Consider the following 121,896-nt stretch of genomic DNA (forward strand, 5'->3'; position numbering starts at 1 on the left):
GCTAGACGAAGCTAGAGCAGACATCAATCCTCGTAAATTGGGTCCGTCAAGAGGACTTTCTCAATTTTTCGGGTTGGGACTTTGCCATCAATGCAAGGCTTAAGCCGTTGGCCATTAACTTTGAAGAGCGATCCTTTTGCCGGATCTTGGAGTTCGATTGCTTCATGAGGGAAGACAGTAGTGACGATGTATGGACCATCCCATCTTGACCGAAGTTTACCGGGAAAGAGTTTCAAGCGGGAATTGAAAAGCCAAACCTTTTGTCTCGGGGCGAAAGACTTGCTAACAATGTGCTTGTCATGAAAAGCTTTAGTCTTTGCCTTATAGATTTTGGCACTTTCATATGCATCATTTCGGATTTCCTCAAGTTCATTCAGTTGCAAAGCATGATTAAAGCCGGCCTGTTTGAAATCAAAATTTAGCCTTTTTATGGCCCAAAAAGCACGGTGCTCTAATTCTACCGGAAGATGACACGCTTTGCCAAAAACAAGTCGATATGGCGACATGCTAATAGGTGTCTTATAAGTCGTCTGGTAAGCCCAAAGTACATCGTCTAGTCTTAGTGACCAATCTTTGCGGTCCGGTCGAACCATTTTTTCCAAAATGTGCTTTATCTGCCGGTTAGAAACCTCTACTTGACCACTCGTTTGAGAATGGTAAGGTGTAGTAACCTTATAAATGACGGAATACTTAGAAAGGATGGATTTAAGATAACGATTTCTGAAATGTGATCCGCCATCGCTGATGATTGCTCGGGGCGTACCAAAACGACTAAAGATGTTAGATTGAATGAACTCAATCACGACTTTATGATCACTGGTTCTGGTGGCCGCGGCTTCCACCCATTTGGAAACATAGTCCACCGCTACAAGGATGTACTCATAGCCATAAGAATGTGGAAATGGTCCCATGAAGTTGATTCCCCACACATCAAAAATTTCAATTATTAAGATGGAAGTGAGGGGCATCATGTCTCTTTGGGACATGGATCCGAGCCTTTGGCATCTTTCACATGATTTACAGAAATTGTATGCATCTCGAAACAAGGAGGGCCAATAGAATCCGCTTTGAAGAACTTTGTGAGTGGCCTTTTTAGCACTGAAATGGCCTTCACAAGCAAGAGTATGAGAGAAATTGAGGATGCTTGTGGTCTCAGTTTCGGGAATACATCGCCAGATGATTTGGTCCAGGTAGTATTTGAATAGTTCTGGATCTTCCCAAAAGAAATGCTTGACTTGGGTAAAGAATCGGTCCTTCTCTTGTTTGGACCAATGAGTTGAAATTTTACCTACCGCAAGGTAGTTAACAATATCCGCAAACCATGGAAGATTTGCATGGGAAATCTGGAAGACTTGCTCATCTGGAAAAGAATCACGGATAACAGCGAAATCGGAAGATTTTTCAATGAGTAAGCGAGAGAGATGATCGGCGACAACATTGTCTGCCCCTTTTTTATTCCAGATTTCAATGCCGAACTCTTAAAGTAAGAATATCCATCGAATTAAGCGGGGTTTGGTCTCTTTCTTTGATACCAAGTGCCGAAGGGCGGTATGATCCGAGAAAACTATGACCTTGGAACCTAGAAGATAGGAGCGGAATTTGTCCAAGGCATAAACTACAGCTAGCAACTCTTTTTCAGTAGTTGTGTAATTTAATTGAGCATCAGAAAGAGTTCGACTAGAGTAATAAATGACGTATGGGAGCTTGTCCACACGTTGGCCCAAAATCGCGCCTAATGCATAGTCGGATGCATCACATATGATCTCAAAAGGAAGAGACCAATTAGGCGGTTTCATTATTGGGGCAGATGAGAGGAGAGTGCGAAGTTTAATGAAAGCTTCCATACAAGCTTCATCAAAATCAAATGGAACATCCTTGGCTAAGAGATTACACAAGGGCCGTGAGATTTTGCTAAAGTCTTTGATGAAACGAAGATAGAATCCGGCATGGCCAAGAAAAGAACGGATTTGACGGATGGAAGTCGGAGGAGGAAGATTAGAGATTAACTCAACTTTGGACTTGTCTACCTCGATTCCCCGTTTAGAGATGACATGTCCTAGAACAATGCCTTCTTGGACCATGAAATGGCTTTTCTCCCAGCTTAGAATTAGATATGTCTCCTTACATCTTTGGAGCACAAGAGATAAATTTTTGAGACACAAATCAAGGAGGAGCCAAAGACAAAAAAATCGTCCATAAAAACTTCCAAGAATTTTTCAACCATATCGGAAAATATGGACATCATACACCTTTGAAATGTTGCCGGCGCATTGCATAGCCCAAAAGGCATGCGTCGATATGCAAAAGTTCCAAAGGGACATGTGAATGTTGTTTTCTCCTGATCTTGGGGGGCGATTGCCACTTGGTTATAGCCGGAATAACCATCAAGAAAACAATAGTAACTTTGGCTGGCTAGCCTTTCTAGGATTTGATCAATAAATGGTAGTGGAAAATGATCTTTCCTAATTGACGAATTAAGCTTCCGGTAATCAATACACACACGCCACCCGGTGGTGGTTCGTTGTGGCACGAGCTCACCCGCTGAATTTTCAACAATGGTGAGACTGGATTTCTTGGGAACAACTTGTGTGGGGCTTACCCACTTGCTATCAGAGATGGGGTAGATAATTCCCGTATCTAGCAATTTTATCACTTCTTTCATTACCACTTCCTTCATGTTAGGATTTAACCGGCACTGAACCTCTCTAGTAGGCTTTGCGTCCTCCTCCATATGAATGCGGTGCATACAAATGGAGGGGTTAATTCCCTTCAAGTTAGCCACTACCTAACCAATAGCTTCTTTGTGCTCTTGTAGCACCGCTAAAAGGTTGGTTTCTTGGTCCTTTAGAAGATCCGATGCAATGATGACCGGGAGAGTTTGATTTGAACCAAGGAATACATACTTGAGATGGGCCGGGAGCGGCTTAAGCTCAAGTAGTGGTGGAGATTTCAGAGACGGAACCGAAGGAGTAGTGGAAAGCTGAGGAAGCGGCTCTCTTGGAATTTTCCAAGGGGGAATATCCATGATAGCGTCGACATCAAGCAGAGTATTAACTTCTTGGATGGATTGATCAATGTCAAAGTTTAAGAAGTTAAAATGAGACATGCAAGTTTCAAGGGGGTCCTTGCTTAGAATGAAGGGGAGAGATTCTTCGACCACTTCATTAATGACATCAACAAGAAAATAATCATCCTTATTGGAAGGATGTTGAGTTGCATGAAAGATTTAGAGTTTGACTTGCATGTTTCCAAAAGCAATGTCCATCACCCCGGTTCGGCAATTAATTGATGCATTAGCCGTAGCTAAGAATGGCCTACCAAGGATCACGGGAATATGCTTTTTTGGATCGTGGATCGGTTTCGTGTCAAGAACCACTACCGGGAAGTTGAATTTGTCCACTTGGATGATAACATCCTCTAGAATGCCTCGTGGATGCTTGACCGATCTATCGGCAAGTTGCAAAACCACGGAAGTCGACTTTAAATCTCCCAGGCCAAGCTGTAAGTAAACTGAGTATGGAATTAAATTCATATTAGCTCCTAAGTCAAGGAGGGTCCTCTCGATTTTGTTGTCACCAATGACACAAGAGATTGTGGGGGCACCCGGATCCTTATACTTTGGAGGAGTGCTATGCTGAATAATAGCACTAACATTTTCAGTTAACCTCACTTTCTTTGGCAAATGACTTTTAGAAGTGCGCTTTTGAGTGCACAAGTCTTTGAGAAATTTCGCATAGGGAGGGATTTGCTTGATAGCATCCAAGAGGGGCAAGTTGATCTTCACTTGCTTGAAAACTTCCCACATGTCTTGAATTTTACAATTCTTGTTCCCAATATGTGTTGACTCTTGAAGACGTTGAGGAAACGGAGCTTTTGGCTCATAAGTGGTTTCCACATTTGGGTTAACATGTGTGGGATTTCCGTGAATGGTATTTGGACGAGAAGAGCTTGGAATTGGATTGGAAGAGCTTGAATTTGGATTTTTCAAAAGAGGTTCTTGTTTGTTTTTGTCTCCATCAACCTTGTTGTTAACCACTCTACCACTCCTAAGGGTAATGATTGCTTGAACATGCTCATGACTCGGCCCACTCGATGGAGGGGTTTCATCAATCGCATACATCCCTCTAGGATTTTAAAATGGTTGAGCGAGAAGCTTACCTTTGTCCTTTTGAAGCAATTGGTTCACAGAATTAGCTATTTGGCCCACTTGATTTTCGAGCTTAGCTATGGATTGAGTATGAGAGTGAACCATTTGAAGAGTAGGCTGTAAAGATGTCAAGAGTTGCTTGTTGGAATCCATGAATTAAACAATCACTCCAATCACTCCATAAATTAAACAACTCGGGAATCCACCTCTAGTGGACCCTTAATACGGAAATCTAAACTGAAATGAAAAACACTAGAAGAACGTCCAATAATAAACCATAGAGAACAAGTCCTACATCGTCGGAAGAATGGAAGACCGCCTCTGCTCTGCACGAACAACCTCAAGCCTGGAACTGACGAACACCTGAAAAATAGGAGTGGGTCAGGCCCACGAACAAGTTCTAACCCACTGCAATCCGAGTATAAACTCGATACGCATATACATCATAAGCAGTTCAGCAATAACAAGAGAGTCCTTATATAAGTATAATCACACTACAGGACTCTCACTGGACTATAGAGGGGGTCTCAACCTGAATAGAAGGTAATACGCAAAAACGCACCCAAGGGTGGGCATGACTACCTAGACCTAACAGGGTATACCTCAACCTCTCATATCCAGCTACGCATCCTATTGCATATACGCTCCCTAACCAACGACTCTGAGACTCAAACTCAGAACGCAGTATCATAACTTATACTTAAATTCCGTCCTATCCATAGAAAGTCCAGTTAGCCATTCAGCTTGTGCAGCTTCTTTCGCCTAACATAACTCACGAGCAATCCGAGTGGTCATTCAGCTTTTGCAGCTTCTTTGACTCAGTTATAAGTAGGATTTATTTTAATATCCATTCCTTTATTCCGTATAGATAGGACTTAGTATGATGCAACTAATCCAAACCTAACCATGCCACCGTCCCATACCGGTGCATGTAATCCAACATCCACAATTGACTACACAGGTAATAAATATGATTATCTACTATATAGTCTATCCAACAATTATCCAACATCCACAGTTGACCATACACATATTAAATGTAATTATTAACAATACAGTATATCCAACCATCGACAGTCAGTTGTTCAATGTTAAATATCAACTGCTTCACATTAATCATGTTTAAAACTTGGTTATTTAACAAGTCTATTCAACATTCCTCTACATAGTTTCATGATGGATAATACAGACCATGTATATAACCCTTAATTAAATCTCAGCAGGCATGACAGATTGGTTTTACACATACACATACTGACACATTCACATACTTAACCCATAATACTACACAGGTGATCCGGAGTGAAAACAGTTAATGTGAGCATACTTCTTTCTTCCATTATAAGTATGTAGTGCATTCTATACTCCTGCATACTCATAGTCCATCACAGAGCCATGATTATAGCCTAGCTCCATTCCCATACCCAACTGCTACACCTCAAGTGGTGTAGTTTAAATCCTAAGTCTCCAAGACAGTTTACTAGTTTGCTTAGAACCTTTATTTCATTACAAAGACGATACTGTCTGATTGAATATGCATTACCAAGCCCTCTGAGACCTTAAATTAATCTCACTCATCAACCATAAGTCTCATTCATAGCCCCTAAACACCTCTGACATGTCAAACCGCAGTCCAGAATTCATTAAATCTCAAAACTGGAGCAACCACAGGCGGAGAGCCGGCTCCCACCTAATGGAGCCGGCTCTCATCATGGTAGAGCCGGCTCCTACCATGGTAGAGCCGGCTCCTAACCATAGGGAGCCGGCTCCAGCATCCTTTGGAGCCGCCTCCTCTTCCCCCTCTCCTCTGTTTGCTTGTTTCGTCCCCGTTTAACTGCACTAAGCTCGTCCCTCTCTGTGACCGCTTTCAACACTATTATTTGTGATCAAACCTACCCAGAGAGAACCTATCTACATCCCTCATGCATTGGTTAACAGTAATGTAAAAGAGCAATCACACAGTTGGACACAAAAAAAACAGTTTACAAGAAGTTGCAACACAAACTGATATAAGGAGATCTTAACATGCATACTCAATTAATTCCGCTTAATGATTTCCTGGAGCTACTTATGCATGCAAAGAACACGAGTAAAAGGAAAGAGATGAAGTTAGAACTTGCCTTTAGCCTAAGTCTCCGTTGCCTTCCTATGGCAGACCTTGAAATCCTTAACCCTCTGTTTATGTGTTTACTGCAACTTGGGTTTACGTCTGTGAACTAAGTGTTGTGCTCCAAACCCTAGACATAGATTATCATTGTGTATTTATAACTTAAATCCCTGAACCCTAATCCTTATAAGATTACAGACAGAGCCCCCCTCGGCCCATAAAGCATCCTGTGATCAAACCCACGTCGACTACCCTTACACAGTTTAATCCTAATGTAACTATATACCTAGAAAACTAAACAGACACGTTAATAATGAAATTTAATTAAATAAAGTCAAATGAAATAAAGGCAAATAAATAATTTAAAATAACTACAAACAAAACAATTCAAATAAAACAAATAATTACAATTAGGCAAATAATACAATTAGGGCAAATAATACAATTAAGGCAAATAATACAATTAGTGCAACTAATACAAACAAGTTAAACAATTAACCATTACAAAATGTAAGTAAATAACCAAAGAAATATCCAGGACTATCCTTTTAAAATTAGGTGTATTATATTCTTCCCCCCTAACAAAAGGAATTCCGTCCTCGGAATTTGCTCTTACCTTCTTCCAAGATATCAGGAAACTGTGAGCGAATGGCATCCTCCCGTTCCCAAGTGGACTCAGCTTCATTGTGGTGACTCCACTGAACAGGGACCAAAGGAATAACTTTATTACGAAGAATCTGATCCCGACGATCGATGATACAACACGGTGGCTCCAAATAAGTTGCATCTGGCTGCAACTCAATCTCCCCAACATCGATATGCTGATACCGATCCTCATTGCGCAAAAATTTCCGTAACACTGACACATGGAATACATTGTGTACGCGGTCCAAATTATCCGGCAGTGCCAACCGATAAGCAACAGCTCCCACTCGATTCGTAATCATGAATGGACCGACAAACCGCGGAGACAACTTCCCTTTCTTCCCAAAACGCATAACACCCTTCATAGGAGATACTTTGAGAAGAACCTGATCCCCAACCTGAAACTCCAAAGCACGAGTGCGACAATCAGCATAGCTCTTCTGCCTACTTTGGGCAGTACGCATGCGATCTCGAATAAGAGCAATCTTTTCAGAGGCATCCTTAATGAACTCAGGACCTAAGAATCGATTCTCTCCAACCTCCATCCAACAAACAGGTGATCGACACAGTCGACCGTATAACGCCTCAAAAGGTGCCATCCCAATAGTCTTCTGGAAACTATTGTTATAAGCAAACTCCACAAGTAAAAAATATTCCTCCCAGTGGCCCTTGAAATCCAGGACATACGACCGAAGCATATCTTCCATAATCTGATTCACCCTCTCAGTCTGTCCGTCAGTGTGAGGATGATAAGCAGTACTAAGGTGTAACTCCGTACCTAAAGCCTGCTGAAAACTCTTCCGAAATCCAGATACAAAGCTCGAATCCCTGTCCGATATAATAGACAATGGAATGCCATGTAGCTTCACAATCTCTGAAATGTAAAGCCTCGCCAACTGCTCCGAAGTGTAGTCAGTGCAAATAGGCAAGAAATGAGCTGACTTGGTCAACCTATCTACAATGACCCATATGGAATTATGCCCCTTGAAAGAATTTGGCAACCCTTCCACAAAATCCATAGATATGCTCTCCCATTTCCACTCCGAAAATGGTAGTGATTGTAGAGCTCCTGGTGGCCTCTGATGATCAATCTTAACCATCTGACAAGTACTACACTGAGAAACAAAAAGAGCAATGTCCCTCTTCATACCTGCCCACCAAAACTGCCGCTTCATATCCTAATACATCTTATTGCCTCCTGGATGAACAGAGAACTCAGAGTGGTGAGTCTCAGTCATCACATCCTTCCTCAAATTATCAGCAGAAGGTACCACTAAGCGTCCCTTGTACCTTAAACCTCCATCAGCCCTAACATAGTAGAATGGAACCTCTCCGGAAGTTATCTCTGTGACCTTGTCGACACATTGCTGATCAGTGAGTTGTGCTTGTAAAACCTTGTGAATGATGGAAGGTGTAACCACCATGCAAGCCATAAAAGCATCCGATAACTCATCCACACTCTTCAAAGCATTCCACTCAGTAATGAATAGAGCAGAAAGACTACCAACAGGTCGGCGACTGAATGCATCCGCCACCACATTCGCTTTCCCTGGATGGTACTATATCAAAAAATGATAGTCTTTTACAAACTCCAACCATCTGCGTTGTCTCATATTCAGCTCCCGCTGAGTGAATAAGTACTGCAGACTCTTGTGATCACTGAATAATCTGAAGGACTCACCTAACAGATAATGCCTCCAAATTCGCAAGGCAAAGACCACTGCTGCCAACTCCAAATCATGTGTTGGATAATTAAGCTCATGAGGCTTAAGTTTCCGAGATCCATAAGAAATCGATCGCTCCTCCTGCATCAATACACATCCAAGACCCTGCAACGAAGCATCCGTGTAAACAAGATACTCTATCCCGCTCTGCGGATTAGCCAGGACCGGCGCGGAAGTCAGCTTCCTTTTCAGCTCATCAAAAGCTCGCTGACAGTGTTCATCCCACACGAACTGTACACCCTTCTTGGTCAGATGAGTGAGTGGTCCTGCTATCTTAAAGAACCCCTAGATGAATCTCCTGTAATATCCTGCCAGACCGAGAAAACTCCGAATCTCAGTAGGTGACGTAGGCTGTCCCCACTCAACCACTGCTGAAACCTTGGCCGGATCCACTGCTATCCCCTTTTCTGACACCACGTGACCCAGAAATTTCATCTCCAACTGCCAAAATTCACACTTCTCGAACTTGGCATACAACTGGTGCTCACGAAGCATCTGCAAGACTAGGCGAAGATGTCTAGCATGATCGTCCTCTGACCGAGAATAGATCAAGATGTCATCAATAAAGACAATAACAAACTGATCCAAATAAGCCCAGAAGACTCTATTCATTAAGTCCATGAACACTGCAGGTGCATTAGTCGTCCCAAACGGCATAACACGAAACTCATAAGAACCATATCTCGTGAGAAATGCTGTCTTAGGAATATCCTGCTCCCTAACCCTCAGCTGATGATACCCAGAACGCAGATCAATCTTAGAGAAGTATGTGGCTCCCCTTAACTGATCAAACAAGTCATCAATCCTGGGCAAAGGATACTTGTTACGAATCGTAACCTTGTTCAACTCCCTGTAATCTATATACAGACGAAGCGAACCATCCTTCTTCTTCACAAACAAAACCGGTGCTCCCCAAGGTGACGTACTCCTACGAATAAAACCCTGGCTGAGTAACTGCTGAATCTGATCCCTCAGCTCTCTCATCTCTACCGGTGCCATCCTATAAGGTGCCCTAGCAATAGGCGCAGTGCCTGGAGCTAAGTCTATCACAAAATCGATCTCACGACTAGGTGGCAACCCTAGAATCTCCTGAAATACATCCGGGAAATCCTGTACAATTGGTATGTTATCCAATGACACAGTAATCCCCTCATCCTTCTTCTCCTCCACATGGAACAAATAGGTGCTACTGCCTCCTTTAGATCGTGGCATAGCTACTACATACATATCCTGACCAGGTATGGTAAAAATAATAGATCTATCAAAACAATCGACTTGGGCATGGTAGTGAGACAACCAATCCATCCCAAGTATCACATCATAAGTGTGCATGTCCAGGACCAGTAGATTGGCTAGAAATCTGAGTCTGCCAATATCTAAAGTCACAGGCCCATCACTCTCATGTATAATAGATATATCACCCAATGGTGTAGAAATACCCTGAGGTCTAGTGCATACCCTCGTCCTCATCCCAGATAAAGCAACAAAAGTCCTAGCTACAAATGAGTGTGTAGCACCTGTATCGAATAAAACACGTCCATGCAAACCATGAATATGAAACTTACCCTTAATAGTTTGAGGTGCCTGAACATCCTGTGGCATGGGGTTATAGACCCTGCCATAGTGCAACTGCTGGGGTGTCTGTCCCTGAGTCTGCGGCGGTGCCGGTAAAGCCAAATGTGTCTGTCCCTGAATCCGTGGAACCTGTGGAGCTGGTAGAGGCACTGGCACCCTCTATCCCTGCTGCACATACTGTCTCTGTCCCTGTCCCTGTCCTGCTTTAGGACACTGCCTGGTGGTATGACCATACTCTCCACAAGTGTAACAACTACCCTGGAAAGTACCAAATGGTCTCCTCTGTCGGTTAGCCTGTGGCTGACCCTGTCCTGCCTGTGGTCCCCCATTCTGTTGCCTCTGAATAGGTGCCCCATTCCGATGAGCATCTGAACCACCCTTGTGCTTCTTCCAAGGCTGTTGCCCCTGGAACTTACCTTTGTCATTCTGCCGGTGACCATTGTTATTCCCCTTTTCAGCTGACTGATTAGTAGAGTCTTTATCACCCCGCTTCCCACCACGAGCTTGTCTGATGTCCACAGTCAACTGATACTGTTGTAGAGCAGCGTCTACCACCTGAGCATAGGTAGTATAGGCTGGACTACCTGTAATAGCTCTCTTGATAGACCATATCAGTCCCTTGACGAAACTGTTATGCTTCTTCTCCTCTGTATCCACCTCCTCCGGTGCAAAGAGAGACAAGCGTGTGAATTGCTGCTCATACTCCGCCACTGTCATGTTTCCTTGCTGCAGATTTAGAAACTCGGTCTTTATAGCTGCCCTGACTGCATAGGGAAAATATTTCTCCTCAAAGCGAGCACGGAACTCATCATAAGTCAATGTCATCCTCTCCTCTGGGGTGGTAACTGACTCCCACCACTGTAGTGCATCCCCAATTAACTTGAAAGTAGCAAGCATCTGCTTCTGAACCTCCATGCCCTGAACCAAACGAAGATGACGCTCAATGTCCTATTTCCACTGGTGAGCTGCTCTCGCATCGGTGGAGCCTGAGAACACAGGTGGACTCCCCTTTGTGAAAGAGCTCCTAGCCTTTCCCTAAGAATCCGTCTGAACCACTGGTGCTGGTACAGGTGCCTGCTGAACCTGTGGTTGATTCCAGAGTGCAGCTGTTACCCCAGCCTCTATAGCCCGAGCAACAAGGTCATTGAGGTGTGGAGGAATCTCTGGATCTCTGTCCCGACCCTGAGTCTGTTGAACTTCCTCCTGCTCCTCTTGAAACCCTGGCATTTGCTGCTCTTCTTCCATTTGTCGACGTTATAGACGTTCCTGCTGTCTACGTGCCGCTCTCTTCTATCAACTGTTCATGTTCTATCCTCTTCCAGTGTTAACCATGCTGTTAACATAGAAAGACAGACATCAATACGAGTTTAAACGAATCGTAAAAGAATTCAACGAATCCTAAATATAAGCTCTATATAAAACGCTACGCGGAAGTCTTAATACGAAACGTCCAAGAGACACTTGAACCTGGAGTGCTCTGATACCAACTGAGATACCCCTCAGATCCAAGACATGGGTTGATCAGGCCCAGGCCCAAACCTGAGGGAATATCAAGCAATTAAAGTATTTTAAAATGAACACAGATGTCAAAATTGAGACAAGAATAAATACAGAAAGCTGAAAGAAACTAAAATAGAAATCCGCAATATAAAATCCTTAATGCATTTAAATCCAATAACTCCAATCACTCCATAAATTAAACAACTCGGGAATCCACCTCTAGTGGACCCCTAATACGGAAATCTAAACTGAAATGAAAAACACTAGAAAAACGTCCAATAATAAACCATAGAGAACAAGTCCTACATCGTCGGAAGAATGGAAGACCGCCTCTGCTCTGCACGAACAACCTCAAGCCTGGAACTGACGAACACCTGAAAAATAGGAGTGGGTCAAGCCCACGAACAAGTTCTAACCCACTGCAATCCGAGTATAAACTCGATACGCATATACATCATAAGCAGTTCAGCAATAACTAATAGTCCTTATATAAGTATAATCACACTACAGGACTCTCACTGGACTATAGAGAGGGTCTCAACCTGAATAGAAGGTAACATGCAAAAACGCACCCAAGGGTGGGCATGAGTACCTAGACCTAACAGGGTATACCTCAACCTCTCATATCCAGCTACGCATCCTATTACATATACGCTCCCTAACAAACGACTCTGAGACTCAAACTCAGAACGCAGTATTATAACTTATACTTAAATTCTGTCATATCCATATAAAGTCCAGTTAGCCATTCAGCTTGTGCAGCTTCTTTAGCCTAACATAACTCACGAGCAATCCGAGTGGTCATTCAGCTTGTGCAGCTTCTTTAGCCTAACATAACTCACGAGCAATCCGAGTGGTCATTCAGCTTTTACAGCTTCTTTGACTCAGTTATAAGTAGGATTTATTTTAATATCCATTCCTTTATTCCATATAGGTAGGACTTAGTATGATGCAACTAATCCAAACCTAACCATGCCACCGTCCCATACCGGTGCATGTAATCCAACATCCACAATTGACTACACAGGTAATAAATATGATTATCTACTATATAGTCTATCCAACAATTATCCAACATCAACAGTTGACCATACACATATTAAATGTAATTATTAACAATACAGTATATCCAACCATCGACAGTCAGTTGTTCAATGTTAAATATCAACTGCTTCACATTAATCATGTTTAAAACTTGGTTATTTAACAAGTCTATTCAACATTCCTCTACACAATTTCATGATGGATAATACAGACCATGTATATAACCCTTAATTAAATCTCAGCAGGCATGACAGATTGGTTTTACATATACACATACTGACACATTCACATACTTAACCCATATTACTACACAGGTGATCCGGAGTGAAAACAGTTAATGTGAGCATACTTCTTTCTTCCATTATAAGTATGTAGTGCATTCTATACTCCTGCATACTCATAGTCCATCACAGAGCCATGATTATAGCCTAGCTCCATTCCCATACCCAACTGCTACACCTCAAGTGGTGTAGTTTAAATCCTAAGTCTCCAAAACAGTTTACTAGTTTGCTTAGAACCTTTATTTCATTACAAAGACGATACTGACTGATTGAATATGCATTACCAAGCCCTCTGAGACCTTAAATTAATCTCACTCATCAACCATAAGTCTCATTCATAGCCCCTAAACACCTCTGCCATGTCAAACCGCAGTCCAGAATTCATAAAATCTCAAAACTGGAGCAACCACAGGCGGAGAGCCGGCTCCCACCTAATGGAGCCGGCTCTCATCATGGTAGAGCCGGCTCTTACCATGGTAGAGCCGGCTCCTAACCATAGGGAGCCGGCTCCAACATCCTTTGGAGCCGCCTCCTCTTCCCCCTCTCATCTGTTTGCTTGTTTCGTCCCCGTTTAACTGCACTAAGCTCGTCCCTCTCTGTGACCGCTTTCAACACTTTTATTTGTGATCAAACCTACCCAGAGAGAACCTATCTACATCCCTCATGAATTGGTTAACAGTAATGTAAAAGAGAAATCACACAGTTGGACACAAAAAAAACAGTTTACAAGAAGTTGCAACACAAACTGATATAAGGAGATCTTAACATGCATACTCAATTAATTCCGCTTAATGATTTCCTGGAGCTACTTATGCATGCAAAGAACACGAGTAAAAGGAAAGAGATGAAGTTAGAACTTGCCTTTAGCCTAAGTCTCCGTTGCCTTCCTATGGCAGACCTTGAAATCCTTAACCCTCTGTTTATGTGTTTACTGCAACTTGGGTTTACGTCTGTGAAGTAAGTGTTGTGCTCCAAACCCTAGACATAGATTATCATTGTGTATTTATAACTTAAATCCCTGAACCCTAATCCTTATAAGATTACAGACAGAGCCCCCCTCGGCCCATAAAGCATCCTGTGTTCAAACCCACGTCGGCTACCCCTACACAGTTTAATCCTAATGTAACTATATACCTAGAAAACTAAACAGACACGTTAATAATGAAATTTAATTAAATAAAGTTAAATGAAATAAAGGCAAATAAATAATTTAAAATAACTACAAACAAAGCAATTCAAATAAAACAAATAATTACAATTAGGCAAATAATACAATTAGGGCAAATAATACAATTAGGGCAAATAATACAATTAGTGCAACTAATAAAACAAGTTAAACAATTAACTATTACAAAATGTAAGTAAATAACCAAAGAAATATCCAGGACTATCCTTTTAAAATTAGGGGTATTACATCTATGGGGTTCGGTCAAGCCAACATAGAAAGCTTGCACTAATTGCCATTTTGGAATCAAATGATGCGGACATTTTCTAAGAAGGTCTTGTAGCCTTTCCCAAGTCTCGTAGAGTTGTTCTCCATCCGTTTGAGAAAAGCTAAGAATGGAACGCCTCATTTAGTTGGTTTTACTCACCGGATAATACTTCTTAAGGAATTCTTGCTGTAATTGAGCCCAAGAAGTGATGGAATTTGGAGTGAGTGAGTTTAACCAATACTTTGCCCTATCTTTTAAAGAAAATGGGAAAAGATGCAGATGGAGTGCATTCTTAGGAAAACCTCTCAACCGATGGTCGAACAGATTTCAAGGAATTCATCAAGATGCTTATACGGATCTTCATTATCAAGGCCATGGAAAGATGGAAGCATTTGAATGGTACTTGATTTGATCTCATATTGAGCCGCATCGATGTTTGGCATCACTATGCATGAAGGTGAAGCATATGTAGTAGGGATGAAATGGTCCCTGAGAGTCATTGGCTCTACATTTGGAATTTCGGCCCTATCATTATTAATCCCCTCATTTCTGACATCTCCTACATTTTCAGCCATTGTGTTAAATTCAGTTTCAAGTTCTCTTACGCTAAAAGATTCCCTAAGGTTTCATCTAAGAGTTCTTTCAAGGGAATTTATGTCAACTGGCAAGTTAAGAATTGGTAGGGAGAGCGATCTACGGCCAAACATCAACAATACATAATGCTATCAATGCTACTATTCATCATTTACAACTCCACATACGATGTTCCCATTCTCCTCAATTATCAAGACAGAATTTAAATGGCCACAACAAGGACCGATGCTTGTACACGAAATTTAACATATGCACAATATTCACAATGTCGAAACTAGAAGGTCAAGAGACTTACCTGGGGTCCTCTAGACTTACAAATTAGCTAGCTTTCCCTCGGCGAGTTTCGAGTCCCTAGAATCTCACTTACAACACAAGATGGTCAAACTACAAAAGAAATATTCACAATTCACAATATTGACAATCAAACCAAAATTAACCCTAAAATTTCGGTTGCTAAACCGTTTGCAGTCCCCGGCAACGGCGCCAAAAATTGATCGGTTGAGTCGATTACAATTATAAATCAACCTTCGCAATAGCACGAATCATTATAAAATAGGGCTATTGGTCGAGTAAGTCGAACCACTGGGACTGCGTTAATCTATGGCAACCTAAGTGTCTAGAGTCTTTTTAGAATGATAGGGGTGTTCATAGAGGATTTGTTGGTTGTCACTTAAGCTATGAAATTAAGGTGCATAAATTAAAAGTTTGCAAGAGTTTAAAGGAGATGAAATACAAGTAAAGAGGACTAGGGAAGTGAATCCACCTCCATCCTATACACACGCTAGATTAGAGCTAAATTAGGAGAAAAACAATATATATTATGGTCATGATACATAGCAACACTTGGTTGCTATAATATCCTAAAGAAGTTCATTAAATCTAAAGCAAGCATGATCCATCAAAGGTTAACATGTTTGGACTACCTAACTAAGGTGTAGCTTAACCATATTTACTTGAATGAAAGACTATCAAGCCCTAGATAAAATGATGAAGCGACTATCAAGCCCTAGATAAAATGATGAAGCACATGAAGGTAAGAAATAAGCATAAATCATCAAAGGTTTCACCTAAGCAATGATCTATCAAAGTCCTTATCAATATGCCAATAAACCATTTCATAACCTTGTCTCTATTCTCACCATGAAAACTCAAGCAACATGATTAATATTAGACATCATCTAAAATAAGATAATCAACTTACAGAAATCATCCATATATATATCAACATTCATTACAACAAATGAAGTGCTCTTGGTTATGAAAAAACCATAGAATATACATTGTAATCCCCAAAATATAACCTAAATTAGAACATGTTTACAAAGGAGGGGCCTCATCACCTCCTTAGATGGAGGTTTAGTTACCCATGGGAGCCTTAGAAGAAAGAAGAAGCTTGGATGCAACCTTTATTTTCGAGCTCCCTTCCCTTGACTTCAAGAACTCGATCTTTTTTTCTTCTTTCTCTTTCTAGAAATCTTGCAAAGATGAGATATGATATCTTATGTGTGGCTTTCCCTCCTTTCTTCTAGACATTCCCCTACCAAACCCTCACCAAACAAGGCTCAACTCCCACCAAAAAACATCTCCAACCAACCCATAAAGATGGAAATCAGAAATGAGGGAAACAAGGTACAAGTGGGCTGAAGTGATTGTTCTCGGAGAGTATTCTGCCCAATTTTTTAGCGCTCTAAATAAGCACTTCGAGCGCTCGAAGTTGGACCAGTATGCTCCTTCCTCTTGACCTGCTTTGCACTACTTTGGTAAAACAGTCATAACTTTCTGCTCCGAACTCCAAATGATAAACTGTTTAAAGATTTAGAAAGCTAATTCAAAGTTTTAAATACGCCATGTTTTAATGGAAGTCCAGTTCTTGAGTTTGATAGGTCAAAAATGGCAAGTAAAGTCAGATTCCATTGCTGCCAGAACTTTAGCCTTGAGCACATTGCTATTCAAAGATTGAACAAAACATCATTTTTGCTCCTTTTTGGCCAATAAACCTGAAAATATCTAAAAACGTGCAAATGAAGATAATCTATAAAGAATAATCGAATAACGGACTTAACTAATGCAGCTAAGGGCGCTTGAATATGCAATATTCGGCGCTTATCACATTCCTCATTTGCCGATGGCTGGAGATTCTTGACCTGACTCTGGCTGACTTACTGATTACTTATTCTATTTCTAAGCACGGGACCGAACTTGGTCGTTTCTTTTTCCCCTCCCCCTTGCACCAAAGGATATGTACAGACCTCCCTACTTCTTAGAAGAAGTGGAAAGAGAGGATGATAATCGTTAAAGGGAGATGGGCCATGCCCCAATCGAGCAAACTCCCAATCCCTCGTAAGTTAGGGAAGTTAGGTATAGAACATCCCCCCTTTCTTCATGAAGATTGTTCTGGCTGTTTCCCATGTCGAGTCTTACTCTTTCGATATATTTATGAGTTTCTTGGTGTTTTTTCAGCGACATTTCCTTCTTCGGCTGCCAAGAAGAGGCTTTCCTTCCTGGAAGGGCAAGTTTGGAATGACTCTCCTTCGATTGAGAACTTGTTTACTTCTGCAAATCTTAAAGTAGTTGCTTCCAGAGCTGTAGCTGCTGATCTCATGGACCTCTCACTTCCATCATTCGACAGCTTCCCCATGACTGAGGAAGAAAAACAGAGGGCTGAAGCCTTGAAGAGGAAGGCTGCAGAGAGTGCCCCGTTGACTATATTGTGCTCAAATGAACAGGAGAAAGAGATTGACGAAGTCCCCTTGAACAAAAAGGCTAGGCTGAACCTTTCTTTAACCACGAAACCCAAGGGTGCTTCCAACCCAAAAAGTAAAGGGAAAAAAGCTGAAGAGATTAACCCTGAAGATGAGGTCAGTGCTTACGTCCTTGTTGAGGCTGGGGCACCTTGGACTCCTTTTTTCTCGAGGGCTGATAAGTCCATCCTCCATGTTGGCGATTCTATGATCACTGACCCATCTACAGCGCTGGCCGTTGCTCAGGGAATGTGGCTGCCCAAGGATGAAGAAATTATTGGCAGAATGGGGTTGGAACAGTTACTCCCATCTGCCCCTGTTCGAGCTATAGAGGTTTGCTCCTTCCTTCATTTCCATTGTCATAATCGTCTTATAAATTTTCTTACATTGTTATTGTCTCATGATGCAGGGCTTGTATCACACTATGGCCCTCTGTGCCACTGCTAAGGCTCAGTCTTTTTCTATTAAGAGGCTGGAAAAAGATCTCAGCAATTCTGAGAAGAAGGCATCCCATGCCATTGCCAATGCACAAATTGCATATGAGGCTCGGGATGTTTATAAGAAGCGTCTGGCTGCTTCTGATGCAAGAGTTGAATTGCTGGAGGCTGAAGTCCAACGTTTGAATGATGCCCTTAGCAACTGCATCATTGCAGGGAGGCAGATGCAAGGTCGTTACTCTAGTTTGGTGCGCTTGTCGAGTGCAAAAGCTTACCGGTCCGGCTTCAATCAAGGCTCAGGCCCTAAAACGATGGATCCTGATGCCTTCGATGCAAACATGGGGGTGTCTTTCCCTTATAACGAGGGTCCGAAGGCTCAGGAAGCTGAGGTGTTTTTAATTGAAATAGTGAAGGCTCACCCGGAAGATCCTCCAAGCTCATCAACTCCTGTAACTCCTGGTCCTTCAATTCCTCCACCTGTAAGTTCAGCTGTGGTAGATGCTTTTGAATCTGCCCCGTTTGATCCGAAGAGGAAGTAGGATTCCTTTTTTCTCTTGTAAAAAACACAATTGAGAATGATAAACATGAATGATAAAACCTTGTTTCTTAAGCTGTGTTACTTTTATTCTGCTTCGACTGAGTATGCTTGTATGCCTTTGATATTGCACACACTCTGTTGGATGAGATTTTATTTTTATTTTTATTTTTTTATTTTTTTTAAGGAAAGTACCCTGCCTGAAGGTTCCTTATCTGTTTTATTCCGAAGCAAAATAAATAAGATGTGAAGAAGAGATCTCCTCTAACGGTTTATTTGATAATAGAGGATTGCTTTTTTCCTTTGGTGATTTAACCGTCGAGGGAACCCTTCTTGAAATGGATTTATGTGAAGCAAGTATATTTATACTTTTTTCTTCTTGTAGTTTTTTGATGTGGGACAATCTCGTGGCTTATATTACCGAGCTTAGAATCAGTGAATATGAGCGTAAGAGTAAGGCGAATGAATTACTCACCGGTGCTAAGCCTGAGGGAGGTTTTGCTAAGTCGGACACTGTGATACCCATCGATTCTAGAGCCACGGGTGATCAAGTCCGAGCACAGATCCGAGGGATACCAAACAATTAATATGTAAACAAGCAAGAATAAAAGTGAATTAAGAATAAGTTAATAATGCGCTGATAGAAAACTAAAATGAAAATCCTCGAACCTTAAATAATAAATTAATATACTTTAAAACCGTACAACTCGGGAATCCACCTAGTGGACCCCTAATTCCAAAACTTTAAATAAATTTACAGAATTAAAATCCAAAACCAAAATAGAAAGGAAATCCTATGTAACCGAAAGAGTGAGTGTCTGTATCTGCATCAACACGATCAAACTCTAAGCCTGGTACTGGCGAATACCTGAAAAATAGAAGTGGGTCAGGCCCACATGCAAGTTCCAATCTACTACAATCCGTACATAAACCCGTATGCACATACATCCTTGATAGCTCGGCAATATCTACAATAGTCCATATATATATATACACACACACTATAGGATGCTCACTAGCCTATAACATAGTTCAGCCTAGGTAGAAGGTGACATATAAAACACGCTTTTCAGCGGCCAAGTACCTAGACCTACCAGGGAACATTAGCTATATCTAGCTACTCAACCTTTGCAATATACGCACCCTAACCGTGATCAGGAGACTCAAGCTCGTATCACAGTACCATAAATATATATATATAAATTCTTTCCTAATGCAGAAAGATAAAACAAACATCCGTTATGTCGTTCAACTGTTTTAGTTGACAGGACATGCATCCATGTAGGATTTAACTGTTTTAGTTAATCCATTCCGTATGTATGAAGGGGTAGGACTTAGCTTTTTGATCTAATCCATCCCTGATATGTCACCATCCCATACCGGTACATATAATGCAAATGATCCACCAGTGATACACATTCATTAGAACATCAAGTATATCCATGAACCAGCATAATAGAAAAACAGGTATTATTAAGATCCTATTATGCATCCAGTATATGATTATAATCATAAAACTCCTGTTAGATTGTTATAGTACTGTTAAACAATTTAAATTATCCACATCCATCCAATTGACAAAATAAAAACTAAATCAGTTCATCAATTAACAACCATAGCAGGGTATAATGATTATCAGAGTTATGAACTGAGCACAATATACCATTCAACCCAAACCATACCCTCATACTAGTTCATTTAAATCATTAAAACAAAGACTAGTAATGCAAACCTCCTTAACCCCCCTGACGGTATAAAAATTTATGTTTGCATCATATGACGTCCTTTTAATCCTCTAACTTAAAACCTGTGCTTGATATAGTATAACACAGAGAAGTCAAACTGTACCTCATATAGGTCCCCAATGGTACAATATACTGGCCCATTTAACTGGTGAAAACAACCCAGTAGTTAGAACTTCCTCCACTCCTTACAGCATGCAACTATATATATTTAAAACTATATGTCAACCACAACCACAACCTAACCAAACCTCTTGAGACTCATATATATCCTAGATATCATTGCTATAAAATCCCAACAATATCCGTTATATCAGTTCATTGAATTTGCGGAAACAACTAGCCCTTCCGTCTCCCTTCCTTTCTTCCGGACAGCATATACATTACTAATGTGTATGTTCATGATGCCCCTTAGAATTAAACCCTAGCACAAACCAACGGTTTAAAGGTTCTAATAGGTAAATTTTTAAGTATTTAGAACCCCCTTTATTTTCCAGAAACTCTATTTAAGGCCCCAAGGTCAAAATAAATACTGAAAATACCCCCGAAGGGGTATCTGTTCAAGGGAGCCGACTCTTTATCTTCCAAAGCCGGCTCTCCCTCATGGAGAGCTGGCTCTACTTTAATGGGTGCCGGCTCCCTCACTTAGGGAGCCGGCTTTCTCCCCCTGAGAGCCGTCTCTACTCCATGCGTCTTCTCTGCTTCATCCGGTTGCCTTCTGCACTTCCGGCGAAGCTTCCAGTCCCTGTCGCAACACTTTAAACATCCATAGGTCTAATTTAAATCTAAACAGTCCTAGAAACTTCTCACATTCCATTAGGAATTAAATTACAGAAGTTTAATACATAACCAAAATAGTTTATGCGTGAACCGATTTCAGTTATTTAAAACCCGCAAAATTCCAAGTCTCTGTCCGAATTGTTTTTAAACTTCTTAGGGTCTAATTTAAATCCAAACAGTCGTAGAAACTCTTTAAAACCCTTATGAATTGATTAACAAAAACTTAACACACTCGGAACAGTTTTAAGACCAAACCAGTTACAGTTTAAACAAGGCAAACAACGGATTACAGTTTGATTTAATTATGCATAACATATCCATTTTTAATGTTTAATTAACGTCCTGGAGTCTATTTAGAATGCAAAGAACACAAGTTTACAGGAAGGAGATAGACTGAAACTTGCCTTGAGATTTCGGTGTGAAACCTTAAGCGTCATCTCTAAGTTTAAGTTTCAGGATTCTCCAAGTCTGTTTCCCCTCTGCTCTGCTCACAGTTCCATCCAGAAGCAACCCCTCTGTTCTTTCTCCAGTCTTCCTCTTCCTCCTTTAGCCTCCCAGATTATATTCCGAAACTCTCTCTGTTTTCCTCTAAAAAATACTATTTCGTGAATTGGGTTTTTTTTCCTAACAGACGTAAAAGAACACACATATATATAGCCGTCTATAACACCCTAACCCTATTTCCAATCCTAACATATGACGGCTAAAACTCACAAAAGAAAACCCTAAATTTACACTCTATATAAAACCAAAAACAAAATGATCCATTTAAACCATAAATTAATCAAATAATTAAATTATCTCACAAATAAAACAATTACAGTTAAAACCATAAACTAATCAGATAATTTAAATTAAAACAATTTCAATTCAATAATTAAATTAAACACATAAATAATAATTAAGCAATTTAAATTAAATACACACAACTAATAATCAAGCAACTGAGCAAATACACATAAAATAAAGTTTCCACATAAAACAATTAATTTAAACACCTAAGTCATATAATCAAATAAAAAAATAAAATAAAAACCAAAATACAAAATTAAATTCCCATTTTGTCCTTTTAAAAACTAGGGGTATTACAGACACTTAGGGTCCGAGGCGAATGAATTACTCCACGGTGCTGAGCCTAAGGGGAGGTTTACGGGGCCGGACACTTAGCGTCCGAGGCGAATAAATTACTCCCCAATGCTGAGCCTGAGAGGAGGTTTGCCGATCCGGACACTTAGCGTCTGAGGCGAATAAATTTCTCCCCGGCGCTGAGCCTGAGGGGAGGTTTGCCTAGCCGGACACTTTGGGTCCGAGGCCGAATAACTTACTCCCCGGCGCTGAGCTTGAGGGGAGGTTTGCCGAGCCGGACACTTTGGATCCGAGACGAATAAATTACTCCCTGACGCTGAGCCTGAGGGGAGGTTTGCCGAGCCAGACACTTAGCGTCTGAGGTGAATAAATTACTCCCCAGCGCTGAGCCTGAGGGGAGGTTTGCCGAGCCGAACACTTTGGGTCCGAGGTAAATAAATTATTCCCCGGCGCTGAGCCTGAGGAGAGGTTTGATGAGCCAGACACTTAGGGTCCAAGGCGAATGAATTACTCCCCGAAGCTGAGCCTGAGGGAGGTTTTGCTGAGCCGGACACTTAGGGTCCAAGGCGGGTTGGTTTCTCCTCGGCGTTGAGCCTGAGGAGAAGTTTGCATATATATATATATATATATATATATATATATATATATATATATATATTCTTCTCTTTTTTTCCCTTTTTCAAACAACTTATCATGACGCCGATGACTCAAAAATGATAGGAGGCCAAGAAAACGAGTAACAATGGCTGGGAAGTTTCCTATTTGTTTACTTTGGAGACTTTCCTCCATTGATACTCCCTTCTTGGCAACCAAATGTAATGCACTACGCATATATTAACCATATTTCTTTTCTATTTTTATCCGATATGGGACATAAACTAAATTTTGTCAAAAAGGTCGGTGTAAGGAATGCCTCTGGTATTGAGCTTAACAGCCTTTAATACCAGTGGGCCCTTCTTACACCGCAATCAACTATTTAAATATTCCCATATACAACAGAATGCCACTCACACTTTTTTGTTGATGTGGGACAGAGAGTTTTAACCATAGGTCAAAACGCATGCTTTTTAATAACTTGCTTCCAACATTGCTTTGCATAAACCATAGGTCAAAAAGCATGCTTTTTAATAACTTGCTTCCAACATTGCTTTACATAAAAATTGCTAATCCATAATGCGACGCAAAATTGCATAATCATAGAATTGCATAAAAATTGCTAATGCATAATGCGACGCAAAATTGCATAATCATAGAATGGCGGTAAGGCCCCCATTTTAATGGAAAGAAACAAATGGAATAGAAACAAAAATAAAGAAAAGCTTGGCTGACTGTGGGCTTACGCAGCCTTATGTGTGAAGAATTCTTAATAAAATTGACAAATGTATCTAATGAAAATACCTTTTAAGGTGTATTGCGTTCCAAGGACGCGCAATGGGACGTCCATCAGCTTCGGCCAAACGATATGTTCCCTTCCCCACTACTTCGGTAACCCTGTAGGGTCTGGTCCAATTAGGTTCCAGTTTCTTTACATGAGCTATCTCTTGCTTCAGAACCCAATCGCCTACCGCAAAGCTCCTGAATCTGACACGTTTGTTATAATTGTTGCACAGCTGCTACTGATATGAAGCGAGCTTAATTGCTGCAGCATCCCTTTTTTCATCCAAGAGATCGAGACTATGCTCAAGCTGCTGACTATTGTTTCCTTCAAGAAACAAGGATATCCGAAGGGTTGGAACTGCCGCTTCGGTTGGGATCACAACTTCGGATCCATAGGCCATGGCAAAAGGACTCTCCCCAGTGGGCCGCCGTGGTGTGGTTCGGTACGCCCAAAACACCTGAGGGAGATTCTCGTACCATTTTGTTTTGAGTTTCTCCAACTTCTTCTTTAAACAACTGAAAATGGTTCGATTAATTATTTCAACTTGTCCATTCCCTTGTGGATGACTGACTGCAGCAGCTTTTGTACAATTCCATGCTCAGCGAAGAATTTTCTTGTACTTTTATTGTCGAGGTTCTTACCATTGTTCATCATAATGACTTTTGGGACCCCAAACCAGCAAATGATGTTGTTCCAAAGGAAACTTTTTACCTGCTCATGGGTCACACTTGAGTAGGCCTCGACTTCTACCCATTTAGTGAAATAATCTATAGCCAGTCGCACATACTCCTTTTGTTCCATAGTCTTGGGTAAAGGGCCCACCATATCAATCCCCCATTGTGCGAATGGCCATGGATTTGCCATTGCATGCAAATCTTCGGCAGGTTGATGCTTCATGGGACCGTGGCATTGACATTTGTCACATCTCCGAGTATACTCTTCTGCGTTCTAGACCAAGTACGGCCAGAAGTACCCTTGAGTTACAACTTTATGTGCAAGGGATCTACCCCCAGAATGGTTGCCACAATCTCCATCATGGATTTGTTTCAACACCACAAGAGCCTCAGTAAGGCTTAAACATTTCAGGTAAGGACTTGAAAATGACTTTCGGTATAACTGGTTGTTAATAATGGCATATTTAGCTGCGGTGAGTCGGAGCTTCTGTGCTTCGAGCTTTTGGTTTGGAAGAATTCCATGCTTGAGGTAGGCTTCCAATGGATCAATCCAGCATGGTTCTCGAGGAATAACTGGAATCACCATTACTTCCTGCTGAGGATTAATGCTGGGCTCGTCCAAGACGTCAATCGGCACAATCCGAGTCAGATCTTCATTTGAGGATGACGCTGCTGTGGCCAATTGATCTGCTTCGACATTCTCAACACGAGGTACCTGATAGAATTCGATTTGATCGAATCCCCATGTAGCATTCTCTACAGCTTCTTTATATGCTTTCATTCTTTCCTCTTTGGGATGGTACTGACCTGTCACTTGATTTATAACAAGCTGTGAGTCACTAAAAACCTTTAAACAACGTACCTGGAGGCTGCTAGCTAATCAAAGACCAGCAAGTAACGCCTCGTACTCGGCCTCATTGTTCGTAGCAGGGAATTTCAAGCAAATAGACTGCTGTAACTTGGTGCCTTCAGGTGTTGACATAACAACCCCTACCCCTGCACTTGTTTGATTCGAGGAACTATTGACCCGAAGCTCCCACTGTGGTTCAGGGGGTTCCGGCTCTTCGGGAATGTCTTCATATTCGAGAAGAAAGTTTACTACGGCTTGTCCCTTGTGCGACACCTTCGGCTCATAAGTTATGTCGAAGGAACTGAGCTCGATAGCCCATTTGGTAATTCTCCCAGATAGATCGGGCTTAAAGAGTATACCCCGTATAGGATAGTTGATGAGTACCACAATGCTGTGAGATTCAAAATAATGCCGAAGCTTCCTCTTGGCATAGACTAAGGCTAAGATGATTTTCTCTACTTTGCTATATCGTATCTCTGCATCCGTCATTGTCTTACTTGTGTAGAATACTGGATATTACCTCTTTCCTTCCTTTCTAATCAATGCTGCACTTGTCTTTATACTAGAAATTGCCAAATACATAATAAGAACCTCCCCGAGTTTTGGAGCGGATCGGCCATATAACCTTTCAACTGATTGAGGGCCTCCTGCTACTGAGGTCCCCATATATCTTTATTCTTAGATCTTATAGCATCGAAGAATGGTTTGCACTTATCTGACAATCGGGATATAAACCGACTGAGGGATGCAATCCGACCGGTAAGAACTTGTACTTCCCTGCAATTTTTTGGTTCCTGATTCTGGATGAGGGCCTTAGCCTGAGCCGGACTTACCTCTATCCCTCTTTTATTCACTATGTGGCCGAGGAATTGGCCTGATGATACCGCAAAGGAGCACTTGGATGGATTTAGCTTCATGTTGTACTTTTTCAAGGTATTGAAAACTTCCTGGAGATGCTTCGGATGGTCTTCCTTCTTCACACTTTTGACCACCATGTCATCTATATATGCTTCAACTGTCTTTCCCAATAGATTATCAAAGATCTTGTTGACAAGACGTTGATAAATAGCTCCAGCGTTCTTCAGTCCGAAGGGCATGACCCTGTAACAATAAGTCCCCTTTTCTGTAATGAAAGCCATTTTTTCTTCATCTTTAGGGTTCATAGGAATTTGATTGTATCCCGAGTATGCATCAAGGAATGTCAGCCTCTCGTAGCCGGTGGTAGCATTAACCATCTGATCTATCTTGGGCAGAAAGAAGCTATCTTTAGGACAGGCTTTGTTAAGGTTGGTATAGTCTACACAAACCTTCCACTTTCCATTCTTCTTCTGTACGACCACCACGTTTGACAACCACGGTGGATATTGCACTTCTCGAATGAAACATGCTTGCAATAACTTGTTCACTTCTTCAACTATAATGTGATTGCGTTCGGGGGCAAACCTTCGGTGTTTCTGTTTAACCGGTTTGAACTCCGGATCCACCTTCAGACTATGGCAGGAAACTAAAGGATCGATCCCTACCATGTCCGAGTGATCCCATGCAAAAACATCTGCATTGCTCCGGATAACATTTATTAACACCTCCTTTTCTTCGGACGTGGAAGAAGAGCCTAAATAAGTGACTTTCTGAGGGTCGCTGAGGATAACTTCCATAGCTTCAAGGGTCTTCTCGATGGGCTTCGCAATTTCCTCTTCCTCCTCTACCTTAAGATACTTGAGCAGAGGGCTCTGTAATTGTTATTTGGGTATATTTTTGGAAGCCATACCTGGTTGCTGCTGAGTAGACACCTTCTTTGTTTCAGCCTGTGTCAACATATAGCATTCCTTCACTGCGATATGGATCTCTATTAAAACAAAGTTCTCCTTCAGAGTCCTCTTCGCCGCAGTTACGGACAAGTCTATTACTCCAAGGGGATCTACTCTTGTGCTATCGAATCCCATCAACGGGCTGGAGGTAGGTCGAATAGATGATGACGGGATCTCTAGCTGCTCAAAGACTGTCTTTGTGATAATGTTGGCGTTACTTCCTGGATCTATCAAAACCCTCTCATATAATTGGCCACTAGAAGACTGATGACCAATGGATCCTCATGGAGGAGTTGAACTCTGGATAGGTCGCCATCTCCGAATCCAATACTGATGCTACCCGAAGTGATATCATTGATCGAGGATATCTTCCTGAGCTTGTGGCCTGCCCTCAATCTATATCTGTATACCCCTTCGGACTCTTGATCATCTTCAGACCTACCATGTATTGCATGAATGACTTTTACTTACATACCTTCCACCTTGCGGGTATAGACCTCGCGGGGCTTTGCATACTCCTTTATCATGAGGTAATCCGCCAACTCACCTCTAGCGATCATATTCTCCACCTGTCACCTAAAGGATCTGCAATCATTGGTTGAATGCCCATAATCTCGATGATAAGTGCAATGCTTGCTTTTATCCCTTTGCTCCAGGGGTTGCTTTATTGGCTGCAGAGTTGTGAACTTCATTTTATTCTCTTGGAAGAGCCAAGCCAAGATATTTCGGAGAGGTGTAAATCCTTCCTCTACCCTTTGCCTCTTTTTAGGTGCCTGGGTGATTGGCGTTGAGAAACATTGGCTTTTCTGAATCTTTGAAGTTGGAATTCTTTCTCGAGGCTTGTTCTCCACCGTCACGAGGGTGGCGTGCTGCACTCGGTGGGCTATATTTTCCTCGAGCCGAATGTAGATCTTGGCCCTGGCAATGAGGGTCTGCATGTCGGGAGGAGAATATTTGACCAAGGAAGTGTGGAACTTCGTCCCCTGAATCATCGCAAGTTTAAATGTCTCTATAGCAGTTGCGGGATGACAATCTGCTATTTCTGAGGCTTCCATGTTGAATCTTGATAAGAAATCCTGCAATGTTTCCCCCTTCTTTTGCCTTACAGTGAAGAGGCTGGCAATGCTCTTCTTTTGCTTCTTATTTCCACAATACTGTGCCAGGAACATGGTGCACAGAGTTACGTAATCTAGGATGGACTTATGCGATCTATTCCTGAACCACTATAGTGCTGCTCCTGTCAAGCTGATAGGAAAAACTCTGCACATCCAAGGGTTATTACGATCATCTAAAGCTATCTTTTGAGCGTAATGATCCAGGTGCCGAGAAGGATCCCCCGTTCCATCAAACTGGGTGAAAGAAGGCATGGTAAATTTCTTGGGCCTCTCAACCAGATACACATCATTAGTGAAAGGAGCTTTGACTAAGGAATTTTTGTGTTCTCTAGCCATCTCAGCAGGTGTCTGAATCTTCAGGAGTCTTTTCTCATCAAAGGCATCCTGAACACCTGTACCATCTGGGATTCCATTGGACCACACCGTGAGCTTATGGCTGGATTCGACTTGCTCATCCTGTGTGCGACGAGGGATGTTATCTGAAGCCGCAGCCTCAGATCTTGCCCTCCGTTGTTGCTGAACCTCATTCGGCTAAGCCTCATTGGGTCGTGCCCCATTAGGTGGAGCCCCATTAGGTAGAAGTCCGGTAATCGGAGGAATATTCTGATTAGGGGGTGCTGCTATGTCACCCACTAGTGGCGGTGGTGCTAACTGAGCCATCGCCGTTTGCAGAGTGTTATTCTGCTATTGAAGCAAGGCGATCTGAGCTACGCTTGCTTCATTTGCCTGACGAAGTACGTCAAACTGGTGTAGAAACTCTTCACGCATCTTCTGCATCAACTCCGTCTGTTGATCCGTTGAAGATCCTCCGTTCAACATTCTGGATGGTAGTTGCAGGATTCACCTGTGAAACAAGAGTGGGAATATATTTGCACACGTTTCCCACAGACGGCACCAAAATGTAGGTGCAAAATTTCTCTCAACCAATTACGATCGAGAAAAAATAATACAACACACTCAACAAACAATAAGAATAAACAAGAACAACGTCTATTAAATAATTGAATTGCTTGCCTCTTTATTGGAGGTCTAGGCCTCTATTTATACATAAAAGTTAGTAGAATTATGGTAGGAATCGCGTTGCTTGTCCTTCAATTCTTTCCATATATGACTTTCTTTACAAATAGAGTTTTTTCCATTGTATAATATCTCCTATGTAGAATTTGCTTTGTATAAAAACTTTCCTTCCGGGTTAACTCCTTTGTTAAATAGGACTGCGCCATATTTAATTATACTTGGGCCGGATGCGGTTTGGTGTAAGTGACTTGACTAATGGATCACAGCTTCAGCAGTTGTGATGTTGGGCTGATCGATACTCTTATCTAGCCTTGGAGGCCCAACATAAATGATAATGGGTTAAAGCACAACGAAACTTAGGCTTGATCCGAATGGGCTTCAGAGATCTCCTAAATGCAGATTTGTATAATGGTGACGTGTCTCATTCTTATTGGAGGGAAATTTTTCCCTCCACAACGATGTAAACAATATGAATTTGGAATGAATCAACAATTATTCAGACAAAGGAAACAAATTTGATGATAATCAAAGGAATTTCACTGGAACCCAAACAATATACCAAAGACCAAGGAGGGGGAGGAAGATGACCAAGAATATAAAATTGAGAATTAAAACAAATTTGATGATAATCAAATGAATTTTACCGAAACTCTCCAAATAAAATATAGAGATCAAGTAGAGAGAGAGAAAGACGAGCAATCCCAAAATAAAATATCAGAGGGCAAGGAGAGGGAGCAAGACAGAATAATATTAAATCGGACCCACTTTCTCTATTAAAATAACTTATATCATATTTTAGAATTACTGTTTAAAGTTTTTTATATAAAAAATAGAAAAATGATAAAAAAATTTGTTATTCAATATTTTTAATTGGCGTGGCACTTTTACAGCTACCTATTTCAAACCGGAGAAAACTTGTCATGTGAGATTGTAGGTGATTTTGCACCGTGGATGGACCAACTCCCACAATAATTGTATTAAAGAAAGTGGGTGGACTTACCTCCGCAATAATGATACAGAAATTCGACTCATCATATATATGTACTTCATGCATGAAACAGAAGTATACGGATACAAGTCTTTCCCAAGTCTTCCCCGTCTCCTTCAACAAATGGACGGCTGTCACAGAGTATTTGTTCTTCATAAATTTATTTTCCCTTTCTGTATATATTGTGAACTCCAATTATTTTGTTATCCTAGATTTTTTTTCTCTCCTTTCTAATTGATGTTTGTCCCACAATATATTTTCTCTAATGTAATACCCTATGTATGATTGACCACTGTTGAGGTTGAAATTCACCGCGGTCTAGTACGACACTGTTTCCTGTAAAACAAGGATGGCAAAGTCAAATACTAGTGTGGTGCCGGCCGTTGACCCTCTGACGATCAAGTTAGTAAGGGTTCTCGATAGAGAATTTTAATCATAATTCGCTTAGTAGGAGTTTTTTTATGTGTACCTTGTTCCCGAGTCGTCTTTGTATTTATAGTCACTTCCCTTATTCTTGATAAGGGAATTTCTTCGTCCTTAGCCCATGGAGCCTATCTCGTGGAAATCTTATCCTTGATAAGATTTGAACTTACCCCATGACAAATCCTATCCTAGATACGATTTGTCATCATTCTTATCTAATAGAAATGGTTATCCTTGATAATGAGATATTATCGTCTGAGAGTTGGAGAAATCTAGTGGCCGGTCAATATTTAATTACCTTTTTCGTTAAGTCAAGATAGGCTAGGGTTATTTTTCCCTATCAGTTGCCCCCTATTTCCAGGTACGTAGTGGACCAAGGAAATACTTTCTATATTCCATTTGTTTCCTTTTTACTACAGGCCCCTTCCATATTGTAGTAGGACTCCTTTACAAGAACTTCACTGTTACTTGAAAAAGAATTTTCCTATAAATAAATAAATAAATATATTTATTTATTTATTTACCTTCTTTTTCTTTTTGGTCTGAAATCCTCTAAACTGGATCCTAACTGTGAGTTTCTTGTGGATCGTTGTAGATACGTAATTGGGTCAAGTTGTCTCTACCGGGTTATCAGTGTAATTCCAAAGTGGTTTCGCTATTTTCGCGATATCCAATACCTCATCATGTTCGTGCAGAAAAATAACTTGAATACTGAATCTCAATCCGAGGACTTAACCTCAGAAAGTGTTGAAGAACTCGATCCTGACTATGCTGATGAATCTGGTGTTGATTACTCCTCAAGACCAAGGACTGCTTTTTCCAAGCAACCTCCTCGTGAAGGAGAATCCTTCATTAAGGATGAGAATTTACAGAATTGTAGAGTCAAATATTCCATTCCTTCATTTATTCGTCTTCACAAACCCAAACCAGAAGATAAATGTTCTTCTATTCATTTGGGTGAGGTATGCTTTTTCGAGTCGACTTTTGCTGCGGACTTGCGTTTTCCGATTCATCCATTTGTAGAAGAAATTCTTTTCCATCTGAAGATAGCTCTTTCTCAAATTACTCCTAATTCATGGAGAATTATTATAGGCTGATTAATCGTTTGGGGAAAGTGTGGCAATGGCCGTCTAACAGTAAATCAATTCCTGCATTTTTATTATCCCAAGAAGAAAAAAGACAATTTTTGGTACTTCCAGTGTAGATCAAAGAAGACATTCCTCCTTGTTGCAACCCCTGAAAATAATAATGGTTGGAAGAGTCGTTTCTTTTTTATTTCCAGTGCATACGGGAAATTTCCAACTGTTTGGAATAATTCAGATCCAACAGGTAAGATTTTTATGTATATAGTTTCCAAAATTTTTTTTTTTTTTTTTTTTCACCCCAGGGAACAGTATCCTCGGGTACTGTTCATGAATAGTAAAATAATAATGTGTTTTTTTTTTTTTTTGCACCCGGGGAACAGTATCATCGGGTACTATTCATGAATAGTATCCTCGGGTACTGTTCATGAATAGTAAAATAATAATAATTTTTTTTTTTTTTTTTTTTTTTTGCACCCGAGGGAATAGTACCATCAAGTACTGTTCATGAATAGGAAATTTTTTATTTATTTATTTTTTTTTTTTAAGTGCAACTTACTATTCTTTTTCCTAGAATTTAAGGACAAACCAACCCTCTCCATTCAAGAAGCCGAGTATGTTGGTAATGCCTCTTCTTACCCAGTGAAGATCTTTAGCAATCTCATGACTGACGAGGCTTTAGATTTGTATGTACGAGCTCATAGCTCAAAGGAAACCTCCACCCACTAAGAGAAAGGTAAGAAAAATAAAGATACTTATATGTGAACTTACTGATTTTAGTTAATATCTCATTAAGTATTTCCCTTATTACTCTTTATGTAGGCAAGAAGCTCAGTAAAAGGCTCCTAGCCCAAGTCCGGTCAAGTAATCTTTCTTCTACTCCTGCTTCCAAAAAATTACGAAGGGTAGGAGAAGGGAATCATGGTACATCCGCAAGCCCTAGAGTGTTATTAAGTCTTACTCCTGTACCTCTAGGTTTCAGCGGATTTGGTGGGGTTCCTACGAGTTTCGAAAGTTTTGGTTCGGTATCAACCAATCAAGCTTTTTCCCACGGGGAATCGGTTCTCGATGACGCTAATGTCGCGAATGACAGATTACATAAAATGGTAGTAAAAGATGACACTGCCAGATTGCAGAGTCTGCCAGCATCTGAGCTTTCAAAGAAATTTCTTCATCTAATCAGCCAGGTGAGATTTTACCCTTATTATGTGCATCTCTTTCTTTTTTTCTTCTTTTTTTATTTATTTATTTAATTTTTTTAACTGTTCGCCACTATTTATTTATATATAGGGCACTACATACTCTGTTGTTATCGCCAAAGAATACGAGAAGCTTTCCCTAGAGATGGCTTCCCTTAAGGCTAAATATGAAGATGTTACTTCTACACTTAAAATAAAAGAAGATGACTTGACTAATGCAAAATTAAACTTTCAAGATGAGAAAGTGAAACTTACCAAAGAATACTCTGATAAGCTGGAACTCGAGAAGCTAGCTGCCGTGGAGAGTTTTAAAAATTCTAATGAATTCAAGCTGCTCATAGGCAAGGCTAGCTATGATGGTTTTGACTGGTTCAAAGCTCTTGTCGGCAAAGATCGTCCAGACATAGACTTTTCTATGTATGACATTCTAAGTGAGAGCAAAGAGGAAGATTGAATTCCATAGTAGTAGTCATATATATATATATATATATATATATATATATATTAGGTTTTTTGATTTCTCAGTATGTTGTTCCTTTAGAACTTTTCAGAATATCTCTGAATCCAGAGAATAGTTACTCTACTTTTGTCTTTCATGGTATTGTTTCATACTTGTTGTTTCCTTATGCAGAACTCATTTTACTTTTCCAGGCTTCACTCAACCTATCCTTCTTCCGAAGGAACGTATTTTTACGAGTTTCACCCAGCTCGTCCCTTTAGTAAGGGAAAGTCACTTATTTCTTTTAATAAAGAAGTGGACTTAATGTGTCACTAGTCCTTGTGTGACTTATAAAATTCAGTAGAAACACGTGCAATAAATACGAATAACCATTTTATTAAGACCTATCGAAAATAATAATCGATAGTCGAGTATTAGCATCTGTTACACACTGGTCTGCTTTATTGAAGCTAAAGACATTCTATCACTTTTAAAAATGAGATAATAAAATAAAACACAGCCTAGCATGAGTACCTACTGGTAATATCTCCTCAAATGTTCTGCATTCCACGGGTGGGGGAGCTGGCTCCCAGCAAGTGACTCTAACTAGTATGCCCCCGGTCTGTTGCTCTGGGTTACTCGATAAGGGCCCTCCCAATTGGGAGCTAACTTTCCCTCCCCCTTTTCGTTAGTAGCTAGTGTAACCTCGCGAAACACTAGGTTTCCTGGCTCGAACCTCCTTGGCTTGACCCGGGCATTGTATTACTTGGATGTCATCCGCTGGTAAGCTGCAACCTTGACCTGGGCCTGCTCCATTTTCTCTTCTACCAGGTCTAGGTTTAATCGTAGTTCTACCCCGTTCTGTTGAGGTTCAAAATACTTGGTTCTGAAGGTAGCAACCTTTGTTTCTATCGGGATCACAGCTTCACTTCCAAAAGCTAACCCAAAAAGGGTCTCCCCAGTGGGGGTTCTTACGGTAGTGCGATAGGCCCGAAAAACTCTGGGTAGTTGTTCAAGCCACAAGCCCTTGGCCTTTTCTAGGCGTGTCTTGATCATCTTCAATATTGTCCTATTCGTGACCTCAACTTGCCCATTGGCTTGGGGATGGGCAGGAGAGGAGAAATGAACTTTGATCCCAAGTTCATTACAAAAATCAAGGAACTGCTCACTTTCAAACTGCTTCCCATTATTGGTCACAATTACCCTTGGTGCTCCGAACCTGCAGATTATTGTCTTCCAGAAAAACTTTTTTACTTCATTTGCTCCAATATGAGCTAATGGCTCAGCTTCTACCCATTTGGTGAAATAATCGATAGCCACAATTGCGTATTTAGTTTGTCCCTTCCCTTGGGGTAAGAGGCCGATGAGGTCCGTCCCCCATTGGACAAAAGGCCACGACCCTGTAAGAGGAGTTAACTTTTCTACTGGTTGTTTTGGGACATTGGCGAATCTCTGACACTTGTCACATTTCTTCACAAACTCAAGTGCATCTATCCTCATAGTAGGCCAAAAGTATCCTTGTTGGATAGCTTTATGCGCTAGTGATCTGCCCCCAGCATGATTTCCACAAAGGCCTTCATGTATGTCTTTTAGAATGTAATTTGCCTCATCAATGGAGACACAACGCAAGTAGGGTAGAGAAAATCCCTTCTTGTAGAGAACCCCATCAATGAGGGAATATTTTACCGCACGCATCCTGATCTTTCGTGCTTCCATACTGTCCTTGGGTAGCTATTCGTTCTCAATGTACCTGATAATGGGTTCTGCCCACTCCATGCCGTGGGCCACCTGTTGTATTTTCTGTGGCCAATCCCAGACCGTGCTAGGCTCATCCAAATATCCCACGGGTATGGCTTTATCTTCCTCTGTGGTTGCCAGTCGAGCTAGGGCGTCTGCCTGCCCATTCTCTTCTCAGGGAATCCGGTGAATAGAAAACTTCTTAAAAAAACCCTTGATATCCTCTATCTTATGTAAATAGGTCTTCATCTTCTCATCCTTGGCTTCATATTCCCCCTGGACTTGTCCAGTTATTAGTTGAGAATCAGTATATGCTATTAGTCATTCAACTTCCAAAGCTTTTGCCATCCTGAGGCATGCTAAGAGGGCTTCATACTCTGCCTCATTGTTGGTTGCTTTAAAACCAAACCTGAGTGCATATTTGATGCATTCCTCATTTGGGGAGATAATTACTAGCCCTGCCCCACTTGTACGGGCGTTGACGGAATCATCCACATATAACGTCCAAGTAGATTCGGCTTCTTCCTGCTCATTTGCAGCATGCTCGGGCCCATCTTCTGGTGTGAATTCCGCTATAACATCTGCCAGTACCTAGGCCGTTCGGGGTTTGTATTGGATATCGAACTCTCCAAGTTCTACCGACCACTTAATGAGTCGCCTTGAAGTTTCAGGTTTGCGGAGAACCTGCCTAAGTGGTTGGTCCGTCAATACTATTATTGTATGAGCTTGGAAGTAAGGCCTGAGTTTCCTCGCGGAGATAACTAGAGCAAATGCCAACTTTTCTATCCTTGGGTACCTTTCTTCCGCCCCCCTGAATGCACGGCTAGTATAATATACCGGTTTCTGGTTTCCATCCTTTTCGCGGACCAAGGCTAAGCTTACTGCTGACGGAGAAACCACCAAGTACAAATACAATTGTTCTCCTTGCATCGCCCGTGACAATAATGGTGGTGAAGTAAGATACTCCTTTAGCTTTGTAAAAGCTTACTCGCACTCAGGAGTCCATGAAAAAGCTTTCCTGAGCACACAAAAAAAAGGCAAACACCTATCGGTCGCCCTAGAAATCAACATGTTCAGAGCTGCGATCCTTCCTGTCAATCTTTGAAGTTCCTTAGTCGATGCTGGAGACTGCATGTTAAGAATCACCTAGACCTTCTCAGGGTTAGCTTCTATCCCTCTTCTACTTACCATGTAACCGAGGAATTTCCCAGAGGAGACTCCGAAGGCACATTTACTTGGGTTGAGCTTCATCTGGTGTTTCCTAAGGACTTGGAATGTTTCCTGTAGATCAACCAGATGATCTTGAGCTTTCAAGCTTTTTACGAGCATGTCATCCACATACACTTCCATATTTCTTTTGATTTGGTCCTTAAACATCAGGTTTACTAGCCGCTGATATGTTACACCAGCATTTTTTAGCCCAAAAGGCATCACCTTATAGCAATATAAACCTCTGTCCGTGATGAAAGAGGTCTTATCTCTGTCTGGTGTGTGCATTGAGATTTAGTTATACCCTGAGTATGCATCCATAAAACTGAGCAGCTCATGGCTAGATGTCCCTTCTACCAACATATCAATTCTTGGCAGAAGGAAACTGTCTTTGGGGCACGCCTTATTTAAATCGGTAAAGTCTACGCACAACCTCCATTTTCCATTGGCCTTTTTTACCACAACAACATTGGCTAACCAGTCGGGATAATGAACCTCTTGGATGAAATCAGCTTTTATAAGCTTATTCACCTCTTCTGATATAGCCATGTTCCTTTCCGCGACAAATGTTTTTCGTTTTTGCCTGATAGGTTTGAATGTAGGATCTGTGTTTAATCGATGCTCAATCGTAGTTGGATTAATACCGGGCATGTCTTCATGTGACCAAGCGAATACATCTTGATTCTGTTTGAGGAACTGTATAAGAATATTTGTGAAATCTGAGGGGAGCAGAGACCCTATCCTCACCTTTTTTGTTATGTCAGTGTCATTCAAGCATATCTCCACCAAGTCCTCGATTGGCTTAGCCCGGTCTTGCTCCTTCTCTTCAACTTCATCGACAATCAAAGCCTCCTGATGCTTCTTTTCTTTGAGAGAGGTAACATAGCATTCTCTGGCAATGGACTGATCTCCTCTTAGTTCACCTACGCCATGCTCGGTAGGGAAGCACATTAATAGGTGATAAGTCGAAGTGATGGCCTTCATCGAATTTAAGGTCGCTCTTCCTAGGATGACATTGTAAGTAGATGGACAATCCACCACCAGGAAGTCTACCATGACAGTGACTTGTTTTGGGCTGGTTCCTGCAGTGACAGGAAGGATGACCGCTCCTAGAGGATAGACCTTGTCTCCCGTGAATCCCACCAATGGTGATCTAGTAGGTCTGAGTTTCTCCTTACCAATCTTCATCTTGCTGAATGTATTAAGAAAAATGATATCAGCTGAACTTCCATTATCTACCAAGATTCGCCGAGTATTATAGTTAGCGATCATCATGGTGACGATAAGAAGGTCGTCATGAGGTTGCTACACATCCTTCATGTCTTCATCTGAGAATGTAATAACTGGATCACCTAAACGAGGCATCTTTCGATGTTGAATCTGTACTCCTACTTCGCACACCTCAGATGAGCTTCGCATTCTCCTGGCATAGGCCTTACGGGCTGAGCTCGATTCTCCACCTCCTGCACACCCCCCGACTATGACCCTAATCTCTCCTATTGGTTGTTGATCAGGAGGGCGGTTGTTTCGGCCTGCTCTTAGTAGGTTAATGTCGGTTATGTCATTCCCCACAATAAACTTTCGCATGTGCCCCCTTCGGATCAGAGTCTCAATCTGATCCTTAAGGTCGAAGCAATCCTCTGTAGTGTGCCTATGGTCTTTATGGAACCTGCAATACTTATCACGAGGTCTCCTTGCCGGATCTGACTTCAACTTCGGTGGCCACTTCAGATATGGCTCATCTTGGATCTACAGGAAAACTTGATCTATCGGCATATTTAAAGGAGTTTAATTTGTATACCTCTCCGCGTTCTTATAGCAAGACGCCCTTTCATTCTGGTTAACCATGGGTTTCTTATAATTGGTTTCCTTTTCATCTCTGATCGTCAGGGCCGGCCTTTTCTTGTCTGACTTCTTATCCTCCCCTTATTTTCCCTTTCTCGCAATCATTGCATCTTCAGCATTCATATGTCTTTTAGCTCGAACCAATAACTCGGCCATGCTGGTAGAAGGTTCCTCTGATAAAAAGAAAAGGAATCTTGAGGTTTGGAGTCCTCCCATGAAGGCGGCTAGGGCCACCTTATCATCCGCTTCCTCCACCTGTAACATCTCTGTGTTAAAACGACTAATGTAATCTCGCAGTGACTCTCCTTTCTGTTACTTCACAGTAAAGAGGTGGGTAGTCGGGCTTCTATGCCTCTGGCCAGCAATGAAATGGCCCACAAAGCCCTTACTCAATTCTTTAAAGGTTTCGATGGTTCCTGGTTTTAGTTTGTTGAACCATACTCGTGCTGATCCTTTGAGAGTCGTTGGGAAAGCCCTGCACATGATCTCATCCGGCATCGCGTGTAGGTGCATAAGCACCTGAAAAGTCTCCAAGTGGTCGAGGGGATCTTTAGTTCCGTCGAAACTCTCAATTGTGGGCATTCTAAATTTGCTTGGCAAAGGGCATTTCATAACCGAGGGGCTGAACAGCAAATTGGTCTTCTACACCAAACCATCTATAGTTGCAATGCCTTTCCCTTAATGGCCTGCATCACACCCTCCATCTTTGCCTTGAGATCCTGTATCTCTAGGTCAACGTGGGAAATCTCCTCGGTCTTTTCAATGACAGTCGTGTCTTCATGGGGTCTGGAACTCCGTGGAAGAGAGGGGTGGATCACCTCTCTATGTCGGTTTCCCACCTGCCTTTGTTCAACTTCGGTCTCATGTCGGGGAGGATGAGTATCCTGCTCTTCCAGATTCCCATTACCCCTGTTTGGATTCGAAAGGTCTTGGCGTGGCAAGCTCTGTTGAACCAGTGAAACAAGGTGTTGCAGGAGTGCTGCATTTTGTTGGATCAACTGGTCCATACCCTGATTCAGAGTTTGGACCTGTAGTTCCAACGCTGCAAACCGCGTCTGGTCATTTGGGACGTCTAGGTTTTCACCCGACTCTTCCCTTTGACCAGATCCCTGCGACGGTGTTCCTTCAGTAACCATACCATACCGCAAACGTCTATACCCAACGAGTAATAAATCGATTCAAGGGAATCGTCGTTCCTACAGACGGCACCAACTGTTGAGGTTGAAATTCACCGTAGTCTAGTACGACACTGTTTCCTGCAAAATAAGGATGGCAAAGTCAAACACCGGTGTGGTGTCGACCGTTGACCCTCCGACGATCAAGTTTATAAGGGTTCTCGATAGAGAATTTTAATCGTAATTCGCTTAATAGGAGTTTTTTTATATGTACCTTGTTCCCAAGTCGTCTTTGTATTTATAGTTACTTCCCTTATTCTTGATAAGGGAATTTCATCGTCCTTAGCCCATGGAGCCTATCTCGTGGAAATCTTATCCTTGATAAGATTTGAACTTACCCCATAACAAATTCTATCCTAGATACGATTTGTCATCATTCTTATCTAATAGAAATGGTTATCCTTGATAACAAGATATTATCGTCTGAGAGTTGGAGAAATCAGGTGGCCGGTCAATATTTAATTACCTTTTTCGTTAAGTCAAGATAGGCTAGGGTTATTTTTTCCTATCAACCACAATCTGGATGGACTTTCTTGACTCTCCCAAAAATTGAATATCCTGTCTTTTTTCGAGAAAAAAAAAAAAAAAAAAAAAAAAAAAAAAAGTGTGAGCTGTCGTTTTACAAAATTAAAGCATGACTACTTATCCTTATTCTATTATATCCATATATATCTTAAAATTAAGCCTTTTATGTTTAGGCCGTGGCAACTGGATTTTACTAAACTTGTGAGCTACACGACGGGTTGGTTATTTTTCGTTTATCATTTGCAATCCAATTTATTATCCTTAACAACTCCGTCTATGATCATTCTAAGGAACTGATTTGTTTACTGCAATACAATTCGAGTTCTATATTTTTTACTTTATTTTTTTATTTTCTATTTTGCTTGAAAGCAAGGACTCAAATGTCACATGGTTCCATGCACAAAGCTGCAATACCGATAAATTAATAATTTTATAAGCTAAAAGAATTGATTAAGGAAGCAATCATCAAAAACTCTAGCGGGTCTTGGAATGTGACAGAAATTAAAAAGGCACTATTCAACTTAATTTTACGATAATATTCCATCTTTACTCTTTAATCATTTTGCTTGGGTGAGATTGGACAAGAAGGTACTACGCTAATTAACTTTTGAGTGCTTGCAATCACCATGCAATGCCACAATAAAACTATACCAAGTCTTTCCCGAGTCTTCTCAGTCTTATTTGAAAAAGAAAAAAAAAAAAACAGTCTTCTCTATCTCTTTCAATAATGGATATATGGTTATACAAAAATATCTTTCTTTTTTATCAATTTTTTGTTGGGTTTAAATAACAAATAACAAGTAGAAATTAAAATTGATCATCAACTAAAGAGAGGTTTTGATATCATACCTGATTAGAAAATTAAACTTTAGATGTCTTTTGGAATTCTTGAGTGCCCTTTGAGAGATCTGAAAAATTAGAGCGCTTTACCCCCTTTTGAAAGTTGTCGATACGATGGACTGAATAAGGATTTTAAAACCCTTATATATAACAACAAAAGGGGGGCGGGGGGGACGACTTCTCTACAAACAAGCATATCTAAGTCTCCCTTCCTACCATGGAAACTTAGATATCAATGGTTAGAAATAAATCACACCGAACAAGTTGGAAAACCACAATCCAACGGTATAAAACCATACTCCCAATTAGACCACAAAATTGAAAAGTACAAACCCAATCCATCAAGTATCAATAATCACATTACAATCCTACTTTATGAAATGTAGTGTATAGGACCATAAAATAATTTTTATTATTTAAATATATATATATAAATTCCAACAATCTCCTACTTGGTCTATGCACTCTAAGTTTTATAAAATGACATTATGGATTGCAACACACTTTATAAAAGTCGAGTGGCCACTCATTTTATTTAAAACACTATTATCGAAATTGATGGATTGAAACTTTAGAACACTTTCCTCCATAAAGTTCCTCAATAGTGGATCATGAATGCGTAGACAAGTAATATATTAGTCTAAACAGTTCCATGGTCTCAAAACTGATTCCATTTAGGATTCCAGCAAATATAGTGCTTTTACTGTACTTCATGAGATGTGAAACTGCATGGGGTCTAAACGCACACCTCACTATCCATCCTGCTTCATACCATTGCGGTATGTCACTTGAACATATTACAGCAAACCGCCAACCTTCTGTTCAGTGTGAAGGTTTATCGATATGGAGCCAATCTCATATCTAGCCCAAGCTATCCTCGTGGAGTATGAAATACTCCCACAGGAAAACTTTAATATTTATGTTTGGATTTACCAATGTGGTGTCAATCTCACATCTAGTCCAAACAATCTCATGAGTGAAATACCACTCCTAGACAATTCTATTATTTGGATTTACCGATATGGTGTCAATCTCATATCTAGCCCAAACAAATGTATGAGTGAAATATCACTCTCAGACAACCTTTAATAATTATTTTGGATTTATCGATGTAGTGTCAATCTCACATCTAACCCAAACAACCTCATGAGTGAAATACTACTCCTAGGCAAACATAATAGCACGTGCATAAACCATTTATATCAAGATAATATAATGATGCATCATAACTTTATTTTGGATGTAAATAACTGTCACCATAAGGTATAAACTGGAGGAAAATAACTGTCACCACAAGGCGTAAAGAAACTAACAGTAATGTAGCATATATAAAAGAAATACCGGACATCATAATATAATGACTCTCAAACACCTATCTGAATCACGTGCTTTATAAATACTTTATTAACTTCGGCTGAATACTTTTAGTGAGAGGATCTGCAACAAGACCTTTAGTGAGAGGATCTGCAACAATCTTTCTATAACCATATGGGAAAATTTTAAACTTTAACATTTTTACGCTTGAAAATGTACTTTATGTCAATCAGCTTACTACGCTTGGTCACTATTAAAATTTTCATGTACTGAATTAATGTAAGCCTTTAGAAAAAGTCCAAGTATTCCTATAGCGTGATCTCTATGGATCCTAATGCCAAAGACATACTTTGCATACTCATATCCTTCATGTCAAAAACTTTACATAAAATTATTAATATCATGTATCACATGAATGTCATTGCTACCTTGCAAAATATCATCAACATATAGGACAAGGAAAACAAAATGACTCCCACTGAACTTGAGTTATATGCATTTATCCATAACATTCTCTTTGAACTTATAATTAATAACCACTGAATCAAAATTTTGGATACTACTGCTATAAAACTTACTTAAGTCATAAATGAGTGATAATGAAAGAATAACTCTTAAAGAGTTCTTTAATGAAGCTGGAGAAAATCTCAAAGAAATCAATACTTTCTTATATCCACCAGACACCTTAAAATCACCAACTACAGCATATTTCCAAGCTCTAGAAGATCTCCTAAGCTAAATTGGCTTAGGAACTAGATTAGAAACTGAAAAAAAAGGTCTGCAAAAAAGAAATAACTGAAAAAGTGGAAATATAGGCTTTAACTGAAACCACTAAAGAAAGTGGAATGAAGCTTGAAATAAATAGAATAGATGTTGAAAATACCTTTTTGCAAAACAAAACTACAATATCTTAAACTCCTACTGGATTCACCACTCTCATTAAATATACATGACATATTCCAATAATCTCCATAGGTCTACAAGACAGTAAAATCTCGAATTCTTTAATCTTTCAAGATGTGTAATAAAATAATCATTGGTAATGTAAGTATTAAGCTCCTTAATATCTGCATTATATAACTATGTCTTTATAAGATATCCCTGCACTCTCTATTTTCTGCAACTTTATTCTGTCAGGAAAACTAGAAGTGGTGTACTGTGGCACAATGCGCTGCTCTTTAAGTATGCACTGCTCTTTACACCCTCCTTACCATTCTCCCAATAAAACTCACCACCTTAGTCCGATCTTAAAATCATAATCTTTATACCAACTACTTTCAACTTTAGTCTAGTAGATTTTACACACATCAAGTGCTTCGGACTTCTGGTGGATTAAGTACACAATTATACCTTGAGAACCCATCAATGAAGACAATGAAATATCTTTACCGCAAACGAGTTACAATAAAAAATAGACCACAAAATTCGGAATAAATATAATCTAAAAGACCAAATGATTGACTAGCCTAAAAATTGCGTTTCTCTGCATCTGTCATTTGATACAACCAACGCATAAAATTTGTGACCTAATAATCTCATCCTTGACCAAGCGTTCAAGTCTTTTTGGAGAGACATTCCCCAATATCCTATGCATAGCATAAATGAATCCCCTCTAAGCAAAGCACGATTTTATTCGAAAGGTATCGAGTTTATAGAAAAACAAGAAATAAGTAGGATCACACCCGAATCCATCCACCATGTCTATACCTATACTTTTACCAAGTTAGGCTCAACTATTAACATGGCAATTTTCTTTCCTGCTTTGGTTTTCTTTTCCACCATAATAACCTTTTTATTTTGATGTCCTGTTATTTCTATAGGATCAACATTTATCATTCCATAATCAATGTCTTTTTATGTATTGTTCTACCTTTCTTTATTCTGTTTAGCCTTATTCACTTTCTTGCCACCAAATTTATTCTTGAAACAATTCTTGTTGTCATGGCAAGAAGAACTGACTCAGTTTTAACACCCTTGAGTCGCTCCCATTCAATCACACAAAGTGCTAATAGCTGGTTAATACCACATTTAACTTCTTATGAATTATAATTCACCTTGAAAAGCTGAAAAAACCTAAGTAGAGGATAGATTACCAAGTGGACAAATAACTTATAATCAAATATGATTCCCTACTACCTCAGATCATTAACCAGCTTGCACATCATATAGATGTACTCCCTCACTGAACCATTGCCATCATATCTGACTAACATAAACCATGTCAGATAATAGTATTGTAGTTGCTTCTTAATGTCAATTAACTATTTCTTGATAAAAACAAGAAGCTCCTTTGCAGTATCAAAACCAGAATACCACCCTAAATAGTATCACCAATAGAAGTATAAATTAATCTAATGGCATGGTAGTACCTTTAGTCCACCTAAAAATGCAACAACTTTTCTACCTAAGAAGACTCCGCACTAGGCATATGGGTTTCTTCCTCAAAAAACATAGACTCGTGGTCTAAGAAACCCAATATAATATCAAAACCTGTCTTCTAGGCAATATAATTTTAACCATTCAATGGTTCAATCCCTATGAGCTATCTTTAAATTACGGAAGCGTCTGTAACTTGAATAAATGTTATATTGAATAACATCACATAAATAACATATAAAATAATATGTCACAACTTTAGGGATTATTACTTTAATTCGTGCTTAGGTTTTAAGCCGAATTTCTCTGAGTGTTTTACTATGTGCAAAAACCGTCCACCCTGCAGGAACAAATAAAATGCCATCTAAAAATCACCTTTTGGCAGAATTTTAGATTTTACTTTACCTCCCAAACCTGCGATAAAATCTCACATAGACCTATTTGATTATACTTGAATTATTGCTAAACACTTCCACTACCTTTTTGGCAAGAGGGTTATTTAGTTATAATCCAAACACTCTCAAATATTTACTCACTTATTCCACACTAAGACATTGATCACCTTTTGGCAGAACAAACGCTCTTATGTAAGTAAGTGCACTGTAAGACCTCAATAAGACCAATGCCTTAAAAAATTAAATAAAATAATAACCTCCAAGAGCGTGTCACCTTTTGGCAAGCAGCACCCACTTTAGCTATTACCTTTGAAACGGTCACTTTACTAGTCTTCCTAAACCCCAAGGAAAAACCTAAACTGAAGTTCCATTTATTTAAGTTAAACAACTTCTTTATAATGCACATAAACTAAACCCAAATATTATAGAATACTTGATTTCACTGTAATATAAATGGCTTTAATACAAATAAAATAAAGCCTCCTCATATATCTTAAGATTTAAAATAAAAACAACATGCACATCAATCAAGATTTAAAATCTCAATTCTTTATATACTTTAATTAAAAGAAAATAATAAAAAAAACTTGATGCATGTATATTATATATCCGATAAATAATTTAAAGTATTTGAATTTTTTTAAAATCAACTCAAATCAATTGGGTTAATACTGCTTACTTATACAAGCCCCATAGATTCTTCAACCTTGAAATAAATAATTCATAACTTGATTCTTTAGGAGCAATCAGTAAAACCCAATATTATGCATTCTTCAATAACCATGTCCACTGAAAATAACTTTATATGCAACAATAAAAAATAAATAAAAATAAAATACACACTAATTCACACGTTGAGTTTTTAAACCAAAACCAATCTTCTAGATTAGTTTTGAAGGAAAGATAAAACCTGAGATTTATCTTTTCATGAACACATTATTTCATATGCACATGTATAGTTAAACCTTTCAGCTTTATACATATCAATACACTGTTCGCTTAAAACAAGACATTTCTCATTGTACATCTATTATTGGAGATTCCAATAAACAATTCAAAGTCTCTTTGAATCCTGAATAAAAATTATAATAATTTTATTTTTTATTTTTTATTGTCTTCCAATAGATATGTACAAAGCTAACTGTGTGTTATACATATAAAAAAAATCATGCATACAAAGTCTGAACTTTTAAATAACCAAACTATTTACCTCATATTTACTTTTCTACCTCATATATATATATATTTTAAAATTCAATATTATGCATCCAATGGCTTAGTTTATGTGAACAGCTTAATAGAAAACCAAGGCCAGTCCTCAAGTCATAAATGGCCGCATGTATTTGGAAACAGTAAACAACTACCAAATTGGATTGTGCTTAAAGCTTTCTCGCTCGACGTGTATACATAACAGATTAGAAGATAAATTGATGAATTGCAAAACAAATTCATGTAAAACCAAAATCTCGTTTGGCATGATACACTACTGATTAAAGACAAAGTAATTCATTGCATAGCAAAGACAAACTGATGAATTGCAAAACAATTTCATGCAAAACCAAAATCTCGTTTGGCGTGCACACTTGATAACAACATACAAAGGAAACCAATTGATATATATATATATATATATAAATCAATTGATTGCTTAAATAACAACATATAAATTATTATTTATCCTGCCCTTAATTTAAAATAATATATAATGTGTATTCAATTCACTGATCTTGATTTCTACAATCCCTAATTTGGCTCTGATACCAATTGTTGGGTTTAAATAACGAATAACAAATAGAAATCAAAATTGATCATCAACTAAAGAGAGGTTTTGATATCATACCTGATTAGAAAAATAAACCTTAAATGTCTTTTGGAATTCTTGAGTGTCCTTTGAGAGATCTGAAAAATTAGAGCGCTTTATCCCGTTCTGAAAGTTGTCGATACGATAGGACTGATAAGGGTTTTAAAACCCTTATATATAACAACAATAAGGGGGGGACGACTTCTCTACAAATAAACATATCTAAGTCTCCCTTCCTATCATGGAAACTTAGATATCAATGGTTAGAAATAAATCACACCAAATAAGTTAGAAAACCACAATCCAACGGTATAAAACCATACTCCCAATTAGACCACCAAATTGGAAAGTACAAACCCAATCCATCAAGTATCAATAATCACATTGTAATCCTACTTTATGAAATGTAGTGCATAGGACCATAAAATAATTTTTATTATTTAAATATATATATAAAAATTCCAACATTTGTCTCTCTTTTTGTATACGGTTATATTCAGAGTCTTTGTTTTTGGGTGGGATAAATTGGACGAGAGGACTCAAACAATGACTAGTTGATATAGCATAAGATATGAGCAAACATTACTGCTAATAATATTCCGAAAGCAATGCATGCATTTGGAAAAGAAAGAAAGGGCGTTGCTGTAAAAAAAAAAAGTGAATGAGACAGAAAGAAAAAATTTAATTTATTTAAGAATATATAAACATTTGGGCCCAATATTAAATTTCTGTATTAGTTAGAGTTTAATTAAAAAAAGTGAATGAAGAGGAAAGAGAAAAAATAAAGAAACAAGAAAAATTATTTTAGGATATATATCTTTGTGGCCCAATATTAAAATTTTGTATTGATTAGTGTTTAATAATTTTTGGATAAAATTATAATCTAACTTATATAAGTTTAGAAAATTTGGGGCCTTCCTATTTACTGGGCTTAGGTGACCGCCTAAGTCACCAAACTAATTTGTCCAACAATCCAACAATTTACCTAGAAGGTGATCGATTTCTATGGATTCTCTTCGACACTAGTCCAAAGGGCGTTTTTCCACTCTTATGAGTCGATCAATTCAAGCTCAATTGCCAGTTCCCTCATTGTAGACCTTTCATTCCCTTACAAACTTGAATTTACGCGAGGTTAGCAACTCATCATTACCCTAATTCAGAATTTGATCATCTAGAATTTTGAATTCTCTTTAGTGAAAGAAATTAAATATGATGCAGAAGAGATTAACGCCGTTTGGACGTTAAAGGTCAAACGGGCATGTTGACACGGTTTTTTCGGGATAATTTTGGCGAGTTTGTTTTGATTCGAAAAGACAGTCTGTGGCGATTTTTAACCGAATTCAATCGTTCAGAGATCAAGAATTACATTTTCTCAAATTTAAATATTTCAGAATTTTCCTTAGAATTCTAAACGAAATCGAATTACTTTCTTTTTTGGTATTTAGTAATTTTTAACAATTGAGTTTCTTACTTTATTTTTAGAGAATTTTTGACCAAAGTTTATTTTGATTAATTTTTTTATTCGGTTAGTTTCTTTATGTTTTTAAGGTTTACTGTAAAATAAAAAATAAAAAATAATCGAGCCACTGTTACAAAAGTTAATATGATTTTCATGACTAGAATCCTACGAATTTGGATTGTGACATTACAAATGGTTCGTTTTTTGCCTTTTTTAAAGGACTTTGGAATTGTTACAATGGTGGAAGATTGAAATCAGCAATGGGACTTCCTCAGTTCAAATGGTCCATAGAAATTACACGAAAAATCTAGTAGGCATGCAAATTTGACATCATAATTGTGCCCAGGCGATGCAATTTTGTTGAAAAAAACCTTAAATCACCGTAACAAGAAGTTAATTATGATGATACAACTTTTTAAAAAACCTTTTGAGGGTTTTTTAAGTTTGGACCTTAATTCATCACTAAAAACTAGTTTAATGGAAGAAGATGATGATGTTCTTCACATAAAACCCATCTCGTTAGCATGGTGATAATCAACATTCAAATCCACTTCCATAAAAGTGGTCATTTTCAAATTTCTATATTTTAAAAGGGCTAAGGCTTTTTTAAAAGATATTGTATAATTATTATTTTACCCTCGTAATAAACACCAAAATTGCTGACATTTTTGGTGATGTAATAAAAGATGTTGAATTTACAACCTTACCCCCTTCCACTCTTATCTCTGTTCCCTCTTCCACCATGACGACCACTCTATGACATCATCGCCTAACCATTAAAAAACCTTGCCGTGAGAGCCAAGACACCAGCAAAGGGACTTAGTCCAAGCAAATAATAATAAAAAAAAGGCAAAAGCTATTTGCTCACCATACCCCAAGATGTATGTTTTGTAACGCAACCCAAACAAGGCATTAAATAAACAAAGGAACTTGTAGGTTTTGTAGCGCAACCCAAACAAGGCATTAAATAAACAAAGAATTGACGAAAACAGTTGAAAAAACCAATTGAGATTCCACCATGCCATCGCGGCACCAACATCCCACCCATGGCCTTAGCCGCCGCCACCACACCATAATGACCAAATTTTTTGAATCCGCCACCCACACCTACAATTCATCATCTTCATCCTCATTTTCATCCTTCATGAGCTCCACGGCAGCTTGGTTATTTTTTGTATATCATCTGCAATCCGATTTATTATCCTTAACAACTCAGTCTATGATCATTCTAACTGACATGTTTACTGCAATACTATTCAAGTTCATCTTTTTTACTTTTTTTTTTTTCTTTTTCTTTTTCTTTTTCTATGTTGCTTGAAAGAAAGGACTCACCGATAAATTAATATGTTTTATAAGCTAAAAGAATTGATTAAGGAAGCATTCATCAAAAACTCTAGCCGGTCATTGAATGTGACAGAAATTAAAAAGGCACTATTCAACTTAATTTGATGGTAATATTCATCCATCTTTGCTCTTTTATCATTAATTGTGCTTGGGTGAGATTGGACAAGGGGACTCAAACAATGACAAGTTGAAATAGAAGAAGGTAGTGCGCTAATTAACTTTGGAGTGTTTTCATTTTCAAGGCCGTCACGGCCGTCACCTTCTTGCAATCACCATGCAATGGCACAATAAAACTATACATGCAAGTCTTTCCCTAGTCTTCTCCGTCTCTTTCAACGATGGATATATCATATCTGGCTATCAAAAGATAGTGACTAATTTAACTTTTGTGTGTTCTCCTTATCGTGAAGGCCCGTCCTTTCAAGCCCATTCATAAGTGGCCGGGGTCACCTTCTGTCAATCAACAATGTCTTTACCGGGTCTTCTCTCTTTCAAATATGGGATACCGATCACAAAATCTTTGTTCTTTCTATATTTTGTGCATTTCAATTATTTTGCTATCCGACTCTCTTTTTTTCATAATTGATGTTTGTCCCACAATATTTTCTCTATTGTAATGCCCCAAGTTTGCTTTATCACAATCTGGACTTTCTTGCCTCTCCCAAAAATTGAATAACCTTCGTTTCTTTTTATAGGATTAAACCAATATAGCTAGGTTATACACACTATATCGTAAATCAAGGCGTGGTAAACATAGCAATAATATTAAACTTTTAAATTTTGTAATTAAAAAAAGAAAATAAAATAATCATCTGGGAGATAATTGGTAAAACCTTATTTGTGTTAGTATTTCAATTTAAGTGTGGCAGTATTGTTTGAGTTGTAAAGGGCGGTTAGGCCTTAAGGGTCCCAATCCAATGATTCTAAGTTCAAATTCCCTTCCTCTGTCCAGACCGTTCCCCATTAATTCCTAACTCTTTAACCATTAGATAAAAAAAGAAGAATTTTTTAATTTTAGTTATACATCAACTGCTCATTTTAGGAAGTCACACAATTTTTAAACATGCATTCTTTTTAGGACAATACTTGGGTCCTCTCACGGGAGGATGAACTTTATCCTCCCACCTGATGTGGCCTAATATAATTTAGACACATGTCTAAATTTTTAATAATGGTTATTATCCAACTTCATATTGGTTAAACCCAAATCCATTTTTTTTTTTTTCCCTATTTGAAATTTTGAGAATCCCTCTTTAGCCCCCCCCCCCCCCCCCCCCCCCCCCCGCCGCTCTCTCTCCCCATAAATCTCTATATGAAACTCTAGCCTATCTATATCAATCAAGTTTTCAAATTGTATTGGGCCATATGAGCTGGGAGGATGAACTTCATCCTCTTAAGGGAGGACCCAAGTATTGTTCTTGAAAAATTACTAAATTTATTTGAAGAATATACTATATCAAGTGTTGAATAAGGAAGGAATAAGAGCTTCAATTGATAGGGTTATTGATGCAATTTTATGTCACTTATAAGCTTACGTTGGTTTGTATATTATTTTACGTATTAAATAAAAGTTGAGTATTTGATTGATGTAGATAGACTAGAGTTTCAGATGGAGGTTGGGTATGCAGATTTGTGGAGAGGGAGAGGGAGGAGGGAGAGAATATATCTTTTTCTTTTTCTTTTTCACTTTTTTTTTTTTTTTTTTAAGTTATTACTTACACACACATGCCTCCACCGAGGTTTAAACCCTTACCTCATTTGAAAAGTAGGGATCTGATACCGTTAGGCCATTGGCCACATAAAGCGGGAGAGGGAGCGAGAGCGTGAGAGCGGCAAAATTATGTCATAAATAATGATAATTTGAACAAGAGCGCGTGTAATACCCCCTAATTTTGGAACACGGGTTGATCAAATTCGTGCACAAAAGTAAGGAATATCAAAACAATTAAAGTATTTCAAACAAGCACAGAGTACAAAAAGAAATAAACAGAATAAATAATTCGCAGAAGGAAATTCTATTAAATAAAATTCCATTACTAATTCTCCCAAAAGTTACAACTCGGGAATCCCGTAAATCAATGACCCCTGATAACATAATCCAATAATCCAATGATCTCTAAATAAAAAAATCCATTATATAACAATAAGAAAATATCCTACATTAAAATAAGAAGAAAGAATGGATAAGTCTTCCAACTGCGGATCCTCAACTTTTAGACTCGAACTTCTAACAACCTGAAAAATATATCGCGGGTTAAACCCTACAAGCAAGTTCACTCTACCAGACCTCTGAAAATCAATAAATAGATCATCTTTGATCAAAACCAAACCTAATAAAGTCTTTATCTTTAATGTACATAATTATATACAATATAACTATCACAATTATTACCAAGTTCATTAATTCCAGAACCATTATCAATGATTAATTAATAATCATACCTAATCCAATCCACAATTTCTTTTAAAGAAACTTCTCTAACCTTAATTCCATCCTAGACAGCAAATTAATAATTTAAACCATAAAATATAATTAAAAGCACATTATATTTAATTCCAAAACCCATAATGATTTTAAGTATTTAAATCACACAGTCAATATCTAGACTTTGACAAATCACCCATGTCACTACCAGTATTATTTTACTAATATGTATAAAATAACACACTAAACTGTAAATACTAAACTATTCTACTTTAAGAATATCTAATCCTAATCCAACTTACACAAATAGTAACCATAGATGATATATTTTAATCATCTAACACACAACAATATAATTACACTTTGGCAAATCAACCATACCATTATAAACATATTTATTTATATATCGGCAACTCACCCATGCCTCCTGAAGTATGTTTATTTATACATTGGCAATTCAACCATGCCTCCACAAGTATATTTATTTATACTTTTAATTAGCAACTCATCCATGCTTCCCATGTATGTATTCTATTCATACACATATTTAGATAGTATATTTAACCCTTTGGCAATTCATCAATGCCTACACTTTAACCATGAATCAACATTAAACTTAACCATACACTAAATCATACATATTCATCTCATGCATATTATACACAAATCATTAATTTAATAATCAATCTATCAAGATATACCAAATAAGAATGATACTATTAATCATCTTAAATTATATATATATATATATATATATATATATATATATATATATACTTCCCTCTAAACCAATCACATATTAGTTAATTCATATATATACATATATAACAAAAATATATATATATGTACACTTCCTTCCATAATTAATATATTAATTAATTATAATTACGCTAATTAAATGCAACTAGTTATCGTAGTAGCATCCTTTAACCCTCAAACACCTAAAACACATCCCCTAATAATTAATTTCAACATTTATAAACTTGAAATCAGCTCTGGGACATTACCGGACTCTACAGTAACTTTTTGGGAATCCCAAACACCTCCCTACGCAACCCCACACTCTCTTAAACACCCTGCACGCTCCTCCACAGCCTTTTCCACAGTCGCACGCGCTCCTATGCGCCGCTACACGAGGTAGGGGGTTGGCACGCGCGCACACGCGCTTGGACGCGCTACCACGATCACATACTCACTGCCACGCACGCTGGCTGGTCCTCTTGGTGACGCGGCGCGCTCCCATTGGCCGGATGCATCGCGTTCCTATAGGTGCGCTGCACTGAATCAATCTGCCATCTTCAATGGTGCAGATCCGTGCGCTCCATAACATGTGTACACCGCGCCGCACCTGATCAGTTCGAATATCATCACCATGCATCAACGGCCCAGATCTGCAAGCACACCATAAAATCTTGTTCCGCACTGCATCAGAACCTTTGACTAAATATAAATTAATCTCAACCCTTCATGCTCCGTGTACACTGTAATAGCATATATTGTGTCGTACCAGATCCCTATCCCATTTTGATGCGCCGTAAACAGAACCACAGTGTGTATATATATATAAACAGTATATATATATATATATATATATATATATATATATATAATTTTTTAAACAAATAATTGAAAAATAAATTCCTAAAAATATAGAAAAAAATACCAGAAAATTTACAGAACAATTCCAGAAAATAAAAAAACCCTAATTACCCCTCTTGGGTCACAGATCCACCTATAAATTGATTTTAAAATATATATACAACATCTATATATACAATTAAAATCCAATACTCCAAAATTAAAAATATAATAATTCATACTTTTAAATAATCAGTTCTAACCATTATTTAATGAATAAATTTAACCTAAAATTTTGATATTTAAGGTGAAATATTTATGAGTTTTAAGAGGAGAGTTAGAGAAAAACTCGCCTGAAGGTTTCGAAACGAAACCGACGCTTCAAGTTTTGATTATCTCTTCCAATCCCAACGTCCTCCTTCTTAGATTCGGCCTCCTCTTTGTTGGCCTTCTCATTATCTCTCTCTCTCTCTTATTTTTCTAACGTGTGAAAACCTTTCACCCTAAATCCTTATGTGTATATTTATACACATTAAATTCCAAATCCTATTCCAACTAGGACTATGAATTAAAATAATAACCTTTAAATAATATATATCTATAAACATATATTATATTACATATATATATATATATACCTTCCATAATTAACCCATTTGTTAATTAAATCATATATACCTATATATTTCAATAAATATATATATATATATATATATATGTCCTTCCATAACACCTATTAAATATATAATTAAATATATATTTATAATTATGCAAAAATGATTATTAAAATAATCACTTAACCATGGGTCTTTATTAATTAACCCAATAAGGCTCCATCCAAGCCCAAGACCATATCCATTGGTTTCATTCCCCCTAAGCCCAAACCTATTAACTTAAATAAATTAATTAATCCAATTAAATCTAATAATTACAATTAATTCACAATAAAATCACACTAGCATAAAATTACACATGGTCAAATAAGCAACTTAAAAATAACACAATCATGACATTCTTATAAAGCAAACCAACACACCAATTCAATCAATAATCAAGCACACCCACAAACAATCATCATATATAATCATGAAATATAATTTAATTAAAATAAGATAATTAATCTAAGCACTCAATTAAATAAAACAAATCATTTAAAAATAAAAATAAAAGCAATTAAACCCAAATAAATTAAACAAATCATTTAAAAATAAAATATAAGTAATTAATTGCAATTAATAAATCCTTTAAAATATTGGGGTATTACAGCGCGCGCGGAACGTGAGAGCAGGAGTGCGCTTGGAGCATGAGAGCGACACTTGTTGAGAAGATTGTGTGACTTAGGTCCGGCTAAAAAGGGATTTTAAAATTTTCAAATAGGAAAAAAAAAAAAAAAAAAAAAAAAAGGATTTGAGTTTTGTGTATCCCATTATTTTAGACAAATGGAAAGTTGACATGTGGCGAGTTCCAAGAGACTTGCCACTCCAGATTAGTTCCAGCAATTGGAAGAGGAATGTTAGCCTACAAGCAGTCCCACATAGCATACAGTGTGGAACCATTCAAATCTGCCACGTGGCACTAAAGACCTGGTCAAGGGTAAGGGAAATCAGTAAGATGAGAGCCCACCATAACAGCACATGTGATCTATTATTGCCACATGACAAACATCTGGAAAGTCATGTGTACCTTTGACCTAGTCATTAAGAATGACAACTTCCCCACTCCTATAATATCTCCTAATTTGTAGGAGTCACTCCAAGAATAAGGCAACCACTTATCTTATTTAGGTGAGAAGGTTGTTAAAAATCAGCAAGTGGGATAAAAACATGATGCATTTACCAAAGGAAGCTGAGGAAAACGTGGGACACATGGCATGATCCAAACCTTCTAGGTGGAAGTTCTCAACTGTTGCTGGAAACCGCCGCCTTTCCATCTAGGCAGTTCCTAAACGTGGGTAAAGGCTTACAAATATGTATTCAACTGCCAAGACCATTATTTATTAGTTGTAGATTATGGGAGAACATGATTTTACACGTGGCAACATTGAGAGAAGGTTGAAAGATTATGGGACACTTGGCAGTTCGAGGAAAGGCCAAGTGTAAGCTACTGAAACTGCCACATTTCCAACTGCTGCAAAGAAACTCTATAAATAGAGCACTTAAGCTTAACATACAAATCATGTTCAACACACACAACTAAACAACACCTTCAATTACTTCATTTCATGTATCTTTACATTCTTGTAATGCATTTACATTATGTTTAATTTAAGTTCAGCACTTATCTTTTCTACTTTCTAGCAAGTAGTCCCTAACTTTTATTGCAAGTCATGCACTTTCAATACCGTCTTCATTTCCACTTGTTATAGAAGAATCTTGAAGTCCTTTTTCAAGACAAAAAGAACCTCTGAAGGTGGTTATTCCAGACCTTCAAACAATCGTCTGATCCCTACAATCTCCTGGAATATTGGTCGGATATCCACTTTGGAACGACAGCAATTCCTGGTAATCCTGCACACCACGATTCTGCCTTCCACTCATCCAGATAGCGAAACTGCGCTTCTTCTGTAGAGCCGAACAGGTTTAACCCGTATGAAGTTAGATAATAACCATTATTAAAAAATTTAAAAAATTAGACATGTGTCCAAATTATATTGGGCCACATCAGATGGGAGGATAAAGTTCATCCTCCCATGAGAGGACCCAAGTATTGTCCTAAAAAAAAATTCTTCTTTCTTCATCAATTTTTATTTCTCTTTTTGAATATTTTGTGCAGTCCCTATTATTTTGTGATCCTAGGTTGGTTTTGGACTTTTTTTTTTTTTTTTTTTTCACAATCTATATATATATATATTTGAATGATAAAACAAAAACGCATTTATATATATTTTGCCTCCACCAAACTTGAACACTCAAACTGTTTTTTTACTTGTCAATTTCAAGATGTGAATAAGGACATGAATATATTTATTTGTAAAGAAGTAATCCCTCTTGAGTTTTTACTATAAGAGTTTCATAATCCTTCTTAGCTAGCCCCGTGGAACAAAGGTAGTTCCCTCTAAGGATCTCCTACTAAAATCTCAAGTTATTTTAAAATTTAATCATCAAGAAGATATGATTGAAAATTTTATTCTTTAATTGTACTCAGTATTATTTTTTATGACAAGATCCAAGGTAAATCTTGTCCTTTATCATCTTGGGACTTCTCTTCTGTTTTTTTAGTTATAGTGCGCCCAAAAGGTTTCGGAAGTTATCATGGAAAATTCAGTCTTATAGTTTCAGTTATAATTTAATTTTCACTTTGAAATTGAGAGCGAACACATAATTGCATATGCATAAAACTAATAAATTTCAGACAATCGTCCTGCCTAAAAATTGCATAACAGAAGAAAAGACAAAATTATATAGATTTCACAAGACATATATGTAGTTTGCAAGTAATATGGAAAAATTAGGAAATCACTAGATACAACAGAGTCACATTACTACTTAATTGGGTTTACCAAACAATCATCTCCCAACATCGATAGGCAAATTTACAGGTTTAATCAAGCTATCAGACCTGGCATTTGTACTACTGTCACCATATTCATAGGTATCCGATCTCTCGCCATGCAAGGACTCAATCTCTTCCAAATTCAATGCTATGTTAACCCAGGGTTGTTTTTCTACCATCCTCAGTCCCTCCAGTTCCATTGCTACTTCCTTCATAGTAGGTCTCTCCTCCCCCTTCAGTTTTAAGCACCTCCTTGCAATCTCTGCCACTTCCTTGAGCTGCCCTGTATTTCCTTCACACACAAAATGAACCTCAACTATTTCAAACAACCGATCCTCTTTCAGCAAAGAAAGAAAATGCGTGGCTAGACTTCTCTCCTCCTCTGGCCTATCAAAAAGAAAATGCTTTCTTGCCAGTTAGTAGCTCCACAAGGAGTATCCCGAAGCTATATACATCGCTTTTCTCTGTTAATTGGCTTGTGTGCAAGTACTCAGGGTCCAAGTATCTAAGAGTTCCTCGCACCAATGTAGTTAATTGCTCCTGATCTAGTGGAACCAACCTCGACGCTCCAAAGTCAGACACTTTTGCAGTGTAGTTGCCATCTAAGAGTATGTTTGCAGACTTGACATCTCTATGGATAATCGGCGTAGAAGCTGTAGAGTGTAAATATGATAGAATCCCAACAGTTTATGCTGCAATCCTTAGACGGATGTCCTAGGAAATGGCCGATGCCTTTGCTTTATTATGGATGTGGTCAAAGAGGGTGCCATTGTCGATGAACTCATAAACTAGTAGAGGGACTTCTGTCTCTAACAACAACCCAGTAGCTTTACAACATTTCTATGGTTGATTTGAAAGAGTACAACCGCCTCATTAATGAATTGCTCAATTTGGCCTTGACCTAGACTTCTTGATAGCAACTATTCTGTTGTCTCTTAAGTAGTCTTTGTAAACTACGCCGAAACCTCCTTGGCCAACTATTCTGGTTTTGTCATATTTGTTGGTAGCCATCTCAAGCTCTTCCTTGGTGAAAATTTTGATTGTTTCACCGGATCCTTCTTGTCCAGAAAATTGTTGCCGTGACAATAAACCACCATTTTGCTGAAAGAATTTTTTTTTTCATCTTGATGAGCTTTCTTTTATTCATTCCAGCGTACAACCAAGAGCTGCCCACGAGCAAAACTGTTACCACGAATGCAATACCTGTTGAAATTAAAAGTGAACAAAGTTCTATCTTTTCAATAAGTAATTCAAGTAAAGTTATAAATTAGATATTGAAAACTCCAAAGAATATTGTAGGGTTTACAGTCAAGAAAACTGGGAAGAACCGAAGAAGTATGCTGAAAATTACACGACCTTGACTTTCAGCTGAAAATTACATCTCAGCTAATTGTTTTACCTCAATCAACCTTGACTTTCAGTATCACAGAGTAGACCAAATCGTGATGGAGCCACCCAAGTATTTGTGATGTTTATTGGTTCAACATGAATTACCATAACAACAAATGAAAGACGAGAGTAACTACAAAAGTCCCTCTATTCCACAAAGGGTAATATATTTCCTACTTTCTCACTTAATGGTGTTGGGATTTATATGGCCTCACATAGTGAATTCTTATTTGAATTAAAGTAACATATGTGTTTAATATATCTCAAATATTTATACTTCATACAATTGATAAATTTAATATATTATGTTTCGATTAATTATGGAATTGACTACTTAATTACAAGAGATGTTTATATGTATGCAATGACAATCAATACACAAACATAAATAGTAATCATAAATAGTTCATAGTCGGTAATTATGGATGGACTCATTATTAACTAAGACTTGAACCGGATCCACGTTAGGTTGAGATATATTGCGAGAACCGTCGTATGCAATTGCTCACTATCACTGTCATGTCATTTAACTCTTAAACATGAGAGAAATATAGACTTTTTATTAATTAGTAATTACTTTAATTTGTTCGGCGAATTCTTCGAAATCCATAAATCGACAGTTTATATAATTAATAATTAGAGGGTTATATTTTCAATATTTACATCATTACAACTTATATTTATTTTGTATTGATTATGGTTGATCACCAAATAAAATTTCTTTTAGATTAAATGATTTTCTATATATTTATTTATTTAAATTATTATTTTTGTCAAATAATTTTTTTTATTGTGATCAAGGTGAAAATAATCAAAGGTACTGAAATAAATATATTAATTAAGTAGTAGGATTGATGACTTTATTTATCCGATAACTAATTATGCATAAAGGGGTCAAAATGCAACATTGACTTAGAGGTTATTTATTATTTAATTGAAGTTCAATGAATTTCTTTTAGTGGAATAGAAATTAATTTATGAATTAATTAAATTGGGTCCATGGTCCATTATATAATGGAGCGGGTTAATTATTAATTCATTGTAACTAAGAAAATAATAAGCCAAAGGACTTTCACTCATAACCCAACTTGATATTGAAAGACCATTAGATTTGAGATATCAAGTAAATTTTAGAGATTGAGAAAATTATATTGTCTTCAATCATTATTTTTATTTTGCCTATATATACATGGATCCATGTATATTTTAGGTTACACTTTTATGCAATAATTTTGGAAGACAAAGAAAATATTTTTCTCTTTCTAAAATTTTAGGGTTAGTGTTATTATTTCATGGAGGCTCCCACAAGTTGAGCTCTCCAAAGTCATTTATGAGGTTTATGGGTAATTTCTAAAGGCAAGATCATTACCAATAAGATGGAGATCCACGGAAGAGGCATTTAGCAAAGGGATCTACAATCAATAAGTGAGAACATTCACTTTAAAGACATCTAGCAAATGGATCTACAACAAGTGCGAACATTCACTTTAGAAGAAAAATTTAAGGTTTACTCGAACGTAAGTTTTCTATCTTTAATTGAATGGATTATTGTTGTTCATGCATAAAATTTCTCTCAACGCATAAATCAAGATCTTTATTTAAAAAACCCTCTAAAAATTTTTATAACTTTCCTTATCCTAACAAATGGATTCCTAGCTTTTTTTTCCCTCCTTACAAATATGAATTGATAGATTAATTAAAATCAATCTAATATATATACTTACCGACAGTAAGTGTTATCACTAGTAGTTCATCAACATCGCAACGCCCTTTTCCAGTTGTTCTGCTGTCCCAACGGTATCCCTTACGGCAAGAACATTTATAATTGCCTACAGTGTTGACACAATTTTTTGGGCACTCGTTGAGATTTGGGTCCTTACATTCATCAATATCTACAATATATATATATATATATATATATATATATATATATATATATATCTATGAAAGAATTAATTAAGAGTAATGATATTCATGCCGAAGAATAAGAACGAAAACACTTGCAAGTAATGCAATAATTAAAGTTAGATCATTTAAATTCTTCAGATTTAAAATCATCATATGATTAATTGGAGCACGGATCAAGAAAACACTAGCAAGTGATGCAATAATTAAAGCTAGCAATGAACCAAAAATAAATATGTAGTTGAGTTTGTTAATACCTTGGCAACCATTGGACAGGTATGGGTTACCTTAGTAACCTTTAAAGCATCTACAGAGATACCCTGGACCATTATCTGGTTCATAACACTCGCTATTACCTTTACATGCATAACTAGTTAAGTCCTTCCGAGCCACATCGCATGTATCATATCCAATGGTCCAATCCAGCACCATTGGGAGCCTTTTATTGTCTTGCAAACCGAGAAAATAATTTTTGGAGAAGTTGAACTCCTTTTGTTCGACGATGAAGCCATAGCTGCAGGGATTGAAACCCTTCATAGATGTATGATTGTCGTAGCTATTTAATGTCAAATTAAACATTCTCACCCCTTTAGGGATGGGTGTCTGGCAACACCCAGCACCAGAACAAGTCCCATCAGTGACATCATCCATGCTGTTACATATGGACATGCACCCTGTGGTGTACCACTCATCTCCTTTATAAGATTGAACAATAGCAATAGTGTCACACCCAACTGCTGTGAACTTATTTTGGGTATTAGAGATGAAGAATTTGGACAGCGTGTAACTATTGAAGTTCGTGCTATTGGACAGCCAATTACCCTGCTGATCGTAGCAATCGTCAAGTCTAATCTTCATGATATGCAACTGACCTTCGAGCAATATCTTGGTAACTCTTTTAGTACTGTTCTCTAAAATGGTTTGGATCAAAGGAATGGTTACAGGTGATGAGGAAATGTTCATTTAGGTAACAGTCTGGGGTCATGCCAAATGGGTATGGGATGCTTATTGAAAGTACAAAGAATTTCCCCCAATTACAGAGAGAGAATTTCTTCACTCCCAATGCTTTCTAACCTCTTTTCCCTCTCGATTTCCCTTATTTATAGACGGTTACAACCTCCTCTAGCCTGGGCCTTATCTGCTCTCTTTTGCCTGGACTCAACTCTTCTCATTTTAATATGGGCTTCTGTAATGACTTTATGGATCTGGGCCCATCCCGCGTGAACTTGCTCCATCCTGTCTGTCCATACCCGACCCGTCCTTTGCAATACGGATCATACCAAGCCCGGGTCATTTTGGTGTCCTCATCTGCCCCCAATAATCTCTCTCCTCATTAATGAGGGTGAGATTATTGAAAAGACACGATCTTGGTCTGACGGCTCGAAGCAATGACACGAGGAATCGAACGGCTGGCACAAAAACCCAAGCTTCGAGATCTGCAGCACTACTTTTTGCCTTGACCTTTTGAGTTCCATGCCGCCTTTACTTTTCCTCTTTATAAATTCCGATCTTTCAACCTTCACCCTTCTTCTTATATCTCGCTTCTACTCTCTGCTGCCTTCCTACACATTCCGGCGATCCTTTTCAATTTCTCCGACGAGTCTTTCCTTCTCGATTTTTAGCTACCGTGCCGTTGCTACGTTCATCACAAACTTTCAAGGTCAGTTTTTTTTTAAATCTCTCCTTAAAAAGATTACTGTCTAGGACTTTTCCCCTTCTCTATGGCTCCCCTTAATCGGAACGCCATTCGATCCAAGAATTACATTCCTCGCGATGTTTCTCTCAGAGTCTATCTAATAAACTTAGACGGGAGATCTGGTGAGGGTCTCCTTCCTGGGGAAGTTTTATTCTCCGTCGTTCACTTAAACGTCATTAGGTTCCCCCTACACCCATTCTTTTGTTATGCTTTCAACAAATTGGGGCTCTGCCCCCTACAAGTTAACCCAAACTTTCTTAGGGTAATTTCAGTCCTCCTGCTCTTGAATCGTGACAGGGGTCTCAATCTTGACATTATTGACCTTCTCCTCTGCTATCGGATTAATAAGATTTCACAAAATGATTTGTACTATCACTTCTTCCCTATTGACAAACGGCCGATCTGCACTGATAAGAACTCATTTGAAAAAGGTTGGAGACGAAACTTAATTGTGGTTAGTGGGAATTGGCAGACTCCGCTCGGCCAATCCTTCTCTATCCCTTCTTCCTTTAGTACATGCTCTGTCTCTGGCTACAAAAAGCTGAAAACACATCCTATTAAATGCCACTGCGAAAGTTATCTTCCCCGTTTTTGCACTTTTCTTTGTAGATGCCTTCAGATTCCCCATGATGAACTGGTTTATAGCGTCTGCAGGGCTAGGCTAGACATCTTGCAAGAAAGTGCTGAACAATGTCCCTTCAGCTACTGATTTGCTTACATCTGACAATGTCTCTGACATCTCTCTTTTAGGGTCCACAATGGAGAACATTCAGATCCCATCTTTCAGCAGGAGGAGGCGTTCTGCTCCCACCCTTTCTAGCGTTCCTGCTATCACATCATCATCTACACCCGCTTCCACATCGTCTTCCCTTGCTGTCTCTGCCCCAGAGCAAGTTGTGATTGTTCCAACTGTGACTTAAGTCACGAACCGTTCTGCTGTTGAGCCTTCTGAGCTCACTCATGCTGAGAACCCTATTGTGGACCATACTGCTGAGATACGTCCTGCTACTCCCACCATTATGCTTTCCAACATCTCGTCTGATACTTCCTCAGAGAGCACTTAGGATGCTGGAAATTCTCAAGACAATGGAGGGCCAGCTAATGCTGGTTTGTCAGAAAAAAGTTAAGGAAAAAGGTCAATGCCTGAGGGCGGTCATGACCGGAGTGATATCCCACCAACCCGGAGGATCAGGATGGCTTCCTTCAGGGTTACTGAACCATTGCCCCTTGCCCAGTTCTTCATTCCAGAAGGCGAATCGGCCAGAACCTCTAGTCCGACTCCATCCGTTCTTCCATGGCGACCTTTGCTCAGCCGTGAAGATAGATCGACCATTGGCCCCACTGACTCAATATATAAGGACCCCCTCACATCCTTTGCTTTCTACAAGGGTTTCTGGACCCCCAAGGACCTTGAGATTCAGAACAAGCTATCCTTTGGTGAGATGTTCCAGCGGTTCCCAGCTGCTGCTATGGAGGTGACTCTTCTTTTATTGAAATACGTTTCCTTTGTGCTATAACTCTTTAGTAGCTAGTCTGACCTGAATTTCCCTTCCTTTATGCAGACTCTATTTGGGATGTTCACTTTCCAAAAAACCATTGAGACTTTGAACAAAAAGCTTAAATCCCTCTCTGTGGGCCTTAAACGGTCTGTTGAAGCAGAGAGCCTCCTTGAGGCCAAGGTTGCTGAGCTGGAGTTTAAGCTGAGCGAGTCAAAGAAGGGGGTTGCTAACTTAAAGGCAGAGAAAGACGGTCTGGCAAATGAGAGGGATTCCCTCAGAGCTGAACGGGATACCCTGAAGACCGAACGGGATTCTCTTCAGGATGAGGTTGATGTCTTGAAAACTGAAAAGAGCGTCGCTCTGACAGAAATGGACTCTCTCAAAGCTGAGAAGGGAGACCTTCAGCGCTCACTCATTGCTGAACGGTTGTCTCATGCGAACTCGCAGGAGAAGCTCTTAAACGAACGGTCTTCCTTGTTAAACATGATTGGCAAAGTCGAAGGGGGTATGAAAGCTCTCCTTGCTCGCTTCACGAGAACCAATGCCATCCGGTATGCTGAAGGGTACAGAGACGGTTTTATTGACCATTCTCTCCCTGAAGGCAAATCAAGCTCTTGTGCTGGTTCAGATGAATTAGATGTTTCTCTAGATATCCACCCCCCAAATAATTATCAAAACCTACCCTGCGACCCGGCTGAGAATATCTTCATCGAGTGCATAGAGGTTACATCCTCAGGAATTGTTCCACCCTTTCATCCCGTGAATATTCTTCCCATTTCTACCATTGTGCCCTCTTCCTCAGTTGTTACTGACAGACCTATGCCTACTCAGGGAGTGATTCATCTTGACTCCCCTTCTAAGGATGATAGGGCAGCTGAGAATGAAGAAGACCTCCATGGTCCAGAGGATGATGGTGGGGAAAATGACAGGTCACAGCTTGGAGAAGATCATCAGAACTGACATCCTGTAGCAGTTTTTTTTTTATGTATCAAACTATGTACCTCGGGACCTTTTTGTAATGAATGATAATGTTTTTGCTCAGCATGACTTTTATTCTTCTAGTTTTCCATTTTCAGCTTTGCTGTGTATTTTCACAAGTATTTGGTGTTCGGCCTCATCACCATTCTGGAATTATTTTATTTTATTTTGAGTGGCTTTACTTTATTTTGAGCAAGTGTTCGGTGTTCGGCTCACAATGCCAGCTTCCACTACCCTTGCTGAGTGCCTGGCACTCGGCTTGAACGCCTATTACCACTTGGCTTTTTTTTTTTTTTTTTTTGAGCAAGTGTTTGGCGTTCGGCTCGAAGTTCCAGCTGCCACTAACTTTGCTGAATGCCTGGCGCTCGCCTTGAACGCCTCTTGCCACTTGGCTTATTTTTATTTTTGAACAAGTGTTTGGCGTTCGACTCGAAGTGCCAGCTGCCACTAACTTTGCTGAATACCTAGCGCTCGGCTTGAACGCCTCTTGCCACTTGGCTTATTTTTATTTTTTGAGCAAGTGTTTGGCGTCCGACTTAAAGTGCCAGCTGCCACTAACTTTACTGAATGGGAAGGGTGTCAATTAATTTTTTGAGCAAAGAAGAGACTTTCTATAAAACTTGGGAATTTCGTATACTTGCAAGTATGCAATTTAAAGCGTGCATATTGCTTGAAATTTAACTCTACTTCTACTGGTAGTACCTTTTCAGAGACGTAGCATTCCATGGCTTATTAACCACCCTTCCTACCATAGTTTCTAGGACGTACGCCCCCTTCCCTATGACCTCTGTTATTCTGTATGGACCTTCCCATGGGGAGAACATCTTTTTGACTATTCCCACCTTCCTTTTCAGAACCAGATCGTCAAGAGCGAAGTCTCTGTGCCTTACCTTCTTGTTATGGCTATTCACAAGCGTCTGTTGATAAGAGGCAAGCCTTACTGCAGCCGCATCCCTTTTTTCCTCCAGCAAATCGAGATTAAACCTTAGCATTCTATCATTCTGCTCTTGATCCCACGCCAAGCTCCTTGCAGTTGGAACCAAGTGCTCGACTGGTATCACCACCTCGGTGCCATAGGCCATAGTAAATGGGCTCTCTCCAGTCGGCCGTCTTGGGGTTGTTCTATAAGCCCACAAGACGTTCGGAAGCTCATCTAACCATTTTCCTTTTTCATTTTCTAGCTTTTTCTTAATGCAAGCAAATATTGTCCTGTTTGTGATTTCGACTTGACCATTAGCCTGGGAATGACTGACTGCTGCTAACTTCTGGTTGATTCCATATTCTTCCAGCAGCTCTTTCACTTGCTTGCTATCGAGGTTGGTTCCATTGTCCATCACGATTGACCTTGGTACGCCAAAATAACAGATAATATTATTCCAGATGAAGCGTCTTACTTGAGTTTGGGTGACACTGGGGTACGGCTCTGCTTCTACCCATTTGGTGAAGTAATCAGTTGCTAGCAAAACGTACTTATTCTGCGATCTTACAGTCGGCAAAAGGCCAACCACATCCATCCCCCACTGCGCGAAAGGCCATGGGGTGGCCATTACGTGCAGGTCTTCAGGTGGTTGATGTATCAATGACCCAAACCTCTGGCATTTATCGAATCTTCTAGAGAATTCTTCTGCATCTCGTGCCATGTTTGGCCAGAAGTACCCCTGTGTCATTGCTTTGTGTGCTAAAGATCTTCCTCCTGAATGATTTCCGCATACTCCCTCATGAATGGTTCGCATAATCTGTTTAGCTTCTGATGGGGTAGCACACTTCAAATATGGACCCGAGAAGGAGCGTCTATACAACTGATCACGCACAATGGCATACTTTGCCGCGTTGGACCTAATTTTTCTTACCTCGTCCTTCTGCTAGGGGAGTGCACCATTACGTATGAAAGCCATGATTGGATCAATCCAGCTTGGCTCATATGGTATAACATTAACATGTTGAGCGATCGGATTAGGTAGCTCATCAAAAATGGAAGGTTTGACCAGCACGTCAACCGGGATGACCCTAGCCAAAGTCTCTCCAGAACTGGATGCACTACAAGCCAAGCGGTCGGCATCTTCGTTATACTCTCTCGGCAATTGGATGAACCTGATCTGATCAAAGCCTTTCACCTCATGCAGAACCGCAGTTCGGTATGCTTCCATGGTCTTATCCTTGGCCCCATATTCCCCATTGACTTGCCGAATAACTAGTTGTGAATCACTATAAGCAATCAGATTCTTGATCTTCAGTTCTTTAGCCAACTTCAGCCCAACTATCAACGCCTCATATTCTGCCTCATTGTTGGTTGCGTTGAACTCAAGTTTTATCGCTTAGCTCAGTGTAGTTCCTTCTGGTGTTCGCAATTGAATTCCAATCCCTGCCCCCATTTGATTCGAGGAGCCATCCACGAAGAGCTTCCACAAGGAACAATTATAATCCTCCACCAAATCTTCAGCATCACATTCAAGTAGGAAATCCGCCACCGCTTGACCTTTGATTGTCGTCCTGGGCTCGTATGCAATATCAAATGAACTCAATTCAATGGCCCACTTGGCCATTCTCCCCGATAGGTCCGATTTGTGCAGGATCATTCTCAAAGGGAAAGTTGTCAAAACGACGATCGGATGAGATTCAAAATAATGTCTAAGCTTCCTTTTTGCGTTGACCAGCGACAAGATCATTCGTTCGGCCCTGGAGTACCTTCTTTCCGGCTCAGACATTGTTTTGCTAATATAAAACACCAGGAACTGCTTTCCTTCTTTGCAACGGATTAGAACGGCACTAGTCGCTATACTGGATACCACAAGATACAGAAAGAGCTTCTCATTCGGCTCGGGAGCAGACAGAACCGAAGGGTTACGCATGTATTCCTTCAGGCTGGTTAGCGCCTGTCGTTGCTCATCCCCCCAGGTTTGCCTTCCGTGCCCTCGAATTGTATCAAAGAAAGGTTTACAGCGATCCGAAAGCTTGGAAATAAATCGGCTCAGTGCAGCTATCCGACCTGTGAGTGCTTGCACCTCTTTAATTGTTATTGGCTCTGCATTTCTGATCAGGGCTTCTGCCTGAGCTGGGCTGGCCTTAATTCCTCTATGATTGACCATATGTCCTATAAATTGACTGGAGCTTACGCCGAATAAGCATTTGACCAGATTAAGCTTCATCCCATATTGGCACAACACATCGAACACATCCTGCAGATGCGCTAAATGATCACTCTTCTTCTTACTCTTGACCACTATATCATCAATATAAGCCTCGACAGTGCTTCCCATTTGGCCCTTAAAAATCTTGCTGATCAGCCTCTGATAAGTAGCTCCAGCGTTTTTTAATCCGAACAGCATGACTTTGTAGCAATAAGTCCCTCGTTCAGTAACAAACGAAGTTTTCTCTTCGTCAACTGGATCTATGGGAATTTGATTATAACCGGAATAAGCATCCAGGAAGGTTAACCGCTCGTATCCTGTGGTGGCATCTACCATTTGATCAATCCTTGGCAATGGGAAACTATCCTTTCGGCAAGCTTTATTCAGATTAGTGAAGTCGATACACACTCTCCACTTGCCATTCTTTTTCTGCACTACAACAACATTGGAAAGCCAGGCTGGGTGCTGAACTTCTCTGATAAATCCGGTTTCAAACAGCCGATCAACCTCCTCAGCTATAGTCTGATTTCGTTCTGGAGCAAATCTTCTCTGCTTCTGCTTCACTGGCTTTGCATTCGGGTCTACATTGAGGGAATGGCAAGATACAGCAGGATTTATCCCTGGCATATCTGAATGGCTCCATGCGAATACATCTGCATTCCGAGTCAAGAAATCAGTCAACTCTAGTTTTTCTTCTTCAGTAAGTCTGGTTCCCACCCTTGTTGTTCGGTCCGGTTTCTCATGGTCAATCTTCACTTCATAAAGGGGTTCTGTGGTCAAAACTGGTGGCTCCTCCTCCCCATCCTTGCTGGGAGGAGGGTTCTGTAATTGCTATTTTGGACTGGCAGAACGGATTGGACTTTTTCCTTTTCCAGCAGATTTTAAAGTTACTGAATAACATTCTTTAGCTGTAACCTAGTCCCCGTGTATATCTATCACCTTGGTCCTATCTAGACCCAAACATCGCATCACTTGATGCAAGGTTGATGGGACGCCCTGAACTCTGTGAATCCATCCTCTGCCCATCAAGAGGTTATAGGATGGATGAATTTCCACGACCACAAAACTTTCAGTCAAAACTCGCTCAGCAGCTTGTACAGTCAATTCCACCATTCCAATGGGTTCCACTCATTTCCCATCAAATCCGAGCAACGGATTTCCTGTGGGTTTGAGTTTTTCAGGTTCAATCTCCAGTCGGTCGAACGTCACCCACTACTTCCTGAATTAATCAGAACTCTTCGAACCAGGCATTCTGTAACCGTCAGACTGACGACCAATGGATCTTCATGAGGAATCTGAACGCGTAGCAGGTCCGTTTTATCAAACTTTATCGATGTGGATGCGTTCTACTGGTGAAAAGCATGCACACTGCCAATCCTTCTTTTTAACTGGGCCTGGCGTAACCGCGTTCTGAGCAACTCTTCTGACTCCGTCGTTTGTTCAGGCCGACTATGAATTGCATTTATAATCCGGACAGGCTGAGAGTTGTGTTGGTTCGGCCTCTGGTTCCACTTGATCTGCTCAGTTGGGCAGTTCTGCTCTTGCGCCGGACCTTGAATATAGCTTGCAAATTCCCCCTTTGATATTAGCATCTCTACCTGCCTCCTTAGGTTCCTGCATTCGTTAGTTTGATGTCTAAAATCACTATAGAAAGCACAATGTTTAGTTTGATCCCTCTGTTCAAGAGGTTGCCTGATTGGCAGAAGAGGATGAAACTTATCTTTGTTCTCTTGGTATAGCCTTGCTAAGGTGACTCTGAGTAGAGTGACTGATTCCTCCTCCCTGGGCCTCTTCTCCGCCTTCCATGAGGTGTGACGTTGCGACTGAGCTTGTTTTTGCCGGATCTTGGCTTTGGACTTCTCTTCCATCGAAATAATTGACGTCTTCCTCGAATTAGCTGCCTCTTCCTCCTCAAGACGAATAAAACCGTCAGCTCTCTCGTTTAGCTCGTCCATGGTCTTTGGCGTATTAACCACCAAGCTGGTGTGGAACGGCGTCCCCCGGTTCATTGTGAGTTTAAATGCTTGGACTACTGTGGACGGATGACACTCCATTACCATGCTTTTAACGAGGTTGAACCGGGTGAGAAAAGCTTGTAGCCGTTCATCCTCATGCTGCTTCATTGTGAAAAGGCTTGATACATCCTTAGCCAAATGTTTATTCCCGTAGTACTGGCTTATGAACTTATCGCATAAATCCTGAAAACTGGCAATTTAGCCCTGAGCCAGATTCTTGAACCAATTGAGAGCTGGTCCAGCCAAGCTCGTGGGGAAGCATTTGCACATCAAAGGATCATTATTAGTATTCAAAGCCATTTTCAACTGAATATGGTAGATGTGATCGACCGGATCGGTTGTTCCATCAAACAGAATAAAAACCGGCATGGAGAACTTCTTTGGATTCGGCGCGTTCAGAATTTCATCAGTGAACGGAGATGCAACCGTCCTTGCTGATGAGCGCAATGCTTCGTTTTCCCTTGAATACTGTGACGGAAACCCCCAATCAGCAGATCTCCTTTCTGAACTGTGGTAATCAACTGTTGCTAAGGAAGGTCAGTAAAGCGAATCGAACGACCTGTCCTACGCAAACTCACTCCGCCACGGTGATGCAACCCTATGTTCATATATCGGTGCTTCCTCCCTCATAATCCGTTCGTGATGTAGTTCCAGATGAATAGATCCTTCTCGATCCTCTACTCGACGGACATTTGGAGGTAGATCACCGATTACAACTTCATCACGACGTGGATCAACACGATTGACACCTTCTGGATCACCTTGACGATCAGCCTGGGACGGTAAAGCTCTCTCTCCTTCAGGAGGTGACCTCGGAATTGCAGGAGCCTCACGACGCTCCATTCCATCTCGTAGCTCTGCATTTTCTTTCGTCAAAGTGTCGATCATAGTCATTAACTCATCGAGCTTCGTCTGCTGGCCGTTTTCCAAAGGATTTGAGTTCGCCTCTCCGATCATCATTCCAGATCGGAGCAAAGTCATCAACTGTAGATTTCTTGACCAGATCGGAGTTCTGCTAATGCGCGCACACCAGATCTGAACTCACACTTGCTGAATTCAGTCCGCTACTGGCCGAATTCAGTAATCACAACAGATCGCAATTGTGTAGTTCGCCGGATCAAGCACAGATCTGATCTGCTTGGATCGGACTCCAACTTCTCGAAATCAACCGGAGCCTAGACTCATCAAGACAAATCGTATTATCGCCAATGTTGATTCAGCTTTCGCAGATTAATCGTCATCCTCGCAGAGTGCTTTGAATTGATTCGATCTGGAACAACATCAATCAATCCTTCCTGTTCTTCCCACAGACGGCGCCAATTGAAAGTACAAAGAATTTCCCCCAATTACAGAGAGAGAATTTCTTCACTCCTAATGTTTTCTAACCTCTTTTCCTTTTCGATTTCCCTTATTTATAGACGGTTACAACCTCCTCTGGCCTGGGCCTTATCTGCTCCCTTTTACCTGGACTCAACTTTTCTCATTTTAATATAGGCTTCCGTAATGACTTTATGGATCTGGGCCCATCCCGCGTGAACTTGCTCCATCCTGTCTGTCTATACCCGACCCGTCCTTTGCAATACGAATCATACCAAGCCCGGTCATTTTGGTGTCCTCACTTACATTCCCGCAACGATCAGCATAGCCGGGTTTGGCTATAGCTGTTGTCGTTGGTGAAGCAGTTGGTGCTGTGGAGAATCTCAACAGTACCAAAAGGGAGATTTGCACAAGCATCATCACATGGAAGGCCATTGTGATAACTTTCTTTGATTTCTAAGAGCTATTCTTTGGGGTATATAAAATCACAAGCCTTTTGGTCCTTTTATAGGTCCTCTGTAGCCATGTTACATGGACTCGGATATGAGTGTCGGACACGGATATGCATCCATACGTCGGACGTGTCAAATCTCCAAATAGAAGTACACACGTACACGGCTAAATATTCATTTTATTAATTATTTTATTTTATTTTCTAGAGTAAAGTAATATTTTTATCTAATATAATGTTCAATATAGGCATTTAACTCATTTTAAAGTAATAATATAATGTAATTGAATGATTAGTATGTTTTTTAAGTACATGTCCAACCAAAAGTGTCGGACACATATTTCATACCCACATCTAAAAGATATGCATCCGCTATTTTTAAAGAGTCCATGTAACAGAGCAAGTCACTGCAGTATGATGATATACCAAGGAGATATAAATGTAATCTCTGCACAAAGTTTAGGTTGAGAGATTAATTAATTGGTCTTTCTTATAACTGGGGTCAATTTAGTCTGAATGGCCGACAAAGATAGTGCATGCTTGACCTGTAAAGTCGTGTAGCAGTACAACATTATCAAATTTTATGAACAGTACAACTTTGCAAGATACATACATGAAAAGATATGTAGTATAGTCAAAAACAAATTAATGCAATTCTTGCCCCGAAGGCGTAGCAATAATGGTAGGAGCTCGGCGCTTGCACTCATTAGGCCAGTGTTCGAACCTCTCAAGCCTCCTATGTTCTCAACTCATCCGGTGTGTGGCTATGGGGCCGTGCTACATTACCCCCAGTTTGGCGCCATGGGGTGGGGTCCCTAAGGGGCCTTGTTTCAGAGAGTTCTGGGTCATCAAAAAAAAAAAAGGCAATTCTCCAAGTATGTGCAGTAGCAAGCAGATACAGATGCATGATCCAGAATCTATATTGAAATTCCAGTGATACCCCAAGATGTAAATTAAGCAGTCATTACTTGCAGCTAGCAAAAAATTTAGTATCAGCACCACTAAACAACAGAACTACAGAAGTGGTCCTATTTTTTAACCCAAAAAAAAAAAAAACAGAAGTGGTCCTATAGTTGGTCTCAGTGGTCCCACCAATATCTAATTAAAGTAAGATGCATTTGGTAAATGAACATACCTAAGCAGTCCTACCTCAGTAGTCATACCTCAACAGTGTTCCCATAGTGACGTAGCAAAGCTATTAGATGTTCACATGACGGGGTTATCTTTAAAGGAGACTAATTCCTAAAAAAACAAAAAAAAACGTAAGGTAACATAATAATAAAAAGAGACTAAAGATATAAAAAAATTTAATGCTAGAAGGAAATTAAAAGACCTAAAAATAAACTACCTAAAAATTATAAAATAATTAAAATCTAATAAAACTGTCGGACATCAAATAAGTTAGAGGAAACTTCTTCAATCAAGGGAGCCTGCAAGGCTGCAAGGACACTTAAGTCAAGATCAGAATTGGTGATGGTGTTGACTGCTCATTCTGGCATGAGAATTGGCTTCCAAGAGGGCCTCTCCAACCTTGAATCAGACAGTCCATCATCCAACCAACTGCTGTTCCCACCAACTTACAGCCTGCAGCAATTTCATTTCAGCCAATGGTTGAACTTTTAGCCCAAACCTTCTCAATTTGATTCCTGAATTAAACCACATCACCCCTTCAGGGAGGTACAGCCTCAAACATAGCCTTATCTAGCCATATCCCCTCTAATGTTTCAAAAACCCTATGTAGATACCCTTCGCTTTGCACACTCTCCGTACTCAAGGATTTGAAAACCTTGAGCAAAATAGACAGTATCTACATGAGTTGGGGCGGGACAGTGACACTTTTCTCATCCAAAAACATTGGTTCATATTCTGGGTTGCAATTCAAGACAGACTATTTACTTTGAACAAAAAAAGTATGGCTTCTCTCCATTACCCCCAATACATGCTCCTTGTTTTTCAAATGTCCATTCTCAACCCCATTTTGGAGCTTCATCCAATCCAAATGCAGATTCATTATTCGACCACCCACTTGGACTTCCCTTATTCTGTGGTATTTCTCACCATTGGAAAACCAAAAAGCTTCAACCACTCCCAGTCAAAACTCGCCCTTTCAGCATATGTCTTGGCGTGAAAGAAATTCCAGAATCTTCAAAGGTCAAACTCAGGGGAAATTGGAAAGATATAGGAAGATTTATCTACTTCTTCAACTAAAATTTCACTGCAAAATAAATGGAATTTTTTAAATCCTAACAAAAGGTTGCTAGGTCTCTGCTATAAATTTGTTGAATTTGACTAGCTGAAATGCTGGATTACAAATATATATAAATTTATTGAACTTGACAAGTTGAGGTACTGGAAAACAAAAATCCTTTAATTTGCAATATGCCCATTTATTTCTATATAGATGGTTCGACCAACAACATGTTTTATGCATGTAATTGTTGATACAACTTTCTTAGGAAAATTTTGTACCAAATTTATATACGCACGAATAGATTGGCAGGGTTCCCAAGTTGCGGGCCGAGCCCAGATTTTACCGGCCCATTGTGCATGCGGTTTGAAAATAGATATTTTGGAGAAAACAAGATTTATACAGTGGTAACTGGTATAAAGCATTTTGTTTTTTCTTTATTCTTGTTATTGAGAGATTTTTAAAAAATAATAATAATAGTTCTAACTTACTACTATGTTTTTGAGTGTAGGCATATTGATTTTTTTTTTAATAGACAAAATCTAACTGATTTGCCTTGTAAGAATGGCTTTGTGTTGCAAGGAGTGTTTTATCCCACATTAAATTTGGATGAATAAATGGTTGTGTATATATGGATTGGGTATTATAACTCAATTTAATAGCTTAAGTCTTTTTTTGGTCGAATTGCAAAGTACCTGATTCGCTCCCACCCGGGGGCCTAAGTAGCCAACCCGTTCCCACTTGGAGACGTGCAAGTTGGTGCCTGTTTGGTTAATATTTTTGATTCGTGTTTTTGACTTTTGCTAGTGTACTATAACAAAGTAAAAGCACGAAATATGTTTGGTAACGTTTATTGTCATTTGAATAGTACAGAAACGCTTCCAAAATTGAGGTCAAAATCAGAAGTATCAAAATGATATTTTTGTTTACTTCCACATTGTAGCAAAGCACTATTCAAAATAAATAATTTCTAAATTAATTTTTTTACTAACCATTCAAATTTTCAAACTTGCAACACTTTTTATTAAACATGCTTTCGTGTTTTTGCTTTAAAAAATCTTACAATAAATTTACGTTACTTAAACTTCGAAATAGTGTATTTTTTTTTTTTTTTTTTTGGGTAAGTACTTCGAAATAGTGTTGAATACACTCTAAAGCGAAAAACATTGCTTCTGCTTCAGATCAAAACAAAAGCACAAATCAAATGTGGTTGCCAAACGGACCCTAGCTTTCAAATCCGGTTTTGTGACTCTTAGACAGATATGAGAAGAAAGGACCAGTTGAAAAATATATATAAATAGGATTCTATTTTAATTTGTATGAACTTGAGCTTGGGTATGTGTAAAAAGTGTGAATGTGTTTCGAGGGGAGAAATTCGAACTTGGGTGTATGTAAAGGTGTTTCAAGAAAAGAAAAGAAAAAACGGATGAAGAGGCATGTATTTCAATTAATCATCCTTATATGGTACCCATGCAAATTGTAAATATAAATCCATTGATTTCAATCCTTTAGTTGCCGTGAAAATATATATATATATATATATATAGAAATACTATATTTTGATTGGGAGTTATTTATCATTTCTGTTCATAATATATTGGTCAAGGTGTGCATGCATGATACAAAAAGGAAATTATGCTCAAGATAAAAGTATAAGGCCTAATTGTCTTGGTCAGCCGGATGATGAGAGTTTCTAATGAATTACTTGAAAAAAAAAAAAAAAAAAAAAAAGAAAAGGAAGGGTTTCTAATGAATTTATCAACATATTTGGTCAACACTTTTGTTATATAGAATAAATGGACGCATGTTCACATCAGAAATTCTCAAATTAAATTTCCATATGTAGGTCTAATAAGTGATGAAATTTACACATGTAGCTACATTTGGTGTGTAGGAATGGAATGAAATGCAAATGGGAATGGAATGAAATGCAAATGGGAATGGAATGGTCATTCTTATTCTATTGTTTGGTTGTAAATATGAAATGTGTAGGAATAGAATAATAATATATTTGGTTGAACTAATTTAAAATTTAGAATGGAATAAATTTCTAATTGAATTCTCCAAAATATCCCTCTTAGTAACAAATAAATTAAATTAAATTAACAAAATGATATTCTCTAATAATTTTTTTAAAATATATTGGTGACAGTGGCGGTGGTGGATGGTGGAAAGCGATAGTAGTGTAAGTGGTGATGTTGGAAGGCGGCGGTGGTGGCAATGATGGAAATTGGTGGCAGCAGTGGAAGGTGGCAGTGGTGTTGGTGGAAATTGGTAGCAGCAGTGGTGGTGGAAGGTGGCAGTGGCGTTGGTGGACAACGATGGCAGTAGTGTGGTGGTTGTGGTGGAAGGGAATGGTGGTGTGACTATGGTAGTGGTGGAAGGCAGTGGAAGTGGCGGTGGTGGTGGAAGGCGGCGGCGGTGATGGTAGTGGCGGCAGTGGTGGTGGTGAAAGGTGGTGGCGGTGGCGGTGGTGGAAGGTGGTGGTGATGGAAGGTGGTAGAAGGCGATGGCGGCGTTGTTGGTGGTTGTGGAAGGCGGCGGCGGTGGTGAAAGATGGTTGTGGCAGTGGTGGAAGGCGGCGGTGGTGATGGTAGGTTGTGGCGGTGGCGGTGGTAAAAGGTTGTGGTAGTGAAAGGCGGCAGCAGTGGTGGTGGTGACAGTGGTGAAAGGCGATGACGAAGGTGGTGAAAGGCAATGGCAATGGTGGTGGTGGAGGTAGCGGTGATGAAAGGCGGCGCTGGTGATTGTGGCAAACGATGGCGGTAGCGGTGGTGAAAGGTAGTGGCGGTGGTGGTGATGATGAAAAGTGGTGGGCGATGGTAAAAGTCGGTGGTGGTGGTGGTGGTGATAAAAGGCGGATATGATTGTGGTGGAAGAAAATGGTGGTTTTTTGACTTGGAATACGATGGTGTTTTAGGAAGTTGATTTTTTAAAATAAATTACTTCGAAATGGAATGGTCATTCCATAAATGTAGTTGTGGAATGAATTTTCATTCCCAGAAATGAATTTTTATTCCAATGGAATGACCATTCCCATTCACTACAAGAAAAATGACTTTTACCAAGGGGCAAAAAACAATTCTACAATAGGCATGGCCCATTGTGGTATCCCCTGTCGTTGTTGACTCAAGGTCTTCTACGACGGTTCCAGCCCATTGTAAAAAGGGGGCTTTCTACAAAGGTCTGCGCCCCTTGTAAAAAGTAATTTTTAAAAATACAAAAAAATATTCAATGGAATTTCCCGGTAGTTCACTCCAAAATCTTTGGAACCAGCGTATGAGTCTTTGATACCAATAACTTCCTCTTGTATCATAAGGAGCACCAGCAACAGCCAACATCTGAAAAGCAAATCAGTCCTAAACTATAGTAACAATTTAAGAGAGAGCATAGCAGGATATAGATTCTCAAATCTCATCATTTGTATATGATTTTTTAACATATATCTCTTCGATAGGTAAAATATAATCCATTAAGAATGCCAAGAAGGATACACATATTTTAACAATGTATATCACTATAGTATTTTAATAAATTTTACTAATATCTTCATCATCAAATTTATGCTAGACAGAAACACACATTGAACATGTCGGCCTATCACAGAAAGGAGACTACGTGAACCTAGCAACTGTGGAAGTGATTTCAAAATGAAGCCTAATGTCACTTTAGAAAATTCTATAAGCAGAAGACAAGACTGAAGCAAAGATTGGCTTCATATGGCAGTAAATATTTTCAGATGGAAAAAGAAAAAAACTTATGACCTCTTCAAACAGGTTTCATTGCCTTACCATCAATATGTGCAATTTAACTTCCTTAAACACCCTAGTAAATTTTCTAACTCAAATCACATCAAAGCCCTTTTTGTTTCATGGAGCAAACAATGTTTTCACATTGGAAGTAAGTGATGCTAACATGCTATATCCAGATGAGCTTTACCTTAAAAGAAGTATAAAGATGCATACCTCATGCTGCAATCTCATTGCTTACAATGTAGGAGAAGATGTTCATGCAGAAAATAAGGAAATAAATTAAAAGGAATAGAAAGAGAGAAAACAAAACCTAATATTTAAAATAACAAAAGCAACAAAAGGAAACAATAAAAAAAAGGTGTTGATTGTTGGGAAAAAAAAATACTATTCTCAGTTTTGTCATAACATCGTACCGGGTTGTAAGATTCAGAGCTCTGAATAGTGCAACAGATAATGCATCCACTTGCACCCTAAAATAAAAAATAAAAAGAAAAGAAAAAGGAATGTAAGTTTTCCTCGGAATCCAAAACATCATGTACATTACAACAGACTAAATTGCTTTGTGCAGGAGCAACTAGGCTTTCTTCCAAAAAGGCAAATACATAATCAGATAACCACAGGAAGGAAAGCTGTTTGCAAGCGCTGCAAAAAGAACGAATGATTTTGCTCAATTTCTACAAGCAGGGAGACATTAAGGAAAATATTGTTTCTACAAGTTGAGGAAGACTTAAAAATGAATGGTAAAGCAGACATAACAAGCTGAAAGCCCAAAAAAATAAATAAATAAAAATAAAAATTTGTAGAGCTGACATAACAAGCTGAAAGAACAACACCACCCGGATGATTTATAGTTTACATCCCTTACAGTTTATATGCATCCTTCCATGTTTAATTCACATTCTACAGTAAGGAAATGCAAAAAATAAATTACAATTTAGGAATTGCACCTCCTCTGGAATCCCTTCACGAGTCTAAAGAGCAAATGCTAGGGCTGAATGAAATGATCTCTCTGTACTTCTTGGAGTTCTAATACGAAAGTTATTATGAAACTGCAAGTGATGCAAAAAAGCACAACAAATAATAAGTAGAGAAAAACAGTAAAAGACGGGGTCTCTACATGGAAAACAAAAAATAGCAAAAGGAGAAGAGAAAAGGTAAAATTTGTAACAAAATAGAACAAAAGAAAAAATATATATTAACAAAAACACTATACACAATTGACAAGCGGAGCCAAAGCATTTGCAGTCAGTTTTGTGACTTCTGATATTTTCAGCAAGTGTGTTGGTAGAAGTGAAAGTAAGGAAGCCTGCCGTGACAATTAAATTTGGGAAAATTACATATAAATGGAGTCAAAGTTTCATATTTACTTAGAGACTGAGTCAAAGTTCCATATTTCTCTAAAATGGATTGCTGAGGTGGCACATGATTTTTTACTGTTTAAAAAATTGTGGTGCCTAAAATGCCCTTCCCTAATAAAAAAGTAGTACCTTCAGTTCAAAAAAGTAGTACCTTCGGAGAAAAAGTAGTACCTTCGCGAGTGTTTAAAAAACATGGTACCTTCCTTCGAAGAAAAAGTAGTACCTTCGCGAAAGGGTATTTTAGGCATCACAATTTCTCAACAGTAAAAAACCATGTGCCACCTCAGCAATCCATTTTAGAGAAATATGGAATTTTGACTCAGCCTCTAAGTAAATATGGAACTTTAACTCCATTTATATGTAATTTTCCCATTAAATTTTATAAGGATTATCAAACTCTGATTGTCTTCTTCTATTTAAATAGAAAGAATAAAGAACAACAAAAAAATGAACCATAATTCTCTCATCAATTGAAGATAACATTTTGAAATTGTACGACGTGCATTCACACAAGATAGAATCATAAGACACTACAATAAATATCGAGAAAATGCACTAAAATTAAATCCAGAATTAGTTGGGGCAGAAACAGAATACTACACCGAAGACCCCCCTCAAGTTGTGATAAAAAGAAGGAAGAAGAAAAAGAAAAAGAAAACAAAAAGTATGCTAACTCATATCTTTGCTTATCGCACTCTCTAAAGGAATGGATTATGGTTATGATTATCCTGGTTGTGGCCACCCATTCTTGGACAATCTCATTCCTTAAGAGAGTTTGAAATTCATGGGCTAAGGGATATTTTATGGAAAGCACCCAAATATACATCAGAAAAATGCAACTTCATAGATATGAACTTCAAACTACCATATGATACAATTCATAAATAGCTACTACTTAAAGTTTTAGAAGACCCTGTGTTTAGACATCCATCAACACATGCAAGTAAGCTCACATCCGATTGAAGCAAAGAGGATTTATGGAATTAGAAAAATATTCCAGTTGAAATTCGTAAAATCATAACTTGGTCACTTCCTTTAGAATTCCCAAGGAGACAGAGTGATCCAACTGTCTTTTGCCATCTCACATAGCATATGAAGTTACAAATCCCAATATCATAATTGGAGAACCTAAGTGAAATGGGAGCCATCACTATAGTACTCATAACATCAATTTTTGGGGTTCCATAAAATGATTTGTGTTTTAAAAGTTTTTAGTCACTTAAAATAGTTTTATTGCAATGACCCCATCAAGATGACAGAATTACGAAGAGAATTATATAAACCGCAAAAATAGAAACGGAGAAATTCGATCTCCATGGGACATCCAATCATCCTAAATGATTAAATTATTTAATCCCCCATTTCAGTATTAACCCTAATAAGAAACCCTACAAACCTTAGTTTTCTTGTCACGGATTAAATACAGCCTGCATAGATGAAATTCCTAAAAACTTTACCAGATCATGTTGTCTGTAAGCTTTTCCCCCTTCACTAACTCACCAATTAGGACTTGGAAGTCTATTAATTTACCAGAGTCCATCAATTTACCAGAAAACATTAGGATTTAACTAGAAGAACAGAGATGAGTTCAGAGAAGAACAGAGATGAACCAAATATATATATATATATATATTCAGAGAAGAACAGAAATGAACCAAGAAAAGAGAGATCAACATACGTACCTGGGTTATTTTCCTCGATTTGAATGTGAAACTCGCCCGAAATTTGGGCTTATAGGATTAGGGTTTCGTGTCGATTTTGGTTGATGGATCGATGTGTGCCAAGTGGATTTTGGTTGATAGATGATATGTGCGAATTTGGGAAGAATATTAGGAAAGGTGCCTTTTTCGCGCTATGCTAGAGCTCGAAAAAAAAACAAGCCGCCAAAATGAAATTTTTAGAATAATAAACCCTATTCTAGAACAGGCCATGCGGGCCTATTGTCGAAAACTACTCTTCTACAAGGGCTTACACGGGTCTATTGTAGAAAGTACTTTCTAAAAGGGTTATGCATGCCCCTTGTAGAAAATGTGTTGTTAAAAGTCCACTTTGTTATATTGACTTTAAATTGTATACAAAACAAAGGAATGGTTAAAATGGGTATTCTATTCCATTTCATTCCTCTACATCAAACATAGAGTAATTGTCTTGGTTAGCCGAATGATGAAAGTTTCTAATGAATTACTTGAAAAAAAAAAAAAAAAAACCAGGTTTCTAATGAATTTATCAACATATTTGGTCAACACTTTTGTTATATAGAATAATTGGATGCATGTTCACATCAGAAATTCTCAAATTAAATTTCCATATGTAGGTCTAATAAGTGATGACATCGACCCGGAATTGATTTGTGAAAGACTCTCGTGTTCACACAGCGAAAATTTGCAAGACCTAATAATATATATGAATATTGATCATCCTTGTTTTTCAAATGGAAGTTTGAAAGTTCAAACCCCACTAAAAGCATGTTGTGATCAATTCTGCGTAGGCCATGGTAACAAAATTTTATTGGATAGTTTCTTTATTTTTGAATTTAACATTTTTTTTTTTTATGTAAATATGTAATTTGAATGATAGCTATAGAGGCAAAATTGCACTAGGCTTCGAAATATGAAAAAAGTGACATTATTGAATACCTTAGACATATGAGAGATGACGACATTTGTTACTTACTTATCCTTCGTATAGTTTTCCTTTACCCTCCAAATAATAAGTTGAAAACCAATAATCTAATTCTGTTCACCAAAATAATTTTGAAATTAGTTAAAGAATCAAATTTCTTTTAATTCAAAAGTTAAAAAGGAAAAAAAAAAAAAAAAAATCACAATAATAATAATAATAAAGCATGATTAAATCAATCAAAATAAGCAACTGTGTCACCTTATCTAAAAATTAATTGATGTCCAATAAGGGTAAGACACATTTTTTATGGCATAAATAATCAATGCCCACCAATGTAAGGAGTGACATTGTTTGCTATTACATTGTCAACAATCCCTCCCTCACCAGATAGGACCCTTGGGAATCAAACCCATGACTTCTAGCTCGGAATCACTTGTTGGATCGGACTGTGCCATCTCATCTAAAAATCAATTGATGTCCAAAGTGAGGGTAAGACACATTTTATGGCATTCGATCCAGGCCCACTCGTGCAAAGGGCGGCATTGTGTATTACCTTGTCAACACAATTAAACTGTAATTAAATCTGGAAGAGAATAAAAGATGCAGCGGGTTAACAAGAGGTAAGAGACTTAGTTAGGAGTAAGCCCTGATTGGATTTATATGATCAACCAAATAAGCCAAAAAGGAAATCAAACTAGTAATATAACATTAAATTTTAGAAATAAATTAAAATAATTGTTTATACATGATATGAATAGAATACTATTAAGTTGTAGCAATGGTTACAATGATAATTTCCTTTGCAAACTATATTTTCCACAAAATTACTATTAACAATCATAAATAATTAAATACAAATGGCCCCATAACCCCCTCTCCCTCCGCCATGAGTCCCAACTATTCTTAGTCGCTCATAACCCATCACTTTTAATGGTTTTCTTACGAAATACACCGCAACAAAGCACAATAAAAAATTTGATTGAAAACGAAAATCAAACATCACACAAACAAAAATATTTAACGATGTTCCACTTATAACCTGCTTTCACAGTAAAAACTGGCAAAAAAATTTTACAATGCAAAAAGAAAACCAAGATTACAAATTTCTCAAGCTGCCAACCATTTGTCTGTGTCTTGCTGTCAATTAATTTTGGCTTTCAATGTTCTCTCTACTGAATGATAACAACTCTAACACCTTTATAAATCGGATTACAATAGAAACTAAATTCTGGATCAAAGACCCACAAAAAAAAAATTAATTGGGTTAAAATCGAGTCGGGTTGCGCTGACAATGTAAGATATTTTCTTATATTGTGTGGCCCACATGTTTTGGACATATGATATATTTTATTAATTAGTGGTTAAGTAAATAGGTATCAGATTAATATTATATTATTTGGTTAACTTATAAATTACCTTTATGGTAATTAATTATTGGAGAAGTGTTTTCCTATTTATTCCTTAAAATTAAGGTAACTAAAAAGGAAAACTGATCCTCTCTCTGCCTTTATAAAAGTGCATATATCTCATCAATTATATACGCTAATGAATACAACACATATAATATTTATGTGTGCCAAAGGCCACGAGAGAGAAATCGGTTTCCATGCTTTGGCTATTACAGTTTATCTCGTTGTTCGTTCTGCAGAAAGGATCTCGAAGTTGGACTTGATCTCTACGTTATTTGCAATCACAGATCGAAGTATTTATATCTAACTAGTATTTATTTATGCATTATAGACTATGTGAAAATAATGAAGTTTTAAAATCCTGAAATTCATGTTTGTTTGTGATGAATGGTTTGCACGAATAAATTAAATTTTACGTGTGGTATCAGAGACCGTAGTTTTGGAATTTTTTATTTTTCCATTATACTTGCATAAATAATATGTTTAAGTTAAAATTAAAATTAAAATTATTTAATTATTTAATTTTAATTTATCATATTCGTAGAGCTTTAATAGAGATTCGTATGTCATGATCAAATTTTTTCAATTTATAGCGTTTTTGGTCATAGATCTATTTGTTTGTGGTATGTTTTAATTAGTTATGTTGACTTCAAACAAATAATGTAAAATTATGTGCCTTGAATTCCGAATTTAAATGAATAGATGAAACTCACATAAATAAATATTGATATGTTTCTATCTGGTTTGATGAGTTTTGTTGCCCTATGATTGTTTGTGTGTCTTGATTTTCGAATTTAATGAATTGTTGAAAGTTAATATATATATCATAATGAGACAAAAAAACAAGTCAAAACAGATTATTTATTTTTTCTAACATGTGTGTGTACCAGGCCTCCATGTCTCCTATTGGGTAATTTCACATTGCATGCGGAGTTTACAATCCCAACATCATGGCGAAAGAGATTGTTTATTGCTATTTTGTGCATAATCAATTTACAGAATGATATATTTGATTATTATTCTGTTGCGTAAATCGAGACTGTTAATTGAAATGATGTTGTTTTGTACATGATTAAATAAAATAAATAAATAAATTATTAAATACATAAAGTACGTGTATTTATTTATTTTATTGAAAATCTAAATTTTTAAAATAATATGTGAGTCTAGAAATTTAATTTGACCATATTGAACATACAAATAAATGATTGTTTTGTACCCAAATATATATACAAGATGGAGAATCAATTTTAAATTGATTCAATTATGATCTTCAAGTCCGAAAATAAAAATAATATGTTTTATTATATATATAAAGTAAAAAAATATTTTTATTGAATTTTCGGACTATTAAGTTTCTGGGATCGAACCTTTTTATACTATGATCGATCAGTATAAGTATGTGTGTATAATGTTAAATTGGTAAATTAATGATTAATTAGTTACTAACTAATTTAATATTCATATTATGTGAAGATTGGTAGCTACTAAAGTGATCCAATCATGATGATTGATGAATATTAATTTTTGTAGTAGACATAATTAATCATAAATTAGTTACTATCTAATTTAATATTCATATTATGTAAAGGTTGGTAACTACCAAAGTGGCCTAATCATAATAGTTGATAAATATTAATTTTGGTAGTAAACATAATTGCAATATTTCATTAATTATGATACTTATAATTTTTGTGATATTCAGAAATATTGGGTTTATTTGATCATGAGAAATAATTCTCGAAAGGGAATTGATTTTTAAGTGATTAAATAAAAATTAAGGGGTTATATGTATTTTTTAATTAGGTAGATATAGGATATCTAAAGGTAACTTATTTGTTTAATTAAATAATGCATCACTAATGAAGGTATACATATAAATACATATAAGCATCACTATTAGTATTTTATAGTTGCCACCCAAAGAGGTACTATAGTTATACATTGTATTTATATTTTTAAGTTATATATATACGTGTTGTTAACTCAAAGCATTATTGTTGTGAGTATTTTATCTTATTATGTTTGTTTTATTACATCCCTTAATACGCATGCTACATTTGTTCATGTTCTCAATAGGACTAACTTCTCATAATAGAATGAGTAAGTTAAGTTCAAAATTTAGGTGTGTTAAATCAAGATTTAGTATTTTAAATCGAGAAACGTACTGTTATTATTGATTAAAACAGTGAGGAAGAAAAGATTATCCATAAAGCTTGGAAGAGATCGAACAGATTAAGTATTATGGTTATGTGAATAATTGTTCCCCATAGTGATAGTGCTAAGAAAAATTTGATTAGAAGAATCTTTTCGTATTGTAAATAAATATCTAAAATGAAAATTATTAATTTATATAACTACTATGCATTTTTCTTTTTTGTTGGTACTCGTTTCATGTATGAACGTTTTTTTTTAGATGACTAATGTTGCTACAAAATTGAGAACTTTATGGATGATTGTGAATGAGAATTTTCTTATTCAATTTATTCTCAATTTCTTATCTATTCAGTATGGGTCATTTCGAATTAACACTATTAAGACAAGTGGAAAGTGATTTAATTGACCATTATGTTAATTTAGGAGGAGACAAGACTTAAGTAACAAGGTAATCATTATGTTCATCTGATGACTCAAGAAGTTATAAATAAATTTTGGAAATAAGCCTGAAAAGGCATTAAGTGAGCAACACCCAAAATTAAAAGATTTAGATCAATCTACTAAAAGAAATGAATGTAATAATGAAAAAGTATCATTAATGTATTGAACATTTTTAGAAAGATTACATGAAATATAAAGAATAATTCGAAAAAGAATGGTAAGTTTTTGGCTTTTGTATATTTCGAATTACTTATTGAAATTCTTTTTAATACATGATAGGTTGACTTAAATACTAATATTTATGTTTTTAATAAATGTAAGAATTTCTTATGGCCTAAATCACAAATTTAAATAAGAATTTCTTATATATGATAATTAGGAAAAAGTTTTGTTGAAACCATTATGACATTATGTTTAATGTTAGACAGTGGATTTTATTTAAATTATTTTAAACTTTTTAGGTCTATTCAAGTTACTATAATTTGATTTTATTTCAAAACTTTATATTAATGATTTTTTAATTTAAATTTGATAATGATATTTATTTAAGAAATTCTAATTTGTGAGTTATGGTATTATTGTTGATAATTTTTGTAAATTCAAACTTGATAGTTTATTAAAAACCTTTTAATCTTGCATCATAATGTTAGAATTAAGCGTAACTCAATTAATAGAAAATTTATCTTTCTTATGGCATAAAAGACTAGGTCAATATCTAGTGAAATGTTAGGAAAATTAGTAAAGAATGTGATTTTTCTGAATCTAAACTTTAATGTTTTTAGTGTGTGTGTGGATTGTATTAAGGGTAAACAAACCAAACACACAAATAAATGAGCCACAATAAGTACATAACTTCTTGAAATTATTCATACAGACATTTGTAAACCTTCTAATGTTCCATCTTTTGGAGGAGAAAAGTATTTTATCGCCTTTATAGTTGATTTTTCACGTTATAGATATATCTATTTGTTGCATGAAAAATCTCAGGCAGTGGGTATTCTTGAAGTATACATAAATGAAGTTGAAAAACAACTAAATGGAAAAGTGAAAATCATAAGGTCATATAGATGTGGTGAATATTATGGAAAGTATGATGAAACAGGTTAATACTCTAACCGTCTGCTAAACTCCTTAAAATATATATGGCATTTGTGCTCAATACACTTTGCTATACATGCTACAACAGAAGTGTGTAGCTGTAAAGCATAATTGTACTCTTATGGAATTGGTTAGGAGTATGTTAAGTAATTCCTCGTTATCCATAATGTTGTGGATATTAAGTAATCTAAAAGGTACAAGTTTTGCTTTTCTAAACATAGTACGATAATTATTGAAACTAGTAATGTCAGATTCATTAAGAATGGTGAAGTCAGTGGGAGTGATAAAAATAAGAATGTGATCATTTAAGAAGTTAGGGTACAAATTTCTTTACCCATAACTTCTAAAAAAATAATTGTTCATTTAATTGTTAAACTGTATAACACCAAAGAATAATTGAATGATCAACAACTCCATGATGAGATTGTCATTAATAAATATATCGTAAAAGAATCATAAGGAATAACATTAAGACGATCTCAAAAAGGAGATCTGCTATTCCGAATGACTATGTGGTATATCTCCAAGAATTTAATTTTGATTGATTTTCTGAATGGGAGTTTAGAAAGATGAAGTCTATATGGAACAACCTGAAGGCTTTACATTAAAGAGTAAAGAATACATGGTCTGTAAACTTAAGATGTTAATATATGAACTTAAACAAATTTCCTGACAATGGTATATTAAGTTCAATGATACCATTATTTTTTTTTGTTTTAAGTAAAACACTGTTGATCAGTGTATATACTATAAGGTTATAAGGTTAGTAGGAGTAAGTTTATATTTCTGATTTTATATATATTGATGATATTTTGTTTGCTAGTAGTGATCTTAATTTATTATAAGAAACTAAAAGTTATCTCTAAGAACTTTGAAATGAAATATATGGATGAGGCATTCTACGTAATAGGAATATAAATATTTCATAATAGATCATGTGGATTTTTTAGAATTGCCTCATAAAGCATATATTAAAAGAGTTTTAGAAGATTTGGCTGGAGGAACAATATTATGAAAAATGCAAAGTAATTTATTATTACTTTGTCTATTATGAATTTTTTTAATTTGTAGCATGCTTTGAGTCTACAATTTATTTTTTTTAAACATGTAAAAATTCACATAAGAAATCAAATCAAAATCATGCATTTTATCAATTCATAACACAAGAACAGATATGAACCAATTTCATAAAACCTATGTTCTAACCCAATTAAACATGCATAATTATTTAATTTTATGTGTTTAATAAATTCTGGAATTTCCTAGGCATGTACAGAAACATGAATCAAAGGGAAAGAGATAGAAGAAGAACTTGACTTAAACTTTCGGATCGAAAGTTAAACTTCTTCTTCCTTGATCTCTCTCAATAGGGTTTTTCTTTTCATTCCTTCATTTTCCTCCTTCCCTCTCTAACACTATCTCTCCAGTATAAATCACGTGAATATTTCTAACCCTTTTTTACAACCTATAGCTATATATTTATAGGTTAAATAAAATAACCCTAACCCTTTTCACAATTCAAGTCAACTAAAAAAAAATAAAAATAAAAATATTAAAAAGGTAAGCAAAATATGTTATGTATATAATTTATATATATGTTTATTAAATAAATAAATTATACACATTCCATTATTTATTAATGGATTATCCAATAATTTTTAAGTTAACATAATATTATAAAGTAACTTAAAATATAACATGTATCAAATCTATGTATATTTTTATTATTTAAATAAACATATACATCAGATTAAATATTACTACCCAAATTACCATAAAAGTAATTAATAAATTACTTTCTCTTTTATATATATATATTAAAAAGGTAAGTAAAATATGTTACGTATATAATTTATGTATATGTTTATTAAATAAATAAATTATACACATTCCATTATTTATTAATGGATTATCCAATAATACTAAAGTTACCATAATATTATAAAGTAACTTAAAACATAACACGTATCAAATCTATGTATATTTTTATTATTTAAATATAAAACATATATATCAGATTAAATATTACTACCCAAGTTACCATAAAAATAATTAATAAATTACTTTCCTTTTTATATATGTATATAATATATATCTATATATATACATACATTATCCATGGGTAATAATCCATACACATCCAACCTCCTATCCAAGTAGTCCATGAGACCCAATTGGTTGGCCCATTACTACTAACCATAACCATAAAAGAAAAATAAAATAAAATAATAAAAGAAAAGAAAACATTTAATTTACAATTAATCAAAACACCATTTAAGCACATAAACTAATTAAACAATTAACACATAGACAAATACAAATAATACATAGACACATAATCAAATAGTCAAGTAATATCTAATTCAATTAAATACATAAGCAATTAGTCAAATAATTAATTAAATAATTAAAAAATACAATTAAAACAAATAAATAAATACTGAGACTATCCTTTTAAAATTAGGGGTATTATATTGTTGCAGAATTTATTTTAGGACTTAGAGTTATGGGTACTATTTTCAGATTGCTAAAAATTTATGCTGCAATTGTTGATCTTCTTGTATGAAAAATGATAGGTACTCTAAAGTTGAAATACTTTATCATTAAAGATGTTTAGAAACAAAGAATGTCTATTGAACATATAAATACACAATTTATGATTTCAATCCATTAACGAATGAACTACCACCCATGACATTTATGGAACGTGTTGAAAGAATGGATTTTGAATGTAGTCAATGATGATTATTTTTTAATTGTGGATTGTTTAACACTGTTTATATGTATTTGACATTTTGCGCTGATTAAATGTGTTTCTGATATTTCCTATTAATTAATGTACATGTACGTATTACTTTAATAAATGGTAATAGGAATAGTCTTGGAAAAGACATTATTGTTAGATCATTATTGATACTTCTCATTTATAGACTATGTTGAATAGATTACTAGTGTTGAGGTACATGGAAGGGACTGTGTCATTCAAGGACATATAACCGCCATGACTCGCATTAGTAGTTTATTTATCATGGTATTTATGATGACCAATTTAATGAGTCAATTTGATTTATAGTGCACATTAATGATTATTTTACTAAACCACTACCGAAGTTATCATATGGGCCAAGTGGGAGACTGTAAGATATTTTCTTATACTGTGTGGCCCACATGTTTTGGACATGTGATATATTTTATTAATTAGTGGTTAAGTAAATAGGTATCAGATTAATATTATATTATTTGGTCAACTTATAAATTACCTTTATAGTAATTAATTATTGGAGAAGTGTTTTCCTATTTATTCCTTACTTTGATGGAAAGTGAAATTAAGGTTACTAAAAAGGAAAACCGATCATCTCTCTGCCTTTAAAAAAATGCATATATCACATCAATTATGTACGCTAATAAATACAACACGTATAATATTTATGTGTGTAAAAGGCCAAGAGAGAGAAATCGATTTCCATGCTTTGGTTATTGCAATTTATCTCGTTGTTCGTTCCGCAGAAAAGATCTCGAAATTGGACTTGATCTCTACGTTATTTACAATTTTTTGGGCACTTGTTGAGAGGGTTCTCACATTCATCAATATCTGCAAAAACAAAGAATTAATTAAAGCATCTGTGAAGAATTAAAACATTTAGAAGCGATGAAATTGAAGCTATGAACCAAACATGATAGAATATGGTGAAAACGTTACCTTGGCAACCATCGGACAGATATGGGTTACCTTGGTAACCTTAAAGGCATCTACAGAGATACCCAGGACCGTTATCTGGATCATCACACACGCTATAAATAGCTTTACATGCATAACTAGTCATGTTCTTCCGAGCCTCGTTGCATGTCTCATTCCCAATGGTCCAATCCAGCACCATCGGGAGTTTGTCTCTGTGCGGCAAATCTTGAAGAAATTGTTTGGAGAAGTTGAACTCATCTTGTTGGACCACAAAGGCATAGCTACAGCGATTGGAGTCGATTATAGTTGTATGATTGTAATTGTAATAGCTACTTAATCTCAGTTTAATATCGATCGTCCCTTTTGGATCAATAGGTGTCTGGCAACAGCCAACACCAGAACAAGACCCCTCAGTGATATCATCCATGCTGTCACATATGGACATGCACCCGGTTGTGTAATTCTTGTCCCCTTTATCGGCTCTAACAATGGTGTAAGTGTCACAGACTCACACCCAACTGCTATGAACTTGTTTTGGGTGTTAGAGATGAAAATTTTGATGAACCAGAATTTGGGAGGGTCGACGTAGGAGAGCCTGTTACCCTCCTCATCATAGCAATTGCGAGCTATGAACTGCAACACATGCATCTGACCTTCGAGTGATATTTTGGTAACGTTTATCTTACTCTTTCGTAGAAATAGTTCGGGAGGATCGAAAGAGTGGTCACAGGTGGTGAGAAAATTTTCATCTGGATAACAGTCTGGGGTCATGCCGAATGGGTATGGGACGCTTACATCCCCGCAATGATCACCACAGCCGGGTTTGGCTATAGGTATTTTTGTAGGTGCAGCAGTTGGTGCTGTGGACATTAGTGTCAACAGCACCAGCAGGGAGATTTGCACAAGCATCGCATGGTGCAAGCCCATTATGATAACTTTCTAAGATCTAATTTTTGGTGTGTACAAAGTCACAAGCCTTTCCGTCCTTGTATAGGCACTCTATAGGAAGACCTTGTCACTGCAATGCGACAACATACGAAATATATATATATATATTAAATTTCTCTGCTCGGTTTGATTTGTAACAATGGGGTTGTTATGGCTTGTACTTGCTTTAAAGTCCTCTGATGTTATTTTCATTTTCTTTATGGCTTGTACATATATGCAACTCCTTTTTTTTTTAATTTTTAAAATTTTTTTCCTGGGCTAAAACTAGTAGTTCATTGTACCATTTTCCAGTCGCAAAAGTGGCTTGAGCAGTTGAGTGTAATGTGTGACATATATCATATATGCATCTCTTGTTTAGGCTATTGTTGAATATTTCTGAGGGACTTGGTATTACAAGGGAAAAGTGTAAGGCCTAATTGTCTTGGTCAGTCAACGATAAAAATTTATGGAAAACTCTTTAATTGACTTTTTCTTTAGTGGAAAGTTTAAAATTGAGCTGGAATTGACTTGTGGTGGGGTGTATTTATTTATTTATTTTTTTCATGTCCAAACACTGATCTTAATCTCCATGGAAAATCCTTTATTCAAAGTACTGTAATTTTTAGATTGTAGATTCTTATGAATTGTGTTAATTTATAACAATTTCATGATAATCATAAAACATAGTGTTATACTTGGGCCATATGTGGCAACAAACTTTTACTGAATGGTTTATTAATTTTCTTTGTGACATTATATCTTTAGGTGATGATCTATCAATTTGAACGAAAGCAATAATTGTTGGATTCGGGAGTGTATGGAGGACCGCAACGGGTTTCATGATAACCATTTAATTGTTGGATTCGGGCTGGGTGTTTATGGGTCATGGGCTTGTTGCACTTCAGCATTGTATTTCTTTCATTTGGGCTCCATACCTTATTGGGCCTGAATTTTTACCTTCGTACTTATTTATATAATAGAGGCAAATTTTGCACTAGGCTTTGAAATCAGGCGTTGCTCAATATGTAGTGTTTTTTAGTACACTTAACGGTAATTAAAATTGGTTATCCAAACTTCACAAGCTTTCAGGCTGCTTTAATCTATTAACTATGGTGGAAAAAGAACAATAGAAGATTTTTTAAAGTTGGGATTGTTGTTTTCGAATTTTATTTTGTGGAATCTAGTCATACCCATTGATATCTAACTTTCATGAAGAGAAGAGGGACGTGGATATGTTTGTTTAAAGAAGTTTGTTACTCTAAAATTTATATATAAGAGTTTCATAATCCTTCTTAGTGTCATTATAAGAATAACTCACTAATTGGAAAGTACTTTTTAAGAATTTCGTACCGAAATTTCAAGACATTCTAAAAAAAATTTATCAATCAAGTACAATTGCAAAATCTCTCCTTTAAGGGGGAAGAAAAATGAGAGAACTTTAAATGGAAAAAGTTAAAAGGTTTCAATTGAGGAAGAAAATTTTGACTTTTTCAATTAAGGAAATTTATGGAATTTGAAGAGTAAAAGAGAAAATAAAGAGATAATTTTATTAATCAAACAAATTTGGGGGGGGGGGGGGGGGGGACGGGGCATAATGAATTTTTTTTTAAAAATTACCACATATATTATAGAGTGCGGGCCAACTCAGGGGACCTTCATTAGTTCCGTCCCTCTTCACTTATCTTTTATTTCTCACTGTGAAGTTAGACGAACGCATAACTACATGTATATGAAACTAAAAAAAAAAATCGGACAATCTTCCTGCCTAACTGTAACGACCCGAACCCGAGGGTTTGAATCACTAATCGGGTTCTTACCCGAATCCGAGATCATCTAAAGGCACTATGGTAAGTTCTAAAACCGACACATAATGTACGTGTCATCCCAAAACTTATACAAAACAAATGAAATCTCAAATATAAAAGATAATAAAATAGTCCACTAACTCATTCAAACCTATAGAGGAACGTCATCTGCTACTTCCTTCCCGTGACCTGAAAAATATTAAAATGATGAGGTGAGCATAAAGCTCAGTTAAAAGCGTCTAAGACACACCTCTTACAACATCGTGAATCCATCTAATAAATAGAATACGAGAGAACGAGATCATATCTTGAGAAAAACAAGCAAAGTAACGATAATAATTAACAAATACATACGTAAGTCGTCTAACTACCAAGTGTACAATGTATGCCAATGTAATGTCATGCCATGCAATGTCGTTTCTTATTTCCAAAACAATACCGTTTCAACTTCCAAACCAATAGTGTAATCCGACCCAAGGCACCTCAAAGGCATCATGAATGGAGGGTTGACTAGCTATCCACGATCACAAGGCACCTCTAAGGCGTTGCATCCGGCTTAGTTAGCTCAACCATACTCCCTTTTAGACCACACTAACACCAATGACCACTAGGCGCCTCCTAGACGTCCAGTTTTCACAAACACTTTCAAAAACGTTTCCCTAAAATAATTTCATTGGTTTTAAAAAAAGTAATTTTTCCCTTTTTCTTTCTCAATGTATGCATGAATACTTCATACTTCACAATTTACCATAATTTTCACATCATCAAACCTTAACAACATTCCATACTAAAAAAGAATTTTTTCATGAATTTATAGCATGCTTTAAGTCAACAAAATTTCTACAATTACTCATATTAAACAAGGACATAATCACAAAAGAATGCTTTCCATATCCAATCAATAAATCATACAAAGATATATTATTTACACATAACACCCATAGAGATACATAACATATATCTAGCATCATGGCAATTCTCAAGAAAATTTACAATAAATCCCATACATTCCATCTACATATCACATTATTAAGGGAAAACCTAACATTTATTTTCATAATTTCAACATCACTTTTCTTAACAATTAAAAATCATGGAACACCTAAAATGTCAATATTAAGCATGTATCTTCACTACCAAGTATATAATCATAACCATTGGTTCAATTAACATATATAATACATTCATCACCTTAATTACATACAACCACAACAACATAGGCAAAATTGCTAAAATCAACCATGCTTAGAATCAAATTAAAGGGGAAAAACTCATAAAAGGTCAAAGAAAACATGAATTAGAACACCCATACCTCACTTAGATACAAAAACTCTCAAATGGGTCTAAAAATTCGAAATCCCTAAAGTGCACCAAATGAGGAATTGCTTATATCAACGTGTGGATCGCGCCGTGCTCTCCGATTTGCCGCAAACGGCACCCAAAAATTTCAACAATTGATAAAGTAATTGAAGAGTGAAGTTTGAGATCAAAAGAAAAAGAGAAAAAAAAAAAAAAAAAAAAGTGAGGGGAAGAGAGAGCTTACGGGGAGAGAAGAAATGAGACCAAATTGGTCTCTTGGCCACAAATTAATGTTAGCGGTGGGTCCCAGCACAAATGAAAAATCTTTTTCTTTTAAATTTTTTTTTTTCCACTACAAATATATACATATGTAAATAAATTACAAACATTACACTAACAATTGCATAACATAAGATAAGATATAAAAATATAATTATATATAAATCTCTATCAACATATCCTGAGAGAATGGAAAGAAATAAAAATTAAAGTATTGTGAGAGCACAATGGCAAAAATGTCAACAATAATAATGATATTATATATTTTAATATTTTTAGTTATAAATGGAAAAAAAAATCTATAACCACTCACTTTATAAAGGGTTAAGTGCAAAAAATCCTCCTAAAATATAGATTATGTGAACAAATATTAGTCCATCTTTTTTAAAAATATGCATTTCAGTCTATAATATTTAAAAAATATGCAAATAAGCCCTTTAATCACTTTTTGGCAAAAAAATAAATCTGAAAATCCGATATTACATAATTTCATCTTCTTCTCTCTTCCTTCTGTCTCATCTCCACCAATGAGCCATTCCTCCCACCACCATTACAGGCCATCACCCCCACCACCGTTACAGGCGACATCCTTCGGAGAGAGAAGTGATGTTTCGCAACACTAGCAAACCCACTACGCGAATCCGGGTAAGACAGAGCGTGAAGAGATGATGATTTTCCGGCTGGGTCACACAAGATGGTGGTAAGCACCGGCAGTAGGTGGTGATCATCGGAAGCTTGTCTGCAACTTGGGACGGTTTCGTGAAGGAGGTGGTTAACATTGGCGACAGATGGAAGAGCACCGGAAAAACGTTGTAGAAGAAGGAGCGCGAGGGCGCGTGAAGGGCGAGTCAGATTTACTCACAGGAGCATCTGGCGTGTGGGCGAGTGGTTGGTGATGATGAACTTGGAAGAAGGGGTTGAGTTTGCCTGTTACAGTAAGCTTCCGGCGAACGAGGAACTCGGTGATGATGTTTGGGCAGCAGTGGACCGTATAATTGATTGGCAAAGGTGACCCATGTGGGAGGCAAGGACACCGGAGAGATTGAGCCCAGAGAGCTGATGTCGTTGTCTGTCAAATGTGGAGATTATGATAGGTTGGGTTCTTTAGATGATCTTGGCTTGGTGTGTTGGGTATCAGGTGGTGATGAGGATGATGACGGTGAATTTGCTGAAGGGGTTGAGTTATATTCGGCGGTGACTTCGGTTTCGACGTACTCCATCGACGACCAAAACTGAAGCTCACAGATGCAGCGATGGGTGGAAAAGATGAGGTGGAGAGGAGAGAGAAAACTGAGAGGAAGAAGAGAGGAGAAAGATGAGGTGCTAAAAATAGACAAAACGATAATTTTAAATGGCTACATTTTAACATATTAATTGACATAAGGGTATTACAGTCATTTTAAGTCTTAAGGGGTTTATTTGTACCAAATCGATAGTATAAGGAGTTTTATACTATACAGGGATTTTTTTGCACTATATTGATAATACATGGGTTTTTTTTACACTTTACTCTTATATAAATTACTAAAGTACTTTTTTATTTTAATCATAATAATTGTGTTTTATTAAACCTTATGAGATTTGTTTAGTTAAAATTATTTATTAATTTTTTAAAATCTTTCATCAAGTAAATAATAATATATATTTGCGAAAATAGAATCAAAGTATTCAAAAAAAAAAAAAAAAATCAGAAATTAAATTTTGAAAAATGGAAACAATTACTAGAGAAAAACTAATTTTATTTCTCATATTAGTTTTCCATCTATTTATTTAGGTTGCACTTTTTTTTTTTGAATTATATATTTTCAAGATATATGTATATAGAAACAGTAGATCAATATTTATATAAAAAAATATATAACAGTTATTTATAATTTTTTCAAAATTTACATAATACTAAGTGGGCCCCCAATTCCAGATTCCTGGTTCCCTGACTACATGGAAATTATGCTCGAGAGAAAAGTATATGGTGTAATTGTCTTGGTCAGTCAATGAAGGAAGGGGTAAAGAACTGTCCATTGAAATTATGTGGTCTACTTTTTTTTGCACAGAGCAATTGGTTTAGATGCATGTTCACCTCAGAAATTCTCACATTTTCCATGTATGTCCAATAATTGAAACTTTTACCTTCCGAAAAAAAAATAATAATTAAAACTTTATCAAAGTGATGATATCGACCTGAAATTAAAACTTTGATAAATGATAATTTCAAAGCCTAGTCCATTTCTTTTTCATTTTCCTTCCTATTAGAGGCATCATTTTCATTCCCAACTCACCTATCAAATTTGGACAGATATCAAACGTACATAGCCTAAATCTTAAATCAGCTTAGAATTCTACCTTTTTTGGCTGGAGGACACTCATGTTCACACAGTTATGCCAATAGACATTCTATTTGGGCTTTGGATGACTGTATATGAATATTGATGGAAATTGATAGGATAAGTAAGGAATAAATGTATTCATCTCTTGTATGTGTAAGATATTCCAGCAGATATTATATTTGGGATAGTTTTCCTTTATCCCTCCAAATAATAAGTTGAAAACCAATAATCTAATTCTGTTCACCAAAATAACTTTGGAATTAGTTAGAGAATCAAAATTTTCAAATTCAAAATTTAACAAAAAAAAATAAATAAACCAAGATTAAATCCCTCAATTAACCGAAATAAGCATCCACAGTCACCTCTTTATATGTTCAAAAATTGAGGAAGATTGTCTTCCAGTGAAGAGCACAAGCAAACAGGGGCAGCCAGAAATAAAAATTGAGGTAAGTTTATCACTGATGAAAACCAATATATATATATATATATATATAAATGAAATATTTAACTTACCAAAACATAAATGGCATATTTAATTAACTTTCCAAGTTGCAACACATCTTTTGCCTGTCATCATGTCATGCATGCATATATGTTATACAGTGATTTCTGCAGTTAAAAAGGATACATCTGTGGCTCACAGGTTCTTCATCTATATCAATAGTTACGTAATTTAATTGGACTCGAACCCTCAACCTTGTTTTTTAAAAACATATACTCATATTTTAACTGGCTTATCTTGTTTCAGAGGCGAAGTTTGTTCAATCCGCAAAAGAGGCCATGAGCAGTTTAGTAATTGTAATACTGCAGAATCTTGGCCTTTAACTAGAGGTTTTTTATTTTTTTTAACAGAGTTCTTCTATAATATATATATATATATATATATATATATATATATAGAGGGACTCTACCATTTCTGTGAGTAATATAAAAAAGGGTAAAGTGCAACAAACCCCCTTAAACTATGACCCAATTAGCAAATATCCCCCTTAAACTATAAAAGTTACAAATAACCCCCTCAACTAACCATTTTTGGTGCATATTACCCACTCCGGCGGTCAGAGGTTGAATTTTGATTGTTAAAATGGCACGTGACTACCCAATTTAAATTAAATGACCATAAAGCCCTTATGAAAATTAAAAGACCTAATTGCCCTTCTTAGAATCTTTAGACCCCCCAGCCAAACATGCCCTATTTGTGTGTCCCAGAAATTCTTAGCCTTGAACGGAACACTAAACTTCAGAGAACAAATCAGTGAGCTTCAGAGATCAAACCAACAAATTGTATAAGATGCTAAAGGAGGAACAAAATTGGGAAGATGAAACATATATTTGGATGAATGAGTATTAAAATAATATCAAAAGATCACATTTTTTTTTTTTTCCAACACAAAAGAGGTTCTTAATGAAAACGAAGGTGTTATTATTAGAGAAAATTGGTGAGGTGACTCCTTTCTCACAGGCTCTCCCTCGCAAAAGATCTAAGTATGAGGGGCAACCAAACATTGAACTTGAACTGGATGAAGAAAGAAATCTAGTGTACTTTTCTTGCCCTTACTCTTATTTGATTCTAAACTTCATCACGGCCGGACAGGGGCTATCTGCACCTATATAGCATTGCCTTTGTACAGTTCTTTATTTTCCAGAATAAAGAACATTGACAACCGGAAAAGGTTTAAGTACAACAATTCAACCGGCGAGAAGCTCTGAGCATTAACGACTAAATTAACCGTATAAATCAAACCGACGACCCGAAAGCTTCAAACTAAATGACCACCGGCCCAACCGAAGATGAAAACAAGTGCAGAGCTACAATGACCCATCCATTCTGGCGAGCTCTGAGCGGCAGTGTCCATTGAAATTGGATCGGTGAGCTCCGAACCGAAGCTGCCAAGACAAGATAATTAAGAAAAATGGTCTGGAGAGGTGTTTGAACTGAACTAGAGTTCCATTGAAGACCTAACTAAGAGCTCCATATAGAGGGCTTGAGAAGCGACCCAACCTGAAAAGCGTCAACATTCAATCCATTGGAAAAGCTTCAGCGAACCTCAACCGTTAGTTTCAGACAGACCCAGAAACTTCAGCGATGAACTCCGGCGAGCCACAGTTTCAAACGACCTACATCGAAGTCTCGAAGAGCTTCAGCGACCCAACAGTTTCGTGAGTGCAATACGACGTGAATGAATGAATGGAAGAGACGACGGTAAAAAATAAAATTTGGAAAAAGAAAATGAGAAAAACAGAATGAATGGAAGAGATAAGCAGTTAATGGTGATAAGGTTGGTGATGTGTCGAATTGTTAGTGGTTCTTCAGAATACAAGGGGCCACATCAATTAATCAACTTTAAAAGCATGGTTAAAGAGTTAAATGACCACGTTTTACTAAAGGCCAAAAACGACTTTACCAAATTCCGGCCACGGAAACTTACCTGATATGATTTCTATGTCCTAAATTGCAATATCTTCATAGTTTGAGGGGGTTATTTGTAATTTCAGGGGTTAGTTGCACAAGAGATATATTTTAAGGAGGTTTCTTACACTTTACCTTATAAAAAAAGAATAGTGTGGAATTTAATTTATGTGATGGGATGGTTGGTTCCATCATCTTACTCACAAAAATGGTGGTGTCCCATCACTTTACTTGCATAAATTAAATTTGATAAATATCAAATTTAGTCTTTAAATTATTATTAAAAATAAAATCTCTAATAGTTGTGAAAAAAAAGGAAAAGAAAGAAAAACTAGATTATATTGTGAGATATGATATTTCCCAATTATTATAATAATTAATTGTCAACATGCATGTTCACATCAGAAATAATTGTGGAGTTGTCTTGGTCAGTCGACAATAAAAATTTATGAAAAACTCTTTAATTGTCTTTTTTCTTTAGTGCAAGTTCACATCAAAATAATTGTTTTTAATGTATAGCACTATAGCTCCACTAGGTGGAAAGTCTAAATGAGCTGGAATTGACTTGTGGTAGTGTGTATTTTTATTTTTCATTCCCAAGCACTGATCTTCATCTCTATGGAAAAACATTCATTCCAAGGACTAATTTTTAGACTGTAGATACTTATGATTTGTGTTGATTTATAACAATTTCATGATAATTATAAAATTACCATTTTGTTATTTTAAGTTTAAATGTATATATCATCAAGTTGAGAGTTTTTTAAACTCAAAGGATAATTATGAAAATAATAATAAGTTTTGACTTTGACTTGTCAAATGAGACAACTAATTTAAAAAACTTTAAAAAATAAAAAATAAATAAATAGAAAGAGGGAATAAAATTTTTACGTGATAATCTTTCATTTTTTTATGAAAGCTATGGAGGCAAAAATTGCACTAGGCTTTGAAATTATAAGGAGCGTTACTCAATAAATAGTGTTTGAGTAAAGTTAATCGTAATTAAAATTGGTTATCCAAACTTTACAAGCTTTCGTTGGGGATTGTTGTATTCCAATTTTATTGATAATCCTAGTCGTTGTTGATATCTAATTTTCATGATGGAAAGAGTGACGAATATCTTTCTTTGTAAAGAATTAATTATTCCCCTTTTTTGTTTTAATATATAAGAGTTTTATAACCTTTTTTTTTTTTTTTTTTTAGTTAAAGAGAGTTTTATAACCTTTTTTAGTCTAATAGTATGAAAAACTCTCAAAAACGGATATAGTCCTTTTTAGAGCATTCGTATCAGTCTCTTTAGATCTCGGCTCTCTAAAAATGTCATTTTGACTTTTTCAAGAACCATGTTAGCAGTTTTTGCTTTCCAGAAAGAGGCACTATATTAGACTTTTAGAATTTTCACTCTAAAAAAAAAATTCATAATTAATTAATTAATTTTTTCTTTTTAACTTTTTCCTAAAGACTATATTTTTTATTTTTTTATCTTATATAATGAACACTCATTATATTAATTAAAAAATAGAACTAATATTATAACTTTAAACATTATGTTATCCATTATGTAGATGAAAAAATATATGACTAATATTATAACTTTAAATAATACATTATCCATTATATGGATTAAAAAAATAAGATTAATATTACACAAATTTAAAAATCACCCATTTTTGGGATTAAAAAAGTTAGTATTAATATTACATGAATTTAAACTTAAAATCCCGTAGAAATTTAAAATTTAAAGCAAAAAAAGTTTTTAAAAAAACCAATTTTTAAAGGGGAAAAAAAAGATATTTTTATTTATTTTTGGCACAATCTTTTTTTTTGGACAAACGGTGCCTAATTTTTTTTTTTTTATTTAATGAATATTATTTTATTTTAAAAAAAGAGAGATTAAAATCACCCATTTTTGGGTTTTTTTCAAAAATATCTGCGGCCAAACAGGGCTTATGGCCCTATTACACACCGTTGCTGCCCGATGTAAAAAAACAAGGCTCCAAAATGATGTCATTTTATCAAGCAAAAAATTAATAAATAATATTAAACAGCGATCGGGCTCGTGCTAGCGGTATTTTGCGAGTCAGCCTGCAAGGCCATATGGGTCTGCCCAATTTCTGCGAGCCTACTGCGGTGGATTTGGGAGCCCAAATAACAGAAAAAGCCCTTTGGCCAGAGCTCTGTGGATGCTCTTAAGGATTCCCTATGAAGCACGGACACAGATATGGGACACGGGTACGACACGACACGGATACGGCGACACGACAAATTTCAAAAAAATAGGACACGGACACGGCGGGGATACGCCTATAAAATTATATATATATATATATATATATATATATATATATATATATATATATATTCAAAATATAATTACTAGAATCTTGTACAGATAAATAAAACAACAACAAAGAACAGAATCAATTTTAATAATTTCATCTCTGTTATAAGAAAAATATAGACAAGACAAAACAGAAAATAAATGAAAAATAAAGTTGATCCAAATTCCAAATGAAGATGTGCAGAAGAGACATCGCTATAATGAACGAAATATGTATATGAATAAACATATATACTTTCAGTCTTTCACAAAGTTTTGTTCATGTGACTTATATATATATATATATATATATATCTTGTTCATGAAGAGAGAAAATTGAAGAAGAGGAGAGACTGAGAGAGGAGTGAAAGAAAATAAATTTTGTTTCACAGAAGTGTCGGACCGTGTGTTCGAGCCTCGGACACGTGTGTCTAATAAAAAATAATATTTAGACATTTTACAGAAGTGTCGGACACGTGTCCGAGCCTTGGACACGGGTGTCGGTATCCAAAAAGTGTCCGACACTGGTACGAGGCCTCTGGAAGGAGTGTCCGTGCTTTATAGAAGATTCCTAGTGAAATTTCAAGATATTCTAAAATTTATCCATCAATCACATACAATTTGCACAATTTTTTCTTTAATTATTGTATTGTTTTTTTTTTATTTTTATAAGGTTAATCTTGTCTTTGATCAGCTTATAATTTTTGTTCTCTTTTTCATTTACAGTACACCCAGAATGTTCTCAGAACTTATCAGACATAATGCTTATACATAAAACTAAAAAATTTCGGAAAATCTTCCGGCCTAACAATTGCATAACAGAAGAAAAGGCATTAAAATATAATTATAGACATATATATTTCACAAGTAAGACATCTATGTAGTTTGCAAGTAATATGGAACTTTTGATAAAATGAAAACAGAAAAAAATCATCGCCCACCATTGATGCGCATATTTACAGGTTCGCTCAAGCTATCAGACTTGGCATTTGTACTAGTGCCACCATATTCATAGGCATCCGATGATCTCTCACCAAGCAAGTACTCAGTCTCTTCCAAATTCAATGAAATGTTAACCCATGGATGTTTCTCTGCCATCCTCAATCCCTCCAATTCAATTGCTACTTCCTTCATAGTAGGTCTATCATCCGCCTTCAGGTTTAAGCACCTCCTCGCAATCTCTGCAACTTGCTTCACCTGATGATCAGAATTTCCTTCACAAAGTACTAAATGATCCTCAAGGACTTGAAATAAGCGATCCTCTTTCAGCGAAGAAACAAAATACTTTGCTAAACTTCTCTGCTCCTCTGGCCTATCAAAAGAAAGTGCTTGCTCTCCCGTTAGTAGCTCCACAAGGACTACTCCGAAGCTATAAACATCACTTTTCTCAGTCAATTGGCTTGTGTGCAAGTACTCGGGGTCCAAGTATCCAAGGGTTCCTTGCACCATTGTAGATAACTGAGCTTGATCGAGTGGAACCAACCTTGATGCTCCGAAGTCAGACACTTTTGCAGTGTAGGTATCGTCTAAGAGTATATTTGCAGACTTAATATCTCTATGAATGATTGGAGTAGAAGTTGTAGAGTGCAAATACGATAGAACTCCAGCAGTTTCTGCTGCAATCCTTAGACGGGTGTCCCACGGAATGATGGATGCTTTCTTTTTATTATGGATGTGGTCAAAGAGGGTGCCATTGCCGACATACTCATAAACTAGTAGAGGGACCTCTGTCTCTAAACAACAACCCAAGAGTTTTACCACATTTCTATGGTTGATCTGAAAGAGTACGACCACCTCGTTAATGAACTGCTCGATCTGGCCTTTATCAACTATCTTGGACTTCTTGATAGCAACTATTCTGTTGTCTCTTAAGTAGGCTTTGTAAACTGTGCCATAACCTCCTTCGCCAATTATTCTGCTTTCATCATAATTGTTGGTAGCCATCTCAAGCTCTTCCTTGGTGAAAATTTTCACCATTTCACTGGATCCTTCTCTTCCAGAAAAGTGTTGCCTTAACATTAAACCACCATTTTGTCGAAAGAATTTTTCTTTGATCTTGATGAGCTTTCTTTTCTTCATTCCATAGTACAACCAAAAGGTGACTGCGAGCAAAAATGTTGCCACTGCTGCAATACCTGTTGAATTGAAGGTGAATTAAGTTCTCCTTTTTTGTTAAGTAAATAAGTATAGTGATAAACTAAATATTGAAAACTCCAAAGAAATTTATAGTTTACAGTCAAGAAAACTAGGAAGAACCGAAGAAGTATGCTGAAAATAACACGACCAAGAACACAAAAATACCTCTCTAACAAATTGACAAGAATGTAATTTACCAAATGCAAGTGTTATCACAACAGATTCCTCTTTTCTGCCTTAAAAATATGAATCTATAGATTAATTAGAATCAATATAACATACTTACTAACAATAAGTGTTATCAATAGTATTTCATCAACAACGCAACCTTCTCCACTTGTCATGCTGTCCCAATAGTATCCCTTAGGACAAATACATGTATAATTTCCTATTGTGTTAACACAATTTTTTGGACACTTGTTGTAATCTGGATCCTCACATTCATTAAAATCTGCAAAAAAAAAAAAAATTAAAGAATCAATTATATAAATAAAGAACCTGTCAAGAAAACACTTACAAGTTAGAAATGCAATTAAAGGTCCTATGTAAACATGAATTTGGTACCAAAGATTGTGTAGTCTAATTGTATCTCTTTTATCTCCTAAAGAGAATGGTGGGTTTGAGTCCGAGAGCGTGTGAGATTCTTGGCAATGAAAAAAAAATAAAATAAAAATAAAATTTTGAATGTGGTGAATTACCTTGGCAACCATTAGACAGGTATGGGTTACCTTGGTAACCTTCAACGCATCTACAAAGATATCCTGGACCATTCTGTGGGTCATAACACTCGCTGTGTTCTTTACATACATAACTAGTCAAGTTCTTCTGAGCCTCGTCGCATGCCTCATTTCCAATGCTCCAATCGAGCACCATCGGAAGTTTGTCTGTGTGTGGCAAATCGTGAAGAAATTGTTTGGAGAAGTTGAACTCATCTTGTTGGACCACAAAAGCATAGCTACAGCGATTGGAGTCGATTATAGTTGTATGATTGTTATAGCTACTTAATGTCAGTTTAATATCGATTGTCCCTTTAGGAATAGGTGTCTGGCAACAGCCAACACCAGAACAAGACCCCTCGGTGATATCATCCATGCTGTCACATATGGACATGCACCCGGTTGTGTAATTCTTGTCCCCTTTATCAGCTCTAACAATGGCGTAAGTGTCACACCCAACTGCTATGAACTTGTTCAAGGTGTTAGAGATGAAGAATTTGATGAGCCAGAATTTGGGAGGCTCGTAATTGGACAGCCTGTTACCCTCCTCATCATAGCAATCGCGAGCTATGAACTGCAACACGTGCATATGACCTTCGATGAGGGATATTTTGGTAACGTTTATCTTACTCTTTCGTAGAAATAGTTCGGGCGGATTAAAAGAGTAGTCACAGGTTGTGAGAAAGTTTTCATCTAGATAACACTCTGGGGTTATGCCGAATGGGTATGGGACGCTTACATTTCCACAACGATCATCACAGCCGGGTTTGGCCATAGCTGTTTTTGCTGGTGCAGCAGTTGGTGCTGTGGATAATATCAACAGCACCGGCAGGGAGATTTGCACAATGAGTAGTGCTATACGATCCGACTTACAAAAAATCAACATAATAAAACCTTGAATCGTTTTAAAACCAAAATATATCAACTTGTCAACTGTTCATCTTTCAAGTAAACAGGCGCAAGAATTCTCAAATAGGTCACTAGCTCCGTTGATTCCTTATCGATTCCATTGCGACCAGGCCACCTGGGTCACCGGTTATGGACAGCGGATGGAGCAATACAAATGTAGAAAAGCCGAATCTCGAACCAACCAGATGGTTGCATTGAAAGTCCGTTCATGAGACAATGTTTCGTATTCGAGTTCGGTTTGTTTACAGATCACCACAGGCTTGAATATCCATAGAACCTCAACACAAAGTCAATTGTATCAAAACCGACCAAGAAAAAAAAAGGCAAGGTTTCAAAGAGGCAAAGCAGATTGAACATTAACAATTTGGGTTTGAGGGGTACATATGAACCCCAGGATTATTTTAGAATCAAAACTGGTCGGATGGAAGAGAATTGAGATCATCAGCAGAAACTTTTATACGGGATCCAAATCTAGAGCTTTGAATCTGGTGGCGAAGATTAGGGTTTTCCCAAATGATTTTTAAGGAAATTTTTTGATGGATTCAGAGGAGTAAAGGAATGAAAGAGAAGGGGGAGATCGAGAGAGGAGGGCTGTGCAGAGGAGTGAGAGAAGGAGATGCGCGGTCCATAGCATACACGTGTTGAGTCAGTTTTCTCTAGGCTAAAACTAGTCGTTCGTTATATCATTTTCCATCCGCAAAAGAAGGCTTGAGCTGTAGAGTAAAAGTATGTAATATTCATATATATATATATATATATATATATTATGAAAAAAGAAAAGAAAAGAAAATTTGATTGAGAGTTATTTCTCAGTTCTGTTATAATTAATGGTCAACATGCATGCTACTACAAGAAAAACATGCTTGAAGGAAATGTATAATTGATTTAACTTATAATATAATTGGTTATTTGGTTTAGATGCAAGTTCATATCTGAAATAATTAATTTTCCGTGTGCAGCTCCACTGCGTGAGAGTTCAGTAAGGAATTATTGAGCTGGAATTTACTTGTTGGGTAGTCTATTCTTTTTCATTTTACTTTGTAGTAGAGGTATCATTTTCATTCCTATATCACCTATCAAATTTGAACTGTTTTAAAACTTAGCCTAATCATAAATCAGTTTAGAAAACTAGCTTTTTTCGCAGGAAAAGTCTCATGTTCACACAATAATTTCCGCATAAATTATATTTGGGCTTTGCATGACCTAATATATATTATAAATTTATAACATTAGTGATGGAACAAGAAATAGTGCACCGGACCGATGCACAAGCACTGATCTTAATCCCTAAGGAAAACTCTTCATTCAGAGGACTGTAGTTTTTCAGATTGCGGGTACTTATGAACTGGGTTGATTTATAACAATTTTCATGACAATCATAAAACATTGTGTTATGCTTGGGCCATATGTACGTGGCAATAAATTTTTATTAATTGAATTGTTTATTTTTATGTGATAATTTATCAGATTGAACAAAAGCTATAGAGGCAAAATTGCACTAGGCTTTGAAATTATATCGGGCGCCCCTTGCTCAATAAGCAAGTGTTTTGGAATGCACTTAACCATAATTAAAATTGGTTATCCAACTGTGGAGGGAAAATTTTTCCTTCAATAAGAATCGTTCATGTCACTAAAATAAAAAATTATGTTTTTAATCTTTGGATGTATTGCAGAAGCCTAGTCCTTGTCAAGCCCAAATAATTAAAGTCTTCCGTCGCCCAAGATTGCTAATATTAAACTTTTAGCCCGTCAAGCAAGCTCAGCTGGCCCAAGATATATTCGGGCCAAATGTATTGAAGATTGAATAAGTCCTAAGGATCCCACATGAAAAAAAAAGTTCTACAAAAGGAAAAGTCTGACATGGAGATAATTATAAAAGGAAGTAACTTTATAGATAAAGAATTGTATATGGAATGTATTGGAGTACAATTAAGGCGAGTCCTACCATAATTCTATTATCTTTTTTTTATATATAAATAGAGGCCTAAACCTCCAATAAAAATCATCGAGCAATATACGTTTTTCTCTGAGTAACGCTGGTTAATCATTGAGTGAGTTGTATTATTTCTTTTAATTTCTTTTATAGTGAGAAATCTTGCACCTACACCAACCTTCACAAGCTTTTATTGGCTGCTTTAGTCCGGAAAGGAACAATAGAATTTTTTTTTTTTAATGCCATAAATAATTAAAAAAAATAAAAACAAGAAGAAATTTCTGACCGGGTCCTTTACAAGGGTCGCGATACCAAGTCAAGCTTGAAGAGTTGTGAATTTAGGGGGTGGCCAAGTTTTACATTTATAGAAAGCCACTACTACCTTTCTCTATATAAAATATAGATAGGGCGAGCAGGGATCATCCCAAGGGATTTGATGATGTATCGAATTGTGAAACTATGGTAATTAGGGTTAGTAGGTCGAGTGATCACACAATTGATTGGTTGGTTGATTAAGCTAAATTGAACTCAACTAAATAAAATAATATGAAGTAAACAAGAGAGAGAGGGGTCTTGGGGTGTAGAGATCACCACCAAGCAATACTTTTCTATACTACTAACAAGTGATCAATTGAGGGTAATTGATGTGTTGCAATATGATAAGGGTGTGTGTGCATTAGGTTGATTCAATTGGCAAGGATGACAAATCAAGCAAGTATTGTCTAAACATCATGTGAAGAGCACAATATATCTAAACAATAGAGCATATATTGTCTAAACAACATGGGAATAGCACAATAGATCAAAATAAGTCATTAATCCTTCATTAAGCTCACAATCCACATACAACACAATATTAGAGGAATATGCCATTTGGACTCACAAGCATGGAACATCAAACATCAAGAGTAGATTGTCCTCCCATCTAACATTACACAACCACTACATTAAATCTACACTACTAGCATGAAAATAAAGCTATCTAAACTAGGGGAGAGGCACAAACCATCAAGAATAGGCATAAACCATCAAATGAACCAAAATAACATTCATTAAGCATATCATCTTGATAATCTCCAGATCTATAGCATCAATACACATAGACATGCATCAAAAACACTAAATCTAGGGATAAGCACATGAATATCCTACTCTAGCATACATAGACATATGGATAGAATAGAATAGTCAATTGGAAGCATTAAACCATACAAACCATGAAATAATCAAGATTTATATATACATGAATATCAAGATGTATCATACAACACCAATCCCTCAATAATACACAAGATTAGAGTATAGAAAGCATGCTTGGGGCTAACTCTAGCCCCAAGAGGATGTCTAGCCACTCATGGTAGTGATGATCCAACCCTCAAGGGCTAACTCCATGGCTGCTCCTTGTTGGTGAAGATCTCCTCCAAAGGTTGCTCTAGCTTCCTCCCTTCTTCCTTTCCAAGAATAGCCCCCAAGATGATTTTCAATGTGTGACAAGAGACTCCCTAAAAAAGTGTATCATATTCCTTATATAGGTAGGTCAAATACACCCCATGATGAGCTATGGTCGTGCAAGGCATATTCTCCAATGATTGGATGAAGGACGGAATAAATGAGCTGGACTCTAACTTTTTCTCGCTGGAGGAAGTTCGATCGATCGAACCTTAACTTGGATCGATCGAAAATGGGTTCGATTAATCGAACTGCATCTTGGATCGATCGAAGTGGTCTGACTCCTCCGGATAATGACAAGGCTGGAATATTTTCAAGATATTTATGGGGAAAAAGACAAAAGTGGTTGGTAGGCGTACAGCTGTGGATAAGATCAATCATTTGAATAGGACAAAATAGGGTTCGATCGATCGAAGGTGATGTTCGATCGATCGAACTTGGAATTTCAGCAAAGGCCAAGGTTGGATCTATCGAGAAGTACTGTGATCGATCATAGATGTTCGATCGATTGAACTCTAAGTTGGATCGATCGAACTTTTCAGCTGCACAACTTTGATTCCTTTTTGCTCATTTCTTTCTCCACTTTGCTCCCTCCTTTGGTTTATCTCAGGATTGCTTCAATTAAGCTCTTATTTGGCTGAGTTAGCTCAATTTTGAGATAGTGCCTGAAAATATAAATAACACGTAATAAGTCTAAAACGGCAAAGTAAGATAGATAAAGGTACTAGAATGCTTAACTTTAACGGGTTTAAATGCGCACTTTTCAGTGCTCATCACTTTCAAACCCTTGTTATCTTCTGGATGATAACTCAAGACCTCCCTTTTGGAAAGTATGAGTATGGTACCCTTAGATCACGGCTTTGTTGATGAACTGTTTGTACTTTCCTTCTCTCCTTTTTTATGTTTTTTTGTACTGTATGCCCAGCTCCTTTTTTCTGGTACATAGTTTTTCTTCAATACAATTAAAAAAGAAAAAATTTAAAATTAAGAAAAAAATAAATTAATAAAGAGCTTACGCGTGGCCCGTCAACGGAATGGATTTAGATCGAATCGGATTGATCAAATTCAAATTTGGTTTGTTAAGCTAACGAATTATCGAATTAGGATCGCTAACAGATTATCGGATTGAATGTCCCAATCCATATCCTATTTAGTTCGGATCTAGATTCGAATTAAAATCATTTTTACTAACATCTATAATTATAAGATTTAATGAAGTAAAAAAATTATTAATATATAAAATGGTACATAATATAACTACTTAACTACATGAATATAGTGGTAAATAATTAATATATAAATTTAATAGGAGATAACTAATATATTTAACATTCATACATAGTATATTGTTACGTAATTAAAAACGCATATATATATATATATATATATATATATATATATATATATATAATTTTAATTGAATCGAATCATTATCGAATCGGATTATATCCAATTTGTTAAGGTAACGGATTATTGGATTACAAAATTTATTTTCAATCCATATCTAGATAATCAGATCGAATTCGGAGCGAAATCCGATTCATTGACAAGTCTACTTACGCGTATAAACTACTTTCCCTTCTCATCCCTTGTATGGTTCATTTAACCTTCCAAATAATAAATTAAAACATTAATTAAAAAAAAAAAAAAAAAAAAAAAAAAAAAAAAAAAACCACAATAATATAAGAAAACTGTACTTAACAAAAAAAATTAATACAAGAAAACTATGAATAAGGTGTTCTTTGATAACTCAATTAAGTGCTTAATTCTGAATGGATTAAGCACTTATTCAATTAAGTGCGTTTCATAACGCAACTTGAATATCACTTAAAATGCTAAGCACTACCTTAAATGTGGTAAAATTTTAACTATCATGGACATTACTCATCACTTAATGCTGAACACTATAAATTTTAAAAAATGTCAAAAAATATTTATTTTTTAATTACAACTTAAAAACTTCAGTACTTAAAATCCAGCTCTTAAAATTTTCAGTTTATCAAACAGCACCTAAATCCCTAAATCAACTAAATAGGGGTGTAGTTCAGTGGTACTTTCTCACTTTTCAAAATTCACATATCTAGTGTGGTTCACCCAAAATTAGGGTTACGTCCATGACTTGCAGGAATTTTATTATAATGATAAAAAAATCGCTGAAGACACAGAGAATTCAGAATAAATAAATATCATCGCGGTAGGACACATGCAATATAACAAATACGGAATATACCAAAATGCCTCCAAAAATCTTGAGTCGAAGGTAGCGGACCCTAGTGTATAGTACTCCCTCCGTCCCAAAATAGTTGTCCATTTTTCCATTTTGGAATGTCCCAAAAAGCACATCCCATTCCAAAATTGAATCTACTATTTTTTATAACATTCCCAAACTATCCTTTTAACTAAACAACTGTACTAATTACGGAGCATTATTTTGTCTTTTAGTAAGGCCGGGCATATTTGAAACTTCACTCTTATTAATACAATAAAAAATAAAAAGTTGGAATCCCCATACAGGACATGTATATTGGGACGGAGGAAGTAATATTTATCAGGCTTCACACTACCGATCAAATTAAAAGTGGAGGGTTTAAGTCGCCATAAGAACATGTGGGTATGTGAATTTCTTGCATAGATATAAGAAAATTTAAAAACCAAACTTGAAATCAACCAAAATAAGCAGCACGGTTATAGACCTGTAAACGGGTCAGATTCGGACCGGATCAGTGATAATCCGATCCGAATCCGATAAGGTTATGCTCGATCTGATCCAATCTGATAATCCAACGGATATGTTGTGAATCAATCCATATCTGATTTGTTAATAAATAGATATTCGATTCGATAATCCGGTCTGGTTCGATCCGATAAAGGGGTGTGGGTACAATTTTTTTTTTTTTTTATTAAAAAAAAAAAATTATGTCAAAAGAGAATAAAAATAATAAATAAAAGATAAAGAAAATAAGAAGAAAGAAAATTATATATTTATTCTTTGTTGCAAAATAAAAATTTCAAAATAAGAAAAAATAAAGAAGGTGAAGAAAAAGAGGAGAAAATAATGTTAAGAATATTTGATAATATATAAATATTATATATTATAAAATTAGATTATATATGTTTAATTTATTATATAACATATTATTTCAGATTGGATCGATCATAATCCATATCCGATTTGTTTAGTTAACGGATTATCGACTTCAGATCATTAACGGGTTATCGGATTAAATTTTCAATCCATATCCTAGTTATTGGTCGGATCGAATTCAAATTGGATTCGGATTAAAATCCGATTCATTGACAAGTCTAACGGTTACTCTTTATGTCATTCCCCTACCCCAAAATTCAAGCAATTTTATATAAATGTGAAGAAAGGCTTCAATGGTGCGTCTCAGTTTAACATTAGTTAATTATAATCTTAGAATTCATCCAATTCCCTTGTAATTAAATACCTCAAAACAAACACACCGGTACCATGGTTAAGCATAGTTCGTCTGTTCCAACATTTCACGAAGGCCTTATTTAGCAACTGCTTTTACTTCATATATTCTTTTTTTTATTCAAATAGTATACTATAGCAAAACAAAATACAAAATCGTGTTTGGTAACGTTGGCTGCGATTTGAGTAGTACCAAAATGTTTTAGAAAAAGAAGCCAAAATTGAAAGCACCAAATTGGTGTTTACGGTTACTTCCATACTATAGCAATGAACATTAAAAAATAATAATAATAATAATAATAAAACTGTCTTAAACTACCTTTTTAATTGACCATTTTATTTTTCGAATTTACAACATTATTTTTTACCAAGCTTGTTTTTGCGTCCAAAATTCTTTCAATATATATATAGTTACCAAACATGGATGTTACTTCTGTTTTAAGTCAAAACAAAAACACGAAGCAAAAGTAGTTGACAAACGGCCCTAAACATATATTGATTGGCCATTTTTTGTTCTTAATTAATAAATGTCTCACTTGGAGTACTAAAAAATAATTGATTGATAAAAATCAACTCACTTATTACATATATCTTATTTTATCTTGCATTTCAAATTTAGTTACTATTCTTCATAGCTCACAAAAAAGTTAGTTATATGTATTTAAATATTATACCAAAGTGATCTAACCTAATAGGATATTCTAAGATGAGAGGGTTAGCGGAGTTGGGCAAAAGTGTATGTGAGTTGGAGGACCAATATATATATATATATATATATATATATATATACTAAATTCAGGTTAAATCAAATGGTTAATTTAATTAAAAAAACACCTTAGCAAGGGTTAATAACTAAAATGTAAACACTAAAAAATAATCCATCAAAAAACACTTTAGGCAAAAGTAATTATAAATATGTCAATTTTCACTATTAATGAATACATGAAGACGAAATTACCCTTAAGTACTTTATGAAATTTACCAAATTAAACTTATAATTATAATATAAACACTCCCACACTCATTGCCTCCTCTCTCTCTCTCTCTAGAAGTACAAATTCTTGCAAATCTAACTTTCTTTTTCTAAGAGTTTGTATTCTCGCTCTTTTTTTGTTTTTGGCTTTGGTTGAGACCTAAGATTGCAAACCCAACAAACACATAGAGGGACCATAATTAAATCTTAAACCAGAAGCAACATATATCTCAGGGAGAGTAGTCGAAGCCCTTATCACCCCCTGTTTGATATATTGAATCAATTATATCTGTAAGTGTTTCAGAGGGCTTGGATGACGATAAGTTTTGGCTTTCTCCTCAAATTCTCACCAATGAAGACATACGCATGGACTACAACAAATGATCACCACCGTGTATTCATAAACAGTTCTTGTTGCACCTCTCGCTCCTCCCATTCCTTCTAATATAAAACTTTCTGCTACACTAATGTAAAACTTTTACTGAATAACGTAAAACTTCTACTTAAGAAAAGTAAAATGATGAGCACTGAAAAGTGCGCATTTAAACCCGTTAAGCTTAAGCATTCTAGTACCTTTATCTATCTTACTTTGCCGTTTTAGACTTATTACGTGTTATTTATATTTTCAGGCACTAATCCCAAAATTGAGCTAACTCAGCCAAATAAGAGCTTAATTGAAGCAATCCTGAGATAAACCAAAGGAGGGAACAAAGTGGAGAAAGAAATGAGCAAAAAAGAATCAAAGTTGTGCAGCTGAAAAGTTCGATTGATCCAACTTAGAGTTCGATCGATCGAACATCTATGATCGATCACAGTACTTCTCGATAGATCCAACCTTGGCCTTTGCTGAAATTCCAAGTTCGATCGATCGAACATCACCTTCGATCGATCGAACCCTATTTTGTCCTATTCAAATGATTGATCTTATCCACAGCTGTACGCCTACCAACCACTTTTGTCCTTTTCCCCATAAATATCTTCGAAATATCTCAGCCTTGTCCTTATCCGGAGGAGTCAGACCACTTCGATCGATCCAAGATGCAGTTCGATCGATCGAACCCATCTTTGATCGATCCAAGTTAAGGTTCGATCGATCGAATTTCCTCCAGCGAGAAAAAGTTAAAGTCCAGCTCATTTATTCCGTCCTTCATCCAATCATTGGAGAATATGCCTTGCACGACCACAGCTCATCATAGGGTGTATTTGACCTACCTATATAAGGAATATGATACATTTTTTGGAGAAGGTTCTAGAGTCTCTTGTCACACATTGAAAATCATCTTGGAGGCTATTCTTGGAGAGGAAGAAGGGAGGAAGCTAGAGCAACCATTGGAGGAGATCTTCACCAACAAGGAGCAGCCATGGAGTTAGCCCTTGAGGGTTGGATCATCACTACCATGAGTGGCTAGACATCTTCTTGGGGCTAGAGTTAACCCCAAGCATGCTTTCTATACTCTAATCTTGTGTATTATTGAGGGATTAGTGTTGTATGATACATCTTGATATTCATGTATATATAAATTTTGATTATTTCATGGTTTGTATGGTTTAATGCTTCCAATTGACTATTCTATTCTATCCATATGTCTATGTATGCTAGAGTAGGATATTCATGTACTTATCTTTAGATTTAGTGTTTTTGATACATGTCTATGTGTATTGATGCTATAGATCTAGAGATTATCAAGATGATATGCTTAATGAATGCTATTTTGGTTCATTTGATGGTTTATGCCTATTCTTGATGGTTTGTGCCTCTCTCCTAGTCTAGATAGCTTTATTTTCATGCTAGTAATGTAGATTTAGTGTAGTGGTAGTGTAATGTTAGATGGGAGGACAATCTACTCTTGATGTTTGATGTTCCATGCTTGTGAGTCCAAATGACATATTCCTCTAATATTGTGTTGCATGTGGATTATGAGCTTAATGAAGGATTAATGACTTGTTTTGATCTATTGTGCTATCCCCATGTTGTCTAGACAATATATGCTCTATTGTTTAGATATATTGTGCTCTTCACATGATGTTTAGACAATACTTGCTTGATTTGTCATCCTTGCCAATTGAATCAACCTAATGCACACACACCCTTATCATATTGCAACACATCCATTACCCTCAATTGATCACTTGTTAGTAGTATAGAAAAGTATTGCTTGGTGGTGATCTCTACACCCTAAGACCTCTCTCTCTCTCTTGTTTACCTTATATTATTTTATTTAGTTGAATTCAATTTAGCTTAATCAACCAACCAACCAATTGTGTGATCACTCGACCTACTAACCCTAATTACCATAGTTTCACAATTCGATACACCCTCAAATCCCTTGGGACGATTCCTACTCGCCCTATCTATATTTTATATAGAGAAAGGTAGTAGTGGCTTTCTATAAATGTAAAACTTGGCCACCTCCTAAATTCACACACAACTTTCAAGCTTTGTTGGTTGTGGCGACTCCATCAAGGAAACCAACAACAAGTTTTTGGTGCCGTTGCTAGGGATTTTAAATTGGCAACGTCGAATTGTGAAATTCAATTAGGATTAGTACTCTTTTGATCGTGTCTTTACTTTCTTTTTATTTTCTGTTTTTGATTACTTATTAAGTTTGTTCTTCATTAACAAGGTGCATTGAGCAAGGAGCTAGCAAAGAACTTCAAAGCTAAGGAGTAAAGCAAGCAAAAAAAAAAAAAAAAAAAAAAAAAAAAAAATTTTGCTAAGCTAAGCTTTTAAATTTGGAGTTGAAGTGCTAAAGGATTATTGTGAGACCTTCTTACTCAATCTCCTTAATTAAATCGGGGGCCCACGTGGAGGCATTTATTTGACATACATTGCATTTGAAAATTGTGGTTGTGAAGTTTAATTGCATTGTTGAAAAAGTTGCTTATTCGTGTTGCATTGTGCATGCATGGTTGTCGTTCATTGAGACCTACTCTTGTCCCTCTTGATTTGCATTTAGAATCCACTATTAGAAATCCAAGGGGAAGAGGAAGTTCACATAGAACCAATCTACCAATGGACGCTCTGAATGATGATCATGTTGAAGACCTTGGTCACATAGACCAACAAGGAATCCTTCACCCTAATGTACAAAATGATAATATGCAAGTTCCATTAAGCATGCCTAGGCCATACATTCATCAACCTCCTCAACAACAAGGCCAAATTCCAATGGGAATTCCAAGGCCAATGTATGCACCACAACCCCCCATCATTAATCAAGCTCAATATAACCAAGGTGTCCATGTTGCACCTCAAGTTGCTAATCCACCACTTGCATTGAGAGATCACTATGTGCCTAATTAGTATAATGCACCCACATGCATTCAATTGCCACCATTTAGAGCACACCATTATGAGATTAAAGTACAAACTATCCAAATGCTACCTAACTTTCTTGGACTTCATAGTGAAGAACCTTACAAGTATTTGGATGAGTTTCTTGAAGTTTGTTCTACCGTTCGATACACAGACATGCCGGAAGAAGTTTTAAGGCTGAAACTTTTTCCATTCACCCTTAAAGATAAGGCGAAGTATTGGTTTAACAACCTTAGGCCTTTTTCTATAACTTCTTGGGCAGAAATGCAACAAGAATTTTTGAAAAAGTACTATCCGGTTTCGAAGACCAATGCTATGAGAACCGCCATTAGAGAATTCACACATGGGGAGGGAGAAACTTTCCACGAGGCATGGGAACGCTTCAATGAATTGCTTAGGAAGTGTCCTCACCATGACATGCCTAAATGGCAATTGGTCCAATTCTTCTTTGAAAGCTTATCGGACAATTATAAAGGCATGGTTGATGCTTCAATGGGAGGTTCTTATATAGACCGGCAAGAGGAAGACGTGTGGCGTCTTTATGAGAGCATGAGTGAAAACTCTTTGCATAGAACATTGTCATCTAGGAATGGTAGAAATTCTCAAGGTAGGAAGAGTGTTGGCTTGCATCAAGTTGACCACTCAAATGATATAACCACCGAGATGAAGTCTTTATGTCAAAAGTTTGATCAATTGATCAATCAAAACTTGGCGAATCAAGTGTCTTCCTTTCCTAACCATTCTCCTAGAGCTCAAAATGAATCATGTATGACTTGTTCTAGTGTTCTTCATTCTACTTCTAATTGTCCTCATGGACAAATTCAAAATGAACCCATTGAGCAAGTTAATGCAACATTTGTGAACCAAGGGAACAATCCTTATGGTAACCATTATAATCCCGGTTGGAGGAATCATCCTAATTTTTGTTGGAAAAACCAAGGGGAGGGCTCGAACTCTTCCCAAGGCGGTTTTCAAGGGAAATACATTCCACTTCCACTTCAAAACCAAGGATCCCAAGGTTCAAGACCATATAACTCACAAGGAAATCAATTTGCTAGTTCTCCTTTCCCTAACCAATCATATTCTCAAGGAAATTCTAGAGGTTCCGCTTTTGAGGAAAAGGTTTTAAATGCTTTGGGCACTCTAGAAGCAAATACTCAATTGTTGCATTCTCATTCTCAATCAATTGCCAAGCTAGAAACCCAAGTAGGGCAAATAGCTGAAACACTTAATGCTAGAGAGAAGGGAAAGATGCACATGAATGCCCCAATCAAACAACAATGTGCTGTAGAAACCAAATCCTCATTGGAAGGGCATAATGTTGAGCATGTCAATGCGGTAACAACCTTGAGAAGTGGTAGGGTAGTAGACAATCAAGTTAGAATGCCTAATGAAGAGAGTGAACCGGTACAACCTCAAGTTGTCACCCGTCCCGTTCCACACACTATTCCTCCTTCATTGCATGTGAATGATCTTGAGAATGAGAAGCCCTCAAATTGTGAGTTGAAAGATGATTTCCAAAGAGATTCATTGAAAACAGTGTTGAAAAATGTGTTTGAGAAAAGTTCTTTGAAAAATGTTATTCATGATTCTTCTTTGAAAAGTGATTTGAAATCTAATGAATCGAACAAGTCCAATGCTGAAAATTCTTTGAAAGAAAATGCTGAAAGAGTTTTTGAAAAAGCTCCATTTCCGGACGCCTTGAAAGGGTCCATTTCAAAAGAAAGGCAAAAGACCAAGAACAATGAGATAATGGATATGTTTAGGCAAGTCACAGTCAATCTTCCACTTTTGGATGCAATTAAGCAAATTCCGGCTTATGCCAAATTCTTGAAGGACTTATGCACCCAAAAGCAGAAGAACAAGAGTCAAACATCAAAAAAAGTGGTCTTAACCGAACAAGTGAGTTCCATTCTATAACACAACACTTTGCCAAAGTTTAAGGACCTCGGTGCACCTATAACATCTTGTGTCATTGGTGAACATGTCATCAACCGGGCACTTCTTGACTTAGGGGCTAGTGTTAACCTTCTTCCCTATTCGGTTTATGTCAAATTGGGCCTAAGTGAATTGAAACCGACGTCGGTGGTTTTACAACTTGCCGACCGATCCATTAAGAAGCCTACGGGGATAATTGAGGATGTATTGATTAAGATTGATAAGTTCTTCTTCCCGGTTGACTTTGTCGTCATTGACACGGAACTGGTGCCCAATCCAAAGAACCAAATTCCGGTTATCCTTGGCCGTCCTTTTTTAGCAACCTCAAATGCCAACATAAATTGTAGGACGGGGATAATGAAGATTTCTTTTGGGCACATGAGAGTGAAGTTGAACATCTTTAACCCCACACCCAATCCATTTGACAAATATGAGGAACAGGTTAATATGGTAGAGGAATATCATGATCTTGCTTGTGAAAGGAATGAGCTTTTGTGCATGAACAATGTTTCAAAGCCTTCATCTTCATCTTCAGCATTGCATGCAAGAAAAGTGATTTCGAACTCTTGTTGTGAAAGGGCGTGGAAGCCCAAGGAAAGTTTTGACAAGGAACTCAAGACGTCTTTTGAGTTTACCCCTACAAGTTCTTCTAAGAACCATTTGTTAGGAGTGACTCGAAACATCTCTCATCCCAAAAAGGAGGGGATGCATTGAAAGATCTTTGATCTGGGTTAAAAGAACCCTAGGTCTTGCTAGAGACGTTAAAGACTAGCACCGAAATTCGTAGGATGTCAAAACCCTATTCCTCCCTCATTTCTATCTTGCATTTTGATTCTTGCGAAGTCTAGATACTGTTTTTGTGGTTCATATACATTGGAAGGAACTGAGTAAGGGATTGCATGAGCATTCAAGTCATTTTGAGCATTTAGGCATAATTTCGATCGATCCAAGTTTTGGTTCGATCGATCCAACTATGGACTCGATCGATCCAGCTCTCATTTTGCACCCAACACTTAGAAAAATTTTGGACCTACATCCAAATTCCAAAATGCATGCTCTCGGGATCTCCAAATTTTCAAAAGTTCGATCGATCGTAAACCATTTCAATCGATCGAACTACCTTTCGATCTATCCAACATGTGGTTCGATCGATCATGAGTCCCAACACTTAGAAAAATTTTGGACCTGCATCCAAATTCCAAAATGCATGCTCTCGGGACTTTTCAAAATTTTTCTTGTTCGATCGATCGAATTCCAAGTTCGATCGATCCAAGGTTCCAACACGTGTCAACTCTTGAACCCTTAAACTTGTACATTCTTTATCCTCTTCGATCGATCAAAATCTTTCTTCGATCGATCGAAATTTGCATCTCATTAATTTAATTTCCTTTGATTTTTCAAAATTCATTCAAAAAAAAAAAAATGCCATTAAGAGTGGAGACCTAAGTTCGATCGATCGAACTCCATATTCGATCGATCGAACTCTGCATATCGTGTTTTTAAAATATAACCGAGTTGGATCGATCACTTTGGATCGATCCAACTTCAAAAGGAAACCGAACCCTAGCCTCCCTCTTCGCTCAATCTCATCCTAATCCGGCATAAACCCAATTCCCAATCATCTTCCCCATCTCCGGCGAGCAAATTCCGACCAACTCAAGCCTTATTTTCACCACGGCTTCGCCCCCTCTCTCTCATCTCATCCCTCTCGGTTTTGAGATCATGCCTCCGCGGTTCAAGACAGTAGCCAAGCGATCTTCGGGACCACAGCGACCCCGCAGACATATACGGCCCAGGATAGAGATGGTTGCAGAGCCATCTTATGCTCAGGAGGAGCCCGCACAGGTTACTCCCCCTCAGTCCCCATCCCACGAGGCTGAGGAGGGAGCTGACCACGTGCCATCTACATCCCAAGCTCCTCCAGCCTTCACACCATCACCTTCTCCTACGCGCCATCAGGCAGATGCAGCTGCCATGCCATCACCGCAGCCACCTCTACCGGCTCAACGCCGTGACCAGTTGCTGCCGAGATATGCAGCCATGACCGTGGCTCAGGAGTCGTACTTCGATACTGAGTACTTCTCTGAGTCTATCCTGACCCGGTCTGGCTATCAGGATATCATGCAGTGGGGCCTCTCAGCCATTCTTGCCCCAGTCACCGGCCTTGTATACCCGCGACTGGTGCGGCTATTCTTTCAGCATCTCCGGCCCTCGCCACGATCTACCGCAGAGATGATCACTACACTGGACGGCCACAAGATTGTCATCACAGTTGACACTCTGGCCCGTGCTTGCCGGTGCCCACACCGGTGTCCACCTGAGCTTGCAGAGACATACCCGAGGCTGCATAGGCCTTCATTTTCTGACATGGCTGTCTCCTTGACAGGCCATCATGTCGGTGGTTAGACATTCGCCACCAGGACCTTCTTGCCTGACGACCTCTGGTTCATCGACACAGTTCTCTTCCAGAACATTTACATGGCGGGCCACAAGATCCGGAGGCGTCATGACTACTTGACAGCTCTTTACGCTTTTTACACGAGCTGCTGGGTATCTATCCCAGTCCTCATCTGGAGCGTGATGAGGTTGCTGTATGATTCTTTCATTTCCAGGAAGGACCCTAAGCGGTCCAAGGTCCTGCCCTTCGGACACCTCATCACGCAGATCTTTCTTGACCAGCGCTACAGAGTGCCCCCAGATGAGGAGCCCCTTGCACGGTCCAGCTTCTATAGGAGGAGCGACTAGAATAAGAGCTACAATGCTCTTATTCGGAGTCTTCAGGAGCCAGCTATAGAGGCAGCAGCTGAACTAGAGGAGGAGGTAGCCCAGGCACAGCCGGCACCTCCAGCAGTAGCAGATATCGCAGCGGACGACGCACCAGTCGGTCCGGCTACCGATCGCATGGACATTGACCTGGAGCGACCTGCGGAGGAGTATGCCGATGCTGCAGATGATGCTGATGCCGATGATACCAGTGATCGAGCCGCTGCTCAGGAGCGAGTTCGGGAGTCTTTTTCAGAGGCATCTCTGCCTGAGTCTCCAATTCCCACTCCCGGATTCGAAGCACACTTGCAGACACTGGAGGAGAACGTAGCAGCCATGCGAGCTGACATCACTGCCCACCGAGCTGAGTTCACCTCTTTCAGGGCTGATGTCATGGCTTGCTTTGCCGATCTCTCCAGCCGACTCCCTGTACCTGCACCCGCACCTGCACCTCCAGCCACTGCAGATCTTCACGATCGGGCCTCCTGAGACTCCACTTCCAGTTGTTCTATGCTTTCATTTCTTTTATTCTGGATCTGTATTATACTGTCACTGTTACTGTATTATACTTTGCAGCCGGTCTGTCGACTTTATTATTTTATTGATGTACCTGCACTTTATATTCTCTATATATTGCTTTTTGATTATGGATGTCTCTTAGTATCTCATATTTGTATGTTTGACTCCATCAGGTACACCACAGTGACTTCAGTGAGAGAGTGCTGCCCAATTTTTCAGGACCACTCTTACACCTCTCTCTCTATTCTCTATTTATCCCATTTTACACTTGCATGTCCACTGTGCACTGATTATCCTATCTTGTTATCTAATGAGTTTATCCGAGTGCAAACTTTTCAGGACCACAGTTTATCCCAAGTTTGGGGGGGCCATGCCACCCACTTTGGATACTTCTATCCCGATCATTCATGTCTAAAGTACTGGTATACTCTTTCCTTTGTTCTCTTCACACATTGAGGACAATGTGCAATTTAAGTTTGGGGGTATTGGTGTATGTTTCAGTG

At 37.2% G+C, this 121,896-nt stretch overlaps 1 protein-coding gene, 1 long non-coding RNA gene and 1 pseudogene across 2 annotated transcripts; all 3 read right to left on the reverse strand.

Annotated features, from left to right (window-relative positions):
• Positions 1-36,584: 36,584 nt before the first annotated feature.
• LOC132272888 (uncharacterized) lies at positions 36,585-37,565 on the reverse strand. The gene has a single exon (XM_059773963.1). The coding sequence runs from the start codon at positions 37,563-37,565 to the stop codon at positions 36,585-36,587; it is 981 nt and encodes a 326-aa protein (XP_059629946.1).
• A 19,308-nt stretch (positions 37,566-56,873) lies between these two features.
• On the reverse strand, positions 56,874-104,932 carry LOC132272889 (uncharacterized; annotated as a pseudogene).
• LOC132274460 (uncharacterized) lies at positions 92,502-95,649 on the reverse strand. The gene is made up of 2 exons (XR_009470429.1): positions 93,986-95,649; positions 92,502-92,862 (listed from the first exon to the last, which is right to left on the reverse strand). It is a non-coding gene; the product is annotated as an uncharacterized LOC132274460 (long non-coding RNA).
• Positions 104,933-121,896: the final 16,964 nt, after the last annotated feature.

Source organism: Cornus florida, unplaced genomic scaffold, assembly GCF_030987335.1.
Source record: "Cornus florida cultivar Cherokee Brave unplaced genomic scaffold, ASM3098733v1 CherokeeBrave_3.0.0_Hap2_Chr09, whole genome shotgun sequence".
In the NCBI taxonomy this organism is placed as follows: domain Eukaryota; kingdom Viridiplantae; phylum Streptophyta; class Magnoliopsida; order Cornales; family Cornaceae; genus Cornus; species Cornus florida.

What these genes read in the sequence shown, in the direction of transcription:
- LOC132272888 (XM_059773963.1), bottom strand. Translation starts at nt 37,565, where the DNA reads ATGATGATCGCTAACTATAATACTCGGCGAATCTTGGTAGATAATGGA.